Here is a 127,273-nt window from a genome sequence, read left to right as displayed (position 1 = left end):
ACTCAGCCATGAAGCTTGCTGGGTGATCTTGGGCCAGTCACAGTCTCTCAGCCTAACCTACCTCACAAGGTTGTTGTGGGGATAAAATGGAGAGGGAGGAGCATCATATGCGCCACCTTGAGCTCCTTGGAGGAAAGGTGGGGTATAAATAAATTAATTAATTAAAAAAGAAGCGGGGAGGAGAGAGAGATCTCACTCCCTTTGATTATTTAAAGTGCTAACACCAGGAGAAATAAGGAGATGATTTCTAGGGGGTGGTGAAGTTGGAGAGATGAAAGCTCTGCCAATAGGAGCTGGGGTGGGCAGAGGAGAGGGGAAACCGGGCACAGACAGCAGGCAGCTGCAGACACCACCAGGAGCTGCAAAATCCAATCGAAACACTGCCAGACAAAACAGCCTCGCTGCATTTTATGCCTGTAGTGTGCCCCTTCCTTGGGGTCCAAGCCATGTCTCGTAGGGGTGCTCATACAGTTGCCAGCTGGCATCGCCCAGCTCTTGCCAACAGTTTCTCTGCCTAGCCGAGTATTGGAGGAGGACAGAGAGAGGCCTTTTCCACTGCTGCTATTTCATTCCATTCATTTTACAAATTCATAAACTGCTTCACAGCCTGAGGCCATCAAAACAGTGTAAAACAAAACACAATAACATACAAACTCTAATCACAAAACCATAAACTCATTCCTACTCATGTAGAATTACTATTCCATAAAATGACTGGGTCACATTTCAAGGAAAGCCTTCTTAAACAAAAAATGCCTTCAGTAGGTGCCTAAACATCAAGACATAAGTCGCCTGTCTAATTTCAGCTGGTAGCCGGTTCCAGAGGGCTGGAGCTGCAACACTAAAAGACCGGTGCCTAGTACACCCTAAGCAATCTCCTGGGCTCCCTGACCCGTTAACTGTTGAGCTCCCTCTTGCCCTTCCTTTAATTGATAGGAAGCCCATTAAAAAGAGCTCGGCTGTTGCTGGGACAGCCCAAAGGCCCACATAGTTCAGCATCCTGTTGGGCACAGATGCCTCAAAGGGAAGCCCACAAGCAGAGCTCAGCACAACAGCACTCCTTCCACTTGTGATTCCCAGCAACTGGTCTTCAGCAGCACACTGGCTCTCATACTGGAGGTAACTAAATACACAGCCCCCATGGCTAGTAGCCGTTGATAGCCTTATCCTGCATGGATCTAATCCTCTTTTTAAGGCCATCTAAGCTGGTGGCAGTCACCACACTGTAGAATCAGAGATGGAAGGGCCATGCAGAGGTCACCAACCTTTTTAGGTGTGGGCACATTTGGATTTTTGAGTGAGTGCCATGGGTGCATGGGTACATAGATTTTGCTTTTCTACAGGATCTGACCCAAAGTCAGCTCCAGCAGAATTATTCTGCACCTTGAAAGCATGTAGAGCTGGAAGAGGAAGTGGGAAAGAGTGCCACTCTTCCACCTTCCTCCTTCAGCTCTATGCACTTCACCTTTGCAGCAAGGAGGAAGATGGGCAGGCATCTCCCCCGGCCCATTTGTTCCAGATGTGGTGAATGGGGTCCCTCCCACCTTCTGGTGTTTCAGCGAATGAGCAGAAAAGCATTGCGATGATTGGCAAGCAAGGGACTCACGGTCATAGCGGTGGATTTTTATCCCTGGAGCATGCATTCAAACAGCCTTCCCCAACCTGGTGCCCTTCATAAGTTTTGGTCCACAACTCCCATCAACCCCAGCCAGCACTGAGGGCACCAGGCTGGAGAAGTCTGTACTAAAAGGTTTAGTCAGCGTTGAAGTCCCTTTTCCATGCTAGAACCTGGAAGCCTGTGAAGCAGCCATAGGGAGAAGAACCCACCCCTACCCCCACCCCCACCCCCAATCCAGCTCAGCACAGAACCAGTGCAGTTACTAGTTCAAGGTTCTAGTTTTGGTGTACAAAGCCCTAGACAGCTTGGGACCAGGATACCTGAAAGACCGTCTTGTCCCTTATATAGCCAGTCAATCACTGCACTCTGCAGGTGTGGGCCTCCTGCAGATACCTTCTTATCAGGAGGTCCATTCTACACAACATAGAAAATGGACCTTTAGTGTGGCTGCACCTACCCTGTGGAATTCCCTCCCCTTGAATATTAGACAGGCACCATCTCTGTTATATTTTCTGCGCCTATTGAAGACCGTCCTCTTTCAACAAGCCTTTTGAGACCTTATCCCAGTCTGCCTCTGTCCTGGAATTGCTTTTAAATATGTTTTTAAAGCTTTTTATAAAATGTTTGTAAAGATGTTTTGTTTTAATATATTTTAAAGTCTGTTTTTATGATGTTTGAAAGTGTTTTCAATGCTTTTTTTGCCGCCCTGGGCTCCTGCTGGAAGGATGGGATATAAATATAGTAAACAAATAAATAAATATGAGACTAAGACAAGTCCTCACTCCGCCATTAAGTGCTAGGGCCAGTTACAATCTCTTGACCCCACCAACCACACAGGGTTGTTGTTGTTGTGAGGATTAAATGGAGCAGGGGAGAACACGTGTTGGCTCCTTGGAGCTCCTTGGAGGATAAAGATGGGATTCAATGCCAAATAAAGAGAGGTCTGTGCGTGTTTGGAGGAGGAGGAAGGCCCAGATTCGCTTTGATGCCAGTGTGCCCTTTGGAGGTGGCGTCCTTCCTGGGGGGCAGAGCAGGGCCCGGGCTCTGGTTTCTTGCTCCCCTTTTGTTCCAGGCTAATCCCAACTGGACAGACCGGCCCTTCTGCTGCGGCAGCACCTGTGGGTGCCTGGGATCAGCTGCCGGGAGGCGCCACTCACCCTGAGCCCTTCACCCCCACCCCCTCAAGGAAGCCAATCTCCGTGCAGTGAGAAGGATCACGTTTCCCAGCCAAGGGAATAAAAGCCCGGCGCCCATTTATCGTGCACTCTCTGGCATGATGTGGCTTGTGGGGTGCAGAGGGCTGGCAGCCCTAGTGGTGCTTTTACTTGCTGGAGTCATGGCGGAGCCCAAAGGGGTCCTGGAACACGAGGCTGTCATTGGGGTATCCAACGGAGGCACCTGGGGGTCCTGGGGCTGGCAGGAGATGTGCCCAGAAGATACTTATGCCACAGGATTCAGCCTCAAGGTAACACCGCTTCCCCCAAAAAATCTCCCTTGTGCCTGGCCTGCCTCTCCTGAGGCTGGTGACAATTGAGGGGCTCTAAAGGACCATCAGGGGGGCAGAGGGGTCATCTTGAGGCCCTCTGAGTCTCTCTCCTGCCGAATTCAGAATGGGCTAGTCCTGACCCAGACATGCTAAGCTCAGGAACACATGAAGGAATGAAAATAAGGCGGTGCCCCTGAGCCTGTACAGAGTGCCTTTCCTTCCAACCTGCCCTCCACCACGTAACCAGGGCCAGTCCAGCTCCACAGGTGATCAAATGGCCAAAAAGGAATGACTATCCTGATCTCCGATGCTTTAGACTGTGCGATGAAGCCACTTTGGGTGCCTGAGGGCTGCTGTCAGCACAGTAAACCCCACACTCCTGGCATGATGATGATGATGATGAGGGAGGTGGGAGTTCCGGACGTGGCTTTCAGGCAGTCTTGAGGCCTGACTCCTCTCAGACTCTTTTAACAAGAAACTGCCACAGATCTGGAAGGCGGGTGGGTGACCTGGAGGCTTCCTCCCCCCACATGCCGATTACCTGGGGGTGGGGAGAAGGATCCATGCATCATCTGGCCCCCTCCCCACACTCTTCTTTCTCGCTGCCCAAGGTGGAGTCCTATCAGGGGGAAATGAAAGACGACACGGCGCTGAACGGAATCCGGCTGTTTTGCACACGTGGCGGCCACGGTGACAAACGCGAAGCCCACATCGTGGAATCGCAGAGTGGCCCGTGAGTCCTTTGCTTTGCACGGACATTTTATAGAGAATCCAGACAGCATTCATGCTAAGTTGTTACAATCTGGTGTTTTTCTGCAAAGTCTTCCTGTGTTTTTCAAGACCAGATTTGTTTGTGCATTCAACAACATGCAGTTATAACCAGAATGGACAGACAAAGTCCTATAGGAGCTTTATAGGGCTATTTTGCTTTTATTTAAAAGATTCTTGCTTGCAGGAAACAATTCTGAGTGAATAATAAAAATACTTTTTTAAAAGCAGAAAAGTTGTGCCTCAACAACGATAGGTTCCAGGTGCGGATACAACCTGGTAACTAACAGGCTCAGCCTGTAAAGCACCGAGGACAAGGAGCTGTGATCCAGGTTTTTGCCTGCCCCACAAATGATGTTAATAGATGATATTGGGAGGAGGGCAGGTGGGCATTGCTTGACCGAAATAGCCTCACTGGCCAAATGGGGAAGCCTGGAGGGCCTGATAGGCCCCATGGGTCAGAGGCTCCCCCCCACTGGTATAGGGGGAAGACGGTAGGTTTAGGTTCAGGCGGTGGGGCTGGGTATACACACTGCTTAATTGTGGAGCAGTGTCCTGGGCGATGGCCTGCCTCTTACTGCCTCCCTCCTCTGTCTCTCTTCCTCCAGGTGGGGGCACTGGCTACAGCCCATCTGGTGCCCTGAGGGCACGTACCTGGTGAGATTCTCCCTGCGAGTGGAGCAGAACCGGCCTGGCATTCAGGACGTCATGGGTGCCACCAACGTCCGCTTTGCTTGTTCAGGCGGGGCGACTCTGGAGGGAAACGGCTTGAGCTGGGGGGAGTATGGAGGGTGGAGCCCCTCCTGCAAGAGAGTGCTGTGTGGCATCCAGACCAAGCAGGAACCCGTGCGTGGGGCCCTGAGGGACGACACCGCCCTCAATGACGTCCGCTTCTACTGCTGCAACCACTGAGATCCCAAGGAGGGATGGAGACCCCCTTCCCCCTCAGCCCCCCAGCCCCTGGGAAATTCAGTGGGTGAGACCCGCCCCCCTCCTCTCCCTCCTGCCCTGAGTCAGCTGGAGACCTGCCAGCAACACAGCCAGGAGGATCCTTCAAGCAAAGGGCCCCCTCCCCCAGCCACCAGGGGGCTCCGCAGAGACCTCAAGCTCTTCTTCCCACCCCCTCCTCTCTGTTCCACCAGCAGCAACCGACCCCACCTCAAATATGAGACACACTTTTGTCTTCCTACATCACTCTCCTACTGAACCCTGCTCAGTCAGTGCAAAGGGTTTGTCCCAGAATACATTAATGACAAAGATGAGATTACTTCTGAGCACATGCAGAGTGCTTCCATCTCATCACTGCTTACCAGGGTTCACTGGGTTGTATATTAAAAACAGAGTGCCTCTGAGCATCTGCGGAATGCCTTTTTATGCACTGCCCAGCCTTTCACCTAAGCAGCCATTGTCACCTCTACACTCTGCACCCCTCAGGGGTCTCCCCTCCTTACAACTTCAGGATTTGGAAATGCCAAGGACAGGCCTGCAAGTGTCCGTCGGCCCTTGTAGCCAAACGGAACCCCCACATTCTGAGGCAGTCTACCCCCAAATACCTGCTGCTGGGCATCACAAGCAGAGGGGGCTATTGTCTTCATGCCCTGCTTGTGAACTTCCCAGAGGCCGCTGCCTTTGGGGGCAGGATGGGCCTTTGGGCTGACGCCAACAAGGCCCTCCCTTTGGATGTTCCTAAGTACCGCTCTAAGACCCGTGCCCCCCTCCCCCCTGTGCGTGTGTTATCACAGATGCCCCCACCCCACCCCACCCGAGTGTGAGGCTCCTCTCCCCTAGTAGCCCCTCCTCCCTTCCTTCCCTTGGGGGCAGATTCAGATCCCCACCTCCAGGGTGCCCCCCAGCCGCGGCCGCCGCGCCTCTCAAAAGCCCCCCACCTACCCACCCCCGTCCTCTCTGCACACAAACCTTCAGGAGCAGACTCTGCAGTGGAGAGGGATGTTTATTCCTGCATCTTCCAATAAACAATGCACTTTGCAGATTGTAGCCAAGAAAGACAGGAGAGCGTGGCTTGGCTTTTGGGATGGCTCTGGGGGGCTTGGAAGGAGTGTGCACACTGTGGGGAGGTGGTCCGGGGGGGGGGGCCTCACAGGCCTTCGCCCTACCAGGAAAGCAAAGAGGGGGAGAGTAAGCGACCGCCAGCTTGACCCTATATGTAGCCCAGGAGCACAAAGGGCTTCTTCCGAGGTGCCCAGGGGACGCAGGCTGAGCTGCTGTGACGTCACGGAATGGCTGCGGGGGGGGGCGCTCAGCAACAGCCTGCGGACTGGCCCTGCGGGTGCCCTGAGAGAGGAGAGGGAAGGCCCCTCCGTGGCCGGGAGGGCAACCTTCCCCCGGGAGAGAAGGGCAAGAGAGGCAGTGTTGCTCCCCTCGGCGTGCCTCGCCCTCGGCCCCCTTGACTGGCCCGCCAGGTGCAGCCGCCGTGCTCCTCCAGCCCCAGCCTTTCCCCGCCAGCCCCCTTACCGCGCGGTCTTCTGCTCGGCGGCAGTCCCCGCAGACGGTGCCCAGGAGGCCGTTCACCACCTGCACGCTGCACAGCACCAGCTCCAGGAGGCCCAGGCCCAGCTGGATGGAGAAGAGGACGACGTTCCAGAGGACCACGTTGGGGGGCTTCACGCACTCCTCCCACAGGGCCCGGTTGCCCAGGTAGTTCTCGCTGTGGGTGTTGCCAGGGGAGGCAAGAGGCGTGTCAGTGGGGCAGAGACCGGGCGGTGCCCTGAACGCCCCCCCCCAAAAAACCCCAGCCCTGACAGGTTGGGGGTTTATTCAGAGCTTGGAAAAATTACTTTTTTTGAACTACAACTCCCATCAGCCCCAGCTAGCATGACCACTGGATTGGGCTGATGGGAGTTGTAGTTCAAAAAAGTGACTGCCAAGCTCTGGATTTATTCAGCCAACCCCAAGTCTCCTCCCTCCCGATGTTTTGGACTACAACTCCCATCACCTCACCTGGCAGGGCAGTGTGCTGCTGGGGCTGATGGGAAGTGTAGTCGAAAACATCTGGAGGGCAGCGGCTGGCAAAGGCTGAGGGCCGCCCAGCTGAGCGTCTAGGGCAGAGGGAGGGGGAGGGAGTGCCTTGCCTGTTGGGTTAAGCACCAGCACCTCTTACTCTGGGAGCTGAGCCAGCAGGAACAGGTGGGGTGGGGGGGTTGAGGTTGGGGGGGTTGGGCCTGATACTGGGGGGGGGGAAGGCTGTGGCTCAGTGGCAGGTGCAGAAATCCCCCAGGCATTGCCAGCAAAGGCTGAGGCAGAGGCCCCGTCCTGAACCCCTGGGAGCTGCTTCCAGTCCGTGTCAGCAGTACTGAGCTAGATGGTCTGACTTGGTATAGGCTGCCTCCTTTGTCCCTGCGTTGAGGGGGGCTGGGGCAATGGGAATCCAGGCTGAGGCTAGGGGGATTTTGGAGGGGGCTGCGTGTGGGGAAATCGAGGCAGGCTCCGTTTCTTGGAAGGGGCCCTTGTGGGTCGGTTGCCTCCCTGCCCCCTCACCTGAGATTCTTGAAGGGTGACCCCCATGAGCCGTCTTTTGTCTCACACATGGGCCCATTGGCCAGGCCTGTCGACGACACCACCAGGCAGTAGAAACCCCCCAGGCCTCCAAAGACCGAACAGAACACTGAACGGAGCATCTGTGCAGGGCAGAGAGTGGGGGCAGGAGAGGATGAGGTGGGGGGAAGGAGAGCTGGAGGTCCCCAGCACCCCTCCCGCTTGCCCACCCCCTCTTCTGCTTCAACAACTTCATCCCTCTCGTGGTGACTTCTCGAACTCAGAGCCCTCTTGGCAGAGCCACTATTTATTATTATTATTATTATTATTGTTGTTATTATTGGAGAGCACCTCTTATTTCGTCTATTGGGTAAGTGCTGGATCAACCAGGGGTGGAAACACTGGCTCGCCTTCAAACCTAGAACCAGGACTCCCTGCACTTCTGTTGCTGTTTTGGATGGCAGAGCTCAGCCCTGCAACTAGCAGACACATCCTAGAGAAGATGGTGCTCCTAGGCACACACAGAGTGCCTGTGCATTGCCACTTACACCCAGCTGTGTGGGCCATGCCAAGCGGTCATAACAATGTCTGTGCCTCTGTTCCTGTGCAGGCTGCCTTGACCTCACCACTGAGCGGCTGAAAGCAGAGTCAGGAAACCTGAAATGGGAAAGGGAGGGGGAAGGGGGAGGGGCTTCCAGCTGGGCCTGAGTCCCAGAACCTCTCTTTTTAGAAATTCAAGAACAGATTTTTATTATTAGGGCACGCAGAAGGAAAGTCTGTACATCTCTCCACTCAGGTCCCCCCCAACACCACCTTTGTCAGATCTGAAAATCAGGAATGTAGTCTTCTGGGGTCTGGGGGGGGCGGTCTTAGACCCATTACTTTTTTGGGAGCAGGGTCCCAGCAGGGTCCCTCTGTCTCCAGCATCCTACGAGCCAGTTGGCATGAAAGGGGAGTGTGTGAGCCACTGACAAGAAGTCTTCTAATATGGTTCCTTGTCCTTTCCTGCATATTGGATCCAATCAGAGTGAAAGGCAGTAAGTGAGCCACTGAGAGGATTCTTCTCAGTAGCTAACACACTCCTCTTTCATACTGATGGGCTCTTAGGGATGTCTGCTGTTGTGATAGAAGGCACACACAGGAAGGACTGGGGAGTGTGGAGATGACAATGGAGAGCAAGCAAGCAAGTGAGGGGCGTGGCTGTGAGGGGGCATGGCATGATTATAACAAAGGGACCCTCCACTTCTGGATTTGCCACGACACCACTGCTGAAAATATGAATAATAAGGGCCGAAAGCGATATGCCAAGATAAGCAGCAAAGCAACTTGCATATTGTATCCCAACAGCAGAGTTTTGGATGTTTTAAGAAGGGAATGGAATATCTAGGTCCAATGGCCAGGAATTATCCCCCCCAGATCTCTTGTGGTTTTAAAGGGCAGAAAAGCATTGTCCTCTTAGAACATATTACTCTCTCACCCCACCCCACTCCACCCTGCACCTCATATACCTGCACGGCCCTTTTAGCAACACAGCCCCACTGCAGCCTGGGCTGGCTCCACCCAGCACCCTCCAGCTGTTGTGGACTACAATTCCCATCAGCCCCTGCCAGCACAGCTGTAGGATGTGCTCCCTGGGGCTGATGGGAACTGTAGTCCAAAACAGCTGGAGGGCGCCAGGTTGGCGAAGGCTGGGCTGCTCCTGCATCCATACCCGGCATCTGTTCCCACAGCACCCATATCCGCAGCAGCCTTTTCCTCCAGCCCGCACTGCAGAGCACCCGGTGCAGAGGACCTGGTGAGAAGCAGAGACAAGGGAAAGTCAGAGCTGCTTTGTGCCCCGCAAGGTTGCCAGCCGACCCCCAACATGGCGGCAGGCGTGGGGTGTGGGGCAAACAGCGGCCTTTGGGCTGCAGTTGTCAGGAGTCCACAACACACTTGCTGGGACACAAACAACAATCGGGGGGGCAGAAGAGCTTAGAACATAAGAGCCTGCTGGATCAGGCCAGTGGCCCATCTAGTCCAGCATCCTGTTCTCAAAGTGGCCAACCAGGTGCCTGGGGGAAGCCCGCAAGCAGGACCCGAGTGCAAGCTTCCTGCATCGGAGGCTGGGAAGAGGGTTGGGGGACCAGCAACATGGGGGGCCCTGGGCTTGTCAGATCTAGGGCCTGCTGTTCTGGCCTGAGCATCTTTGCCTTCAGTCTTCAGGTTGTCCCAAGCACATCTGATGTATTGCAGGAAAGGAAGGCTGCTCTGAAATCCCCAGGAAAGAGAGATGATGTGACACCCCCCATGTAAGAACCATGCCCCCCCCAAATCAGGCCCATCCGGCAGTCCATTTCTGAGCCTTTGTTGCTCCTGCCCTTCCCCCTCCCTTCCCCTTGATGTGTCTCACTTCCCCCTTCAGGGGGGCAGAGGTCACTTTGTTTTATGGACATCTCACTGCCCCCCCCATAGCACCACCTGTCTCCCATGCAGATAAGGCCTCTGTTATCTTCCACGGGGAGGCAGGAAAGGTTTGCTCAAAGTTCAAAGGGAGAGAAGCTGAGGACTTCACGTGGGGAAGGTGGGGGTGCTGGAAGATGGGGGGGTCTCCTGTGTCTCTGGGTGGAGAGCGGGGTCTTGGAAGGAAGAGATGGCCGGGGAGGGGGCTGAGGAAACAGCCTGCTTTGGGATGGGAGCCTGACGGACGCCTGGGTTCTCTAATGGTACCCCCAACTATTTGGGGACATCCGTCTCACCCTGTGCATGGGAAGATGGCCTCTGAGTCATGGGGCTGTCTGGGATCCTGCTATGGGCCGGTGGCATGATGGTCCGCTTCTCCAGGCTGCATTGTAGAGGATTATGGGTGCACAGCAGGACTGTGCCTGGCCAGGTGACTCAAGGAAGTGAGCCAAGCTACAGGATGCGGGAGACATCAGCGTCCAACCCTCAGAGTCATTAGGACGTCCTAAGAGCCCTGCCGCAGCAGTAGCTGGATCAGGCCAGAGGGGGCCCACCCAGTCCAGCACACCCTGTCCTCTCGGGGACCAGCCAGATGCCCTGGAGAGAAGCCCACTAGCAACAGCTGAGCATAGTGATGGTGGTGCTGACAGTACTAGCACGCTGCCTTCCTGCAACGCCCAGCAAATGGTATTCAGAGGCTACTGCCTCCGACAAGGGAGGCAGAGCGTAATCATAGCAATTGTGGCTAGTGGCCATGGGCAGCCTTGTCCTCCCTCTTTTAAAGGGAGACTCTTCCCAACCCCAACTCAAAGGCCTCTTTGAGGATGGTGAACCCTCTGCTGTCCCCAGCCCCCCCCCACTAGCTGCGGCAAGTCCACAGGGAAGGGGAAGAGGGCCCCTTTGCACCCAGGGCCCCCAAGGGTCCTGCAGGGGGGAAGGGCAACATGTTCCCCTGGGCCCCCCCTCACACTCACCATCAGGCCCCCGCCAATGAGGCCCCCCATCAGCCACACTTGCAAGGTGATTTGGTCAGGCTTCCAGCCCAGCTCGGCATAGGGGAACATCAGAAGGAGGTTGGCCACGATGCAGGCCAGGGACATGGCCACCAAGGAGAGGCCCACCAGCCGGGAGCATTTGCCCGTACACATGGTAGCGGCTGCAAGGCAAACTGCGGTGGGGGGTGGCAGCGGCGACAGCGGCAGCTGATGTGGAGGCCTGAGCAGGAGGCTGTTTGTTCACAGATAAGCCGGGCAAAGGGCTGGCAAGGGATGTGACGCTCCCCTCCCGGCCTGGCATCCCTGCCTCCTCCTCTTCCAAACCAAAGCCCCTGGGGCGGGCAGTGCCTACTCTTCTGTCGGGTGGAGGAAGTGCCGGTTCTTGGGAGCCCCACATCTCCATCCAGGACAGTTTCTGAGGCACCCCCCTCAGCCAACATCCTCTCTGGGCCAAACGTGTCAACCCATCTCTGCAAGGCACTTCTGGGGACGGTGGTGGCTGCCTTGGTCTCAAGGGGGCATAGCTCTGTGGCAAAGCACCTGCACTGGATGCAGAAGGACCCCAGGCGCAATTCCCAACAGCATCTCCAGGTAGGACTGGGCGACCCCCCCTGCTTGGCACCCTGGAGAGCTGCTGCCAGAACTCTGTGCGTGCTCAGGGTTACATGCTCATGTTTTGAATAAAAGGTATAATGACGCCTCTGTTCTTTCCCTCCTTTGTAGTGTGCAACACTTGCATGGAGATGTAGTGGTTGCTGGGCAACAGGAGCTTCATGTCGCTCGTCTCCTGGCCCAAGGACTCGCAACATTAATCAGCCCTCCTCTCCATCGCCATTGTGGTTTGCCAGTGAGAGAGTGACAAGAAGGTGGGCAGACAAGATGTGGAAAGAGATTATGAGAGGTTGCTGGGATGTCCATCTGCCTCCTGGGCCAAGAGGCACTCTGTGCATGAGACTAGTCCTCAACACCCTTGATTGAGTTTGTATACTGCCCAGCTCCTCCCAAATGGACCATTCTACTTGTCAACAGGTGGAATGTGCCAGCATGCAAATACTTCCTAAATGCTTGAGATCATCCCTCAGCAGAAGGCTCTTCTTCCAAGATAGAATTTGACTGTTGAACCAGCTTAGGAGGTGGAGCTCTGTGAGGGGAATAGGGCTTTACTAACAACTCTTAGCACCCTTCAACAAACTACAGTTCCCAGGACTCTTTTGGGGCGGGGGAGGATGATGGCTTTAAGCTGGTATAATACGCATAGTGTGGATGTAACTTGACACTGAGGGAGGGACGGAGGGGGACGCATGAGCGCACACATCCCCGGCCTTCCTTCCCTCTGCCCCTCCTGATTGCCTGTCACTGGCAAAGTGCACAGGAAACAACAAATTTATGTAAGGCCACCCAAGCAATTGGGGGGGGGGAATAGACAGTCAGGGAGCCAATTGTATGATGGGATGGGACAAAATGAGAAAGGACTAGTAGTAGTAGTAAGTCCCACCCCTCCTGAAAGTGGATTGGTTGAGGAGACAACCTTGGAACCAAAGCTCCCTCCCCTCCGTTCTCAGCTTGACAGCCATGGAGGGCCAACCCTGACACAGGGCAAGGGGAGGCTGACCACATAGACCAGGCTTCACCAACCTGGTGCCCTCCACATGTTTTGGACCACAACTCCCATCAGTCCCAGCCAGCAGCCAGTTGCAGTCCAAAGCATCTGCAGGGCATCTGGTTTACATCAGCAACGTTCCTGGCATCTCCAGTTGAAAGCTTTAGGTAGCAAAGTGATGTGAAACATCTTTTCCTGCCCAAGACAAGCTGCTGCCTGCCAGAGTGGACAACACTGGCTTAGGGATACTTCCACACCAGGCATTTAGAGTGCAGTTGCCTCATTCGCTCAGAGCTGGTGAGCTGTCCACACACGCAGCGGCACCACCCATTTGTAATTCTGCTGTGCTGCCGCCTCCTTACTGCTGGAGATGTTAGGCACACGGGAGGCTGCCCTGTACTGAGTCACAGGTCCATCTAGCTCAGTATTCCCTACACTGACTGGCAGCAGCTCTCCGCGGTCTCAAGCAGGGAGTCTTTTCCAGCCCTACCTGGGGATGCCATCTGGGACTGAACCCGGGACTTTTTGGAGGCAAAGCAGGTGCCCTACTGCTGACCTCTGCGCCTTCTCCTAAAGATAAATCATGACTCTAGTCCTCAGGATTTGGAATAAAGGACGGATTTAAACAGGAACAGGAAGCCGCCTTGCACTGAGTCAGACCGTTGGTCCATCTAGCTCTGCATCATCTACACTGACTGGCAGCAGCTTCCCAGGGTCTCAGGCAAGGAGTCTTTTCTATCTCTTCCTGGAGAGGGGGCGGAAACTGAGTTTTTCTTCCTGTTTTTGGAAGGCCAGAAAAGACGCACAGGTGGGCAAATAATAGAGCTCCCGCCACAGAAGGCGCTTCCTAAGTGTCTGAGTTTACCCTTTTTAAAGTGGCATCTGGTGGGATTTGTGCATACCATGGACTGTGAAAAAGACAAATAATTGGGTGTTGGAACAAATTAAAGCAGAACTGTCACTAGAAGCTAAAATGATGAAACTGTTGGAATGTATGAGGTTCAACTCCAACTTGGTGGGTTGAGGCTGCATGGGGTTAATAAGGGTAGCTAGGGAGCTAGACCTCTTGCTGGTTGAGGCTATCCCTATCCCTTTGATCCTGCCTGTCTCTTCCCTTCCTGCTAGACTGATAAGCAACAGGATGTTTGATCCCAGTTCCTTCCCGCCTTCCCAAGTCAGTGTTCTCTTTCTCTCGAGAGGGGAGCAGACATCTTCTCTTTGTCTCTCCTCTCAACCAGGATGAGGGCGAGTACTGGGACCAGTGCTCGCTGCTCCAGCATAGCCAGTTAGCTAGATATAGGACTCTTTCCTATCAAGCATGTACTTCCAGAATAAAGTAGTTGTTTCTTATTTTAAAGCTTAAAGTCTCTGTCTGACTAATTTGCAGGGAAGGTAGAATCTTAGCAAAGATTCATACACACACACTAAGCTCGCTCAATACTCTCCATTCCGCAGCGCTACGCATCTCAATAGAGAAATTCTGACAGAAACTGAGGTTATCCTACTTTGCACATAATGAGAAGACACGATTCACTAGAAAAGACAATAATGCTGGGGAAAACAGAAGTGAGTAGAAAAAGAGGAAGGCCAAATAAGGGATGGATTGATTCCATAAAGGAAGCCACAGACCTGAACTTACAAGGTCTGAACAGGGTGGCTCACGACAGATGCTCTTGGAGGTCACTGATTCAGAGGGTCACCATAAGCCGTAGTCGACTTGAAGGCACGTAACAACAACATCAGCTGAGGTTGGTTCTATCTTCTTCTTTACTTGTTATATTTATGAACCAAAAAATGTTTTTTTTACAAATGTGGAAAACAAGAAGTCCACTCCCGTGTATAGTTGTAATCAACTTGAAGGTACATAACAACAACAACTGGTGGGAAAGGCCAGGAAGCAGACATGTCGCTCTGCAAGGACTTATCACCCTCTCGGATGTTCAGTCAGGGTGGAAGGGGAGTTGGTTTAAAGATGGAATCCAGCGTCCACCCACCCACCCACCGTCCATCCCTGCAAGGCAGGCTGACAGGTTAAGCAGGAGCACCAGCCATCGTGAGCACAGTATGCAAAAGGCTCCGGTGTGTTTGTGGGATTTTAGACAGGCAATCTGGAAAGTTCTGCAGAGGGCTTGTCAGCAAAGGTGGTCTCAAGAAGTGTCACTCCTGAAGGGAGGCACCAGAAGAGCTCAAGCTTCATGTAGTTGCACCAAGCTGAAGGGAAGGCACTTTGCACATGCTCAGTCCCATACTGGAGTGGGGTAGGAAAGTAGAGCCTCTTGTTTAGGGCTGCAACTCACTGCTACCTGAGTGGGATGGTAGAGAGGCAGGGCTCTGTCCCTGGGTATGTGACTCTGAGGATGTGCAAAGTGCCTTTCACTTTTAAGCGAGAGTGTTTGTGTGAGGGAGTGGGGTGGGTCAAACATGCCAGTAGCTCATACCTCTAATCTCAGTTGTGTAGGGTCTCTATATGGCTATGATTGATGAGGGGAAGTGTGCAACTTTGCACATGCTTGGAGGTGTCCTCTGCTTCATGACAACTTCACATTCCATGGCCAAGATATGGCACTGAAACGGCTCCTGGGCTCTGTGGCAGTTCTACCCTCGCCAGGCTCCCAGTCTACCTTAGAATAATAGAGTCAGAATAGTAGAGTTGGAAGGGGCCTACAAGGCCATCAAGTCCAACCCCCTGCTCAATGCTCTGTAAATTGAGGATTCCCATCCAAGAGCTGAGGAAAGGCTGCTGTTCTGCACCCAGATGGCCCATCTCTGACCTTTGCCACCTGGATTGTTCCAGCCCCAAGCCCCTGGGCATCACCCTGGCTGCATGGCTGCCTGCCTTGTGATTGGCTGGGCAATGCCAGCTGTCAGTCCAAAAGTCCCAGCTGGGTCAACACCCTCCATAGTGTGCTGGTGCCTCCTACCCTCCCTTGTCTCCCCCCCCCAACCCTCAGCAGACCAGAAGCCTGTTTGGAAGGACAGACAGACTTGGGCAAAAAGGTCCTTCTTGTCATTCTCTTGAAGCAAGACTCTGCCTCTCCCATTTGCCCTCTTCCTTTCTTTCTTGATCTAAATAAGCCTCATCCAGTGTGGCTGTTTGGGGTCTTGGGTGCCTTTGCGCCAAAACTCTTGTGCACCTCCTTACTTGGTCCATGCCAGGTGCATGTCTGTGAGTGGCGTTTGAGAGAGACAAGCAAGCTACTCCCTCTGCCTCCCCTGCTAAGAATTTGCCTTGGATCCCCAGAAATCTGGACCCCTGGTCTGTCTGGGGCGAGAAGGATCCGGAGAGGAGTGTGATGGCAGCCTACTTGATCGCCTCTGGCACAGCTGGCCTACTCACACTGGCAGTCATGGGAGAAAGGTCCCCCCCACCTCCATTACAGGCACCGGCTAAACTGAACCCCAGTCCTGGAACACAGAATCTGCAGGGACGGCAATGAGAGTTGTGCTGCTTTCAAAGTGGAAAGCGGGTCTTGTCCTCTGGGGAGACCTGAGCTGGTTGGCAGGGGAGTGCGTGCGCGTGCGCTTCAGCTACTTGGAAGCCGAAGGTGCCACCGTTTGTGTGGACTGTTGTGCAGTGCCCAGTTTGGTAAATGAGCACCAACGCATGATTTGCACACCTGCTCTTTATTATTTCCCATGTCTCTCCCCCACCCCCGCCCTGTCCCTGCCCCTTCACTTCCGCCGGCGCCCTGCTGCACGGATCTGCCTCTTCTCCTTGCGCCGGCTCCGGGCCGGCTCCGGTGGGTCCATGTTCCCATTGGCAGGCAGGGGCTGTGGGGGAGGGGCAGGAATCTGCCGATGACTGTTAGCTGAGGATGCTTTGTAGATCAGGTGGAAGATGAAGGCGTTGGAGTACCTGGCAGAAAAGGTGGTGGTGGAGGAGGAGGAGAGGGTGGAAATAATAAGAGGCAGGGCTCTCTCGCCGGTGGCTCCACATTTCTGTAATTCAGTCCCTAGAAATTTGTGTGGCTCCATCAGTCATTTTAAAACAAAATAACAAAACAAAGCAGCTTTAAAGGCTTTCTGATTTCACTTCTCCTTTGGCCTCATCTGCACTGTTCATTCCAAAAGGTGTTTTAGGGCTGAGGATTTTATTGGTGGTTATGTTTTATGGAGAACTGCAATGTGAAGGTAGGTTAGGAATCTTTTGGTGAAGAAGTAAATGAACACAGGCAAAGGGGGGGATTTGTGGGGGGGGCAGGAAGGGCGTTCCTAAAAGGAGGAGGAAGGGGCTGCAGGCGCTCAGGGTGGGGATGGGGGGAAGCCTTTCAGATGAAGGACGAAAGTGAGGAGGTCACCATACCAAGCTGTCCGCCACAGGCAAGCACGGGACACTGGCCAGAGATGGAAGGCTCACCCACATCAGGAGTATCCTGAGAGGCCTCTATAGCCACAGGGCGTGTGTGGCGGGGGGGGGCAGTGGGAGCGTGGCATTCAAAGTTATCTCTTTAGGACAGGCTTGGGAGGGGAGGTGTCAGGGTCAACTTAGCCAGAAACATGCTGCTACCCCCCAGGTACCCACCAAGGCATGGCGTTGTCGATGCCAGCTTGTCGGAAAGGTGAGCGGAAGGGGTTGATCTGGGCAGGGCTGGCGCTGCCCCCCGTTGCCATGGAGACAGCGGCCTCATCCACGGCACAGCTGTATTCGCTGCATTCGGTGAAGTAGGCTGGCACTCGGAGCGACTGTGAGGGGGAGAGAGAGACAGAGAGAGAGAAGAGGGGCAGCCTCTTCTCTCGCCCAGGAGGCAGTGTGGATAGGCTGCATCTCCCATCCATCCCATAACGGCATCTGTGATGGCTTCCTCTGACCTGGAACCATTCTGCATACGGGGGGGGGGGTCCCAGGAATGGTGGATGTGTTGTGATCAGATCTGGTACATTCATCTCACTCACATGCTTCCAACCTGATATTTCTCAGTATTGAAATTTTGCATTTAAAATGCAGGCTTTTTCTTTGTTTACCAAACAACTCTGTAGACTTGCTGATTTTTTTTAATCTTCCCCTTTCTGAATTGTCTGAATTCAACAGTATTTCTGTATTTTGGATGTTGTTTGGTTCTTTATTGTTTGTTTGTTTTGTCTCTTGATTTATTGTATTTATATATTGTGCTTGTTTTTATCTTTTTGTACACAGCCCAGAGAGCCTTCGGGCTTAGGGCGGTATGTAAATTAAACTAAATAATAATAATAACTGCAATCCTAAGTAATTTGGGATACTGTAAGATTTTTTATTCAACTTAGAAGACATTCCTTGACAAGTTCCCTCTCCCCCACACCCCCGGCAATTGTTTCACCTCTAGTCCCTTGCTTGGCACCGATCAGTTCTGACATCATACTGTGAACAGTGACAAAGGTCTGATGACATCACACCTCAAGAGTCAGGCTAGGGAATGAGATGATGTCATTGCTTTGGGGCTGGAGCAAAGGCAGGTTACTTGTGACATCATCATCATCTTCTCAGTGGTGGCCCCCGAATTATGGAATACTCTTCCTGATGAGGTACGCCTGGCGCCAACATTACTATCTTTTCGGCGCCAGGTAAAAACCTTTCTCTTCTCCCAGGCATTTTAGTATTTCAGTATTTTAATATTTTAGTAGTATTTAATTTTAACAGGTATTCCAGTATATGTATAAATATATATATGTTTTAAATTTTTTCAGATTTTAATGTATGTTTAAATTGTTGGATGTGTGGTTTTTAATTGTATATTGGATGTTTTATTTGTTGCGCACCGCCCAGAGAGCTCCGGCTATGGGCGGTATATAAATTTAATTAATAAATAATTAATAATAAATCATCATGGATGCTGAGGGAAACTGCAGTCACCAGCTGTCCTGTTGTCAAGGGGTGATGTCACAGTGATGTCACTGCTTAGAGGAGTTAGCGACACCCTTCTGTTCCGGCCACTTCCAGGGTTTCATGGGATGGAGGGGAAGGGGGGGCTGCTTGGGAGGGTATCGGGGTGACAAACTTTGTAAGTCCTTAGTGATGAGGGTGTGGGGTGCTCTTACCTGAAGTCGGGGTAGAGAACTCAGCCATGTTTCCTTGAGGGCGAACCCAGAGTTGAACCCTAAATGGAAGGAGGGGCATTATGTGGAGGCCTGCATCAGGATATAGACCTACACACCCTGTTGCTGCAATCCAGTCCCATCTGGCCTCTCTCTGGCCAAGGGGCCAAACCTATCGCTGCCCCACAGTGCAGGTGTGCGTGCATGCTGGTCATTTGCCTTCTCCCCTTTACTCTCACCAATGACCAGGTCTGGTTTGGGGGCTTGCAAGAGGTGGTACGGGCGGGCACTGAAGCCCAACTGCAGCTCACGGCGGCCCCCCTTGGATCTGGGGGCCAGCCCAGGCCGGACAGAAACACCTTGCTCCTCCTGCAGTCGGGGTGGGGTAAAAGAAGGGGGGAGGCAACACAAACAAAGGATGTCAGTCACAAAGAAGCCTCAATGCAGAAGTTAATTTATTTTATTTATTTATTATTTATTTTATTACACTTTTAAACCGCCCTATAGCAACATGCTCTCAGGGCGGTGTACAATATGATAAAACCACATTTAGAACCAACGAATGTGGATAAAACATGTAAGTATAAAAACACATTAAAACAGATTAAGACAAAAATAGAACTCACAACTAATTAACAATAACATTAAAATTAAAAAACAAAACTAAAACTAAAATGCCTGGGCAAAGAGGTAGGTCTTGACCTGGCGCCGAAAAGATATCAAAGAAGGCGCCAGGCGTATCTCGTCAGGGAGGGCATTCCATAATTCGGGGGCCACCACCGAGAAGGCCCTAGATCTCCGTTGTTACTCTCCCACTTCCTTCCCTCCCCAAACAAAAAGCTGGAGAGGACCCCCCCAGACGACTGGGGAGGGGGGGACCTTCCTGGGTCCCAGGTGCAAGGAGTGTGCCCCACCAAGGGCCAAAGGGTCTCTCAAGGAACCAAGAAGCAGGGGGGGATTGTGCTGCCTCAGAGCCTACAGGGCCAGATGCAGGCGTCCAACAGGTAGAGTCTGCAACGTGTGCCCTGCAAGCATCTTTCCGCTTCATTACTCCTTTGGGGATGCTTGTGCAGCGGTGGGGGGGCGGGGGGAAAGAGCTGGAGCATTCGCGGTATGAAAAGTTACAAGATTGCAGCTGGGCGTTACAGGGCAAGCACCGATTGGAAATGAAGCTGTATGTCTGTTCCAAAACACTTTGAAAGTGGGATCGTGTATAAGCAGCGCCCCAGAACCGTCATGAGCGCAAACCGTCCTGAATGCCCAACGGAAAGGCGGCGAGGAGGGGCCCAGCACTCCGCCAGGCACGGCTGGGGTTTGTCAAAGGGGGTGGGGGTGAGGGGCACATGAGTGCAATGTAAGAGGACCCCCTCCTCCCCCCCCGGCCCTCCCTCAGGCAGGACTCCTCACATCTCTCTGCAGGAGGAACTGCTGGCCGTCCAGTTCCGGGGGCAGCGTGTCGCCCACAAAGAGCAGCTCCAGCGACACGTGGGGGAGCAGGACAGACAGCTCCTGCAGCGGGGGTGGGGGGTGGAAGAATGAGGGAAGGGAGGAAGGGGATTCACGCAGCCTGAGCAAAAGCAATGGCCTTCCCTGGACCCCCTTCTGCCCATCCGCCAGACCCCCCTTGGGGTCTCCCCAGCGCCGCTCCTCACCCCCACCCACTTCCCACCCCCCACTAACAGCTTCAGGATCTCTCTGCCCCCCCACGCTGAACCATCCCCCCACATTCAGGCCCAATCATTGCAAGTGCTCCGCTTCCTCCCCCCAGCCAGCCAGCCGGCCGGCCGGCCTTACAAGCTTTTTTAAAACACCACCACCGATGCCTTTGACTGCCCAGGAGTCACTCACACTCGAGTCGCCACTCAGCCCTTACTGAGCTCCTGGGAAGAGCAGGACGGCTCAGGCCTCGTATCCCTCCCAGGGTACAAAGGGGAGTTGAAATGCATAGAGAAGGCCCTACATGCGAGCCCCATAAGTATCCACGAGCCCTACAGCACCACCAGCAGCAGCTACATCAGGCCAAGGGGGCCTGTCATCTAGTCCAGAGGCCTCAGTGGGGGAACAGAGCACAAGGGCTCCCCAGCTGAGGGCACCCAGAGGCTCCGGCTGCTGCTGCTGCTGCTGTTGCCACCTCTGACTCTGGAGGGAGCAGGCAGCCCTCATCACGATGTGCACAGCTGGGGTGCCACAAATGTAAACGTGCTTCATCCCGCATGAATGGCTGCCACAGACGTGTGCATGCCGCACTCACAGGGTGCACCGGCAAGGGCTGCACACTTCCCAGCTTCGTCTGGGGAATCCACGCCCAGGGATTCCTTGGCTGCTGAACCAACAGTGCCAGTCTGCAGCCCCCTCGACCATGCCCACCACCACCTCTGCCCTCCCTGGGAGTGCCTTCACCTACCCAGAAGACCATCAGGACCCCAAATTCTTTGCCTGCTTCCACCACGTGGATCTTGAGGGACTGTTTGTTTAAGATGTTCAGCTCGGGAACTGAAGGGAGTAGAAAAGAAGAGGTTGCTGCGAGTCACCAAGAAGATAAAGCATTTAAAAACACGTGCATTATCTATTGGCTTTAAAATGCTTGACATATCCTGCCTCATTCTACACACCCGGAAATTAACATTAAAACCACCCCAACGAGAGGAAGCTGCCTCAGACCAACTCGTCCCTGTTTCTCCATCGAACCCAGGGCTGGGGAACTTCTGCAGCCCTCCTCCAGATGTTGTGGGACTCCAACTCCCATCATCCCCCAGGACTGGCCAGGCTAGGAAGGCCTTCAGCAGGGCTCTCTTGCTTGTCTCATGCGCCCCCGCCCCCGTACAGGGAGATGCCTTGAAATTTGAACCTGAGACCTTCTGCCTCCAAGGCAGACACCCTTCCACAAGGGGGCTGAACTAGCTGACCCCAATTCAAATCTCACAGAGACTCTTCAGAGAGTCCTGCTGCTGCATCACAGAAGGATCTGTTTGTCTGGGGAGGGGGAACCTCCTCCCTTACTTTCCAAGGACAGAATAGCAGGGTCTTGGTGATGGTGAGAGGTGGTCCAGAGAGGCAGAGGGGCATGTGAATTAGGTAGCTGAATGGCAGGGGGAAGAGACAGGAAGCAGGAAGGGATGCAAAATGCCACATATTGGTTCAAAGTAACCCAGCCAATCCTTGGTTGCAATATATCTATATCTGTCTGAAACCCTGGAGAGCAGCTGCCAGTCCGTGTTGACAGTACTGAGCTAGATGGCTCGCCGGTCTGACTTGGTATAGCCAGGGGCTGCCACTGTAATTGCTGAGCTCAGCGTTCTCTTAGAGGAGGGGCACCCCAGTGCTCACCGCCTCCCTTAACTAGTGGGAGTGGGGGCTATGTATGACACCCCACTGCTGCTCTGAAGGCCTTTGGGATCTCTGGTGCCTTTGTAACTGCTAAGGCCACTGGCTATCCATTCCTTCTGTCAGGCAGACGGCGCCTTAGGCCACATTCACACCATACATATATTCCACTATGATTCCACTTTAAACAATCATGGTTTCCCCTAAAGAATCCTGGGAAGTGTAGTTTGTGAAGGGTGCTGAGAGTTATTAGGAGACCCCTATTCCCCTCACACAGCTGTAATTCCCAGAGTTCTCTGGGAAGAGGGGCTGACTGTTAAACCACTCTGCCAATTGTAGCTCTGTGAGAATAGGAGTCTCCTAACAACCCTCAGCAACTACACTTCCCAGGATTCTTTGGGGGAAGCCATGACTGTATGAAGTGCAATAATGGCGGAGTAAACGTGTGAATGCAGCCCTAGCAGCCCTGAGCAGTTGGCTGGTGTGGGCTTCCGCATCGGCAGGAGGCAAATGGCTGGGAGATGGGGAAGAAGAGCTCCCTTGAAGGGGAAGTGGGGAGCTGCAGGAGCGCTGAGCCATGCACACACCGCAGGGGGCCACTGAGCTCCGCTTTCTCTTCCTTGCAGTGGGAAAGAGAGCGTGTGAGTGTCACCACAGCTGCCGCAGCCGCCCTCTCTCCACCCCTTGGGGTTCCCCAGCGACTGGGATTCGGAGCCAGGCCACCTCCGATGCTGCAGGCAGAGCATGGCTGCTGGGGCCTGACACCACTGACAGTCTTATTCTTCTCCATCGATTTGTAGAATCCCCTTTTCAAGCACCACCTGCTGTTGTTGTTTCCTACTACATTTATATCCCACCCTTCCTCCAAAGAGCTGAAGGTGGCTTACCTGGTTCTCCCCCTCTCAATTTTGTCCTCACAACAACCCTGTGAGGTAGGTTAGCTGAGAGGCTGTGCCTGGCCTAAGGTCACCCAGTGCAAGCCTCATGAACCTACACAGGCCCCTCAGAAGAGCCCTGCCTGAAACAGCAGGATCAGGCCACAGGGCCCCCCATCTAGTCTGGCACCCTGTTCCCCCAGTAGCTAACCAGGAGCCCCAATGGGCCGCCCTGAGCGCAAGAGCAGAAGCCCTCTCCTGCCCTCCTCCTCCAGAGGAGGGAGAATACAGCCATAGTGGCTGGTAGGCGGCTGCTGTCGCACCACCTCCGTCCCCCACCCATCCCTGCTGAAGAGGGGATCTGATGTCCGCTCTGTTTGGGAATGTGAATAAACGCTCCCAGGGTGGGTTTGGGCAGAGATAAGGGAGGGGAGGGGGTGCCCCAATACTCACAGTGCTGAGGGGCCAGCTGGGTGATGATGTAGTATGTGGTAAGGGGGTAGCTCAGGATGACAGCCAGGGGGGCTCCGAGGGGCAGCCCCCGCCACTGGTAATATTCTTTCCATGAACCTATGGGGCAAATGACAAAAACTCATTGGGAGTCAGAGGGGGGGACCCGTCACTGTGCAGAAACGAGCACTCACAGGGACATGCAGAATGTGAGATCTCCCTCCCCAATTCCTCATCTCACCAAAGAACATCCGGGGCGTGGGGGGCTCTGGGGGGGCTGGTGGGAGAGCTGTCCCTCCTTCCGGTCGCAGCGCCTCAAAGGGGTTACCTGTGGGATAAGGAAAAAGCTGGTTGGGGGAGACATCAAGACCAGGGACTGGGGGGGTGGAGGCCAGCCCCACCATTGGGCAGAAGGAGGCGATCACCCCAGGTGGCGGATGCTGGTGGCAGCAGCCCCCCTCCCCCACAGCCGTTCCAAGGGAGAGGAGAGCTGTGGGTGCAACACAGCCTGGCATGCGGGTGGGACCCCTCAGCTCCACTCTGGCGAGTCCAAGGACCCTGCCCCATTGCCCCTGTGGAAGTCAAGCAACTGCCACCAGCCCAGGGACTGTCCGTGGAACTGGGGGAAGTGGGTGGGCCAGATTTGGGGGTGGGGGGAGAGCCAAATGTCTTCAACCAGCCAGCTCCCCACTGATTGCCTGAGGGGAGACAAAGAGAAGGCAAGGCTTCTGGGCACCATCACAACCCTACCTGCAGCCAGGGGGGGCAGGGGTTTCTGCGTTGACACCGCCTCCCCCCTCCTGCCCTTCCCCTCTCACCGCTTTGCAGGAAGGCCACCGGCTTCTCGGAGGCCCCCTGCAGTCCCACGCCGTAGTCGGGGGCTCTCACCAGCATACTCTCCCCAGCCCAGTAGCCCCGGGTCAGACCCCTGGCAGAGAGGAACCCCTCCTTGTTGAAGGTCTCGCTGGTCACCTCTGCAAAGGGAACAGGGAAGAAGAGACTCGCCTCGCTCGCTGTCCCCCTGGCATCTGACTCCCCCCATCGTGCTTCTAATGACCCCACCCCAGAACAGCCCCTCACCCCTCTTGCCAGGCTGAGCTGTGCTATGAGGTCCCCCCCCCAGTAGGCTCCCCACCTGCTGCAAAAGTGAAGGGCAAGTTGGCAAGCTCCCGAGTGTGATTCATGTACCCAGCCATGCGCTGGCACCAAAACTGGTGCCCGATGTCCTCGGGGCTGCGATTCCAGTCCATCTTGCGGCAGCGCTCAGAGCAATACAGGACAGCCCGGCAGTGCTGGCTGCAGGAACAGAGAAGAGCCAGTCAGGGTGGGTCGAGGGACGTGAAACAGGCAGCAGGCGAGAGAGTTGGGGGCCATGGGGGAACATGCAGAGTGTACATTTTTCAAAGGAGAATTAACTGTGCAAGAGAAAATTGCTGTAAACTGCCCAGAGAGCTTTGGCTATGGGGCGGTATATAAATGTAATAAATAAATAAATAAATAAATAGAATGGTGCAAGCAACGTTAGGAGAGAAAGCACCAATGTGTATGTGGGAGGGGGGGCTGAACCAGAAAGAGAGCCCCTTGGAAGTGTACAAATTGGGAGTGAAATGAGCAGGGCGGTTGTCACACCTCTGAGTGCACAATGGTGCCTGAAAGAGTGCAAGAGAAGAAGAGCGATAGAAAACACACTCTTGTGTCCCAGGGCGTGCAAGAGAGCCTGGGAAAGCACAAGAAAAATGGCAAGAATATGATTGTATAAAGGGGGAATTCTTAGAGGGCGCCTGGTGTGCTGCTGCCTGCGTCTCTCTGGCAAACAGAGGTGTGGTGCAAGAGTGAACAGCTGAAGAAGGAGACAACACGTGTTTGCACCATACTCCCCCCAGCGGTGTAGTTGTTCGGGGTCCCAGGGGGTGTTACACCCCTCACTGTTTTGGGAGCAAGGTCCCAGCAGGATCCCTGCATCTCCAGCATCATATGAGCCAATCAGCATGAAAGGGGAGTATGTTACCACTGAGAAGAGTCCCAATGAGTGTCAATTGCAAGTAAGCCTTTATTAGTTCCTACATCAAAAAGCCGAGACAAGTTGTGGAGAGTGAGAATTCTGTAACTGCAGAAGAAGAGACAGTGAGTCCTGGGGATAGCATCCCGTCTACATCATTAAGCAGTTTGGTAGCAGCAGGAGATAAATGTGTATACACTGAGTTCAGCCATTCAAGCTATATCTTGTGAGAGTGCAAAAGGACAGTCTGATGGTGACAATGACAGAGAAGCAGAAAGCAGTGTTCAGGCCTGGACAGAGTATTCTATAGTTTTAGAAGGCTGTATAAGCCTACACGGGAGGGTGAGGCCCTGCACTTCTCAATTTGCCACCATGCTACTGCTGACCCCCTCAAGATTTCTGAGTTTGTGTGTGGATGTAAGCACCACCAGGCGAACACCATCTTGCAAATATACACCAGAGCAATGGTTGTGATTTTGCGCATGGGGCTGCGTGTCCTAGGCACAAAGAAACCCATTTTGCGTGTGTGTGTGCTCACCATGCTGCGACTTGCCCCTCAAAGCTGTGCCGCTTGCAGACGTGGCAGGCTCGCACACGCGTGGTCGGGAATGTGAATGCTGGCTTTGGGCCCCAGCCCCTCATTGGCCCCTTGCTCATTTTCACGCCCAGCCTGGAAAGCAGTGACTCAAGGGACCTGCAAGGGGCAGGAACAGAGAAGAGGGAGTAGGAGGAGAGGGGCCGGGGGCCTATCCACAAGGACATCAGAAGAGGCCTCCAGCAGCAGCCGGCCAAGGGGGCCCCCATGGGGTCCAGTATCCTCTTCTCACAGTGGCTAACCAGATGCCTCAATGGGAAGCCCATAAGTAGCACTTGAGTGCAACAGAAACACATGAGGTGGGAGAGAAATTTGATTCAATTTGCATTTAAAGGTGACTCTGCCTAATTCATCCTTTGCAAAGCAATATGGAAGCTGCTACATAGGCACCCCCTCCCAATTCTGAAATATAATTCTCTAGCAAAGTAATGTGTACGAAAATACATGGACAAAGTGAGCATAAAAATGCATATATTAGTGAAAATAAAATACAAAAATGTATTATATTATGGAAAATAGAAATAATAGGGGAAATATGCTTTGCAAAAAGGCAGATATTAGGCAGAGTTGCATATAAAAATGTGCATATTCGGAGAGATTGACACTAAAATGCTGGAAAATTTTCATGAGGACTTTTTTAAAAAAATAGCAACCTGAGGTGGACATGTGGAGCATGGAACTTAGAGAGAAGCTGAACCTGAGACGTTTGCCCATCCGTCAGGAGCGCTCTGCCCACTTGTGAGTGACCCCTCCCAGCACCTGGCATCCAGAGGCCTCCCCCCCCTCTGTAGGCCCCCTTCCTCTCTCACTTGTGCAAGGCAGAGTCTCCCACGACGAGCAGCTTGGGCCGGCGGGGCTCCCCAGCCCCCAGTGGGCAGATCATGCTGTGGCAGAGAAGAGCAAAGGCGTGGGGCTCCAGGGGCACATGCCCCCCCACCGCAGCCCCCAAGGACCCCCCCAGCAAGAAGTCAAAGCCCATGATCGTGCCATGCTCATCCGTCACCAGCAGAAGGTGATCCACACGCCGAAGCAGTTGCCCTGCAAAAAAACAGGAGCGGGGGGAGGGGGAAAGCAAGGATTGGTTTGCTGTGAGGCCCAGATCTGCCCCACTTCCCCACCCAACCAAGGGCATGAGGTAAAAGAAATGGCAGAGAGTGGCCACTGAAATACGTTGGCTCTTTCCCAGTTGCCATGTGAATAATATGCTGCAATCCAAGCTTTAGGATGTCTCCCATTCAAGTGGGGGCACCAAAATGCATCCAGTTTTCTTGAGGAAGATTTGGCTGAAGAGTTGACTCCCTGGCCAGAAGGCAGGAGGGGAAAGGGTTTGGGTCCAGTGACTCTGCAGACAGAATATCCAGCACTGATGTAGCACAGCCTTCAGGGGCCTGATGCCCTGCAGATGTTTTGCACTACCACGGGAGCTGTAGTCCAAAACTTCTGGAGGGCACCAGCTTGAAGGCTCAGATACAGCCCCTCCTCCCTGCCCTAGGCAAACACCAGCCTTTCCTGGTTTACAAGCATTAATGTGTTAAAAAATGCCATGTTTACTTTAGTTTATTACATTTATCATTTCATACAGCCAAAAGGAGTCTTAAAGTGATTTACAAAAATTAGAAAATACAAAGTTACATAATAAAATTTCCATTAAAAACAACATAAATATGGTAAAAGAATTAATCTGAAATAAAAAACAAGAATATCCACCAAACACCAGATATACAGCCACTTAAAGCCATTCCATTTAATATTAATGCCTGTGAAAATAAAAAATTTTGGCTGATACCAAAAAGAGGGCAGATTCAGCGTGATGAGACCTTTCCTAGGCAGAGCATCCTGTAATGGGCATGCTCTACTCCAGAGGTCATAAATCTTTCTGGGAGAGTGGGCACATTGACAAAATGGCTGCCCTGGGATGTGGCATCACACAAAATGGCAGATGTGGGGGCATGCCATAGCACAAAATGGTTGCCACATCAAAAAGAACAGAAAAGGTCCTCAAAATGGTGTGGGTATACCCCCACGCACACATAGCTGCCCCCCATGAATGGGAAAAAGGCTCCTACATCAACCACTGCTGTGGTCAGTCACAGAGGGAAGATCTTTGCATCTCTCCTATGTTCAGAATAGGAGGGAGGCTGGATGTGCCCAATCCTGGCACCCAGGGAAATGTGGACATGTTTAAGGGGGCTTGTTTGATGTAGGAGTGTCTCTGTGATCCCGTGCAAACAGGAACTGAGCAAATGGTCTAAAGTGCATTGTGCATTTTTTAGGGGGTATCTACTGCAACTTTTTGCGGGAACAGTAGGAGGATATGTGGGGGCACGCTTGCGCCTGCTGGCACCACATTGACAGCCCTCACTGTTCTTGATTTGGGTATCTGAACTCTTCTCATAAAATATTCAACCAATGGGCCACCTTAGTTTTTAACAGGCCCATGTGCTGGACACTTTCCCTCCTCCTCAGGGGGAAAAAAGATATGACCCCTCCCAGCCTCTTCCTTGTGGGTCCTCTGCCCCATCCAGTGCCCTGTACCTGTCTCAGGTGTGGCATCCTCTTCCTCCTCGCCTGCGCCCACAAAGGTAATGAAGCGGTCCAGGTCCCGCAGTGCCAGGGCCTCCTCGCTGTAGAGGCGCCCACCCAGCTGCTGTCCTGGGTCAGTGACGGTGAAGGCCAAGGCTCTGTTGGGCAAGACATGCAAGACCCAGAGGGCTGGATCCAGGGGCAGGCGCAGGATGGAGCCTTCCTGCCGCTTGCGTCGCTCACTGCCATGGCGGCATGCCGAGTCCAGGAGGAACCGCCGGTACCAGCCAAAAAGCAGCTCGGCAAAGTCGAGGATCTCTGCCCGGTAGCCAGTGACAAACTCCATGTCTGCGGAGGAAGGAGTGGCAAGGCCAGGCCTTGATAAGCCATGGGAAGCACACACACACACACACTGCAACCCCCCCACCACAAAACCAGCCCTTAGCCCCAGAACCTCTTGGGCCAGTGGCCCCAGTGCCAGGGAAATAAGGGGGACTCTGAGCATACGCCAAGTACATGTCCCTCCATATATACCATTAGGGGTAAAGCCTTCCAGGATGGTAGGTCATTGGTTTCCAAATTCCAGGTTTCAGGCCTGTAAGCAGCCACCATGGCTGCATTATCTACCCCCCCCCCCAAAAAAAACCTCAATAGGGCTCCTGGGTGTGCCTCCCCAGTCAGTATCCCTGATATAAGCCAGTGTGGTGTAGAGCAGTGGTTCCCAACCTGGGGGCTGGGACCCCAGGGGGGCCGTGAAGTAATCCAGAGGGGGCCGTGCACAGTAAAGAAATGAATTATTTATTAATTTTTTTAAAAAGTCTTCACTCCCTCGACACTGTCTGCTTTCCACTGCCGCTGCAGATGACACCTCCCCCTTGCTCCAAACGAGAGGGGAGGCCTTTTGCTGAAGCGCCAGAGCATCTTTCAGGAGCACTAAGGGCATGCATCTGCCTATAAAATACACGGCATATGCCAAAGGAGGCTGAGGGTGGAGCTACCGGGAAGAAGAGGGGATTACTATCACTGATTCCCATCTCCTGAAAGAAGCAAGCCTGCAAAGAAAGGCTGCTTTCCCCCTTCCTTCCTGGCAGCCAGCCTGCCTCCCTGGGGGGAGGGGGTCACAATTTATTTTCAGCTTATAAAAGGGGTCCTGTGCTCATAAAGGTTGGGAACCACTGGTGCAGAGGTTAAGGTGCTGAACTATGACCTGGGAGGCCAGGGTTCGAATCCCCACACAGCCACGAAGCGCACTGGGTGGCCTTGGGCCAGTCACTGCCTCTTAGCCTCAGAGGGAGGCAATGGTAAACCCCCTCTGAATACCGCTTACCATGAAAACCCAATTCTGAGAGTCGCCATAAGTCAGGTCGACTGGAGGGCAGTCTGTTTCCATTTTCAACACTTCCTGCCAAGGAAGGCCTTTCCGGCTCCTGCCTGGACTGCTTTTAAGGGGGTGAGGGCAGTAAAGCTCTTTGTATTTCAGTCCACCTTCAGGTAACATGACGGCTTGTATTGTTAAACTGCCCTCTGTTTTAAATTGTAGTATTTTTTGTTGGTCTGGATTAGGATTTGTTTAAATTTGTAGATGAAAATGTTTTTAGGAAGCTGATTTTAAGCTGCCCTTGAGAAAACTTTTGTTTTGAAAGGCAACATATAAATCCTTATAAAATAGATTGCCCTCTCTTACTCAGGCTGTCTGCTCTGGCCCTTGGTGCCCCTCTTCCTCGCACACAAAGGTGGTTTTGGGGGAGATGCCACCCAGTGAACTCAACCTGCTTTGGGCATCTCAGAAACTGGGTCCAAACTGCCAGCTGGGCGGCCATTGTTTCGCCCACCATGGCAGGGGCTCTTGCTGGGCTGCCCACATGTCCTCGCTGGGCCCAATTTTGTTTCAGAGGGCCTTGCTGATGGCTGGGGGCATTTTTCACCATGTACCTGCCCCTTCTCAATTGTGTCCCCCCCCCCCAAATCTCTGGAGGCTGCCTGACACCTACTTAGATGTCTTTTTGGTGCCACACAAAGACCTTTCTGTTTTCCCCAGGCTTTTAACATGTCCTCTTGGTGGGTTTCATTCTACTGGCTGCCCTTTTTGCTGTATTTCCTGCTGTTTTTTGTTTTAATTGTAATCTCCCCCCCCCATTCACAGTTTTTTTTTACAATTTATTTTTAAAGGTTTTCATTTGGTGGTGAGCTGTCCTGAGAGCTGAACAGGGAATATGTTTTCTTTGTAAACAAACAGGGGGAAATAAACAAATAGTTGCACAGCTGCCCTTCCACAAGTGAGGGCAAGCCTCCCTCCCTTCTCCAACTGGGGGGGGAGGCAGTTTCAGAGGACAGGGACTTTCAGAGCCACGTGTGGATGTCGCTTAAGTCAGCACCAGACGTGGGAAAACGCTCCCACCCAACCCAGCCACTTCTGGGCCGTCAACAACTGACACCTGAAATCAGCTCAGTTCACTTCCCCAAACGCCCAGTGGATTATTGGGAGGGCTTACTGAAGAGCACTGTGCACTCCCAATTCCTGCCCCATAGCATGGAGTCCAGGCCACCCTTGCCCACGCCCCCTCCCCGGCCCAGGCCCACCTTGGCCTCCCCAACTACCTGAAGCGAAGACCGCTTTGAAGGTAAATAGCCAGGGGTTTCCCTGGGTTCCACTGTGACATCAGGAGATTCCGGAACCCTGGGCGGGGCAGTGGGCAGCAGCCTCCTCTTCGGCCCCTTCTGATACTGTACCTCGGACACCTGGGTCCCATTCTCCACAGCTGGACAGGCACCACTCTGCCCAGGCTGGCAGGGAAAGGGAACCCCTCTCTGTTTGCCCTCTGAAAGGCTGTCCCTTGGCCCGCCTGTCCAGGGAGGCTGAGAGGGGCCTCTGCTACTGAAAGTTAAGGGAGGTGGGCTACATTTGTGTGTTGGGGGGGAGAAATCAAGTTGTAAAGCATCCGATGCAAGAGTTCCCAAACAAGCTGAATAACACCTAGGGCTAAACAATCCACTGATGTGCACAGATCAAATCCCGTATGAAAGCTCAGGCCTGGGAGCACCCCCAAATTGATATGTGGGTACACTTTAGTCACAGATCCTCCCCATTTAGCCCAGCCTACATTTCCTCCCATACCCCCCGTCTCCTTTATTTTATTTATTCAATTTTTAAACTGCCTTTCTTTAACAAGAACCCACGGCAGTTGACAGAAATGCAATCCAACAATAAAACTCAATAAAACTTTTTAAAAAAAATCAATTTATAAATCACATCTCATCAATCCATCACTAAAGCACATCTGCAGTTGCATAGGCCTGGAGGGAACGCCTCAGTCTGCCCCACAGGAGGCCTCAAACTGTCACACGATCTCCATGCTGGCCCACCTCGTGTTTAGCCATGCAACAGAAGGCAAAGCCTCCAAAGTGGGCCTGAGGAAAGCCATCTTGCGACTAGTTGTGAAGAATAGAGTCGTATTTACACGGATATGTTCTTCTGAGTGGCTTTTCCTTTAGCGGATATTATTTTGGATCCTGTGTTGGAGAAAACATCTCAACGAATGACCTTGCTTGCAGACTGAGTTCCTGAATGGGAGGAGCCCACAAGGGGGGAGGAATAATAATATAACAACACGTAATATAAAAAAGTTTTTCATTGCGGGTGGTGGTCAGTCAGACGAGGTAAAGGGAAACCAATGAATTAGATTTGTATGGACTCTGTCTCCTTATCCCATCCTTATTTACTCTTGACCTCTCTGATCCATCCTGTTTTACTGATGTTCAAGACAATATATTTTTATAACAGGCTGCAAATAAGGAGATCCGTCTCAGTTCTACTTTGTCTTATATTGTTCTGTTACAGAGCCAGCTCACTTAACCAGCCATCTTGTCTCGAGGCTACTCATGTGAGTTGGCTCTACAACAGGACATAATAGAACGTTACTGAGGCTAATTGCATTGCTAGCCTCCCACATTCTAGGAGGGAAGAAGAGATATCACTTATGTTCGGGTCGGAGATATTGATCTCTTGATGAAATATGCCAAAAACTCCTGAGGACAACAGCCTCACCACCACCAAGAAGGCCCTGCTCCATGATATCACACAGTGGGGGGCTACTAGGCCTATTAGCGGGACCGCATCCAGGGCGTTCCCGAGAAGATCTTAAGGCCAAGGCTGGCTGATATTGAGAGAGGTGGTCCTTTAAGTATTTGGGACCCAACTCATTGGGGTCTAGTAGCAGAGACTGGCAGCCAATGCAATTCACACAGGATCAGTGTTGCATGTTGCCGGTTAGAAGCACCTTCCACCACTCTGGCAGCCACGTTCTGCACTAGCTGTGGCTTCTGGACCATCTTCACAGGTAGACCTCGTGGAGCATATTGCGGTTATCTATATGCAAGGTGACCAGAGCATGGGTTACTGTGGCTAAACTGGCCCAGTCTAGGAACAGCCATAACTGGCGTACCAGCCATAGCTAGAGATAGGCACTCCTTCCACTTATGCCACCTGAGCAAATAAAGGAATTTCCCCAAGCACAGACCTGCTTCTTCAGGGGGGATTGTGACACCCTCCAGAAGAGGCCATATTGCCAGCTCTTGGACAATTAACACTTTTGTCTGGTTTTAGGTTCTAAGCCCCTTGGGACAGGGACCTGCCCTCTTATATTATTTGAAAAGTGCCATAACTACTTTGCAATTACATACCTAGCAGTGGGACATGGGCAGCGGGAGGGGGGAGAATGGGGGGAAGAGTTCCCCCCCCCGAGTCTAAACTGGGAGGCATCTGTTTGCCGGCTCCACTGGCCCCCACAGCCACCCTGAACCTGCCCTGCCTGTGGTTGCACAGCCTGCATACCAACTCCAGATGCTGTCTGGCTGTCAATCTGGCTGGGCCAGGATTGCCTCCTGGGGCCGGCAGTGGCTCTCTGGGGTCTTGAGCAGAGGCCCTAACCCAGCCTGGGTTCCCTGTAGACGTTGGTGGGAACTGAAAGAGGGACTTTTTGCATTCAAAACATACTCTGCTGGCTTGCCCCAAATTCTCTCTGGGGGGAAAGGAGGAGGAAAGCAGAGGCTCAAAGGCTGTCAGGTGGAGAAAGCAGCCGGGCTTGGCCATGTCTGTGGCCAACTGCCACGGGATTCCTTCCCAGATGAGCCTAGCAAAGCCACGGCTGCTTCATGTTTGGGATTTTCACGGGGCTCTGTAGGCAGGAACTGGGGCCCACCAGCACTTGGCTGCTGGGACCTGTTTTGAATGTCAGGGCTCAGGCCCGAGACCCCTGAATAACAAGGCCTCTGAGCACCTGCAGAGTGCTCCCTCTTGCTCCTGAGTAGTCTCTGGAATGGGGAGGGGGCAGAGCTTCCAGGCAGGGGGATGTGCGTTCCAGGTAGCGCCAGCTTCCTTGTTTTGCAAATGAACTACCTGCTAGGGGTTGCAGTCAGCTAAGTCTTACCCAGAGTAGACCTATTAAAAAGAATGGACCTAAGTTTCTTATGTCCATACTCTGAGTAGGACTAGCATGGAATACCACCCTAGGTTAGGGAGCATCATCAACCCAGCAGCATCCCAAGCATGAGTTACGGCAGCCTCTCCACGGCAGCCATTTTGTCCACCCTGCTTTTTCTCCCCCTGCCATTTGGAAGCTGTTTGCCTCCCCACATCACAGCCCTCCTCTGTGATCCTCCCTCCCCACTGCCACCACCTCTCTGCCGCATTACTGAGGGGCATCAAGGGCCAACTCTTCACAGCTTCAGGTGGTCACTGGAGAGGCACCTCTTCTCCTTGGCCTTTGGCAGCTGAACGGTTACTGTTAATATCCTCCTGTAGGCAGCCTGGTTTAGATGATGTGAAAAGTATTAAATTGTGTGGTATTTTGGGGCAGAGTTGTTTCATTTGCTTTATTGTATTGTATTAGCTTTTTTAGATGTGACCTGCCCTGGGACCTTACAGTGAAGAGTGGGTAAATAATGATGATGATGATGATGTTTCTACAGAGTTCCTTCCATGCTGCTTCCTGGAAGATCCTGCTCCTTCTCTCCTCCCAAACAACGAGAGCCAGGCTTATCCAAGAATATTTATTTCATCTCTGAGCCAAACCCCATCAAGTCCACGCTTTCCCAGAGTCCCTTGAGGTGCAGCCATCATGATCATCCCCCCCTCAGAACCACACTGTGGCTGATCCTTCCTGTCATCGCAACAGCCAACCCAGGGTCAAACTGGCACCCGCCAGGGACCAGAACAGGATCCGGAGGGGCTTGCTCTGCCGCCTGCCCCCAGCAGCCGCATCGGCCTCGACGCCGGCCCACATGTCCATCTCCTGCTGTGCCCCATGCATCGGGGAGTGGCTTTCCATAGTCTGAGGCACCCGGAAGGGGTGGTTGTCGTGGGCCGAAGTCTGCTCCAGCCAGGAATGGTAGTTCGAGACCCGTGTGTAGACCCCAGGGCTGTGGCGTGCCGCACAGCTTCGGCCCCAGCTGACTACCCCCACAAGGTACCAGCGTTGGTGGGTGCCACCACTCCCGGGCGGCCGGCACATGAGGGGCCCCCCACTGTCCCCCTGGATCAAGAAGAGAAAAAGAAGAAGGGCGAGTGGGTGACTTAAATCAGCCAAATACATCAAATGAATTAAAAAGCCATTTAGCAAAAGTGTAGATCAGCCTTTGCCAACCCAGTGCCCTCTAGTTGTTTTGGACTGCAGTTCATATCAGCCAGCACATTGGTGTAGTCCAAAATAACTGGAGGGCACAGGGTTGGCAAAGGCTGGCATAGATACTAGTATTACTGGTTTGGGGTTGAGCTGGATGATTTCTATGGGTCCCCTTCCAGCCTTTGATTTGGAACCCTGCAACTGGAGGTGAGAAACCCGCTCTGCTGGTTGGATGAGTCCCCTTTGTAAGTCTAATAGAGTGGCCAGGTGAGTTAAAGGGCCTATCAAGTGCCCATCAAGTGGCAAACCAGCCAGGGAGATCCTATTGTTACTGAAACTCTTCAGGAGAGCCCCCCCTTCCTGAGGCCAAGGAGAGGCTTGTATTTTGAGCAGAGTCTGAGGAAAGGCTGGGAACTGGAGACACGCAGAGGGGCTGGCTCCCTGCTTCAGGGCTTTAGGGTGCCTCCTGTAAGCCAGATGGAAAAGAAAGATCTATTGGACTGCTGATGCTTTGAACCCCTCCATCTTAAGCTCTGGTTGGAATGTGTGTAAATAAACAAACCATATTTCATAAAGACGCCACAGTCTCCACTGACCTTCTTCCCAAGGAAACCAAACCCTGGGCGAGCGCAGGGACCCCTGGAAATCTCTTACCGCTCGGAGACTCAGGTGTTGCGCAAAACTATTATCCTACAGTTTAGTCCAGCCTTTCTAAGCCTGCTGCCATCCAGATGTTATAGACTGCAACTGCCTTCAGCCCCAGTCGGCACATCTGGAAGGCACCAGGCTGGCAAAAGCTGCTTTGGTCACAAGGTGCACTGGATTTTTATTACTGTTGTCACATTTTACACCAAAGCGTCTCAAAGCTACTCAAAGGATAAAAAAAAGAAGTAACATCACAACCAAATATTAGAACGGCAATAAAACAACACCAGAAGTGTTATTCTAAAGATATTATATAAAAGAACAAATCCTATCCACCCCACTTAAAAGGAAGAGCACAAAACGAGGTCACCGACACAAGCTACCCTCCAAATGAATGGCCAAAGGCCTGGGGAAATAACTGTTTATTTGACACAGACAACTGTCAGACATGCTTTCATGATGTGGTGTCAGAAGTCAGGTTTTAAAACCTCAGATATTCCTAAGGAGGCACGGAAATGGACAGTTCCCGGGGGCACCGGAAACCTTCAGCTTCAATCATCCTGCAGCCTGGCCTGAAAAGAGAAAGATTTGCTCTCTTTTGCCCAGACACACAAGGAGGAAGGATCAGGCCAAAGCCCTCCATGCCTTCACGTTATGGCAGCCTTCCCCAGCCTGGTGCTCTCTGGGTGTTTTGGACTTCAGCTCCAATCAGCCCTAGGCAGCATGGTCCCAGTCTATGGTCTCAAGGCACATGAGGCCAGCTAGCAGGGTCAGGTCTGGTCAGTGCCTGGATGGGAGACCGCTGGGAACCACATGTAAGCTGCCTTGGGTTTCATGAAAAAAGAAATGCGGGGTATAAATGGAATAAATATACAATAAAAATATGATGCTGGGGCTGATGGGAGGTGGTTGTCCAAAACATCTGGAGGGCACCAGGTTGGGGAAGGGGAAAGAAGGTGGCAATGTTTACAAAGCCTTTACTTTTGCTTTGTAAAAGACACAAGCACAACCAAGTCCCATGCCACCTAGGGATTAACACATCTTCTCAGAAGTAAGCCCTACTGAATTTAGTGGGGCTTACTTCTAAGTAAGTGAGTTTTGTATTGCAGCCTCAACTACAGTCCTAACCCCAAGGACCCTAAACCCTCCTCATCCTAAGGACACCATACACACAGCAAAACAACTTCCAGAGAGGCAGCAGCTGCGTTAGCTTGTGGCAGCGAAAGCCGGAAGGGTCTTGTGGTGCCAGAAAGGCAAGCAGATTTATCACAGCAAACCCTTTATTTATTTAAAACATTTATGTCCCGCCCTTCTACCCTACAATAGGGCACTCAGGGCGGCTACAATAAAATTGCACACTTGGCAGGTTTATGAATACCTATGCTATACAGGGGCACAAATGCAACCAGCGGGTTCAGCATAGTCCAGACCTGGACAAACGAGTCCCCTGGAGAAGGACCCCCACAACAGATCTCCACACTGCCAGTAACGCTGAGGGGCTCTTGGATCTAGACCTCCCCACCCCAGGACTGGAGGTCTCCACACAAGTTGCCCTGGGGGTCCTGGCTGGCTCTCAAACCCACCCTCATCCCCTCTAGAGCCACAGGGCATAAAAACATGGAACAGTAGAGTTGGAAGGGGCCTATGAGGTCATTGAGTCCAACCCCCTGCTTCATGCAGGAATCCTACTTAAAGCATCCCCAACAGGTGCCTGTCCAGCTGCCTCTTGAAGGCCTCCAGTGTTGGAGAACTCACTGCCTCCCTCAGTCATTGGCTCCATTGTTCTACCACTCTGACAGTTAGGAAGTTTTTCCTGATGTTCAGCCAAAATCTGGCTTCTTGTAACTGAGCCCGTTATTCCATGTCCTGCACTCTGGGAGAATTGAGAGGAGATCCTGGCCCTCTTCAATGTGACAACCTTTCAAGTACTTGAAGAGTGCTATCATCTCTCTTCTCAAGGCTAAACATGCCCAGTTCTTTCAGTCTCTCCTCATAGGGCTTTGTTTCCAGTCCCCTGATCATCCTCGTTGCCCTCCTCTGAACCCATTCATGTTTGTCTGCATCCTTCTTAAAGTGTGGTGTCCAGAACTGGATGCAGTACTCAACATGAGGCCTAACCAGTGCTGAATAAGGGGAACTAGTTCTTTATGTGATTTGGAAATTATACTTCTGTTAATGCAGCTTAAAATAGCATTTGTCTCTTTTGCAGCCATGTCACATTGTTGGCTCATATTCAGTTTGTGATCATCAACAATTTCAAGATCCTTCTCACATTTAGTATTGCTGAGCCAAGTATCCCCCATCTTATAACTCTGCATTTGGTTTCTTTTTCTTAGGTGTAGAACTTTACACTTATCCCTGTTAAGTTTCATTCTGTTGCTTTCAGCTCAATGCTCCAGTTTATCAAGATCACTTTGAATTTTGTTTCTGTCCTCCAGGGAGGTTACCCATCAAAACATGAGATAAGATTAGTCTGGCAGGATTTATTATTGATAAATCCATGTCTGCTTCTAGTAATCACAGCATTGTTTTCAAGGTGCTTACAGACTGACCACTTTATAATCTGCTCCAGAATTTTCCCAGGGATAGATGTCAGGTTGACTGGTCTGTAGTTCCCTGGTTCCTCCTTTTTGCCCTTTTTGAAGATAGGGACAACATTAGCCCTCCTCCAGTCATCCAGCACTTCACTCATCCTCCACAATTTCACAAAGATAATAGAGAGTGGTTCTGAGAGTTCTTCAGCCAGTCCCTTCAATACTCTAGGATGCAGTTCATTGGGCCCTGGAGATATGAACTCATTTATTTATTTAATTTAATTTATATACCGCCCTAAGCCCGAAGGCTCTCTGGGCGGTGTACATAAACTGTATAACTGCCCTGCTGCAGGCCTTCCCTGCTTGCAGATTTAAGAAATTCTGCACTCCCTGTTAATCCACATGTATGACTAAGAAGGATGGCCTAGGATTCACTGAAGTGATTGGGTATTCCTTGACCATGTGTCTATCAATCTCAAGCTGCAATCCTGCCCCTTCAACTTGTTCTTCATGTTTGCCAGGAAGAGAGATTGAGCCAAAGTAGGAATTGAGCACTTCTGCCTTTTCTTTGTCATCTGTTATCATTTTGCCATCCTCACTGAGTAGCTGCACCACCATTTCTTTTCTCTGTCTTTTACTGTGGATGTACCTGAAGAAAGCTTTTTTGTTGCTTTTAGTATCCCTTGCTAACCTTGGCTCTTTCTCAGCAGAGGAGAGGTGAACCAGGCAAGAGCTTCAGCCCGAGTCCATCTAGCTGCACAAGAGGCTACTCTGGAGGAAGGGGAAGCATGTGTAAGTGCCTGTCCAGATCCGGGCCCTGCTGAGAGTCACAAAGGGCTGGAGGCTCCAGCTCCTAGCAAGATCGCCGTTTGAGCAGCTTCACTGCTGAAGTAACACCCCCTTTAGAGCAGGGCGGGGGGTCCGTCTTTGACCCTCCAGATGATGCTGGATCCCAACCCCATCAGCAGCCAGCATGGCTAATGGTTAGGGATGATGACAGGAGTTGTAGCCCAGCAACATCTGGAGGCCTAAAGATGCTCCCCAGGCTGGCCTAAGAGGTCCACGTTCCAGGGCAAAGCCCCCCTTAACTGGTGGAAAAGACACAGGGCCAGATTATGGTGACAACTGGGGATAACACAACTATGACAATTAACAGAGCAACACCAGGATGGGGAAAGTCTGTGGCCCAGTGGGTAGAGCCCCTGATTTGCAGGCCGAAGGTCACGGCATCTCCAGGCAGGGCTGGGAGGGAGCTCCACAGACTTGGGCCCACAACACTGAATGCACGATGGCTGGTCATAGAATCACAGAGTTGGGAGGGGCCTATAAGGCCATCAAGTCCAACCCCCTGCGCAATGCAGGAATCCTACTTACCCCGACAGGTGGCTGTCAGCTGCCTTTTGAATGCCTCCAGCACTGGAGAACCCACCACCTCCCTAGGTCATCGGTTCAACTGTTGCACCACTCTCACAGTTAAGAATTTTTTCCCGATGTTGTTGAAATCTGGCTTCCTGCAACTTGAGCCCATTATTCCATGTCCTGCACTCTGGGACGATCGAGAAGAGATCCCGGCCCTCCTCTATGTGACAACCTTTCATGTGCTTGAAGAGTGCTATCCTATCTCCCCTCAGTCTTCTCCAGGCCAAACATGCCCAGTTCTTTCAGTCTCTCCTCATAGGGCTTTGTTTCCAGTCCCCTGATCATCCTTGTTGCCCTCTTCTGAACCTGTTCATCTGCATTCTTCTTAAAGTGCAGTGTCCAGAACTGGACACAGTACTCTCTCATTATAAGAGCCATGCATCTGAACCATGGGGGCTCACCATCAGAGACTCCCCCCAAGATCTCAGTGATATAAGGGATCAGCGGTCCTTAAGATATCCTGGGCCCCAGTTAAGGGTCCGCCTTGTAAATTAGTACAAGAGCCTTGAGCCTGGCTCAGTAGCATATGGGCAGCCAGAGCAAGTTTCTGAGCACTGGAGTCATGTGCTGGCGGTAGCCTGTCCTCATGAACAGTCTAGCTGCAGCATTTTGCACCAGGCTTCCAGAGCAGGTGCAAGGTAAGTCCCACATAGAGGGTATTGCAGAAGTCCTGGGGTTATCTCAATAACAGTAATAGCTGGGACTGGGACTGCCTTTAATTTCCTCCAGTCCTGAGGAACCCCAGCAGTGTGCATATAGTGCCTTGTAAAATCTAAGAGAACAAGTCTGTACCTCAGGGCGCTGGAAGTCTAAAATCTGACATGGGAGCCACAGAGGAAGGGAGGGAAGCGGAGGCAGCAGGGGGCAAAGGGAGCTTTTGACTTTTGATTATAAGTGCCGTTGAGTTGCAGTGAGGGATTGCGGGGGGGGGGGCTAAGAGGTCATCCCAGTTGCTTCACAGAAAAGGTGGGTTTGAGGAGAGATTTGAAGGACGTAACCGGGAGCAGGGTGGTGGTGTCACGTAGGGAGCGTCAGTTCCAGACCTCGGGGGGGCAGCAAGAGAGAAAGGCCGGAGTCTTTGGAGGAGGAGGAGACCCTCAAAGGGTAGAAGGACTGGCGGGAGGAAGGTGGTGAATAGGGATGTGCTGGATCTCAGAGCAGAGAGAGAGGTGGTGGGGCCACGCCTTGGGGGGCCCTGCAGGGCGAGGAGGCAAGGAGGAGCTTTTGCTGGATCCGGGAGCAGACAGGAAGCGCCAGGGTTGGGAATGAAGGGGGGGCACTGCCTAAGGACAGTGGGTTTGGGAGCAGAGTCTTGGGTAAAGGTAAGGGGACCAAGGTCCAGCAAGCGAAGACCAGAGAGAGAAAGAGAGAGATCTCACAACAACCGTGGTGGCGGTCCACGGACCACAGTTTGGAAACCCCTGGCCTGGCCTGGAGAGAATTCTTGTGACTCTTGAAGGAGGCAGTTCCTGAGTAATGGAGATCTTATTTTTGACAGTATGGGATAGACCAAAGGTTATTATGGGGTGCAGACAGCACATATACACTTCATTTTGTAATTGAGGCTGCTTGTTCAGCTGTTTGGAGCTTTTGTTGGAGTAAGAACTGGGAACCAACTTCAGCCTCAAGCAAAAAAAGGAGAAAGGAGGAGGACTTTTAGAAGTGGCCGTGAAGAGCACTGGTGATTTTGGGAGAGGGCCGATTCAGTGAAGTGCAGGGGATGGAAGCCCAACTGGAGCAGGGGTATAGTTGTCCAGGTACTGAGGGGGGTCTTAGACCCCTTACTTTTTTGGGAGCAGGGTCCCAGCTGGGTCCCTATGTCTCCAGCATCCTTTGAGCCGATCAGCATTAAGATGTTAGCCACTGAGAAGAGTCTTCTAACATGCTTCTTTGTTGTTTCCTGCTGATTGGAGGCAATCGGAGTGAAAGGAGGTGAATGAACCACGGAGAAGACTCTTTTCAGGAGCTAAAACTCTCCCCTTTCATGCTTATTGGCTCCTAGGGACGTTGTGGGAGAAAGCATTAACAAGGATCTCATTTTCAACCCAGCAGGGAAAAAAGGGGGAGGGCTATGACTATCATGAAGGGATCCTGCACTTCTGAATTTCCACTACACTGCTAGGTTGGAGGGGGCCCAGGAACAGAGAGGGGGGAGAGGAAAGCAGTCGAGAGAGTGGGTGGGAGCAAGGAAGCACCCAGGAGTTTGGAGGCGAAGAAGGGAAGGGAGAGTGTGGATAGCCCCATGGTCTATTTTTATTTTTTTTAAATAGGGCAGACAGTGGCACATTGAACAGCAGATGGAAGGCGTTCTCTGGTACTCTAAAGAATGGGTGCAACTTGATTCTCCCGCTGAAGCAAGGAGCCCCTCCCCCCAGCAGATTGGCGTCACGGATGCGGCACGTGGCATGTGTAGCGAGTTAAAATGTGGGAGGGAAAGAGCGGCTTGTGAGGAGAGCCTCTGAGGCTCTTGATCAGGAGCAGGGAGGGGGAGCTGTTCGGATCTGTTTTGGATCCTCTAGCAGTGCCCGGCCTTGCAGCTGCTGTGGGAAAGGAGGCAGATTACGAGAAAGCATCACGCTTCCTTAGCGCAAAAAGCGTCGGCTGGGCTTCCTGCCCTTTCTCTCTTACTCAGCGGGGGGAGGGGAGATTAGATTTACTCCTGGATTTCCCCTTTTGGACACATTCAAATTGCATCCTCCCCTTCTCTCATTTTGAGGGCTACGGCATGCGCTGCGGCACAGATTTTGTCAACTGACTTTAATTTATATAAGCAAAATGCTGAAATTGCAATCAGGACTGGCCCTCGAGGTTGTTACCCCCGTCTCCAGCCAAGGTCAGCCAGCATTCAGTCCCCTGCCCCCCCCTCCCTGATCAAACAGCCCATTCAGTCCTTTCCCTTCAGGGCACCCTTCCCCAACATGGTGCCCTCTATATGTTTTGGACTAGACCTCCTGACTGTGATCTGGCTGAACATTTTTGGAGGGCACAGGTTGGGGAAGGCTGAGCTTAAGGCCTCCACCCACCGTCTCATCCCAAGTGGCACCCTCACCCCTCATTGTGCTTGCCTCCACTGTGCCTCCCCCTCCTTTGCCCATCTCCGCCTGTCCTCCGGTTTGTCCACTCACAGCCTAGGGACGCAGGCGGCGGCCCCATACTGAGCCAGACCTGTACTGCCTGCACTGACTGGCAGCAGCTGTCCAGGACTTCAGACAGGCGTCTCTCCCAGCCCACCCTGGAGGCACCAAAGACTGAACCTAGGACCTTCTGTATGCACTGAGCTGCGGCCCTTTCCCAAACTGGACTCCCTTCACGGCAGAGACTTGAAGCTTCCATTCAGCACCTGGTGCCCGAGGAAGGCCCACAGGAAGGCCGGAGATGAAGCCGGGAGGGGCCAGAGGCGAGCAAGGTCTCCTACCTGGCAGGCGTCCCGGCCACCCTCCTCGTATCCGGCGCACAGCATGTTCTTGGTGAGGGAGTGGAGCCACCTCTTGCAGAGCATCCAGTCCACCATGCCCACCTGCACATCCAGCAAAGCGTAGGAGCCCCGATCAGTCCCTGGCAGAGGGGAGGCGAGAGACAAGGCCAACAGGCAAGCTGGTTTGGGGTCAGAGCTGACAACTGCTCTCTCTCTCTGTGTAAGCCCCAGAAGACCAGCTACAGCTACAGGGGAGCTTACAGCACCCCACGAGCTATGGAAACTGCCCCCCCTCACAACCCTTGGGGCAGGCTTCACTGGGAACATCAGCAGAGCCCAGCTGCTAGATCAGACCGGGGAGGGGGGCTGGTACACTGTTCCCTGCCGTGGACAGCCAGACTCTGCAATGGGAAGCCCACAAGCAGGACATGAGTACAACAGCCCCACAGGCCACGCATGGAGACGGCCCTCCTGCGCCCCAGCAACCAGCAGTTCAGAGTAGCGCTGCCCTGCCAGCCTCCTTGTTCCTGCATTCCTCTCATCCCACCTGAAACCCACCTAGGCCCATGGTCACATCTCGGGGCAATGAAGCCTTCTGGGAGAACACAGCATTCAGGCTGCAGGGTGCAGGCTCTGCATGCGTGACCCCCATCCCACCCCCACCGATGGAGGCAAGATCCGAGTCTGGCATTCAGAACCATGTTCCCATTTCACAGATGAAGAACGGAGGGAGGGACAGCTGTCAGTGGCCCTAACATGGGTCTTTACGGGCCTCTCATATAAAACACTTTTTGCTGGACCTCACAGACCACCCAGGTCACTCTCCCTGCTTGGACACTCTGCAAGGTGGTGGTGGTGGGTGGGATCCCCCCAAGCAAGGATCGACAACCCACACGTCTGGGGATCCAACTCTGCCCCCCAGCCCACAATATGTGGGCCAAAGCAACCCAGCCAGGAACAAGGGGGGGGCAGAGAGGTCCACTGGAAGCAGAGGAGGTCCCAGGCCCCTCTTCTGGGGGTCTTCGTGAACTTCTGCTGGGGCACAGAGAGGCTCCAGAAGCGGTGCCCGCCGGGGCTCACCAGGTTTTGTCAGCCCCCAGCCGGCCACAAAGCAGCCCTCCCACATGTTGTCGTCGGGGACGATGCTGTGGTCGGGCATGCAGAGGGGGCTGTGGTACAGGCTGTAGGGGACGGGCCTCTCCAGGAGCAGGAGGGCAATGTCGTTGTTGTAGGTCCTGGTGTTGTACTCTGGGTGGATGTGGATCTTCCGCACCCAGCGCGTCACGTTGTGCCTCCCAAGGAAGTTGCTCCCGGCTGCCACCTTGATGTTGTCGCTGAGTGAGGAGGGGTGTGTGGGGGGGTCAGAGAGAGAGGGAAAAGGCTCTTTAGAGATTGACTACAATTCCATCCCACTTTCTTTGGGCTGTGAAAGCACATTCTTCCCACCCTCAAAGAATGCTAGGAATGATAGCTTGTCAAGGGTGCTGGGAATTGTAGCTCTGTGAGGGGTGAACTACAATGCCCAGGATCCTTTTGGGGGGGGGATTTGCTTTAGCTGTATGGTGTGGACACAGCCTTGGAACAAGACTTTCCAAGAAGTGCTTCAGCCCAATTAAAGGAATTTGAACTGATTATAGTTGCCTCTGCCTATGTTCCTAGGTGCCCTCCGGCATTTTGGACTACAACTCCCATCAACCCAGCAAAGCTGCACCTCTCAGTCCCAGCATCATAAGACCTTGCCAGCTGGGGCTGATGGGAGTTGTAGTCCCAAGTATCGGGAGGGCACCAGGTTCCAGTGTGTGTGTGTGTTTGTGTGCTGCAAATAAACAATGAACCTCGTTGCAAGAAATGGAGCTGCTCTGTTCAGAGGCAGGAGACAGTGACACCTCCATAGGGCACAGAAAGGGGGCACCTGCCTTCCGTGGGGCTGAGCAAAGTATCTGCATTTAGGGTGGGAAATAAAAAAAAAACTGTGCCAACCTAGCAAGTAACACCAATCCTACTCCTGGAAGTGCTGGATCCTGCAACTGGCACAAGGAAGGGCCCCTCCTGCTCACCTGCGTCACTTGTGCAGCCCCTGACAGCACTGAGGACCAGGAAGGCGCTCTGGGGGGCAGGGAGGACCCTCCCTCAGAAGGTCCTGCTCATCCACTCCACATACGTGTGCACCCCCCCCCAAGGCTGCCCTTAGGGCCAACCAGCCTGCCTCCTTGGCCCCAAGAGGAAGGCCCAGGGAGTGGCTTTGAGGGTGCACAGCCTGCAAGGGGGCCGAGGCTTCACTTAAGAGGGTCCTGCTGGCAGCCAGAGGGTGGGAATGAGCCCCCCCCACCACTACCAGCTGGTCCTTCAACCCTCCTTCATTTGTTACCTTCTCTCAGTGAAGCAGTGGGCCGCCGAGAGGACCCACCAGGGGTGGACAATGGACCCCCCGCAGAAGTGGTAGGTGCTGGTCTGCACGCTGACCACCCACGGCCATTTCCCAGGGATTGCCGCTGAACCCCCCACAATGCGAGAGCCAGCCATGGGGGAGGCGTGGGGACCATCGAACTCTGGCCGGAAGCCGCAGCCTGAAGAGGAGGAGATGGAAGCAGAGTCACCATTATGAAGACACCCCCCAAGAGATGCTTCCATGCAGCAGGCCTCTGCCTGCCACCCCCACCCACTTCCCTCCCTCTGTTCTCCCACCCGCTCCCACTGTTGGTGGTGTCACATTGCAAGGAGGAAGTCCTTGAAGCTCCTCCGTGATGTCACAGGAAACAGAACAGCCAGAGAGGCAGGGCAAGGTGTTCTTGGAAGGTTGACAGTCCGTTGGTGGTGGTGGGGATCTTTGAGTCGGGGTCCGAGGGAGAGAACAAGATTCCCCCAGCTCTGCCTGCACAGGGCCTTGCTCCATGCCAGCGCCCCCAATACCTTGTGCCCAAATGCCCGTTCCCTGCAGCAGCACCAGCAAGGCATGTGCCACCAGAAGATCCATGGGTCAGTCCCAGAGATCACTGGCATCCACTCTTAAGTGTGGGAGGGGCTTCAGGCGGCACCCTGTGATGTCACAGAACTCCAGCTGATGATGTCACAGATGCACAACCATTGCCCCTCCTCCAAGGTGTTAACTCCGCCTCCCCCCTTGATTGGGGCGTGCGTAGCTTCCTTTGAGGTGTTGCCATTCCACGAGGCATCCATTTCTTGAGGTGGGATCATTGGGAGAGAAGGGAGTCCCAAGTTCAAATTTCTGCTCTGCCATTGACTCCCTGGGGTGGGCAAGGGGGCAGGTCATCCTGTCCCAGCCTCAGTTTCCCCATGTGGAAGAGGAGGAGAAGCCTGGTCAGCCCAACCTCTATATGCCACATTTAATTTAACCCCCTCCCTACCAATGCACTGGGGTTTCAAATTGGGTATACTGCATGCCCAATCTGTGTGGCTGTGCCCCAAAGGGTGCTTATTTCCCCCAAAAAGAGAGGTGCTGGGGCTCAAGCAGCACCTGGCCTGGAATGGAAAGCTCACAGAAGTGAGGGAGAGCCATTCTTACAGCCCCTTCCGTACCAGAACATGGAAGGGTTGAGCTGATGGAAGTATTATTGAAGACAGAATGCTCAATCATACAGAAGGAGAAGCCTTGCTGAGGACGACCCAGCATGGCTTCTGCAAAGGGACATCCTTCCTCACCATGTCTTGGAGGTCTTTGATATACAGCCAGATGTCCTGTCCTGATCCTGCCAAGAAGCTCATGAGACAGGAGGCAGCGAGGCTCCAGATAAGGGCCCCTGATCCGGCTGTGCCTTGGGGCGGGTCCTGATGATACTGGGGCCTGGGTTGACCGCTCCTCTGGTGCTGTTAGTCTGTGTTAAGGTGTTAAGGTGTTAGCCACACCTTACGCAAGTTGGAGTCTCACGGTGCTGCTGCTCAGGGTGGGGGTCCGCCCTGGCCTCACAAACATGTGGATAATGGTGATGATCTGGTAGCAGGCTCTGTATGTTTTGGCTTTAGAAAAGCTTTTGACAAACCCTTCATCAAAGACTCCTGAGAAACCCAAGTGGTCATGAGCTAAGAAGGCAAGGTTGGCGGTGGCAACCACTTATAAGGGCTCTGTTCTCCCTCTGCTGTTGTGTGCCGGTCCTGCTTGTGGGTGCTGGACTAGGCGGCCCTTCGGCCGACCCTGCTGCAGCCAGGCCCACCTTCCCTAATTGGGGAAGGCAAAAGGGTCTGAGGCGTGGGAGATGAAGGGGTGGTCCACAACAGGTTTAAGGTGGGCGTGAAGCTCCTAACCTCACTCCATTTTTAGTTTTATTTTTGGGGCATCCGTAAGAGGAATACAAAGGAAGCGGGTGCGGTTGGGGGGAGGACACGGGCTAGATGGAAGTTCTTATCAGGCAGACGTTTATGCCTGGTGTGGAGAAAGTGGACAGAGGGGCCCCTTTCTTCCCCCTTCTGGATGGGGAGTCATCAAAGGAGGGGGCACACAAAGGAACCCTGCTTCGACGGCTTTGGGCGATTAGACACTCCCATGGCGTGGAGGCGGCGAGGTCTCTCGAGGGAGACTAGCCCGGTGGCCAAAGGACCCTCCTCTAGGTCCAGCAGCAGTCTACCGCTGCCTTTCAGGTGGAGGAGAGCTGCAGCGGGGCTGGGTCCTGCCGCTCCCCGGCGGCATCAGTGCTCCGGGCCCGACGGAGGCTGCCCTCCCTCTCCACGTCTCCTGACCTCGGAAAGCCTCACATGGCCGCCCACGCCACCCTCCCTCTGTGCTCCCGCTCCTTCTCCCTCTCCTCTCCTTTCGCTTTCGGCCGCGGAAGCAGCAGGATGGCCCCGCAAGGACTGCGCGCTCCGACGACGTCCGGGCGCTTCTCCACGAAACCGCGACGAATCCCGCTCCTCCTGCCGCCGAGCCTCCTCGTGCTGCTGCTGGCCGGACAAGGTACGGCGCCCGCGGGTCGGGTCGGGTCGGTGGGTGCCGCTCGTTCTTCCGACGGCCGTCCGCGGCTCCCGAGCCCCCTTTGAGACGCAGTTTCTCTCTGGTGCAGGCGCTTCCTGCTACTTCCTTGTCTTTAATGGCAACTAATCGGTGCTCTTTGTTCTCCTGTCTGTAGAAGGGCATCTGGCTTGGCACCTGATGGCAGATCGGGGAGGGGGAGAGGCCCTACCCTCCTCGCCTGGTTTCAGAGCACACTCAGATATGATTGTGTGGCTCCAGACCCAGCGGGACGGGGGAGGGGGTCCCTGAATGGCTCCTGGCTCAGAGTAAATCAGGGCCCAGGAGGGGAGAGGGTGGGCAGCAGCTCATGCGGGCACTTGATGCTGCCACTCTGCCAGGGCTGCGGCATAATATGAGCCAGGGTGAAATTCCAACACTCTCTCCAGTGCCAGGGCTGATGACTCATGGTCAGCAAGCCTCAGAGCATGCTCAGAGTGCCTTAAGAACACAAGAAGAGCCTGCTGGATCAGGCCAGAGGAGGACCATCCTGTTCTCATAGTGGCCTATCAAATGCCCATGAGAAGCCCTTCAGCAGGTCCTGAGTGCAAGGGCACGCTCCCCTCGGTTTCTAGCAAGTGGCATTCAGAAGCCTCCAGCTCTGTCATGGCTGGTAGCCAGCGATACCCTCCATGAATTTGTCTAATCTTCTTTTAAAGCCATCCAAGTTGGTGGCCATCACTGCCTCCTGTGGGAGGGAACTCCACAGTTTAACTATGCGCTGTCTGTGTGAAGAAGGACTTCCTTTTGTCTGTCCTGAATCTTCCAACATTCAGCTACATTGGATGTCCAGGAGTTCTCGTGTTATGAGAGAGGGAGAAAAACTTTTCTCTATCCACTTTCCCAATGCCATGCATCATTTTATACACTTCTATCATGTCACATCGTACTCACCTTTTCGCTTAACTAAATGTAAATGTACTGCCTTCAAGTCGATTCCGACTTATGGCGACCCTATGAACAGGGTTTTCATGAGGCTGAGAGGCAGTGACTGGCCCAAGGTCACCCAGTGCGCTTCATGGCTATGTGTCGTAGTCCAACACCTTAACCACTACGCCACACTGGCTCTCTTTCTCTTAACTAAAAAGCCCCACACGTTTGCAACCGTTCCTCATAGGGGAGTTGCTCCATCTCTTTTATCATTTTGGTTGCCCTTTAATAAACTTTTTCCAGCTCTACATTATCCTTTCTGAGGTGAAGCGACTAGAACTGAAAACCGTATTCCAAGTGCAGCCGCACCATAGATTTGTATAATGCCATGATGATCCTGGCAGTTTTTTGATTTTCATAGCTGTCACACATCCCCTTTGAGCTATCCACTATGACCCCAAGGTCTCATTTCTGGTTGGTCATCACCAGTTCAGACCCCATGTGTGTATGTGAAATTGGGGGCTGGAGGTTGGGTGGCACCAAAGTGCGTCATTTTACACTTGCTTGCATTTAATCACATTTGCCGCTTTGCTGCCCATTTATCCAGTTGGAAGAGATCCTTTGGGAGCCACTTGCAATCTGTTTTTATTTTCACCACCCTGAACAACTTGGTATCATCAGCAAACTTGGCTCCCTCACTGATCCCACCTTCCTCTTGCACTTGAGCATTGCCCTGCTCTCGCTGTCTCACACACATGTGCATGAGATCAGGGGCAGCAGGAGCCAAGTGTGAGTTTAGGCCCAGGACCTCCTGTTTAGAGGTGGAGCGTAGCCACAAGCAGATCAAGCCCCCTTTGTGGAGCCCTTGTCTGTGTGGCAACATGGAAGCAGACTTTTTCACTGATGGCACAGGGTGGGGGAATGCCCTCCCTGCTGAAACCCAAGAGCCCCCCCCATGCCTCCTGAAGACACCCCTGTTTGGGCAAGGGTTTCGCTGATCACCTGCCCTGAACCTCCTGTTTTAATTGCCCTTTTGATTGTTTTAATTGTTGTGCAGTTTTGATGGACTTGTGCTAGTGGACATTTTAATTGTGGATGTTTATTTTCAGGGCCAGTGCCAGGCATGGCAGGGCCCTTGGGTACTAGCCTGACTCGGGCCCGTGGCACCCACCCACATGCACCACCTACTTCTCCTGCTGAGGTGAATACTGTGTCCGCTGCACGCACATGCCTGCCATCAACCAAGATGGCATCAGTGGTATCAGCCCCTTAGGGAAGCCTCGGCTACCATCTTGGTTGATGGCAGGTATGTGCATGCAGCGGACGCAGTATTCACAATGGGAGAAGTAGGTGGGGTGTGCAGGTGGGCATTGCGGGCCTGCACGGTTGTATGGAGTGGTACCTTGGGGCTCTCTCTCTGTTATCCGTGGCAGGGTCAGGAGCTGCTGCTGCTGCAGATCGTGGAATGGGAGCACTACCCTCCCACCATAATGAGAGGCCTTTTGGGGGCCCCTCTGGGCCACAGGAGCCCTCTGCCAGGGCCTGACCTGGCTGCCCTCTGACGCCGGCCTGTTTATTTGAATGTTTTGATGGGATTATTTTATTGTGCATTTTGTATTTTTTTATAATCGGTTTTATACCTGTAAACTGCTTAGAAGGCATTTGGACAAGGAAGCGGCATATAAACTAGTAAATAAGAGTAACAGTAAACACTAACAGACCAGGGTAAAGGGAACGCAGCCCTCCCTCCCCTCCTCCTCCTCTGTGTCTGCTGGGCATTCACCAAAGGCAGTAATGGACCCAAAGGGGGCTGCCCAGAGGGCCGCATCTGCCCCACAGGCACCCTCGTGTGAGCTCCTTCCTAGCCCCTGCCCTCCTCTTTCTGCAGCTCTTGGGAATGAAGGCGGAGCTGCTGGGGCCTGCAAGTGCACTAGGTACATTGAACAACCCTGGGTGTTAAAAGAGCACCCCCAGAGGATCCAGACCTGGGAGCCCTGCATGAGTTTGATCAAGTAAGTGCCACCTCCCAGAATCATGCCCCCCCACCTCTGCCAGCCCATAATAAGGACTTCTCTGCCTGCCGTCCTGCTCTTCCCGCTGTCAGCCACCTCTCCCTCTCTCCACCTCCATCTCCTCCATGCTGTCTTCCTCTTATCCAGGTTCACACTTCGCCATCAAAATATTTGTTCCTTGCAAGATGTTGACTGGGTTACTGCATTGATGAAGAAATACCCTGGGAAAAGTGAGTCTTCCCCCCTCCCACCCCATGCAAAAGAGAAAAAGGGGTTGGGGTGCCTGAGGCCCACCTTCCATCCTGCATGCCATGAGCAGCCGGGGGGGGGGAGGCAAGAGAAGCTCATTGCTAGCTCCGTCGCACAAAGGCCACTGTGCCCACTCAGGGGAGCCCCACGTGAGTCGGGGAACTACCCCTTGCCACCGGGAGGAGGAAGGGCCACAGCCCAGTGGCAGAGCACCTGGCTTGCATGCAGAAGGTCCCAGGTCCAGTTCCCCAACAGCATCTCCAGGCAGGGCTGGGAGAGACTCCCTGCCTTAAAGCCTGGAGAGCCAGTGCTGCCAGTCAGAGTAGACAATATGGAGCTAGATGGACCCACACAGCCTGACTCAGTAAAAGGCAGGTTCCTCTGCCTCTCCGGCCCTCCACTGCGCTCTGGGGCTGCAGAACAGTTGGGGGCTGCCCCTCGCCTTCTCTCTACACATTTTCTGGGTTCTCTGCAGCCCAGGCGGCTCAAGGCACAAGGGGGGGGGGAGCTGGGGCTGGCAACCCAGATAATGGAGGTTTCCGTCCCTAATGTGTCTTTGGGCAGAAGGGGAACCAGGCTGGGAGGGCCTCTGTCCTGTCCCCCACCCCACCCTGCACCTCCTTGGTGTCTCATTGTGCATTTCCCTCTCCCAAAGGGAAGGGTGCCGGGAGGCCAGATGCTGGCATGGGGCGTCCCACCTCCACCTCCCGAGCCTCGCTATTAGCTCAGACCCCCACGGCTCCACCGAGGGACACCCCAGACGAGACCACACGTGGAGGGCAGCTGGCTCCAGAGTCAACCACGGGTGCTGCTTGGATGAGTGGCTCAACTAGGAGCCCCCCGCAGCCTGGCGATGGTGAGTGGGTGTGGAAGAGGGCTGCTAACCCTGGAAAGGGGGCTACCACCTGCCATCTTTGGGGGGCCCTGACTGTGCTTACTCTTTGACTTGGCTCTCCTGCAGGACCAGGCAAGGCCAGCCAGTCCCCACAGCAGGCGGAAAGGGGGTCCCCCAAAGCGGCTGTGGTGTCCCTGCTTGCTGTTGCACTCGCCTCGGTGGTGCTTGCCATTGGTGTGGTGTGCCGGAGGAGGCGCCGGGGCCGGGGAGGAGTGCTGGCAGCCGGCAGGCCTCTTGAAGACCCAGGTGAGCAGGGAGTGGTTGTGGCATCCTGCGTCTTCTCTCGTCCATGGCCCATACACCAACAGAACAGCCTTTGCCAAGCTGGCGCCCCCCAGCTGTTTCGGGATACAGCTCCCTACAGCCCCAGGCGACACATGTGGCCCCCACCAAGAGAGCCCAGAGCTAGTTTTGAAAGCCTTCTCTGAACTCTGGTGCTTTCATCCTTTCTGCTGGTTGTTTAAATTCTTGTTTTAGTTGTTTTGTTAAAGTTACAAATTTTTATATTTTTGTTAGACGTTTTGAATGCTTTTTCAGCAGAAAAGCTGGCCATAATTTTTTTTTTTAAAAAAAGCATTGTTAAAGCAAAGGAGGGTTTGGCCTGAAAGCCTTTCCTTTTCAAACCACTCTGAGCTCCTCAGAAGAGGAAAAGGGCGGAAGAAGTCCACATCGAGGGTGCCTGGCAGTCTGTAGGGTCATGGGTCAGGCCATATCTCAGCACTGGTGGCAGCAGTGGCTCTTCAGGGTCACTACTTCTTATAGACAAATTCATGGAGGACAGGGCTATCAATGGCTACTAGCCATGATGGCTGTGCTCTGCCACCCTAGTCAGAGGCAGCATGCTTCTGAAAACCAGTTGCCGGAAGCCTCAGGAGGGGAGAGTGTTCTTGCACTCGGGTCCTGCTTGCGGGCTTCCCCCAGGCACCTGGTAGGCCACTGTGAGAACAGGATGCTGGACTAGATGGGCCACTGGCCTGATCCAGAAGGCTGTTCTTAAGTTCTTACCTGGACGTGCCATTTGGGACGGAACGTGGGACCTTCTGCACACACGGCAGATGCTCTGGCCCACAGACGTTCCTCCCTCAGGAAGCCCCGGAGTCCTGCTCTCAGCATCCCCTGTGCTCACCCATTGCATTCCCCCCTGCCCTCCCCACAGCTGCCCCACGGCTAAAATGCAATCCCACTTTTTTCCCTTTCAGCTGAGGAGAATTTCTGCCAGCCTTATCGTGAGGAGACCTGAAGGTGGCATGCTGTTCCCTGGAATGACTCCGCCAGAGGATCCGGCAAGTCTGCCGCATCACTTCATTGTGGGAGGGGGCTTGGAAGGACTCTGAGCAGGAGGTCAGATGTGAAAAATCTGAATCTTGTGCTACATGTGTATGAAAACATTTGGGGCTCTGGAAAGGGGGTGCCTGCCCCCCTCCCAACCAAGCCTCCAGAGCTTTGTTGTTTGCCCTTCACCCCCATGTTCCTCCTTCGAGCCTTATTTTTGGTACAGCAGAGTAAATAATAAGAATATTTTTTGTAAAAAAAAAAAAGAAACTGCCGCTGTGAGCCTTATTTGGCGGGTGCCTCTCCCTGCGCGTGTTCACTTGGAAGCCCAGCGTCTGCTTTCACTTCCCAAAAGGTGAAGTTTGCTTGATGATTCATGTCTGAAAATGCCAGCCCAGCCCTTGCACCTCCCCGGTGCACATTCAAGCTCTCACTTCCTGCTATGAGGTCACGGGGCTTTCCACCCGTTTCCAACAAAGCCTCAAGAGGAAAACGCGAGCAGTTGGTTAGTGTGAATGGATGACGGCACCTCACAGCCACAGGGTGGGCCAGCTGCTGTGGCACAGGGTATCGGGGGCCACCAGGGCAGAATGATGTAGCCCCAGCTGTGCACCCCCGCCATTTCCCACAACCTGTTTCCATCAAGGGGGAAAGCCAGACTTAAGAAGGCATTTAAGAGCTGGTCAGATCTTTGTTGTTAAATTAGATTTCTCCCCAGGTGAAAGGGCAGATGGATGGCCAGAGGAGAAACTCAGTACACAGGCAGGCGGAAAAAGAATAAAAACCTGGTTTGAAATCCCAGGTAACTAGCCAGTACAATTTGGGTTGGGCTTGCACGTGTGTGCGTGTGTGTCACTTCTGGTTGTTTGGAGAGATGAGCAGGCTGAACTTTGCCTTCAACCTGCAATACTACTCAGATCCCCACAGCGGACTGACCTTTAGCAAATTGCTATTTATAATTGGGAGTTGCTTTTTTTTACACCATTAAGAAACTTTGCAACATGAAAGGGAGAAGCAACTTTTTACTGCAGCTTTTCCACATTTTCATTGCCCCCCCGATTCTCCTCTGGCATTTTCCTGTGGGTGGGCGTGCATCGCTGTGGTTGCCAGAATCCTCAGCAGCAGCAGAAGAACCGGGCGTCGTTGAGAGCGGTGTCATCCTTGATGCCCACGGGGGGCTGCACTCGAGTCTGGAGCCCGCAGATGTAGCCCCTGGGGCAGGGGGCGCTCCACAAGCCCCACTCCCCCCAGCCGTCCTGGTGGACCTGCAGGTCTTCCTTGTCTCTGCACCTCATCCGGAGGCCGTTGGCTGCCGTGGCGTCGAGACCCCTTCGCCGGAACTCCACCTGCAGCTGGAAGGAGACGAGCGGCCCCTTGGAACACCATTGGCTCGTGGTCCATTTGCCCCAGCTTGGGTTGGGAGAAGCAAAGAGAGGATGAGGTTCAGAGGAGGGCAACGAGGATGATGAGGGGACTGGAAACAAAGCCCTGTGAGGAGAGACTGAAAGAACTGGGCATGTTTGGCCTGGAGAAGAGAAGACTGAGGAGAGATATGATAGCACTCTTCAAGCACATGAAAGGTTGCCACACAGAGGAGGGCCTGGATCTCTTCTCGATCATCCCAAAGTGCAGGACACGGAATAATGGGCTCCAGCTGCAGGAAGCCAGTTTTCGGCTGAACATCAGGAAAAACCTCCTAACTGTTAGAGTGGTACGACAATGGACTCAATTACCTAGGGAGGTGGTGGGCTCTCCAATGCTGGAGGGCTTCAAGAGGCAGCTGGACAGCCACCTGTAGGATATGCTTTGATTTGGATTCCTGCATTGAGCAGGGGGTTGGACTTGATGGCCTTATAGACCCCTTCCAACTCTACTATTCTATGAACATCTGCAGGGGCACAAGTTCCTCATTGCTAAGTTAGGGGGTGCCTGTGATGTTCCTGTATTAATGTATATATGGTAAGTGCTGTTTGTATAGAAGATACATGGTAAGTGGAATGAAAGAGGAGGGGGGAGTAAATGAGCAGTAGAATGCTGGATGATTGGCTGAGTGTTTGGATGGCTGAGAGTATAAAGGGAAGGAGGACAGTTGAATCTGGGTGGACGTTGGTGGGTTGTTTGAGAGGTGTTTGGTGGGGTTTTTGAGAGGAGATTGTGTGGAGAGTTGGTGGATGTGGGGAGAGTGTGGAGTTCGGATTAATACTAAGACAAGTATCACAGGAATAGATGAAACCATATGCTTATGTGCCTTTATAAAGTAATCTTGTTATTTCTAATATTTAATAAACACTATTTTGGTTTACCGGAGGCCTGATCCTTGGCTGGGGAATATACAGACCAGAGGGGAGGGCAAGGTACTTACCAAGGCTGAAGGGAAACTGTAACAATTGGTGGCAGCGGTGAAGGGAAGAATATAACACCACAAGTATCCAGAGCAAACCAGAATTATATGCATTCTATATAGATCAAAGGGATTGGGACAGCTTAAGCACGCAGTCACAGAGGTAACCTGATTCAGAGAGACTCAGGCAGAATCTCTGGGAATACTGGTTATAGGACGTGACTGGTGGTGCTGCCTAGCAGGGGGATCTGGTGAGGTCTGTGCTAGAGCGGAGAGAGAAACCATAAAAAAGAACAGTCCGGACTGGTGGAGTCCCTGGTGGTGCCTAGTGACAGGCAGTAGCCACAAGCAGGTAGGAACCTGACAGGGAGAGCCAGGGAAGGGCGTCACAGTGCCATTTTCTAATCCCCCCCTCCATTCTCCCTGCAACTAGAAAACCAGCATAATCTACTGGGGTGGGGGCAGAAAATCTAGCTGAACCCACCCCCCATTGTACTTAGTTTCTACTTGGGGAGATTTTTTTTTTTAGGTAAAAACAGTCCAAGGTACTCTATCATCTCATTCTGCTGCCTGTGTAGACCACCAGTCCTAACAACCCCCAGCCCACCCTCGAGACCCCGGCAGGAACCTTCATTCCCAATTCCTTACCCCTGCCTGCATCCCTGTGGCCCCTTTTCCCTGAGAGGGGGACCCAGGAGTCCTGGCCCTTCCATTCCCACCCTCATGCACTCCTCCCTGCCCCTGGGTTGACTGGTACCTCTTGGGCATGCCCTGGAATGCACTCACTTGCCCACAGATGAAGTGATGTTGCCCCCTGGGCACAAAGCAGAAGGATCCTGTTCAGCGCTGTGTTGTCTTGCCCGGGGAGGAAGCCCTGGGGTGACTCCAGCTGGGGGGAGGAATGGGGGCAGAGGAGAACAGGCAAACGAAGGCCTTGGTGGCTGGAAGGAGGTCGGGTGGTAGCATGTCTCTGTGAAGCGGCAGTGTGCCTCTGTAGTGGCAGTAGTGATAATAATAAGGCAGTATGCCTCTTGAGCCACAAACGGGGAGTGTTGCTGTTGAACTCAGGTCCGCTGTCCCCCATTGGGGCACCTGGTTGGCCACTCAGAGAAGAGCAGGAGCTGAACTCGAAATGCCCCCCTTGGGGCTGACCCAGCGGTGGCAGCGGCTGCTTCAGGGCACTTCTGATGTTCTAATGATGGGGCATGGGTGGGATTGCAGCTCTCTTTGGTTTTTGCTCTGCTCTTCCCTATAAAATTGCTGACCTGGGCGCCTGCTGGGAGGAAGGGTGGGATATAAATGAAATAATAAGTAATTTAAAAAACCTGTGTGACGGTTTAGGTTTTAGAAAATGTCTGCCTGAGGGCTGAGATGTTTAGGGTCCGCGTTTAAGCTGTTTCCTCCCTGTTACTGTAAAAAATGGACCTTGTAAGCTATTTAGGGCAAAAGCCTTCCAGTTTTGCTGACGTTTATTGGTACAGGATGGGGATGGTGCTAGAGAAAAACAGGAAAGGTGACTGTGTCTTAGAAAAGTGAGTGGCCCCCTAACCTTGAGGGTGCAAAGGCCATCCCCTGTCTGGTGCCCTCTGGATGTTCTGGGCTACCACCCCCACCAGCTCCACACTCAGCGCGGGCCCTGGTGGGGTCCCCCTCCCCTGCCGTCGGCCATTGAACAGCCCAGGAGAGAAGGGGGTGGATGTGCCATCCCAGCAGGGCAAGGCCGCATCTGTCGGAGGGGGGAGAAGCAGCCCCAGCGCCAGCGAGTTTCTTTGCTGCCTGAGTGCTTCCAAGCTGCTTTGGGGACCTTCCTGGCTTGGAAGGCAGAACGGACGACAATCAGGTGCTGACTTTCGAAAAGGAGGCGGGAAGATCATGGCTCCTCTTGCAGAAGGTCCCAGGGTCTGTCCCCTTGGAGAGACCCCTGCCTGGAACCCTGGGAGCCGCTGCCAGCCAGTGTAGACAATATTGAGCTAGATGGATCCCAATGTCCCTAGGGGTTCTTCTGCCTGTTTGGTCACGCAGCCTCCCCCCTGCACCCCAAAAAGCTCTGCTGAGGCAGACCAAGGCAGTCCCGTTTACACCAGCAGCTGCGTCTGGAATTCCAAAAAGAGACCTTGAAGGAGAATAGCCTCCTCCCTCTGCCTTCTTGGCCACTGGCATTCAGTAAACAAGAAGCAATGACAAGGCAGCCCACAGAAATACACACAAAAACCCAGAAAAAGAGGCCGGCGCTTCTTCTAAACCAGCCTTTGCCAACCTGTTGCCCTTCAGACAGCTTGGACTTCAATTCCCATCAGCCTCAGCATGGCTATATGAGGCTGGGGCCAATGGGAGTTGTAGTGCAAAACATCTGGGGGCACCAGCTTGGGGAACAGCTGATCCACACAATCACTGCTGTTGTACTGAAATTCTACACTCTGACCTCCTGCACCTGAACTCGGACGTTGTGTCTAAGCCCTTGTGGAGGCAAGTCCCTGGGGGCCCCCTCTGCCCCTCCTCCTCCTCACTGCATTTGACTAAGCCCCTTTTAAAGTCATTTACTTGGCCAGCAGCGACCCCCATTTCTTGTGCAGCAGCGATTTCCACGAGCTACCTCTGCACTGCAGAAGAGGGACGCCTATTTTGCCCAGCCTGAGTTTGCTGAAACATCAACTTAATTGCATGACTGAATGCTGCTAACTGGAAGTTTCCAGTCGGTCACCTTTTCAAAAATTACAAAGCCCCCAAGTGTTGCAAGTTTTTCTCACACGGTAGTTGCATCATTTTAGGTTGCCCCTTTCCAGCTTATCCTTCCGATGGGTTGCCCAGTCCTCTGCCCTCCACACCTGGCACCTGTGGGGCAGAAGAGGTTGCTCTGGTGGCCGCTCACCTTGACTGCAAAGCCATCTGCATAGCCTGACTTGCAGAACTCTGGTTGCCCCCAGACCCCCTCAGCGCCCCCGTTGGACACATTGAGCATGGCGCAGTAGAAATGCCCCACAGCACTGGGGGTCAGGCAACCCAGCAGGACTAGCAGGCGTGCAACCATACCCAGGGCAGTGGCCATGCTTGGAGGGCGAATGGCTCATATCCCTTGGGAGTCAGGCTGTGTTTTATACCCTGGCAAGGAAGGGGAGGGAGACTAGCCTGGCCTGCTGCCTGTCTCCACTGGCCCAGAACGACCTCGAAAGCCAGAGCCCATGGAAAGGAGCCCTGCTGTGAAAAGGCAGAGGGGAGGGACGGAGGGAGGTTGCCAGGGGTGGGGGTGGGGTGGGAACATGCGGGGGCCTTATAATTGCTAAGGAACTATTCACCTTCCCTTCCGCACACACACTTTTGTTTTCAAAATACTTGAGAACTCACACACACACCAACATACACACCAAAGTTTGCTATAAAGCTGTTGTAAAAACACCTCCAAATTTGGGGTGGTGTACATCCAATTTTGGGCAAATTTTGAATAGTCTTCTAAATATTTATCTCGCATCTTCTTCCCTCCAGTCTGAATTGTGGCAGGTGGTCTCTAAGTCATCCGCAGAGTACACCCATAAATCAATGTGCTCAAGTTAGTCATGACCAATGGTAACTCTTCATTGACTTCAGTGGCTCAACTCTCAGTGTAGCTTCCTGCCCGATATCACTCAGGGACAATATTGTGAAAGAACTATTCAAAATCCGTGTACATTTTAGTGCATGTTTGCAACCCTAAACATTACAAATTGGGGTGGGCAGGTAGGTCCTTCCCCTCCTCCTTACTACCTGTAGGTGACCATGTCTAGTTTGCCTGGGAGCTTGGGAAAGTTTAGGTAGGAGGTCTCTATAAAGTCCATCCAGCCGGCCTCTTTGGAGTGTCCTGGATCAGAACAGCCTCTGCAAAACTCCCTCCATTGTCCTCACTAGGAGAGATCACTGAACCTTAAAGCATCATTAATTGGAATAAACAGATTTTGGCCTCCAACTGACTCATAAACACAATTGGAAGTGTGTATCTGTTACAGGACAGTAAATGCTCCCCACCCACCCTGGCAGTGGTTCTAGAGAGTTCAGGCCCCTGCCGCAATATTTAACTAGGAATGGGCATGTAGGGGATCTCTCAGCCTTCCCTTTACAATCCTGGTCTGCAGGTGTATTCAAATTTCTTTTCAGCAATGAGGGCAAAACACACCTCTTGGGACTCACCTCCTTTCAGTTCCCCCATTGTTAAATTCAGAACAATAGCCACGGCTTTGATGGGGCAAAGACAAAACAGTGAAGCACAGAATTAATGTTTCTTAAGAGAACAAACACCAGAATGAATGGATGGCATGCAATACTTACAAGTCCCTCCTTTCAGAAATGGCAGGTTAATTTTGCTTCGATAGTGATAAGGCAAGCCTCTGCTTGCGTTTCAGAGGAGCCCCTGTGATTCGGAGAGAGCAAGCCCTGATTCCCAGCACCCTGCTGAGATTTTGGATCTTTCTGTCCCTGCAACTCTCTTTGGGCTCACTTATTCCAGCTTGGCAGAGCGGACGGTCTCCCTTTCCCCCCTCCCACTGTTACACCTCGATGAACGCCCTTGCCCTCACGTATTCCCTTCCCTGCATCCTCACCCTGAAGCCCTGCCTTGGAAGCCAATTCTCCTGCACATCATTCCTGACAGACGGGAGCTGAATCCTTGGCAAGGGACCCCCCCCCCCGGGGATGCATCTTATCTATGCTATTAGCATGCCAGATTAGGGCACAGGCAACTGTGGGTTCTGCATGATGCCAAGCATGGCAACCTCCAGCCTGCAGGCCAAATGGCGTTGGACACAGGTCTCAATTTGGCCTGCGAGGCCACTTCCCCATAACCCCCCCCCCGAGGACATACGTGACCGACAGAGACAGGAGATTCTTCCTTGGCAGGGTTGGCTTGCTCTTACTGCCCATCAGCTGATCAGTGGCGACTTCAAGCCCGCTGAGATCAGCTGCATTAGAGTTTCTCACGGGAGTTCTGCAGTGTTGCCGGCCAGGGCTTGAACTCAGTTCTGATCAGCTGACAGGCGCTGACTTCAAGCCCTCTGGGATCCTCCTTTGCACCATGGCTTGAACTCAGACTGGGTCACCTGTTGCCATCGTGATGTTAGTTAGGCAGCCCTGCCCACCTGTCAATGTGTCTCGTTGGGGGAACCAAGCATCTGGCCTGTTGGCTAGAAAAATTCCCCACCTCTGTCAGAGGCAGTCAGTCAACATGCATGTATGAGGACACACAAAGTCAGACTGCATGTGGATGCCAGTGGTATGTCTTGTCAAACATAAAACCAAGGCCACACTGAATGTAGTAATGGCATCTCCTAAATGAGGTGCCCTGGGCCACATCTGGGAGCATCTGGGGAGCCATGTGTTCTGTACTGCGAGCCCAATTTTATGGAACTCGTTTGTAGCTGAGGTCAAACAAGCCCTCTTCCGGTTGAACTTCCAGCACCTATTGAAGACTTTTTTTTATTCCAGAAGGCATTTTTCTCAAATTCTGATTTTATAGCTTTAACTCGTTTTTAGTTTCATTGAGCTTCATGTACATTGCTTAGAGGTGATTGTAATTAAGTGGTAAATTGCCAAAATAAATAAATAAACGTTGTGAGTTCCTTTGAGGACAGACGTTGAAGAAATGGAAGCAAAACAACTAAGTATAGAAAGGACCCAAAGGTGTTACTAGGACACTTGTGTACACAAAATACATGTTTATGGCATATCGTTTCTGGTATACAGCAATGCTCCAAGCACGTTGCAGAGGTGACCCAGCTAAGGCCCACAGAGATTTTTTAAAGAAGTAATGTCAAGTCATGTTGTCACATGTCAGAGCTGGCTCAGGGTAATACGAAATCTGTGCACACAAGGTTGCTAAGGTTTGCAGTCTTGATCAGCCTTCTCCAACCTGGTGCCCTCCAGATGTTTTGGGCTCCAACTCCCATCAGCCTCATGCAGCAATACATCTGGATGACACCAGGTGGGATGAAGGCTGTCTTGGCTAGTCCCAAGGGAGGCTCAGGGCCAGCAGGCAGTTTCAGGCAAGCACAAGCCACGATTCTTATCTTGTGGCGCCTCCTGCTGTGCGCTGGGTGCCCTTTCCAAGCCCAGGGCATTCCAGTGGACCCAAGGGAAGCTCCCGTGATCGCCCTTGCCACAGAGGTCTCTTCACTGCACACACAGGCCCTTTGTCCACGAATAATACACCCTCTGTTGATGTCCAGGAGGGTCCAACCCGGGGCCCAGTTTCTCAGCCTACTGCTCCAGCATTTGCTCGCACGTCCGAGAGACTTCTCCCAGCTTGACGCGGGCGTAATCGATACGCTTCAGCGCCATCTGGCAGTCCTTGCGGGCAGAGTAGCTGGACCCTTCGTGCGGCTGCCCGGTGGCCACCTGCAAGAAGACATTGTCGGGCGCTTTGGTGAATGGCCCTGTGGAGGCGACAGGGGGACACAAAGAGGGAGCACCCGCAGCCTTGATACTCAGCTTGCCTCCCTCCCTAGCCTGGCCCCGTGCGCTATGCACGATGCCTCCCCTTTTGAATATCAGAAGGGCCCTGCAGCAGCAGCAGCTGGATCAGGCCCAAGGGGGCTCATCTAGGCCAGCATCGTGTTCTCACAGTGGCCAACCAGATGCCCCAAAGGGAAGCCCACAAGCAGGGCCCGAGTGTAAACGTGGCTCTCCCTTGAGGGATGCTCCGCCTGAGGAAGGGCGGGTGAGCGGGTGGTCTGACTGGGGACTGCACTTCCCATTGGGGAGTTATTGGGGTGACTCAGATCACCCACTGACAACTGTGGTGCAACTTCTGCCTGCACAGTCAGGATAAGAAGGACTGAAGAGCCCTTCAGCTGGATCGGCTCAAAAGGCCTACCTCAGTCCGCATCCTGGTCCCAAAGTGGCTTGTTATGTGCCTTCAAGTCGATTACGACTTATGGTGACCCTATGAATCAGCGACCTCCAAGAGCATCTGCCGTGAACCACCCTGTTCAGATCTTGTAAGTTCAGGTCTGTGGCTTCCTTTATGGAATCAACCCATCTCTTGTTTGGTCTTCCTCTTTTTCTACTCCCTTCTGTTTTTCCCAGCATTATTGTCTTTTCTAGTGAATCAGGTCTTCTCATGATGTGTCCAAAGTAGGATAACCTCCATTTCATTCTTTAATGTTAGTTCTGGTTTAGTTTGTTCTGACACCCAATTATTTGCCTTTTTGCAGTTGCTAGTAGGGTATATAAAGCCATTGTGACTAGTGGCCACTGATGACAGCCCTCCAGATGTTGCCAGACTACAACTCCTATCATCCCAGAGCACTGGCCAGGCTTGCTGGGGCTGCTGGGAGTCCAGCACCATCTGGGGGGGGCTGGCCTAGGTCCCTTTTAAAGTCACACCTGGGTGCAAAGAAGATGCGCAGGGCTGGTTCTAAAGGGCGGCCAGGTTGGGCACTGGCCCGAGGGCCCCGGAGCTACAGGAGCCCCTGAGGGGCCCTCCGCTCCCCTTCTGCAATCCACGCCCCCCACTTACCTGTCAGCCGGCTTCTTAGCATTGCCCTTAATGAAGATGGTGGCCGCAGTTTTCCTAAGGTACAGAAGCCGCTGCCGCCATCTTAATTGATGGCAGAGTGTGCACGTGTACCACGCACGCGTGCCATCAACAAAGATGACGGTGGAGGCTTCATTTCCCCTTAGGGAAACCGCGGCCACCATCTTCATTAAGGGCAATGGTAAAGTCTAGACAGGTAGGGGGCAGGTGGGGGAGCTGCGAGCGCACATCCATCCACCCACCGGGAACCAGGGCAAGCTGATGCCCAAGGGGCCCCGCATGCCTGGAGCCGGCCCTGAAGATGCGGCTTGGCTCGCTCACAGGAGTCGTCCACGAGCGCTTCCTCCGCCACCCTCTGCCCTCGCATGCTCCCCAGACTAGGGAGGGGAGGGGCCTGTGGTAGCCACGCCCACCACCGGCCACGCACCTGCGTGAGGTAGCGGATCTGGGCGGAGAGCTCCGACTCCACCTTCTGGACGGAGGCGACGAACTGCGACGCCTGTCGCTCCAAGAGGCGCTCGTTGGGCTTCTCCTTGGACAGCTCCAGGATCACCGTGCCTGCGGGGGCGGGAGGGAGAAGAGGCGGTGACGTCGGCTGCGGGCGCTGCAAAGAGACCACGCCCCCAAGGCAGGATCCCGAACCCCCGCCCACGGGACTGCAATGACTCCGCCCACTTCCCCAGACCCCGCCCATTCGCCCACCCGCGCTCTGCAGCGCCGTCCCGATCTCGCGCTCCAGCTCCTCCAGCAACCGCAGGCGCTCGTTGGCTAAGCCCAGGCTGTAGGCGTTCCCACCCGCCGTTCCTGCGGCCGCTCCTGCGCCCGACCCCGCAGCTGCGGCCACCGCCGCCATGTTCGGCCCTTGCCGGCACCCGTAAGCGCTCTTCCAGTCTCCGGGGTCGCATGCGCATGCGTCAATGCTGAGGGCGGGCCTTTTTGCGCATAATATTTCCAGCTCCCAGGAGCCCCTGCGGTTGCCGGGAGGCACGTGATCCGAAAGGGGGTGGAATGCTGCGCGGGGGGTGGAGGCAGCACGTGCAGGCTGAGCTGCGGACGCGGGAGCGGCGCGTGCGCGGCCTGCGTGGGCTGCTGGAGCGACGTGAGCCTCTGAACGTGTGCAGAGTGCCCGGAGGGACGAGTTAGGCGCGGTCGTGGGGGGCTCAGGGGAGGAGAGCCCACGGAACTCGCTGCCACTAGAAGTGCCTTCGGGAGGGGATTAGTGAAGCTCACAGTCTGGTTTTCGGAGGGCGGCTAGCGCGTCGGCCTCCTCTTATGCCCCTCCGAAGTGGCGGACGAGGCCTTTCGCCAGCCGTTGCCAATAATGGAGCCTCTGGGCTTGTCGCCTTTGAGGCACCGGGACGGCCCCCGCGTGAAGCGGGTGCTGGCGGCTGGATGGGCCCCGCTCGCCCCACAGGCACCTGGCGGGGCTCCATTCAGCCTGCGCCTCCACCTCCCCTGCCCTGAGCTCGCCTGGAGGGAGCCGGCGCCACCCGGAGCAGAGAACAGGGATGGGGGCCCTGAGGGCCGCTTTCTATTCTGGGAAGCCATCCGGGGGCCACCTCCCAGTGGGATGCAGGACAAGGGACGAAAATGTTGCCTTTGTTCACTAGGACTGTTTCTAGCACACGGCCGTGCACCCACGCTCTTGTCCTCCCTCAGGCCAGAGGCGTTTTCGGAGTTCAAGGGCACTTTTCCGGCCAGCAAAAGCACCCAAGGAGGCTGTGACGCAGGGCCGGTGAGGGGTGTGGCCTGCGGAGAGCCCCGCGGGCCAGACAGAGGCCTGGAAGGGTGCATTCCCTGCATAGAGTTAGAAGGGACCTCAGAGGTCATGTGCCCAACCCTCAGCCTGGTGCAGAATCTTGGGGCTACAACAGCAGCCTTTGCCAACCTGGTGCTCCTCCAGATGATGTTGCAGCCCCAGCCACCACAGATGTAGTCCTACAGCACCAGGGTGGTAGTGACTGCTGCAGCAGCTGTTTGCTTGTACATTAATTGGGCTTCCCAATGATTAAGAGAAAAGTGGAGGGGGGGTCACCTTTTCTGCCCCCTTTTCCCCACAACAGCTCTTGCTGACCTCCCTTTTCCCTCCCCAGAGATCTATTTTCTTTCCAGCCCCTCCTGAGCCGGTCTGCCTTGCCTTCTTCCTTTTCCAGATGAAAAGCTCCAGGACCGACTTGATGCTCTGGTGGTGCAAGGGAAGGTGCTGCCTGCAGGGGAGGCCTCCCGGTGAGGAGGGAGTTGGCTGGCCGGGGCTGGTGGGGCGAGTGGGAGTGGGAGGATGGACATTTGCTGAACCAGGGTCCTCTTCTGGCGTTTCCAGGGGCCCCCTGGAACTGGCCTCCTTCCAGATTCAACAGGAGCTGGAGATAACCGAACTCCGGCAAGAGAGAGTGGAGGTGAGGTTTGTCCTGGTGGGTGGGCTGGAGGCTGGGTGTTTACCAGGGCGAGGGCCTAGCCCTGTAATGCGGCGCTGTGGGAGCTATGAAGGTCGATCCTGTTTAGAGGGCCTTTCCTGCACCCCGGAATAGCAACAGGCAAGCCTCTTGCAGGACCAGTTGACTTTGTCTGAGAAATTGGGGTGGCAGTTGAAGGATAGAGGGGGAGAGCTTGAGGGACCACAACTCATCAGCAGAGCGCCTGCTTTGTATTGGCTTTTCCAAACCAGATGCTCTGGACTCTGACTCCCAACAGCCCCGGCCAGCACAGCTGTGGTCCTATCAGGCCTGTCATCGTAGTAAGGCTGTGCTGGCCGGGGCTGACGGGAGCTGTAGTTTTGAAGAGGCTTTCTTTTTAAGATGGTTCTTTCTGTTTCATCACTCTTCGTTTGCTGCTCTGGGCTCCTTTTATTTAAATAATCCAAAAACATCTGGAGGGCACCAGGTTGGGGAAGGCAGCTTTGTATGAAGAAGGTCCCAGCAACTCCAGCCTTCTTCCCCTTTTTAAAAAAGGGTCAGATAATGGGTGAGTGGAAACACCTTTCTGTGCTGGAGAGCTGCTGCTGCCAGTCAGAGCTGGTGATGTGGGGCTAGCTAGAAGAACAGACTGGTCTGGTACAGGTTGGTGTGAAAATAAAATACCGGGAAAGGCCTGAGCTCAGGGGCAGAGCACCTGTTTTGCATGCAGCAGGCCCCAGGTTCAGTCCCAAGGGCATCTCCAGGTAGAGACTCCTGGCCGGATACCCAGTGCAGACAAGCTAGATGGACCAATGGTTTCTCCTGGCATAAGGCAGCTTCCTGTGGCTGTGGGGTGGGGGATGAAATCTTTGCACCTTCTGAGTTCTGCCTCCGGTGCCTTTCTCCCACCCCCGCCCATCCTTTTTCGCCCTTAGAGATGTTCATCCCTTCTCCTTGCATCTAATGCTGCTCCCCTTTGCAGTTGCGCCAACAGGTCGACCTCCTTACGGATGTCCTGAGGGAGACAGAGGCTGAGAACAAGGATCAACGGGCAAGGTAGTGCCACCCCCCTTGTCTGGCCACTGAGGCTGTGGGAGAGGAAGGTGGGTTTTAGCTCTGAGGGAGACGTCTTTAAAAAAACTGGGGGCAGTCCTCCATTTTCTAGAAAGGAACTGGAATCAGGGTGGGGGTGAGGGTTGCTCACTGAGTCAGAATACGTTTGTAAGAAGAGCCCTGTGGCTGGATCAGGCCCCTCTAGTCCAGCCTCCAGTTTTCACCGTGGGCAGCCAAATAGATGCCCCAGTGGAAAGCCCACAACAGCAGCACCCTCCCCACTTGTGATTCAGAGGCATTTACTGCCTCTGACACTGGTGTGAGAACAGAGGCATCTTCCTGTGAGGCCGAGGTATAGGGATGCAAAGACCAACTCCTTAGCTGCTGCTGCTGCCAGCAACTGGCCCCCTGTCCCGCCTTTGCCACAGTGAAATCTTGGGGTCCTGCACAAGTTCCTCGTGGAATCTGCAGCCACTGTTAGGCAGAGGTGACAGCTTTGCTCTTGTCTTGGGAGGGGAGGGAAAAGGGGCTGCTTGATGGCATTTTCTTGGGCTGAGCCAGACGCTGAGATTGGTTGGCTGTGTTTTGTCCTTGCTACTTTTCTTCCTTAAATCTTGCTTCTCTGGCTGTTCCTTCTCTATCTGCCGGCTGCTCCCTTCCTCCCTCACCGTGCCTCTGGACCTCCTGCCCCCACCATGCACGCATCACCTTTGTGGCAAGCATTTGAAGGGCAGGAGTGAAAAACAGCCCTCTTCTTTTTACGAGACCATAAGCCTGTGGGCAGCATTTGTTCTGTTATTTTAATTCAGTCAGTGTACCACACCTACTTCTTAAGGCACTTTACATGTAATGATCATTAATCAACTTACTGACCTGAATATTTGAGGTTGGGGATCTCAAGTAAATATTGCGTGAACAGGCCCAGAAGTTGAACGGAGAATTTTCTCCCCCCCCCCCACTTCCTCCTCTTTCCTTTTCATTTAGCCCCCTTGGTGGGATCTGGGGAAGGGGCCGTAGCACATGGTAGACCATCTGCTTCCATGCACAAGGCCACAGGTTCAACCCCCAATGGCAGTTCCAAGTTGTTGTTTTAATTTGGGCAATTTATATACCACTTGTGTTGTAAACCACTTGGAGATTAGTTAAGACATCTTAAATACAAAAATAACAACAAAATTCTGCATTCTATAAAATGATCATATCGCAAACATATGTTGGATAATGGAACGGACCAAGGAATTTCAGAAGAAAATCACTCTGTGCTTTATGGATTACAGCAAAGCCTTTGACTGTGTAGATCATGAAAAACTATGGAATGCTATAAAAGAAATGGGGGTGCCACAGCATCTGATTGTGCGCAGCCTATACTCTGGACAAGAGGCTACAGTGAGGACAGAATATGGAGAAACCGATTGGTTCCCCACCAGAAAGGGTCTGAGACAGGGGTGTATTTTATCACCCTATTTAATCTATATGCAGATCATATCGTACAGAAAGCAGGATTGGACCGAGATGAAGGAGGTGTGAAAATTGGAGGGAGAAATATCAATAATTTAAGATATGCAGATACCATACTAGCAGAAACCAGTAATGATTTGAAACGAATGCTGATGAAAGTTCAAGAGGAAAGCACAAAAGCAGGACTACAACTGAACATTGAGAAGACTAAAGTAATGACAACAGAAGATTTATGTAACTTTATAGTTGACAATGAGGACATTGAACTTGTCAAGTATCAATACCTCAGCACAGTCATTAACCAAAATGGAGACAATAGTCAAGAAATCAGAAGAAGGCTAGGACTGGGTAGGGCAGCTGTGAGAGAACTAGAAAAGGTCCTCAAATGCAAAGATGTATCACTGAACACCAAAGTCAGGTTTATTCAGACCATGGTATTCCCGATCTCTGTGTATGGATGTGAAAGTTGGACAGTGAAAAAAGCAGATTAGAGAAAAATAAAAATAGAAAGGAAGGCAAGTTGGTTGGAAGACATTGTGGACTTCTTTGGGGGGGAACCCCTGCCCCCCTGCCTTTATGCTATCCTTCCTCAATTCCTTAAATTTCATTTTTTTAAAAATTTGGCCTAAGTCCCCAGATTTTATTTTACTTGCATTAGCAAGTGAAGGAGATATTCATTCATTGGGCAATTTGAATAGGTGCAGGCTTTTGAGATAAACAGGGTTCCTCATCAGAGAGACTGGTTAATTCTTGGTGAGAGAGCCAGCAAAGTGGGTTGTTAATGCAGATTTTTTTTTTTCATTAGTCTAGATCAGCTTTTGGCCTGATCCTGCTGTGCTGGCTGGGGCTGATGGCAGTTGGAGTCCAAAACAGCTGGAGGGCACTAGGTTGGCAAAAGGCTGGTCTATGCAAAATCAACTTATTTGAAATGTGGTGTTGGAGGAGAGCTTTGTGCATACCACGAGCCACAAAAAAGACAAATAATTGGGTGTTAGAACAAATTAAACCAGAACTATCACTAGAAGCTAAAATGATGAAACTGAGGTTCTCATACTTTGGACACATGAGAAGACACGATTCATTAGAAAAGATAATAATGCTGGGGAAAAAAGAAAGGAGTAGAAAAAGAGGAAGGCCAAACAAGAGATGGATTGATTCCATAAAGGAAGCCACAGCCCTGAACTTACAAGATCTGAACAGGGTGGTTCATGACAAATGCTCTTGGAGGTCACTGACCTATAGGGTTGCCATAAGTCGTAGTCGACTTGGAGGCACATAACAGCCACAAACTGCTAAATAAAGCATCCCACTTTAGCATCAAAATAAACATTCCACATAAAAATCAGCTATAAAAATACAAGAATTCTACATTGTAAACAGCTAGATACAATATTCTCTAAACATCAGAAAGTGAAACATTACAAATGAAAATCAACTAAAAAGTATATTTAAATAACAGAATTGACGAGTAGGCAAAAGAAAAATCCCCTACTTGTTCTCAACCACAATATGCCCCACTGAGAAATTAATTGGGTGCTATGTTGCATCTCGTGCCCTTCCCAGGATGAGGCACCTTGCCCAGGACTTGGCTGCTGTTAACCGTCAGTACGAGGAGGTGAAGTGCCAGGCCTGGACCCTTTCCCAGGAGGCTGAGGGGCTGCGCAAGGACCTGGAGTGGGTTCAGGGGCTCTTGCAGGAGTCCCAGCAAGAACGTCTGGACCTGGAGGCCCGCTGGGTGAAGGAGAAGGCGATGGAGGCCAAGCGAGTGAACTGGGCCAATGAACAGGAAGAAAAGTGAGGAGAGGGAAGGGAGGGGTGTGGGCTTTTCCACCGCTTTCTACTTCATCTAGGACATTGGGGTGCTGGTTGAGGGAAAGGGGGACAATTTGAGTTTGGATTTTGGAGACCTGGCGTTCCAAATCTTCTCACCTTGATTGCATAGCAAAGTGTTTATGGCAAGTCTTGCTGGTTGATAATGGAGACAAGAATGCTAGCGTTCCAAATTCAGTATTTGCCTAGACTACTATAATGCGCTCTACGTGGGGCTACCCTTGAAAACAGTCCGGAAGTTGCAACTGGTACAGAATGCGGTGGCGCGCCTGATTAAAGGTAGCTGACAACGAGATCATATCACTCCAGTGCTAAAAGAGTTGCACTGGTTACCAGTTGCTTACCGGGCCCAATTCAAGGTGTTGGTTTTAACCTTTAAAACCCTACACAGTTTCGGCCCAGTCTAACTGAAGGAGCGCCTCCAGCATCATCAGTGGTGCCGCCCAACAAGATCAGCCTCAAAAGGCCTTCTCTCTATCCCACCAGTTAAAACAGCCAGACTGGTGAGGACTAGGGAGAGGGCTTTTTCAATTGTGGCCCCCACCCTGTGGAACTCCCTCCCAAATGATCTCCGCCATGCCCCCTCTATGATGAGCTTCCGCCGGGTGTTGAAAACCTGGCTCTTCAGGCAGGCTTTTGGGGTGGGCTAGGTTTTACTACTATTTCAGATTTTTAATGTTTAATGTATTTGTACGCTTTATTTTGTACGTCGCCCAGAGTGGCTGGACAACCAGCCAGATGGGTGACTAATAAATTTAATAATAAATAAATAAATTTTGCATGCTTTCTGGACCCTTTAAACCCAGCAGCCTCCCCGCCTTGGGCATGCTGGACGCTTTTTGCACTAAGACTTTTTGTTCTGTGAAATACATTCCAGCCTTGAATCCCCAGTTGCCTTCTCCCCACCTGCCACAGGTCCCGTCGGAGGGTGAGGCGCCTCCAGGAGAAGCTGGCGAGCGCAAGAGAGGCAGCTGCCCTGTGAGGACTTGTTTCTTCTGGTGGTTGAGGGGTAAAAGGGGAGGGAAGGAGTCACTGAGGAGAGATGAGCCTTGAAGTGCACCAGGTGACCCTGGGTCACTCAGGTGCGTACACGTCCTGTGCACATGACAGTCAAGGTTGGGCTGTCAGTCCTGGCACCAGGGTTGAGGGGCAGGTAGGCGGGCAAAGCACAACCTGGCTGCCTTGCTTTGTGAGCGGGGGGTGGGCAGGCGAGGGGAAGCTCCTGCTGTAATCACCTGATGCACCTGCTGCTTTTGGGGCCAGGCCCTTAAAAAAAAAAATCTGTGCTGGGCATAGAAGCCAGTCCCTGTTAAGCCGGGGGGGGGCAGTATGAGGGTGATGCTTTGAGATGGGAGGCAAGCACTGACACACGGTGTGCCCTTTGATGTTTTAGGGGCCTGGCACTGATCAGGGAACTCCTGGGCTGGGCAGCTTCTGCCACCCTCTGTACCAGGCCCTTAACAGAAGTTGCTTTTGTTGTTTAAATGCCAGCATCAATCGCAGTGAGCCCTGCCTCTTGCGCGGCCATGTAGCATGCTGATGCTAGGCCCGGTCATTATGACAGTAAAAGAAATTGGGAGAAAAGCAGCAGGATGAAAATGTAATTAATAAATGGACTGGAATGTTTTTAGGTTTTGTAAGCTGCGTTGAGACCCAATAAACTGGAAAGGGGAGTTGTTTTTTTTTAAGTAGCTAAGTTCACAGAGGCAGAGGCCAGTCCTGGCTTTGAGCAATAGGTGCTGTTGCCTCCAGGAAGCCCTTCGCTTAGGAAAGGACGGTATCCCCCTGGCTTGTCCTACCCAAATCATGCGTGTCTCTTGTGGCAGGATTCTGGGGCCGGCTACAGAAACTTCCTCGAGAGACAGCAGCTTCAGCACATCTTGTGACAAGGCAGACAGCAAGGTAGGTGCCTGGGTGTCTGGGAGATCGTGAGAGGACATTATTAAAATAATTTGCGCCCCGCTTCTCTACACATCCTTCTGAGGGGGCTTGTAAGGAAGCATTAAAGTACAGGCTTTTCTGTATGGATGTTTATTGTGGTCCCTAAAATGTCATCAGGATCTTTCCAGTAAGGCAACTGGAGACGGGATAGCCCAGACAGACCTCTCAGGCTCCTCTCGCTTCCTTTCCCCTTCCAATACAACACACAGAGTATTGATGGTTGTGACAGTATAGTCAGAGCTTCACTGCCACAACTGCAAACGGCACCCAAGGAGGCCAGCTCACTCCTTGTGTGTGGGAGTCCCAGAGTTTAGAAAGGTTGTCTCTTTGCAAAAGTAGACGGTCTGGCTGAAGTGTGGGTTACTCGAGGGGCAGAGGGAAGTGGGTTGCTATGCTGTTAAATCTCAGCGGGACAGAGAAGGCCTGTAGCTGTGTGGCAGAGCATCTGTCTTGCACGCAGAAGGTCCCAGGTTCAATCCCAAACAGCTTCTTCAGGGAGGGCTGGGAGAGACTCCCTGCCTGAAACCTGGAGAGCCTCTGCCCGTCAGTGTAGACAGTATGGAGCTAGATGGGCCAATGGTCTGCCTCTGTATAAGGAACTTACTATGTTCCTCTGGGTGTCTGCAGGAACAGGCACAGAACTGGGGGCTGCAGGCTTCTTGCAGGTCAGCAGAATGGGGGAGAACAGGGAAACCATGCATGGGGGTGGCGGATAAGAGCTATCCACGGGGCAGGCAGCATGCATTGGAACTGACTAGCCAGAGCACTTCCCTACCTGGTTTACCAGTTGCTGGAAACTGCACCTCTCGTGCTCAGGACCTGCTTGTGGGCTTCCCTCTGGGGTGTCTGGTTGGCCACTGGGAGAAGAGGAACTTGGACCACATGGACCCCCTTTGGCTCGATCCAGCAGCCAGGCTCTTCTGAATGTTGGTGCCCTGCAGGTGGTTTGGACTACAGCTCCCATCATCCCTCAACCGTTGGCCGTTGCTGGGTGGGGCTGATGGGAGTTCAAAAAGGTGCTGGGGCTGAGCTCAGACTGTGTCTTGTGCCACCAAATGCCAAGCTGGGTCCTCACGACAAGTAGATGGAAGTCAGTTGCCATAGCGCTCTCTTCCCCCCCCTCCCCGCCTTCTAGGCTGCAGCAGTAGAGCAAACGGAGTCTAGCCCTACAGGCGCCTCATCTCCTCTGAGGAGTGCAGGGTGCGGTTTAACCCCAGACCGCAGGTAACAGTATACTCGTTCCTTAGGATGTGGGTGGGTGGGTCAGCATAACTGCTTCCCAGCGTGGTAACTCGCTCCTCTCTTGCTGCAGGGGCAGATCTCCTGAGGCGGCTGAACTGTGAATGGAGCAGCTCTTCCAAAGCCAGCTGAGGGAGGCGGCCATTGTAGTGGCCAGAGCAACTTTGCACCGGGGTGGGATGGAGTGGAGTCCAATGATGAATAAGGCCCAGCTACTGCTTGGCTTCCTGACTTGGGCAGGGGAATCAGGTTGGTGTTGGGCATTGTGCAGAAGGAGGGGCCACCACCAAGGAGGCTGCTCTCCATACAAGCTGTGGGGTCAGGAGTAGTGCTGCCTAGTGGCAGATATCTTAAGCTCTGTGAATTCAAAGCACATCTGTGGGTGCATTTACACCTTCCCCCCCCTGTTGCTGCATAGAGGTCTTCCTGCTTTGGGGGGGGGGAGCCTGTGGCCCTCCAGGTTTTGTGGGTCTACAGCTGTCATCATCCCTGGAGTTGGGAGTCTAGCAAGGGGAGGGCCACAGGTTTCCTCAGCCAGCTGCAGAGGTGAGGGGGCGTAGCCGCTGAGAGGGTGGTCTCCCCCATGGTTCACCTGCAACCTTTCCCCATCAACCAAGACAGTGCAGGAGCCCCTACCCCTTAACCTGTGCACCCCCAGCCCTTGATACCCTCAAAAATAGTTCACCTCTTCCAAGGACCAACTTCCCCCCAAAGCAAGGGAAGGGATGACTCTTTCAGCTACCCCTGCCTCTTAACAGGGTGTATGTGTATATATATATTATATATATATCTCCAGTCACTCAATAAAACCACCAGGCATCTGTTAACCATTTTTTTTTAATTCAGTTGTTCCTCTCTGCTCAGACAATGTAGGAAATAATGGCCTTTGCACCCTCTTCCCTGCACCTGTTTACAGACAAATGCAGTACTGGGGGGGGGGGAGACATTTGCAAACATGGGGGGGCACAAAGGAGAGAGAGACAGACGTTCTGGCATAGGCTGTGCCCTTCCCCCAGTTGGCTCAAGAAGCCCCAATCCCAGCGGGGGGGGGGGGAAGTGTGTGTGCTTTTGGCTCTCTTCCCACTGCCTTCTGGGGTTTGACGGGTCGGGGGGGTAGACAAAGGTGCTTCATCTCCCCCCCCCAATTGATTTTAAGGAGAGAGGTGGGAATTGTGTTACCAACATTACCCTAACCAGTTAAAATAGCATTTAAAAGTAAGACAAGGGGGAATTCTTGACAGTGGGGGTGGGGTGGGCAGAGACAGAGACACACATTGTGGTGCTTGGAAATACAACCATCAGACGATAATGCCCAAGAAATGATTCCAGTGCGTTAAACAAGTGGGGGGTCCTTAAAAGTTAAAACCCCACCTGGAAAATGATGCAGGAGCAGCAAAGCAAAGGGGGAGGAGAGAAGAAAAGCTGGGGCAACCCACTCCCCAATTTTAGTCACATTAAAAGCCCCCCCCAGGTAACCTCCCCCCCATACAGCACTAAAGAGACAAGGCAGAGGGGCAACGGCTCCTATGACAAAGGATAGGAGGACAAGGCGACATTCGTACAAGGGGGGGGTGTCTCTTTCCTCTCTGTCTTCCACCCCCCAGCTATTCCTGGATGGACCTGCTGGGCTTGTGTGGGGCTGGGGGGGGCAGCCCCCTCCCTAGCAGAACTGTTCATCGTCCTCTTTGTCATCCTTCACCCCTTTCAGCCGCAGGCGGGCAAAGTCTTCAAAGACAATGTCGTCATCCTGACCGTAGCTTGGGGGGTGGGGGAGAAAAAGAAAGGGGCACAGTCAGACTGCTGCAGGGGCACAAAAGCATGGCTTGCTGGGCTCAAAGCCTCGGCCCCTTTCACATGGTTGATAAAGGGCTGGCCTGATCACCGGGGGGGGGGGGGGAGAACAACCCTTCAAAAAGATGGGTACTTTTACATCCCCTTCACCTGCCCCAACTCAACACACTTCCACCAGGACAAGGGCACCCAGGAAATATTTTGTGGCTCCCCCTCTTTCCACAGACAGGCTTCTTCCCCCCCCCCGACTATGGGCTGTGCCAGACTTCCTCTGCCCTGACTGTGGGGCCTGAAGGGTGCTGGGCTCTCTACTTGCATCCTCGCCCTGCTACCAACCCCCCCCCCTCCCCGAAGCCTTCCCAAAGATGCATCTTACTTGGTTTCAAACTCAATGAGGTTTGTGTCGACTGGCGTGTCTGTCTCTGGAGCGGCTAGGAGGGAGCAGGAGGAAGAGAAGTGAACAGCCTCGTTCCCCTGAGGCGGCTGTCCCTCCCCAGCCCTGGAACAAATGCATCTGCCTTGGGTTGGGTGGGGTCTGGAGAGGGAGAGACCGCCCCTTCTAAACCTTACCTAATGGAGGCTGGGGCGGCAAGGGCTGGTCCGGTGGTTTGGGGTGCATGAGGACAAAAGGCAGTTCCACAGAGACATCCCTGGGGGGCAGGAAAGGAGAAGGGTGCTCCGTCAAGCTCAGGGAGGAATGGGTCCAGGGGTGGGGGTGGGGGCAGAGCAACCCATCTCCCCTCTCCCTTACATACCCTCCTCTGGCCACCACGAGTTTGACTTTGACGCGGTAGGAGACGAGGATGCCCAGGACCTCCTTGTTGGCACCTTCCTTCACTCTGCAATGCAAAAGAAGGTTGGGGTTTTTTTCGGTGTGTGGGGGGGTGAGCATTGTCAGATGGCAGGTGTCTGTGAAGCCTCCACTGCATGAAAATGAACCCACCTGCAGGGCTGTCATTTTCACCCTCATTGCCAGATACAGATACCTGCTTATTTGGAGTCATGCTGGAGACGGTCCCCATGGCAGCCTCTGTCCCCTGGGGAAGGGGCTCTTCATCCTCCCACTCCACTGCCACCACCCCCACCCAGGAAAAGGAGGCTTTCAGCAGAATTCTGTGCACGTTTAGCCCAGAGGTCAGTCATGCCCACTGTGCCCATCACACTTGCACAGGATCGCAGCCTTTGGCACTCCTCTGCGCCTGTGGGGAATGGAAGGGGGCAACCACCAGGGAGTGGCCTTTCTAGTGGTGGCACCCGAGGGAGGCTTGCCTGGCACCTTTGTAATCTCCCTGGCATCGCAGGAAGACCTTTCTGGGCACCCAGGCACTTTTAAATAAAATTTATATAATCTGGCTATCTGTTTGTAATCTTGGTGCAGCAAGGTGTTTTTTTTTTTGTAGCTGTGGGTGTGGAAGAGTGGCAGCCCATTTGCTTGGCTCCATCCCTGTTATCTCCTGGGAGAGACCCTCATCTAAAGCCCTGCAGAGCTGCTGCTGCCAGTCAGTACAGACAATACTAAGCTAGATGGACCAGTGGTCTGACTCTATGTGTTCCTATGTTTCTAAGTGGGTTTTTTAAAAAAACGATAAGCTAGTCAGTGAGTTCAGGAGCAGCCTACCAATGCCCTGTATTAATAAAACCCAGGGTGCCCCCGCAGCCGTGGGGAGGGGGCTGCCGTCTCACTCACATGGTGGAAGAGGCGAGGTTGGTGTCTTCGTGCTTGAGCTTTCCGTCGAGAGCCAAGCCGCGCTTCTCCCGGTTACTGCTGAGCAGTGGCGTGAGCGTGTAGACCTTGCAGAAGGTGGAGCTGGGGGCCACCTGGTCGCTGGCGGGATCGAGACGGCAGAATGAAAGGCAAATCCGCCCCCCACTGCCCCACAACCCTAAATAATCAGTGCAGTTGGTGGAGGGACAGCCAGTCAGACCAGGTTTCAGCGGAATGTATAACACACAAATCCCAAACCAGGAAGGTTCTTTTTTATTATTTTGATTTTAACAACAAAGAACAAAGTTCAGATCTGAACTTCCCAAGTGCCATTTTACAGATTTTATAATCCCAACAGAGCAGTCCCCACCTCACCTAAAAACATGGTGCCCTCCAGAGGTTTCAAACTATAACTCCCATCAGCCCTACGGAGCTGTGCTGACTGGGGCTGATGGGAGTCATAGTCCAAAACAGCCAGAGCAGCACCAGGTTGGGGAAGGCTGTCCAAAGGCACCTCTGTTTTGGGGGGAGAAATGAAGATTGCAATTTTTTTTAAAAGCAAATCAAACACTTGTAGCCCCCCCTTGCTCCAAGCCAAGTTCCAGTTTGAGGTTAGGGCCAGAGGGTGGAGAGGACCACAGCAGCTGGGAGGGAAGGCAGCGCGGTACATACTTACTCCTGTTCAATTTGGGCCACGGGGCACTTGTACTGGGCTGTGCTGAAAAGGCAGATGTCTGCATACTGCCGCACTGCAGGGCAGGGAGGGAAGGAAGGAAAAAAGTCAGCTGTAGGAAAAGGGAGTGTCAGCTACCCCACCCCCCAGAGTTCTGCTTAGCAGCACCCGGAATCCTTACAAAGGACAGTTCTCTGATACCATTATACCCTCTCCCCCAAGCACTCTGCAGATGCTCAATGGAGCCCTTAAGTACTTTGCCTTCCCTGGGAGAGCGGTTTGTTCTGCTTGCGCCTTTCCAGGCTGGGGTTCTGGAACCGCTAGGTGGTCTTGGCTCTTGGGGGCAGCAGTGTGTGGGGGCTAGACATGGTCTTTAATTCTCACCAGTCCTAGGATTCTGCAGTCCTTGCTCCTGAGCCAGTATTCATTTTATATCCATGCAGCAGAAAGGGGGGGGGGAACAGACAGTCTCCCAGCCCGGCTGGGTTAGGTTATCTTCTGCAAGGTGGCTCAGCCCACGCCCGGGTCTTGCTCCTCGCCCCACCCGCCCCAAGACACATGGCTCCAAGTTGGCCCAGCACCCCCCCAGCCAGGCTCTACAGGGTCCCTCTCCGTACCGGACACCTTCACTTTCTTGACGCTTTTGTTGGAATTGTTTGTAACGTGCACGTTGACGCTGATTGGCTCACCGTGATAATAAAGCTGGGGGGAGAAAAGGGAGGGGGGTCAGAAATGTAGCTGAGCCGGGAGGCCCATTTCCAAAAACATAATCCACAGCCAGCCCTTGCCTCCTTCTCCCAAGACCACCCTCAGCCCCTGAGTGATGACCTCCTGCTCTTGCACGCTCTGCTGGCCAGCCAGACCTTCAGACCGGCTTCTCCTGACTATGGCGACCTCATTGTCAGGAACTCGGAATTAAAGATTTGCATCACGCAGACTTTCTAAAGCAGGCATGGGGAACCTTTGGCCCTCTGGATGTTGCTAACTACAGCTCTCATCGTTCCTGGCTGTTGGCCACGCTTGCTGCAGAGGCTGATGGGAGTTGTAGTTCATCAGTAGCAGGAGGGCCAAAGGTTCTGCACTGCTGTTCCCCCCCCCAATAAACAAATGTTCCCCCACCTCCTTGTCAAGAGAAGCTTCAAGGTGCAAAGAGCGGTCGGACATCAGGAAATGGCGGGTGGTCTCAGCCATGGGCTGTGGGCCGGGCTTCTCTGGGGCATACTGGACCTTCCGGATGACAAGACGGACGGAATTCCTGAGCAAGTCATGGGGGGAGGAGGGAGGCAAGCAGGGAGAGCAGTTAAAAGAGGAGGGGACTGAGACAGGACTCCTGGGTTCTCTGGGCGGAGAGTGAGGAGGGAGTGCCTCTTCAGTGGTGGCCCCCTGATAATGGGAAGCTCACCTGGCATTTACTTTTATGTTTGGGCACCAGGTGAAGGAGCCCTTATGACCCGCCCCCTGGCCTTTCAACTTCTGGTGAGCAGGTGTTTTAAGCGCTGCTTTTTTAATGGATTCTTAGGCATTTGTATGGGTTTCACCCAGGACAACTTTCTGAAGGGCAGCATCCCCATGTTTGTGGGAAAGCCGGCAGAGGTCCTCGTGCCTGTTAGGCAGAGAGGGTGGGCAGCCAGGGAAGGGGCGGGGTGGGCTGAACTTAGGAAGCTGCATGTCTGCACTGACTGGCAGCACCGGCTTTCCAGGGTTCAGGCAGGGAGTCTGACCTAGCCTCACCTGGAGATGTTGCCGGGGGTTGAACAAAGCAGATGGAAAGGGGTGGATCTCGCAGACACTGATTTGTACTCACGTGCCCGGCTGTTCTGGAGGTACACCATACTGCCCTAACCTAGCACCCTCCAGATGCCCTGGACTGCAGAGCACAGCTTTGCTGTCTGGGGCTGATGGGAGTTGCAGTTCAAAACAGCTGGAGGCTGGGGAGGCTGTTTTACGTAAAACTTTAATAAAATAAATGCAATGCTCTGTGCAATCCCTCTTTGCGACAGGCCACGTTGGTTCTCCATTGTAGCCCTATATCTCAATTCCAAGGGGCCTCTCCCCTGGCCCACATGACGTCACCTTCACTTACTGCCCCCACCCCAACTTCACATCCCTAAAACAAGAAACCTGCAAGTCTTGTTACCTTTTGTGAATCTTCTCATCTTGATTTTTGGCACAAAAAGCCCGGATCTCAAAATCTACTCCACAAGCCTGAAGAGGGAAGAGACAGGCTGCAGGGTCAGTCCCTGCTAACGCTGACAGTCCTTGCTCCAGGTCGCTGTCTGACCATCCCGCCCCATGACTAGCACTGCTAGGGCCCCTCCATTCCGCCCCATACGTGTTTCAGTATAGTATGCACAAGAGAAACCCAAGGCAGCTTACATATGGTTCCCAGGCAGTCTCCCATCCAGGCACTGACCAGACCTGACCCTGCTTAGCTTCAGGAGGGTGCTGGCCTCATGTGCCTTCAGACCATAGCCTGGGACCACATCCCTTATTCCAGTCCTTTCCTCCCCATTCCCAAAATGGGCCCTTAACCCCTTTTGAACCCCCCCCCAGTACCTTTCCTGTGTCTTCAGGACCTGGCTGCAGGGTAACTGAACATGGCAGGTTCTGTGGGATCTGTGGGGTATGCAGAAGCATTGAGAGTGAACTACAGGAAAGGGCCTTCAAATGGAGACAGCTGTTTAGTGCCCTACCCTCACGGACCTCTAACTCTGGCGTGGCCACAGTGGTGTCCTCAAGAAATTATCCTGCTGCACCTGAAGTGTCTATGCCCCCACCCCACCCACCCACCCCTGCAACCACCGCTCACTGCTGCCTCCGTCTTGAGGTGGGCAAGGCTGTTTGCATCGTGTTCCCCCCCCCCCCCAAAAAGTACATAGAGCTGAAGAAGGAACTTGGAAGAGTGACGGCTTTCCCCACTTCCTCTTTCACCGGCCTTTCAAGGCTCAGACTGGCAAGTAGACAGCTGAACAAGCAGCAGGATGACTGAGGGGGGAGCCACCTTGGAGGGGGGTGGAGAATGGGGTGAACAGGAGGGAGGGAAAAGAAAGTGGGATGCCAGAGAGAGAGCAAGAAAGCAAGCATGCGCACGCACACAGATCCAGGAAAATGGACTCTTATCGAAACGGCAAGGGTTTTCGTCAAGCCCCCACCATTACCATCAAATCTCAGGTCACTTCGGTCTCTACTGACTGAATTTTAAAAAGCACAGATCCCTGCCGTGCCGTGATGGAAACGTCATGGAAATGAAGTACAGATCCTTATGGATACATCATTTTTGCAAGGGATCCCCCAAAACCACCATCGAATCCTAGGTCACCTCTGTGCCCACAGACGTGTTCTGTGATTTGTTGGTGATTTTATTGTCATCCTATATAAAATTCACAATGATCTCATGAGGATCCGTGCTTTGAATCAATGGGAAGCACAAGGTCTGTGGTGTTTTTCTTAAAACCATGCTGCCTACCACTGTAAGCTTTTACTTTCATAATGGTTTTTTTGAGATCCCATCTAAAATTCAAGAGGATCAGTTTTAATTCTTTTGGATCAGACTTTCATGCAGACCCCATAGAAAAGCACAAGATGTGTGTGTGTCCGTCTTGGGGGGAGCAGGCAACGATCACGTTGCCCTATCGGGCTCTTCTCCGTGCCTGTTGGTCAAATTCCAGGCATGCTCACCAGACCAAAAAGGTTGGCGACTCCTGCTGTAACTTAAGAGCATGGGTGGGGGGTGAGGTGTGGAGGGAGAAGGGGAAATGGACAGGTCTGGGTGGGAAGAGTCCATCCCAAACACTTTGCACCACTTTTTTTTGGGGGGGGGGGCAAAGTAGCTTTAGGGAGGGGTAACTAAGGAAGTCTAGCACACAGTTGGCAGGGGCAATGAAAAGGGTTCTTTTGTTGGCATAGTGTAGCAGGGGAGGATACTTTGGGGTGAAAACCTCAGGCTTCCTCTACCCCCCACCCCCTGGCCATCTTACTATGAAACTGAAGGGGTAGGCGTTGGCACCCAGTTTCCGCAGCAGCCGTTCCTGCAGGCGGGTGAGAGGTTCAGATGCGTCCTCAGCAGGTGGGAAGGCTTGCCATGAGGCCAAGAAGAGGTCCTTGCGGAAAGAGAGCCCCAACACGTCCAGGTCCTCGCGGCCGTATCGGAAGGCGCAGGTCAGCGTCACATACACTGGAAGGAAGGGGGTCAGGGTCTGTCTCTATTGCTATGCAGCTTCACTCCCCAGCCTCTCCCTTTGCTAAAAAAAATCCTGGAGCCCCACACACTAAGGGGGGGGGGAAATAAGAGTCTGGAGGCAAGAAAGGGAAGGGAAAGCTGAAAAGGGAACATAACACACAATTCAATTCCCCCATGACACAATTTTGGGCATTTAGATTTCCTGCTTCTGCTCTGCAATAGAATTCTGAAGATACTTTAACATTCCATATAAATTCTCCCTGCTCCTCTTCTGTGGCCCCCTCCCCATTATCAGCCACTGTGCAGCAATCTCAAGCATTTTAAGGTTTGGTGCAGGAGAGGGGGAGAGAGAGACTTCTTTTCTGGCTTTAAGATCTCAGATTAGCCGGGCTGTCTTCCACTTCTATCAGAGTGCTAAACAGCTGCCAATTTTATTAGGGTCAGCGGCAAACAAAATCTCTTTTCTGCATAGAGGACAACAATACTTCTATTCTCTCAGCTGAATGTTTAATGTTTTAACTTTTGTCTTTTAAAAATGCTCCCCATCTTCCCTGAGCTTAAGGAAGAGAACAAAAATTAGCTGGAATAAATTTGCATCTATTGGCATACTGTATGTTGAATGCACAGCTTCAATTCCAGGAATCCTTCCTCTGTGGTAATGTGAGTGAAAATCACACCAGAAGCGCAAAGAAATTGCCTTCAAATTGTCTCCTTTACCCTGCTCCCCCCATACCGCAAGGGTCTACTGTAGCCATTTCACCATAAAAAATAGGACACACACCCCAGGATCAGGAACAAACTGCTCTTCCCTCCTGCACCCCTCCCCCAGTGCCTGGCCACCAGCTACCTTTCCGGTCCTTGAGATATTCAGGGTCCACCAGCACTACGCCATCTGATGGGCAAGAAAAGAGACAGCATGTGGGCGGGTGGGTAAGGGGAAACATAGACCACCATTCCCACCCCCCTTGCCCTGGATAGGTAGAGCCACAGTGCAAAAAGCTCCTGCCCCTCCGCTCTTCCCCAGGGAGGGCCAGTTCCTTCTATACCATCCTGTGTCCTTTCCTGGAACAGAACCTTTGCCTTGCGCCCAACTTTCCCATGGTCAAATCTGCCCAGTTCCCGTTCTCGGGAAGGTTTTTTATGTGAATAACAAACCTTTTTATCCCCAGGCCACAGAATCATAGAGTTGGAAGGGGCCTATAAGGCCATCCAGTGCAACCCCCTGCTCTATGCAAATTAAAGCATCCCTGATAGATGGCTTTCCAGCTGCCTCTTGAAGACCTCCAGTGCTGGAGAGCCCACCAACTCCCTGGGTCATTGCTTCCATTGTCACACTGCTCTAACAGGAAGTTTTTCTTGATGTTCAGTCAGAATCTGGCTCCCTGCACCTTGAGCCCATTATTCTGTGTCCTGCACTCTGGGACGATCGAGAAGAGATCCCGGCCCTCCTTTGTGTGACAACCTTTCATGTACTTGAAGAGTGCTATCGTATCTCCCCTCAGTCTTCTCTTCTCCAGGCTAAACATGCCCAGTTCTTTCAGTCTCTCCTCATAGGGCTTTGTTTCCAGTCCCCTGATCATCCTTGTTGCCCTCTTCTGAACCTGTTCCAGTTTGTCTGCATCTTTCTTAAAGTGTGGTGGCCAGAATTGGATGCAGTACTCAAGATGAGGCCTAACCAGTGCCAAATAGAGGGGAACTAGTGCTTCACACGATTTGAAAATCATACTTCTGTTAATGCAGCTTATAATAGCATTTGCCTTTTTTTGTTGGCCAATAAAGGCATAAATTACAAGGCACTGCTGGGAGTTGTAGTCCAAAACCTCTGGAGGGCGCCAGATTGCCCTAAGATTTCATGGACTAGAGGCCTCTTCACCAAAGGGATGAAGTGTTATCCTGAGTTGAACCATGTCTCTTAAGTACCTGCAACTCAGGATAACAACTCACAGCCTCTAGTCCATGACAGCACACGCCATAACAAATTTGCTAGCCTTTAAGGTGCCACAGGTCTCTTTGTTATTGAAAATATTAGGGTCAACAACATGCAAGTTACGTTGCAAGAGCCCTAACTGATCTCCTGCCCTGCGTGTATGTCTGAGTCTGTGCTGGAATGACTTAAGATGTTTTTAAAGCTTTCTTTTTTAAAGATGTTTTGTTTTAATATATTTTAAAGTCTGTTTTTAAGATGTCTTTTCAGTGTCTTTGCTTGCTGCCCTGGGCTCCTTCTGGGAAGCAGGGTGGGATATAAATTAAATAAATTTTTAAAATGTATTTTTTGTACATGGGACAAGACAGCAGGTTGGGGGAGGGGCTGGGGGAAAGAATTTAGACTTAAGACAAGAGCTTCCTAGCTTCACCTCAAACAAATTGGCAGCCCCCCCCAGCTGCACTTCAGCAAACAGCACTGGGGAGGTCAGGTGTGCCTCTTTTGAGCGCATCATGCTGTTTGGCTTCTTGCGCAGTTCTTTGATGGGGAGAGAGATTCTCTCCTGGGGACTATTCCCTGCCTCTGTGGGGGGAGCGCCTGGCCTCTTTTGTCTTCTAAGTGCCGAAAGGAGAGTATCCATGGAGGCAGAGGGGAATGTTTCTCTAGGGTAAGAGGGGGGGCTGCCATCAATCTGCACCTGCTGCCCCAGCTACTCTTCGTGCACCCCCCCATCACTACTCACCTACGGGGTCGACTCTGTCCAAGTGGTCCACAAAGTCTCTCTTTCCCAAGTAGACGGTGAGCTGGAGGGGGGGGGGAGAGCCAAGACGCCCCCGTTAGATGGAAGCAAAATGGAATCTCTGCCTGGGGGTGGGGGTGAATTCTGGGCCAACGCCTCCCCTTCTTGTTGTTCAAAACTCAATGCAATTAAATCAGCTGCGTAAACAACCGCTACGCGGTGGGTTGCCGTTACTCGGCAAGATCAAGAGTTGCAGCCAAGTCAGTTCGACTCAGAGTAGGCCCACTGAAGTTGACGGACGCGGCTGTCTGAGGTGTCTTAATTTCAGAGAGTCTACTCCGAGTAGAGCTGACGTGGATACAATCCCAGTTCCACGTAGCAGCCCCGCAACCCTGGCACAACATCCTCCACCTCTCTGCTGTCCCCCGTCTCCAGACCTGAGCCCCCCAGCCAGAATCTGCACGTGGGGGGTTGCCCCCCCGCCGAGCCCACCTGGGTGCCCAGCTGCTTCCGATAAACCCGCAGTCCGCGAGGCACCTCGCACCGGATCCGATCCAGCTCCAGGGGCTCCATCCTGCGCCCCTCCCTCCACTGCTTTCCGTCAGGCCCCCCCGCACCAGCTCACCTCCCCCAACCCGCCCTGTTTGCCCGGGCCTTCTCTATGGCACCCCTGCCCGCCCGCCCGCAAGGAGCCTCTGCCAGGCGCCCCCCGGGAGGGAAGCAGCCAACTCAGCCGAGGCACCATCACCACGGAGACGAGAAAGCACCGGCAGCACCCCCCCCCCCGGGTTAACTCAGGCCTGGCCAGGAGAGGCCTCCAGGCCTTCGGGCAGGCGCCTACGGGCAGCCCCAGAGAGGCAGTTCCCGGCGTCCACCGTCGCTTTGCAGCTGCCGCCGTTTCGAAAGCAGAGCGGGTACCTGCATTCAACACCCCCCCCAACCCCAGCGCACACCGGAGGAAGCGGCCCCTCCTTGCGCTAAGTGACCCAAGGCCCCACGTGGGGAAAGGCCCAAACTTTAGCCTGCCGCGAGTTGCCTCCAGCTGTGCCCAGCTTGCACCCCGCAAAGTCCGATGCGCACCTCCTTGCATCTCCACACCCTCTCCTCCCAGATCCCAAACGAAGCAACTTCCCGCACTCCAGCAGGAACGTATCGCTTTTGCGGGCCGGGAGGAGGGGGTCACCTCTCCCTGCTCGCATTTCTGGATCAGAGAGGGCCGGGGTGTCTCGTGCAACTGACAGGCCCAGGCGGGGGGGGGGGAGTCGCTTTGAGAGAGGAGCGAGAGAAACGCGCCCTGCTCGACGCCACAGCCAGTTCCTGGTTTTCACAGGCGCTGCTGGGGCGGAAGGAAACGGGGGGGGTAGGCAAGGGACAGGAAACCCACAGCTAGAGATGGGGAAGGTGACCCCCCCACACCGTCATGCCCTCCTTGCACAGGCGCCAAGCTCAGAGAGAAGCAGGCGGGGTGGATTTTGTGGGGAAAGGGGATAACGGGGGTGTTGGGGGGAGAAGAGGGGGAGGGCACTTACTTTGCAGTTGGGGCTCGACTTCTTGAAAACTCTGTTGGGGGAGACCAGAGAAATGAGAGAAAAGGGATGTTCCTGGTTAGGCACGAGGGACCCCCACCCCTTCCCCAGCCCCCCCACCACGTGGGGCACCCACTCCTGAACCTCCCTTTCTTCCAACATAAGGGTTTCCCCTCATTCCCCCCCTGGAAACATCACACACCTGGGGCAGCTCTCCCCCCCCCATCCTCCCAGCAGGGATCAGTGCAAAGTGTTGCTATGGGAACAGCATCAGGACAGGTTCCTGGGCGTCACCGCAGCAACGGGAGCAGCTGTCCTCTTGCTGTCAAGGGCTGGTGGGGAGCAGCTCCCCGGGAGTAATAGCCCCTCTCCCTAATCTGTGTACTGGAAGGGGGGAAAGAGGAGGGGGTGCGGCGCAACAGAACATGGGGATCTGCCTTAGATCAGTGGCCCATCTCGCTCAGTATTGGCTACACTGACTGGCAGCGGCTCTCTGTGGGTTAAGGCGAGGACCCTTTCGTAGCCTTACCGGGAGTCTGCACCTGGTGCCCTTCTGCAGGCCAGGCACCTGCTCTGCCCCTGCCCTATGGCCTTTCCCCCGAAACCCAAATGCAAGAAGGTCTTCCAGCCCCTCCACAAATCCCACCTGAAAAATTAGTCCCTCCCCTCTCACCAGCACTCCCCCCTCCCAGTCCTCTACACGCCAACAGGACTTGATCGATGGGATGGCGGATGGGGACCCCAAAAGTTTGAAAACATGCTGCACTGGTCCTAAAATTAGGTTGGCTTATTTATTTATGTATTATTTTATTTATTGCACTTATATACCGCCTCATAGCCAAAGCTCTCTGGGCAGTTTACAACAATTCATTACACTTGGGAGGGGCTCTTTCTCCAAGGTGACAGAGAGGGAGAAGGACACGCTCTGAATACCCCTCTCCAGAACTGGCTCCATTGTAGCTGTGGGGCAGCCCTGAAGGCCCTCAGTGGACAGAAGGCCAACTTCTCTCTCTCACACGCAGACAAATGCACACACCATGACCTGCACTTTAGGAGAAAGACGGAGGATTCCCTTTACCCCAGCTGGAGTTTCATCGGGGCACAGAACTTTGGTGCACAACAGAGGGGCAAAGGAAGGTGGGGAGTTTTGCTGTCCCCTTTCAAGGACAACACGAGGGCACCAGGAGTGTTGCATGTGGGGGGACATTTTTATTGGTAAGCCCCAAAGGGGTGCAGGTGGAAGCACCTCAGGCGTGTGCCAAAATGGATAAAGAGCAGCAAAGGGACCTTGGCACTGCCCTCCCGACCCCCACGGAAATTTAATTTAATTAATTTAATTTAATTTAATTTAATTTATTGGATTTCTTAGTCGCCCATCTGGCTGGCCATCCAGCTGCTCCGGGCGACGTAGAAAATGAACAAAATGACACAAAATGACACACCAATACAATAACATTAAAATCTAAAAGCGATAATGATAAAATCTAACCCACCCCAAAGGCAGAGAGAGCAAAGAAAGTTGTTTACTCCCTTCAAAATGTCACGGTGCAGATGTGGGGAGACTTCCTGTTTTCCTGCCCCAGGCAAGTTGTGCGATGATCAGCAGGTTCCTTATAAAAGCCCAGGCGAGCCCCTCCTTCTGTACCCCGCCCCCCGTCCTACTTGGTGGCGCAGTGCAATTCAGGCTCCTTAGCAAGTTTAAGGGGGCTGGGATAAGGGGGGGCTGAGAAGTGGGGTTTGCCTCTGGAAGGAAGCATCATGCTTCTGCCTGCGTCAGGCCTCCTCTCACCTCCAAGTCAATAAAGCAGGTGGGGGGGTGTACATACATACACGTGGCCACCTGCCTGCAAGTGGCAAATCCCTCCCCCCCACACACATATGGGGCTTTGGTGCCAAGTCCTGCCTGGCTCCAAGGGCTAGGTTAATCGGCGACTAATAAAGTAAATAAAGAAGAGAGAGAGAGAGAGAGAAAGAGAAACTTCTGCTTTCTCTCCACCCGAGCAAAAACGGATGCACTCCCCGCCCAGCATTAGTTCACAGGATGTTCAGAAACCCCCTACCAAGAGTCTATGCATGACGGGGCCCCCTGTCCTCCAGGACAGATTGCAGAAAAGCCGCTGGGGCTGGGGCAGCTGCAGTTCCTCTTTCACCGCCAGACCCAGGATGACCCTCCCCCCTCCCCACATGTCAGCCCCCTGCCTGGCACCCTAATGCCCGGATTAGGCACCTCAGCCTCAGAAAGCAAAGGACTCACCCCCGCCCCAGACCTTGGGCCAGTCCTTTGGGAACATGACCCCCCCTCCCTGCCCTACGACCTGGACGCCGGGGTTCCACGGAAGGGCAGAGGCTCCAGCCAGCGGCCAGGACGCCTGGGTCCTCTGGAGGCGGGAGAGCGACTACCTCCCTTAAAGAGAAGAGAGGAGCCCGGACTCCTGGGTCCTCTAGAGTGGGAGACTTTCTTTGACAGATGAGGAGAGGGCCCCGGGGGTGGTGGAAAGGAAGCGGCCAGGAGGACTGGGGGATGGTGGATCTCGGGGTTCGTTGGGGAGGAGGGGGCAGGACACCTGGGTTCTTTGGGAGCAGCGGGCGTGCGCTTGCAGGGGAATGGTTGGCAGGACTCCTGGGTTCCCAACAGGACCCCCAGTGGCGGACGGGGGGCGGAGAAGAACCAGGACCCCTGGGTCCCTTCCTACCTGGTTCCCGCCTTCTCCCCCATGCCGCCCGTTTCTGCCGCCTTCCTCTTCTTCTTCCTCCTCCTCCTCACTGCCGGGGCTGCTCCAGACCCGAGTCCGGGCTGCAGGGCGGAGCGGACCACAGTGAAGCCATGGCTGGCCTCCGGGCCGCGGTCACGTGGGCACCTCCGCAGCCAATGGCAGGGCGCGCACGGGAGCTGGTTGAGGGAGGGGGGAGGCGAAGACGTCACCGGGAGAGCGGGACGCTGCAACAGGCAGATAAGCCCCCCCCGCGAGACGGCACCGGTTTGCAAAAAGAGAAAGTGTGGGCGCGCAGCCTCCCTCGAGCATATACAGAGTGCCACCCTCCCCTCGCTTGTCGCAAGAGGTTCCGACGGGGCTGCATCCCCTACTCTTCCTCAGGCGGGTTTGAGTCCCGGCACTTTTCGCTGTAGAGGCGAGGCTCCGGGGCTCAACCCTGCCTGTTCAGCTCCGGCCACATGCGCACGTCCCTCTCTGTACATGCTCAGGGCCCCCCGCGTGTCCTGGCTGGGGTGCCGGGCAAAGAGCGGGCTCTCCGGGGAGCAGGAGCGAATAGCAGCAATTCACCATCGCGCGCGGGGGGGTTGGGGGTCTTTTTCACCCCCTCCCCTCTTGTGAATTCAGCTGCCGGGGGGAGGCGCTCCGCTTGGAGAGCAAATGGCAGCTTCAAGGCGCCATTCTCCCCCGGAGCCATTCCTCCCCCCCCACCGGGGTCTCTTTCCGCCGCCGCCCCCCCTCCAGTTTCCCGGCATGCCTTGCTGGCAGACAGGGGGTGGGCCGGGGGTGTCTCCAGCCTTGCCTGTCTGTGTGCGCAGGCGCCGTAGCCACCTCCGAGGGGGCGGGCGAAGCAGCGTTGCTCGCGATGGCGGCGGCGCTGGGGGCTGCCGCGGGGGCGACGCCGTCCTCGGGGCGGCTGGTGCTGGAGACCTTGGCCGGGCTAGTGCGGGAGGGCAGCGGCGGGGGCCATGGAGGCCCCCCCCTAGCGCCCTCCCGCGGCTTGGCCGGGCTGGTCCGCTGCGCCAGGGAGAGCGGCGGGGGCAGCGCGCAGGTGAGTCCCGAGGGCGCGCAGACGCCCCGCTCATTTCTATCTCCCCCTCCCCCATCTTGCTTCCTGGGGAAAGCTCGACGCGCCCCACCCCCCTTACCGGGCTTAGGGCGCTGAAGGACCTCGTGGAAACACACATACAAAACCCCCAGAACTGGGAGGGGGAGACCACAGACGGCCGGATAGCGCCGGCGCCGCATCTTCGCCCCATTTGAGGGGTCTCCTGTGCGCCCTTTTCAAGGAGAGCGGCGCGTGGCCCGCACGTTTTTGTTGGAGCAAAGGAGGCGTGGAGTAGTATCCGCAGAGTTCCAGAGAACAATTTAATATTGTTTTAATATTGGAAATAGTTTAATCTTATTTTAATGTAGACTTTGTATGTTTTTAATTATATGTATTTTTTATCTGGAAGCGGCCATGAGTTCCAGTTTTGGAAAAATGGCGGGGGATAAATAAAGATGATAATAATTATGATGATGATGATTGTATGTAGAGGTGGGACCTTGCAGGTGACTCCTAGGCGGGGTTAGACGGGGATCCCCCACCAGAAGTGAAGCGGGATCTGGGGCTGCCAGTCCTAGGCGTGTGAAGGTGGCAGACCTTTCCCCCTGAAATGCGCCTTCCTTTCCCCCGTCCAGGCATCGCCCACCCTCGGTGGGCTGGTGAGCGTCAGCAGCATCCGGCTGGGCTCCATCAAAACCCGGTGAGTGTTTCCCACTCCTCCCCCCCATTATATCCCTGCAGTTAAAGCCGCCTTTGGGTGCTCCAACAGGTGTGTTGGTCTACAGTCCCCAGCAAGCAGGGTTGAGTTAAAGGTTGCCCGCCCCCTTAACTGGCCCTTTGCTTGCTGGCCTGGTCAGGTTCCTCACAAGGGCTCCAAACTGCTTATTGCCCGCACCCCCAGATTAAGGTGCAAGAACTGAGCTGCAAGACCCAATGCCAACTGAGCCCTTTGCAAGAGCTCATCCGCCACTTTTCTACTTCTGCCACCCCACCCATAGTTAGTGGAAAACTGGGTGTTTAGTGGTGACCAAAGCCCACCCGATCCTTGGGTCCCTTAGCTTGTACCACCCTGGAACCGGTGCAGCAACCCCCTCCCATAATCCCCACACACACGCACCTTCTGCAGTCCCTGGTTAAGATTGCTTTGCTGCAGTGTCCTCTCCTAAGGCCTCTTTAGGCCACCACCAAGAAGTCCCTGTTTCTTGTCCTCTACCAGTTGAGCTTATTTTTTGGGTGAGCTCTCAAGATGGACCCTGGAGCAGGCCTTGGTGTGTGGGAAGGGTCATATGGGCTCCTCACCTTTTTCCAAGCTAAAAAAAACCCTTAAATTTTGTAGCCTCGTTTTAGTTTCCTCCTTCAGGTTCCAGGCACAGAGGTGGCTGAGAACTTTAGATCAAGGCAGGGGAAACATTGGTGTTGCTGGACTCCCAACTCCCCTCTTCATCCCTGAGGACCGTGGGCCAGGCTGGCTGCTGGGAGTTGGGGGTCCAGTGACATCTGTGGGGCCACAGACGCTTCCTCATCCTTACTTAGTCCTCTTTGGATTGGGTTGTGGGGAGGAGAAACGATCTCATCTGCATTCACCAAATACTGGCCTGTAGTAAGTTTGGGGAGCAGACAGGGTTTGCCCACCCGTGTGCAACAGGTAGATGTTGGGTGGAGGGTTGGCATGTATTGCATCACCCTCCTCAACCTTTCCTCCCCCTTCCCCTGAAGGTTTGAGGGACTCTGTCTGCTCTCTCTGCTGGTGACGGAGAGTTCTACCGAAGTGTTCAGCCAAAACTGCTTGAGCTGGTTGCGGAGCCTGCAGCACCTCATCCAGGTGAGGCGGAGGGAGGATTGCAGCACCCTCTCTGGGCATCCTGGCCCAAGGGTGGTGGGTGGTGGTTCCATTTGGTGACGGGGGGAGGCCGAGGATATTTTGGATCCCTGAGGCGGCTTAATGACTCATTGTGGGGATGATTGAGGAGGGCCCCCCATTTGTTTCCTCTTCCTTAAAGTCTCAGGATCCGCCCCCCACGATGGAGCTGGCTGTGGTGGTCCTCCGGGACCTGCTGGAGTTTTCCTGCCAGATCCCTGAACTGGCGCGAGACATCGGCATCAACCACATTCCTGGACTGCTCACTTCTTTGCTGGCCCTCAAACCTGAGGTGAGCCTGCCCCATCCCCAATTAGGAAACCTTCATTTGTGGTGCTCCTGAAAGCCAGCCAAGCCCATGTCAAGGCTGCCTCCCACAGAAAGTGTTCACTCTCACCTTTCTCCCCCCCCCTTTTCTGCTCAGTGCCAGATTTCCACCCTGGAGGGAAGCAAAGCATGCATGACCTTTTATCCCCGGGCGTGTGGCTCCTTGCGAGTAAGTGTTCTGTGCCTGGGGTGAGGGTGGAGGAGCTCTTGACTCCTGAATCCCCACTGATTTCTCTCCCCCCCACTGCCTTTCTGCCCCTGTAGGGTAAATTGGCAGCCTACATCCTGGCCCACGTTGATGCAGAAACGCCCCACCTGCAGCAGGTAACAGCCTCTCTTGCACTCTCTCTTCCTCTTCCCACCTATGCCTGCCCCCCCGTCTTCTGGCTTAAACTGGGAAAAGCTCACTTTCATTGGGGTGGGAATGGAAAAGTAACAAGAGCCCAGCTGCTGGATCAGGCCGCAGGGGGCACCTTGTTCCCACGCAGGTTGTGCGAGTGCCACAGCAGTGCTCTCCCCCCTCCCCATGCACTTCCCAGCAGCTGACATTTCCTGCCTCCAACAGTGAAGGGGGAACAAAGCCATCGTGGCTAGTAGCCACTGGTAGCCATATCCTCTATTAAATTTGTCTGAGGAAGGGAGAGGATATGTCGGAACTGTTTTCTCTTCTGCATGTGTTTTTTGAAACATTAAAACTAGTGTATTAATTTTATTAACTGTTTCCTCAGGTGTTAACATCCCTTTGTCCTGCTTAATTACATAAATGGCTTCCAGACTAATTGCCCCTGTGGGTGTTTACATCCTGGGGCTGAATACAAGAAGCCAGACAACAACCTCCCCACCCCCCTAGATGGTTGATTGTTGCACATGGGAGATCCCAAGGTAGTTTGCTCCCTCAGTCACCCACGTGCTGCTGGTAGAAATTGGGGAGCACAGCGTGGTTCTACTCCCCCCCCCCGGGCGGAATGGCGCTGTCTTGGTGCCTGTGCTTGCAGTTGCATCATCTGTCTGTCTTCCTCCCCCTCAGCTGGCCTGCGAATGCTACGCACTCTTGCCCTCTCTGGGCGCCGGTTTCACTCAGGGGCTCAAGTACACAGAATGCTGGGAGCAACAAGCCCACTGCCTTCTGGCCACGCTCCACAGCATGCTGGGGACACTCTATGAGGGTGCAGAGACAGGTGCGTACTGTTGGAGGGATGAGCCAAGCCCCAGGCAGGAGGTGCATTGGGGGGGGCAGGGCTCTTAGCAGGACGAGTGTTTATTACAGGAAGCAAACGTACATGTTGGGCCAGAATCTCTCCAGTGTTGAACTACAACTCTTGGCTCAATGTTGAAAAGATTTGCCTGCAGTTGTGTTCCTGCGCACATTGACCATTGGGTGGGGGAGGATTTTGGCTGGTGGTGAGTCTGGGGACAGAACCAGTTTGATCCTCACCTGGGAGCCAATTTGGTCAAGGTACGGGGACAAACCTGGCACCCAGGACCAGCCAGCTAGCTATCACTTTGTAATCAGCATTCCTAGCTAATCAGTATTGGATCATAAGCATATAACACACGCACATTAATTTTTCAGGAGCCGTTTTGACTTTGCACTGTCATGCCTGACAGATGGTGCTTGAATGTCCCCTGCAACATTTACACTTGAGGGAGCAATTAATTTAAATGCTTTGTTTATGAGCTGGAGCCTTTTGGTTGTGGTGTTGTGTTGAATCCGCTTGAGATGAACAGGATCAGTGCTGAAAGTTGATTAAAGAGAAGAGCGAAATCAAACTGTTGTCCATTGGTCTGATCAAATCTGATCAAAATGCATTTTCATTTTATGTGCTTAACGCCCATTCAGTCTGAATATCTTCCAAAAATACGGGTTATTTACTTGTGATTCAGTATTTTAAAATGGTTGTTTGGCCATCCTCCGCCTTTTGAGGGTGGGCATTTTTTAACCACAAGGGACTCCTTTTTTCACCCTTTTCCTGCTCATTGTCAGATTTTAGTCTTTCTGGGCCCACAACATGATGCTGCCCGTGTACAATGCCAGACCTTTGGGCCATCTTCCTCTAGTGCAGTCTTGTCAGCAGGCATTTCTGGTCAGTCCTAGATGTCAAGAAGCACCTTCCTGTTCAGATGGGAGAGGGGGCAGGCTGTTGGGGAGGCACAGGGGTGCCGGGGATCCAACAAGGAGAAGGGCCATTTCCCAGCCATGCACATGTTTAACAGGAGGTGCCTGGGACCTTCTTCCTCAAAGTAGGTACTGTAGGCCCTTAGTCTGGCTGATCATAGAATAGTAGAATTGGAAGGGGCCTGTAAGGCCATCAAGTCGAACCCCCTGCTCATTGCAGGAATCCATATCAAAGCATTCCCGACAGATGGCTGTCCAGCTGCTGGGCCCTGTTAAAAGCAGGATTCCCCACTGTGTCAGTGCCGAAAGGGGTTGCCTCCCCTCCAGGTGACTGCAGTGTGGTCCCCTTCTGAGTTTGCCTCTGCACCTGGAACAGGTTTATTTATTTTAGTGAATTTATGTCCTGCCTTTCCATTCAGGGGGTGCCTGACGTAGCTAAATATAAGTAAAATACACAAAAAGATTTACTCAAACAAGACGAAGAACAAGCAGAGGTTTATTTATTTTAACAAAATTTACATACTGCCTGATTGTAATAAAACCTCTAAGCCGTTTACAATTTTTCTTTTAAATGATGAGTTAAAAAACAGTTAGAAACAAGTAATAAAAAACAAGCTGACCAAGGTATGTTTTAGTAGGTGTGTTACATTTTAAAAAAAATTAAGGATAAAATAAAATCTGTAATTTGTTTTCAATGTTTGTATTTTATTGGTATTTTAAATGAATATTTTAGATTGTTTTATTAACCACTTAGAGGTCTCTTGTTCTAGTAAGCGGTATAAAGTACACCTTGTTAAAGTAAAAGGCAGGCCTGATGGGTCCCCTGCTGCACCTTTCCTCCAGATCCCCTCCCTTACGACGGGCCTGGTGTGGAGATCCCGCTGTCAGCGCCAGAGGATGGAGAGGTGAACTTCATCCTTCATCTGAAGCACCGATTCTCAGGACTGGCAAAATGCCTCTGCAAGATGCTAAGGTTGTGACCCTCCCTCCTCTGCCCCCACCTGCTGTGCCGCTTCACAGCTTTGTAGTATGTGGGACTCACGACCCCCAAATCTGCCTTGCTTCCCATTTCAGTAACGAGTTTGTGGCTCCCGTGACTGTCCCTGTTCAAGACATCCTGGACCTCATTTGCCGAGCTCTCAATATCTCCACGAAAAACATAGTGAGTATGGAGAGGTGGTGACTCCGGGACCTCTCCGCATAGCTCCAAGCCACAGATGGCTTGACAATAACCCCTCCCTCCTCCCAGGGAACTCTGGGAACTGGAGCGCTGTGAGGGGAATGGGGGGGTGTCTCCTAACAGCTCTGAGCACCCTTCGCAAGCTGCACATCCCAGGATACTTTGGGGGAAGGCCATGATTGGTTAAGGTGGTATCAGGTTCACATGTGACTTTTGTTGATCGAGTGTAAAATTCCAAGACAGCGTTCAGTCTTTTATTTTCACTTGCGTAACTTGACATTCACCTTAAAACATAATAGCAGGTAAAAAAGGTAAAGGGGTCCCCGCACTTGTAGTGCGAGTCGTTTCCAACTGTTAGGGTGACGTCTTGCGACGTTTACTAGGCAGACCATATATATGGGGTGGGTAAGGGTTGCTAATAACTTCATAACACTCCTTAAATCAGAATTGGCTTTTTGTACAGTATATGGATGCAGGGTATTATATAGAGATGAAATATTTTATTTCTTTTGTAATGATTTTTTGGTAATGGTTTAAACCTTGCAAATGTATGTTAAACTTATTAGAACTGATGACAATTGATGATGCAGTTTGTGACTATATGATGAGACAGCAAGGTGAGCAGAAGCCCCAGTTAAGGGTGGGTTGGGGTGCTCTCCTCCTCCTGATCTCCCTCCCCTTCCTCCCTTCCAGAGCTGGTTCGGGGATGGGCCTCTCCGGATGCTGCTCCTGCCCTCCATCCACCTGGAGGCCTTAGACCTCCTCTCTGCTCTCATCTTGGCGTGAGTCCGAGGGAGGGAGGGGGCACGGGGTCCCCTGCTGGGGTTGCCCTCGAGGGTCTTCCCCAGGGCTGGATGTTTCTTTCTGACACCTGCCCCCTTCTGCAGGTGTGGTCCCCGCCTGGTCCGGTTTGGGGGCACCCTCTGCCGCTTGTTCCCGCAAGTCCTGAGCATGTGGAGCAGTGGCCGAGAGCTCTTCCCCCATGGACAGGAGCGGCCTTACAGGTTTGTGGGGGGCCTGCAAGGCTGGCTGAGTGGCGCGGGGAGGCCCTTGTTTGGGGTAGTGAACCATCTGCAGTGGTAGGCTGTGCAGTGATCCTGGTACGTAGTGTGAGGCACCACCTCGTCGTCTGCTGCAGGCGCTCCGTAGGAAAGAGTCTGGGAAGCTGCCATAACCCCAGCGCCACATCTGCACCCTGCATTTGAAGCATTCTTACATCATGGAGCTGTAGTTTCTTAAGGAGGGTGCTGACTTCACAGGGTTCCCAGCACCCATCGCCGTTCCCAGGATCCTCCAGAACTGTTAAAGTGGTAGAACTGTGCTTTCAGTGTTCAATGTACCGTGTGGGTGTGATGAGCTGGTTCAGACCATTCTGGCCATTTAGCCCACGGTGGTTTACTGTTGAGGGGCAGCCGCTGTCCTCCAGGATTGTCTCCGATGGTGAAGAGCCCTTTGCAGGGCAAATGTTGGTTGGCTGTTAAACAAATGCCCCAAATTAGCAAAGAAACGGGGGGGGGGCAGCCTGTTGACAAAGCAGGGCCCTCTCTGTCCCTGGGTTGGGCTCCCCTCATTGATATGAGAATGTTGCAAACCAGCCCTGGGCAAAGAATCGGCCCCAAATGCTCTCCTCTTCTTCCTCAGTGCGGTTCGGACTCGGCTTTATGAAGTCCTGGATCTCTGGATAAAGATGGCTGGGGTGGCCTCTGGCATCCTGCTGGGGCCCAGGACCCAAACTGAGGCTCTGCTGGGTCACCTGATCAGCGACATCAGCCCCCCAGCTGACACGCTCAAGGTGAGGCTTCCTTCTCCCCTCTCTTCCTCCATGCTCCCCAGGCTGTTTTGGTGAGCCTCCCGTCCCCTCCCCAGCTGCCTTCTCATGGCTCCTCCCCTTTCTTCCTCCTCCCCCTCCAGTTGCGGGAGGCCCGGTCTGGCTCTGACGGGAAGCCCAGCGCCCCAAAGAAGGCCAAGTTGTCTGATGTGGGGAGTTTGGGGGCTCTGCACCACAAGCACGACCCCTGGGCCAACAGCAACGTCTGTCTGGCGGCCTTGCAAGGTAACGGCTGGGACCCGCTTCCAGTCCCTTGCATCCAGCCCAGCTGACGGGTGGGGGGCGCTGGTGCCTCTGGTGTGCGGGTGTTCCATGCCTGAAGCCATCTTCTGCTGAGGGAGTGCAGGATAGTGGGTGGTGGGTGGACCTGAGGTTGCTTTGGTTGGAAAATAGGATCGGAGTTCGTAGAGTCGTCTGGTGAGCCTTCTGCCCCCTCCCTTTGTGGGTTATGGGTGACACCTCTGGGGGAGGAGAATTGTGGGTGACACTATCTGGGGGGGAGGCTAGTAGGCTGAGAGCCAGTTCAGTGTCAAAGTGAAGAGTGCTGTAGAAGACTTGAGGGGGCACCGCTTCAGAGCCCCACTAAGCCCCGAAGGGCACTGGAACACTGGCTGGGCAGAGGGCACTCTCAGTATGCCTAGCCTACCACATATGAACCACATATATCACCTTGAGTGTCTTTGGAGAGGGTAAATGTAAATGCACTGCCTTCAAGTCGATTCCGACTTATGGCAACCCTACGAATAGGGTTTTCATGGTCAGTTGTATTCAGAGGGGGTTTCCCATTGCCTTCCTCTGAGGCTGAGGGGCAGTGACTGGCCCAAGGCCACCCAGTGAGCTTCATGGCTGCGTGGGGATTTGAACCCTGCTCTCCCAGGTCGTAGTCCAGCACCTTAACCACTAGGCCACACTGGCTCTCTTGGAGAAGGTAGAAGTGTAACAAATAGGTGTGTCTGCCCCCCCCCCAACCACCTCCTCTGCCAAAATGTGGCTTGATAAGGAGCATTTTGTGCAGCTCAGTAGAGACGGAAGGACAAGGTGGGATGTTCCCCTCCAGCCCCCTGATGCTCTCTCCCCCCCCCCCCAGGTCTGAGCCGTGCCGTCCTCCTCACCGGTAGCCTCATGAAAGAGCAACTCCACAAGGTGAGGCAGTGGCGTCCGTCTCTGTCTGCGTCTTTCTCCTTGTGGTTGGGCAGTGAAGTTAGGGGGCTCAGGGCAGCCTTGAAGGGGTTTGGTGCCTGGGCATCCAAGCAGGCAGAGGGTGCACTGGAGAGGCTTCAGTTCTGAATCGCAAGGCGGCCTCCTACGACTGGCTGTGCATGCTTGCACATGTGCTAATGTGGTAGCTCCTCTTAGTCTGGGAACATGACCCAAAGGAGCCAGCAGAGGAATTGCGGGGGCAGGAATGGAGGCCTGGCAGGGGTGGGCACACAGGGAAGAACGCTAATTTCAACTGAGATTTGATTACAGGAGGGTGGGGGTGGGGAGACGGGGCTGGGGGTTCCCCCAAAGGCTTAATGAGTCTGAGTCTGACTTTCTCCAAATGTGTGAGGCCCGGCTGCATTCGCAAAGAGTTGAGTGGAAGGCACTCTGCGCATGCTCATAGTCATTGACTGCCTCGTGTGACTCCTACCCTTTTGAGAGGCCGTTGTTTGGCTTTCTGCATCAGTTTCCACTGACTTCAGGCCAGCCTTTTCAGGCAGTTTCTGGATGGGTGCTGACCCACTTGACTGGGGGAGGGAGGAAGCTTGACTGAGGAAAGCCTTCATAGGGGGCCTCCCTCAGTGCCGGTGTTGTTCTCTAGTGCAGGGAGGACCCTTCCCCAGGACCGTCTCGCACCTTCTCCTAACATTCTCCTTTCTGCCCCCTGCCCAGAGGCTGCATGAGCTGGTGGTCCCGCTGCTGATCCGGCTGGGCCAGGCCGAGCCCCTGCCCGGCTCTCCATATGCCAGTGCTGGCTGCCGCCGGGAGCTCTACCACCTCCTCCTCTCCCTGGTCTTGGCTCCAGCCCCCTCCTGGCCCCCTCCTCTCCATTGCGCCCTGCGCCTCCTCAGCCAGGGCCGTGCGGACCCCAACCTTCAGGTGAGGCTTCCTCTCTCGTTTTTCTCTCTGCCCCCCCCCCGGTGCTACAACCCCACACAGCCTGTTGAAGGCTTCCCAGCGTCACTTCCATGCCCTCAATGCAGTTCTGTCTCTTGTAGGTTTCTTCCTTCTGTGCGGAGGCCTTGGTGATCTGCAATGCCCTCCTGCACCCCCGGGTGCCATCCTTGCAGCTCCCTCTGGCTGGGCCCTCTGCCCCCCCGCCAGGCTCCTCCGAGATCTCCCCTGCCCTCGCCTCGCCCTTCCGCCCAGCCCCCCCTCTGCCCTTCCCAGCCCACCTGCTCCTCCTTCCGCCAGCGTCTCCTTCTTCAGCTCCTCCCTCTGTGGCCAACTCACTGGGGCTGCCTCTGCCCGGCTCGGCCTTGGCCCAGCTCCCTCCTCGCCTGACCCCCGAGGACCCCGCCTTGCCCCCGTCCCCCAGCACAGCAGAAGCAGCAGCGCTGGCAGCGGGAGCCAAGATGCGGCGCTCGGTCTTCATCCACTACGATAAGGAGGAAGAGGAGGATGTGGAGATCTCCCTGGAGAGTGACTCCGATGACAGCGTTGTCATTGTGCCCAAGGGCCACCTGGGGAAGATCTCAAACAGCACCAGCACTGTGACGGTGGCAGCAGCGGTGGTGGCGGCGGTGGCCCCAGTGGCCCCTCCTCCTCCAGTCCCCCTGCCGCCCCCAGCACCACTGGCCATCCCTGCCTCCCCTCCCCCAGCCCCTGAGGAGGCCCCCTTGGAACCAGCCGCGTTGCCTCTTTCCCTGGTGGCCCCTCCGCCCCCTCCCTCCGCAGTGCTGGCGCTCCCAGGTTCCCCAGCCCCTGCGGCCAGCGACCCCCCGTTCCCTGCCTTGGTGGAGGAGGACCCCACAGTCATCAACATCAACAGCAGCGAAGAAGAGGACGAGGAGGACGAGGAGGAGGAAGACTTCCCTGAGGATGAGGAGTACTTTGATGAAGAGGAGGAAGAGGACGAGGAGGTGAGGCCCTGGGTGGGGGCGATGGTGGCACCTGGGGAGGGGGTGGGGACGGGCTGGCCCCCATTGCAGTCCAGCTGAATGGATCCAACTATGCCAGGACTCCTGAGGGAAGGTAAAGGGGGGCCATCTGGGAGTTTCTTTCCTCTTGTGGGGCGGTGAGTTCTTACTTTAAACCATCAATGGGTCATTCAGCCCTTTCAGGGGGCCCCTTTTGGCTGGGGAGGCAGCTTTCCTCAAACCACCCCCACTTGCCCCCCACCCAACCTCACGTGTGGCTTGCCAGGTGTGGGGCAGGGGAAGCATCCGGAACGTCAGTCTTGCTCCTTGTCGGGCGGGGCTTGTTGATGGGCGCTGACAGGGAGCCTTCAAAGGGGCTCATTGTTGCTGCCAGTCATCATGACATCAGGTGATTGGCAGGTGGGTGGCCCTACCCATTGGTCAGAGTTGGCCTGCGGGGATGTGGGAGTCACAGGTTGGGCCTTCCATCCAGACCCAGATCCCCACCCCTGCTTCAGACCCTCCTCAGGCGTTTGCGTGGGAGGAGGACTGGCGACTGAGGTGGAGGGGGGCTTGTGGAGGGCTCCCCACTTCAGAAGCTACTTGATGTCATTAAACCTATTCACTGCTCCCACAACCAAAGGAAATCCCAAAGCCATCAAATGCAAAATACAATTTCTGAGAAAATATGCACTACATTAAAATGGGGTATGTTCTATGGAGAGCAATGAGGGGTGGGAAGGCCTAGTGAACTTGGCCTGGTGCTCTCTGCTCCCCCCCACAAGTAGAACAGCCATGGGGAGGAGGGAGCTGCTTGGAGGTCCCGAGGCCAAGACTTGTGTGAAAGAGCTGCCCCCTCAGTGGAGAGGCTGCAGGGGGCAGCCATGAGGGGCCCAGGGTGACTGCAGTGTTGTCGGTGGGAGACTGGATAATGCTCCCTCTCCCCTTTGTTGAGCAGGAGGAAGAATTTGATGATGAGGAGGAAGAGTTTGAAGAGGAGGAGCTGGACGAGGAAGATGACGAGTTTGATGAAGGCCTGACGGAGGAGGAGGAGGAAGAGGAAGGCCTGACGGAGGAGGAGGAGGAGGAGGGGCTGCCCCCCACGTTGCCCCACAGGAGCGCCGAAGAGCCCCCAGAGCTGTTGCCGGTGAAAGATGAGCCCCCCAAACTGGAGGGGGAGGAGGAGGGGGCTGGGCTCATCATGGAGGTGGAGGAGGAAGTCTTCCACCCACTTGAGGAAGAGGAGGAGGAGGAGGAGGAAGAGGGAGGCAGGACTGAGGTGGGCGTGCTGATGATGAAGACAGAAGAACAAGCCTTGCCTCCACTGGAAGAGCTGCCACCAGCACAGCCACCCCCCCCGGGCACCGAATCCGCCCCCCCGTTGCCCCCACAGGAGGCGCCGCCGCCACCAGCCGCCGTGAAGCAGGAGGAGGAGGGGGAGGGCTCTGTGGAACGGGTAGCCGCAGCTGCCGCCGCTGATGGGCCCTCGTCCACTTCTACTCCGAGAGAGGAGGAGGAGGAGGTGGTGGTACACGAAGGGGGCCGTGGAGACCCAGGGGAGTTGGACCCAGAGGCTGGGAGCGTGCAAGACGAGTTGGAGGAGCAGTCACTGCCACAAGGCGAGGAGGTGCGTGGGGGGGGGAGCCGGGAGGGGCATGGTGGCCCCTGGGGGGTGTCCTGGGCAGCGATGTGAGGGGTGTGGTTCTCTCCTGGATGGAAGAAATGTCCATCAGCTGGCGTGGGGGAGAGAAGAGGGGCTTTAGGATGCACATGAAATTTTATTTGACTTATTGCAGGCATGGGATCCTTTGGCCCTCCTGATGATGCTGTTGGCCCTGCTGGGAGTTGTGATTCAACAACATCAGGAGGGCCAAAGCTCCCCCACACTTGACTTTACAGGTTGCATTACAGTAAAACTCAGAGTGAGAAGTTATTACCATGCTCTGGATAATCTAATCCAGATCTAGACCAGATTCAAAGTCCACATGTGTGTAGCGAATGAATGTGGGAGTCCCACATGTCTGCCATGTCATGACCAACATTGGCAGCATCAGATTCCAGCTGTTCCAGGGGAGGGGAGTGCCATAACCACTCAAGGGGGGCATTTTTGTGAAAGAGCAGTAGAAATGTCCCCAGTTCCAGATGAATCCAGTTACCAGAATCTTAATCTGGTAATGGTTCTTGAAAAAGTCCAGGCAGCCATCTGCACTGTAACTAGGAAGCTGAAGCTTGATGTGTAGGAAGGAGTTTGGAGAGGTTTATTGAACATCTGAATCTTTTCCCACAACAAAAAGAGATTTTCAGCAAGAATAAATAAATTTATTTATTAAAAGTATTTATATTATTATTATTTATTACATTTGTATACCGTCCCATAGCCAAAGCTCTCTGGGCGGTTTATAACAATTAAAACATTAAAAACAAATATACAAATTTAAAAACACATTTAAAAAAAAAAACAATTTAAAAACATGCTAAAATGCCTGAGAGAAGAGGAAAGTCTTGACCTGGCACCGAAAAGATAACAGTGTTATTTTAGGATTAGATAGCACTCTAATATTTGATAAAACTGCATGATTATAAAGTGAAAATATGTTCATTAATTTCTTTTTCATCTTAATATATCATATAATGTGTAGTTAAACATTGTGTAGTATTTCATTTAAAAAAAAATCAAATCAGATTTAAATTGTAAAGAACTCATTTGCAGACATCCAGAACATTACTGTACGATCCACTTACATACAAGTTTTATGTTCCTCGCTACGCCACCATATAATAACACAGGGCCATTAAAAATACTACATATAATCATTAAAGTTACTGCCTAATCAGTTTAAGCCCCTGCAAATGCCTATTGGCATAAAAAGGGCTTCAAGAGATGCCTGAAAGTCAAAAGCTAGGATGACTCTGCCCTGTCTCTGGCGGAAGAGTGAGCCGCAGTGTGGGACCGGCAATGCTAAATGCCTGACTTACCGTTGAGGCCTGCTGGGCCTCTGTAACTAGCAGTGCTGCTTCTGTGGATGATGTTTGTGATCGAGCTGGGCTGTAAGGGCTCAGACAGCGTTTAAAGTGTTCTTGGCCCAAGCTGTTCAGGGCTTTGTGTGTTGTTGTTGTTAATAATAATTTTTTGTTACCAAAAAGTCTCCCAGGTGATTTACATTTAAAAATATAAATATGCTATTAAAAATTAATGCAGGACTTTGACATTCTCATTTAAACTCCTATAATTCATATACACACAAAGATATACTTCAACCCATAACAGCCACAGGAACCTTTGGCAGCACACGAACAGCAGAACCCAATATGGTAGTAAAAATACGTAAAGCATATTAAAAAAAAAAAGAGTAACAGCATCCAGTTATTGGTAGTGCCTGAATGTTTTTGAAAAAAAGCCCCTTTCCCCTGCCGCGACTATGCATTTCATAGGTGGGGAGCTCCTGCAGGAAAAGCCTGTTCTCTCGTTGCCCCGAGATCTCCCTGGGTGGCAGCACCCAGGCAGGGCCTCAGGTGATACTCTCAGAGCCCAGGCAGAGGAAGGAAGGCCATGAAAGGGCCTTGTCTGCAGTTCCAGCACAGAGGAAGCCAAATGGGCTGGAATGTTTTTGGAGAGGGGGCGTCTGCTGTTTCTTCACATTTGAGGAGTGGGCTCTTCCAGTAGCAGCCAGGAACAATACTCCTTGCTTGCATTCTGTGTTTGCTAAAGTCTGGCTGTCTCTATCATATCTATTGACAGAGTGTGCAGCTGCTGTAAGTTTTTAAAGTAAGGTGTTCAGAGTTTTCTTCAGCTAAGCCCCTGTTACGACATGAGCTCTTGGGAACCTGAGTATGTGAAATTGCCACCCCCATGTCCCATGAAACACACCTCCTTGAGAGGAGGGGGATCTTTGGCTAGGGATAAAACAAGCGCTTTGCCCTGAAATGTGGCTAAATGGTGTGTGTATAACCCAAGAAATGCAGGTCCAAACCAGACTAAAGCAAAGCTTGCTTTTATTGAGAGAAAGAGAAGAATAGCATTACAAAACTACTGGGATCATGGCAGCATTAATCATTAATATCCTAACCCATTCATAACTTTAAACTAAAGAGATCAAAGGACCCTATTACTATAAAGAGTGACAGGAGACATTACCTATCCTGTGTTGAGGAAAGTGCAATGCAGCTGGGGGTGGCCACTCGATAGGGAATTGGGGGAAGAGTCCCACAAGCTGCAGGTAATGCCAGTTAATTCCCTTCCCAGCAGGCCCCAGAAGTAGACGAGACGGAAGCCATGTTGGCTGACTTTGTGGACTGCCCACCGGATGAGGAGAAGGCACCATCTGAACCCAGTTCCTGATGGTTCTGCACCTTCGTGATCAAAGGGAGAGGCAGTGTGGGGCTGGGCAGGGCAGAGCTGGGGTTCCCCCCTTTCCCCATCACTGCCCTCTGGACTGAACAGCCTGTTCTTCTCTTTCATTTTTTGTATGTGTATTTTGCTGGGGAGCGACTTTTTTTTTGCACACATTAAAAGGTTCAATAAAGTTTCTTGCTTTTAACATTGAGTTTGGGTTGGAGGGTTTTGGGGTTGAAGGGAGCAAATGTGGGTGGATCACAGTGACAAAAGAAGGGGGGCAATTTCAGCCCTCATCAGCTCATCCACGTTCCTTTACTCTGCTTGGTGGGTTGAACGGCTGCCCAGGAGGGTGCGGGGTGGAAGCCGTGGGCTCAGCTACAAGTGACGGCAGCAGCAAGAGTCCCTGTGTGCATCCCTTGTCCACATGCGTGCATAGAAGAGGCTGCTCCATTTGGGGTACGCATCCTGTGCCAAGCAGGCTCTTAAATCTGCTCAGCTTTTGAGGGTTGTCTCCCTGAGGTGGGGTTTGGGTTTGCCTGAGCAGAACATAAATATTTATATATAACATTTGTACATCTCAAATCCTGAGGGAGAAGTCCTATAACTAAGAGGTGTGTTTGGAATCTGGTGGGAGTTGTAGTCCAAACCATCTGGAGGGTGCAAGGTTGGCGAAGGCTGTAGTAAGGGGATGACTAGAATGGGCTTTTCAGGATCTGGTGGGTTCAATCCTACAGCTATGCAAAATTTGCCCTGGGGGTTCATTTCATTCATTCTTTGGCGATCACTCGTGGCTGAGTATGCATAGTTATAAGATGGGGGATACTTGCCTCAGCAATACGACAAGTGAGAAGGATCTTGGAATTGTCTTTGATCACAAGCTGAATATGAGCCAACAGTACGATGTGGCTGCAAAAAAGCCAAATGCTATATTAGGCTTCGTTAACAGAAATATAGTTTCCAAATCGTGTGAAGTATTAGTTCCCCTCTATTCAGCACTGGTTAGGCCTCATCTTGAATACTGTGTCCAGTTCTGGTCTCCACACTTCAAGAAGGATGCAGACAAACGAACGGGTTCAGAGGAGGGCAACAAGGATGATCAGGGGACTGGAAACAGCCCTATGAGGAGAGATTGAAAGAACTGGGCATTTTTAGCCTGGAGAAGAGAAGACTGAGGGGTGATATGATAGCACTCTTCAAGTACAGGAATACCCGGCTATACAGACCTTCACTTTATGGACACTCTCGAGTACGGACATATAGTAGCACCATTCCCCTGTTTACGTACTTCGCTTCACAAGAACAGACACTTAACCTTTGGTTGTGGCCTGTTCTTTCAGTGAGGGGTGGAAAGAGACACGACCGCAAATCAGCTGGGAGGTGCGGCAGCGCAGCAGCAGAGGCTTTAGCGTGGGGCTTTGAGGCTCCGCGTGAAGGAGAGAGGTGGCACAGTGGTGGCACAAGTGAAAAAAGGTAGTGCTTCACTTTAAGTACATTTTCGGTTTACGTACTTGCTTGGGACCCATTGTGTACATTAATGTGGAGTATTCCTGTACTTGAAAGGTTGCCACACAGAGGAGGGTCGGGCTCTCGATCGTCCCAGAGTGCAGGACACGGAATAATGGGCTCAAGTTGCAGAAAGCCAGATTTCAACTGAACATCAGGAAAAACTTCCTAACTGTTAGAGCCATACGACAATGGAACCAGTGACCTAGAGAGGTAGTGGGCTCTCCGACACTGGAGGCCTTCAAGAGGCAGCTGGACAGCCATGTGTCAGGAATGCTTTGATTTGGATTCCTGCATTGAGCAGGGGGTTGGACTTGATGGCCTTATAGGCCCCTTCCAACTCTACTATTATATGATTCTATGAGTAAGATTGTCTTCCAAGATAAGGTCTTTAAAGGTGGGTCAGTAAGTGATTGTGGAGGCCAATTCTGCATCCACACAGCCTCCCACAGATGGAAGATGGTTGCCATGAGGATTTGTTTGACGTGCCTTCCGCTCAGCTCGCCTATTCCGTTCGCTCTGTATTCGTGCTTCTTCGAAGTCCATAGCACCTTTGATAATAGCTGACCTCTATATCTGGGACGACTTGCTTCCCCCATCTTTTGCAATGGGACGCTCCCAGCCGAGTCTCGCCCAATGAGCGCCAGTGCCGGCGTTCGGGCGTGCCTCCCGGCCTCTTCCATTGCTCCCCTGAGCGGGGGGAGTCATATCCCCTGCTGTGGCTCACGCGATTGGTCGCGCCCAGCGCCTGACCTGCCAAGGGCGTCGGGAGGTGGGGTCATTTGCTGCGTCGGCTCTGCAAGCAGCAGCTCGGAGAGGGGGTTTCTGTGATAGCTTGCTGTCGGGGTTTCTCCAGCACCGGCCATGGTTTCCCTTTTGTGCTGTGGGCCAAAGATGGCCGCTTGCGGGATTGTGATCAGCGCTTGGGGGGTCATTATGCTGGTAAGCAGGAGGGGACGAGGGGCGCGCGTGTGAACTCCCTGATGCGTGTACGAGGAAGTGATTGTGCTTACAGGGAGGAATCGGGGGTGACGGAGGTCGGCCGGGTGGCTGCCGGTCAGTTTGTGCCGCTTTTCTCTCACTCCACCCAACCCCCTATTTAACCCAGTTTTCAGCTCCGGATTCCTTAATCTGGAGTAACCGCCACCCGGACTGTTGTACCGATAGTGGGTAATTCGGAGCGAAGAGCGGGGCCGAGCCCAGGGCGACAGCCAACCTTAGCGAAGCGCCTTTTGGGTTAGGGTTGGGTTAGACAACGCCCCCGCCTGTAAAGAGACACGGGGGGCGGGAGAGCCCCTTCGCCCCCGTTGTGGGGTGGTAGTGGTGCCCCATCCCATTTATGAATGAAACCCCTCCCTGGTGCTTTTTAGTGGGGGGAGGGGGCACCGCTCTCTCTTTCCCTCCCCCCACTTCCTCCTTCAGGACTAGCTTCCCCAATAGCAGCTGGAAAGGGTGACATCGGCGGCTCAGGCGGGCATCACTCACCGGGAGAGCCTCTCCTGGCCTCCCTCTCCTCTCCTCAGCCAGACTGCCTAAACTGGGACTGGAAGTTATGGCTTGCTTTTGAACCGGGGGATTCTGCCGCTCCAATATACCCTCGTTATCCTGGCTCCGCTGGCCTGTGGGTGCCCCTTGGATGGGCTTTGCCCGATCCTCTTCCTTGTAGCCAGCCGGGGCAGGTAATGGGAGCTGCCAGGTCTGCCTTCAGCAAGAAGTTCTTGTGTAAACAGTAGAGGATGCGGAAGCATGTGCACAGAGCGGCAGCTTGTCTCTATCGGGGGAAGGCAGGCTACCTCCAGGATGCAAACGTGCCTTTTTTCAAGGCTGTGTGTGTGTCTCACCAGACAGCATTCTGGGGAGCTCAGGGTTTGCCAAACGCTGAGAGACCGGGGAGGTTTTTTTTAAGAACGCGTAAGAGAATGTTCACCAGCAGCCCATGCCACCATTTGAGAGCTGGATTGCAGCTGAGGGTGCCTGGACCGAAGGGGGTCCCAGGAGCATCCTCTGGGGTCACTCTGCCTTTCTCTCTCTCTCTCTGTGGAGACTGCAGTTGGCTCTTTGTTATGGGGGGGCCTGGAGGAGCCCTTGCTTCCTCCCCAAAGACTCCCGAACTCTTCCAACTTTTCTCTGCTCAGGTTCTGCTGGGGATCTTCTTCAACGTCCACTCGGCTGTTCTGATTGAAGATGTTCCCGCCACTGAGGAGGACTTCAAGTGAGTTAAGGGAGGTGGGGGGAGCCTTGCAGGGGGGGAATTGGAGCCACTCCTCCCCCCTTTTTTATTTCTAGGGCAGCTCAGCTCAAGGGCTCAGGGGGGCTTGTCCTTCCCTTGCTGCTGCTTCTGCCAGGTGCCCAGCACCACCTGCTGTTTCCAGAGCCCCTGCCGCCACCACCCCGGTCCTTATGAGATTGTGTGTGCGGACGTGGTCCATGGCCACAAGGCAGCCAGAGGAAGCGTGGCTATAGATGCTGGAGGAATTGAGACGGGGGGAGTCATCGAGAGGAGGCAGCAGAGGCCTTGTAGGGTTTACGCAGCCCCTGGGGTCCAGACCTGCGGGGGTGCTGGCTTGGATAAGAGGATCCTGTTGGGAACCGGGGCCTGACCTCTCTCTCTCTCTCTCTCTCTCTCCCCCCTCCCCGGTGCATTTGGTGACAGAGGTGGGCCGGGCAAGATCTATGGCCTCTACGAGCAAGTGAGCTACAACTGCTTCATCGCAGCCGGCCTCTACGTCCTCCTGGGGGGGTTCTCATTCTGCCAAGTGCGTCTCAACAAGCGCAAGGAGTATATGGTCCGCTAATGACACTCCCCGGGCCCTCCTTCCTCTGCCGGAGGGGCCCATGGCTTTTACCTCCCGCTGTTGGGGATGGCGAACCCCCGTCTGTCTCATATTTATTCCCTCTCTGGGCACTGGGGGTCCATTTTGGGGATATTCAGAAGTGCTGATTCCCAAGGGCATCTTCAGATCCCAAGTTAGGATTTTGGCTCTGCAGGTGGGGAAGGAGGGTGGGTGGGGGAGGGATATTTCTCCCCCCTATCTTTTGTGTGGGGGGGTAGTTTCCCAGCTTCTGCAACTTGAACCCCTGTTTTCTGACATAGTTTACCAGGGTCCTGCAATTTGGGGGAGGAAAATATCAAGGCTTCAGCTGTGCCTTAGTTGTCCTCTCCCCTGCCCATCATCTGACCCAGTTCTGCCCATTAATGCCTTCTCTCTGTCCTGTCCTTTCTTCCCCTTTAAAAGGCCAGGAAGTTTCCTGCTTTGTCCTGCTGGTTTTGGCTGAACAAACAGGGATGCCAGTATTGTGTAAATGGCACAGACGCTCTTTCCTGCCCCCCCCCCAGTGGTATGTGGACAGTGAAAACACACACACACACACAGCCTCTCCCTATTTTATGTTTGTGGGATCTTCTGGGAGTTATTGCAGGGCCGTTTGTCCACACAGCAATCAAATAGCCAGTCCATTCCAGTTACAGTCTTGTGTGTCTCTCCTGATTCTGTTTTTGATGTTTATCTTCAGTGTTTCTTGTGCAAACTTTGGTTCTTGATGGCTGGGAAGAATTGGGTGCATGTGTGAGCTACGTTGTTTGGCCCAAGGCATGACTTGTGAACTCATTCTGCTCTCTGATTTGGTCAGGTCCCCCGCCCCTTGCTAGCCCATGGAGTTCTGGAATCAGTTGCTCATACCAGTGTGCAGAGCGACCTTAACACTGACTTATTTGGGTCCTGCCATGTGAAGGCTGGCCTGAATGCTGCTGCTCAGAGTAATGGATTTAAGAGCTGGCCAGTTTTATAACATGGTCCTGTCCCTGGAGTGCCCTTTTTGCTGGGTTCTTGCCCTTTAATCAGGAGGCGGGGTAAGAAAAGGAAGAGGAAGCGGCCCCTTGACTCTGTGGGGCGGTTGGAGGCTGTAGAGGTGGCAGCTGCTTGTCTGCACATAGGGACTCACATGTTGAAAGTTGTTCTGTCTCTGTTTGATCACCTGTGCAATAAACAGCATTTGATCCGTGTGGGCTGATTTCTATTTCTCTTCCTGGGTTCCTCCTCTTTTGGGCAGGGTGGGGTGGCAGTGGCTGATGAGGCTGTTAGTCCTGCACTTCTCTGCACTTGGCTTCCAGGAAGAGAGGAGAGTGTGTGACAACAGAAGAACTTCATAGAAACAGACATGTAGAGTTGGAAGGGGCTTATAAGGTCATCGTCCAACCCTCTGCTCATTGCAAGAGTCCAGCTTAAATCATCCTCAACAGATGGCTCTGCAGCTGCCTCTTGAAGGCCTCTACGTTGGAGAGCTCACCACCTCCCTAGGTCATTGGACCCATTGTCATATCGCTCTAACAGTTAGGAAGTTTTTCCTGATGTTCAGTTGACATCTGGCTTCCTGCAGCTTGAGCCTGTTATTCCGTGTCCTACACTCTGGGACGATCAAGAAGAGATCCCGGCCCTCCTCTGTGTGACAACTTTTCATGTACTTGAAGAGTGCTATCATCTCTCCCCTCAGTCTTCTCAAGGTGAAACACCCAGTTCTTTCAGTCTCCTCACAGGGCTTTGTTTCCAGTCTCCTGGTCATCGTGTGAACCTGTTCCAGTGTATCTGCATCTTTCTTAAAGTGTGGTGTCCATCACTGGACGCAGTACTCAAGATGAGGCCTAACCAGTGCCCAATAGAGGGGAACCAATACTTCATGTGCTTTGGAAACTATACTTCTGTTAATGCAGCCTAAAATAGCATTTGCCTTTTTTGCAGCCACATCACGCTGTTTGCTCATATTCAGCTTGTGATCAATTTCAAGATCCATCTCACATGTAGAATTGCTGAGCCAAGTATCCCCCATCTTATAACTGTACACTTGGTTTCTTTTACTGAAGTATAGAACTTTGCGCCTATCTCTTAAATTTCATTATGTTGTTTTCAGCCCAATGCTCCAGCCTATAAAGGTCCCTTTGAATTTTGTTTCTTTCTTCCGGGGTATTAGCTCTCCCTCCCAACTTTGTATAATCTGCAAATTTGATAAGCATTCCTTGCACCTCCTCCAGGCTGACTGGTCTGCAGTTCCCAGGTTCCTCCTTTTTGAATATAAAGACAACATTAGCCCTCCTCCAGTCATCTGGCACTTCACCCATCCTCATGATTTCGCAAAGATAGTAAGACAGTGGTTCCAAGAGTTCTTCAGCCAGTTCCTTCAATACTCTAGGATGCAGTTCATTGGGCCCTGGAGATTTGAACTCATTCAAAGAGAGTAGGTATCATTTGACCATTTGCCTGTCAGTCTCAAGCTGCAATCCTGTCCCTTCAACTTCACATTTACCAGGAGGATCATAGATCATCTTTTGGGCGAAGTCTGATCCACAGTAGGAATTGAGCACTTTTTCTTTATCATCTGTTATCATTTTACCACCCTCATTGAGTAGCTGTACCACCATTCCTTTTCTCTCTTTTATCATGCATACCTAAGAAAGCTTTTTTGTTGCTTTTGGCATTTCTCGGTAGCCTCAGCTTGTTCTCAGCTTTATCCTTCCTAATGCCATCCCTGCAATTCTGTGCTGCCTGACTGTACTCTTCCTTTGTGGCCTGGCCTTCCTTCCATTTCCTGTATGTCTTTGTTTTCAGGCCATCTCTAAGCTTTGTGTGAAGCCAAATTGGCTTCTTTTGCTGTCTTCCGTCAAGGAAAACAGGTGGAATTGTTGGCTATTGTGTCTTTAGAATTTTATTTTTTTAGAAACCACCCATCTTGGACTCCTTTTCTGATTAGGGGTGCTTGCCATGGAATCTTACTTATCGTTGTTCTGAGTTTATTAAAATCAGCTTTCCTGAAGTCCAGGGTATGCTTATAGCTACCTTCAGCCTTTGCTTCCATTTAAATCAAGAACTCGAAGTATAACATGGTCTCTTTTCCCCAGAGTTCCCATAATTGCCACTTCACTAAGTCATCTTTATTGGTTAGAATTAAGTCCAGGATGGCTGGTCCTTTAGTTGCTTCCTTCACTTTCTGTAGGAGAAAGTTATCTCTAACACAAGTCCTAATTGTATGATGTACTGTATTTTATTGTATATTGTTTTGTGAGTTATTTTTTTGAGTTTTGCTTGGTATATTTTGATTTTTCTTTTTGTACTGTGATCTTTATTCTGTATGTTTTTGAGATTTTTTTCTTGTAAGTTGCTTTGAGTTTCATTCTGAAAAAAGAAGTAACTAATATAAATAAATAAATAAGCCAGGAATTTCTTGGAGGGACTGCGTTCGGCAGAATTTAACACATATCGGGGTTACTGAAGTCCCCTATTACTACTACATAATGCCTCCTTGAAAAATTAGCAGTTCGCTTTTCAACAGTTTCATCCTTCTCTTCTCCTTGATTGGGTGGTCGGTAATAGATCCAACATGTTCCTTTTATTCCTTGCCCCATTTTTGTTAATCCAGATGCTGTTGGTGCTCCTACCAAGCTTATCCTCCTCTGTTTCTGTGTAGAGATATATTTTTTAAACATAGTGTGATTCCGCCTCCCTATCCTGTTCTCTGGGAGCAAGTTATATTCTTCAATCGCTGTATTCCAGTCATGGGAGTACAAATTTAAACATATACATTAATGTAAGTTGTCCAAATAAGATATTCAATTGAGAATGACAATAATAAGATATATATTCAAATGTAGAAAGGACAGTAAGATCTGCAGACCACCGAGTCGTGGATGGTGGGCTGTGCGTTTGTCCTTCTGACCTTGAAGTATGCCTGTCTACAACCAGAAGGGCCTGCAGGATCCACTTTTCTTACCCTTCTGTTAGTCCCCACATTACAGGAATATAGAAGTGTGTGAACGTCTGCTAATATAAAGGATTATTCCAAAACAAATTTAATACGGATGATGTTTTCTGTTAATTCCATAGTCTTGGAACAATGCACTATAATCTTAAGTAATGGGACTTAGAAGCTTGTAGTCTTCATGGGGTGGTGAAAGGGCTGTGGCTCAATGGCGGAGTGTCTGCTCTACTTGCAGACCTTTCCCAGGTTCAGTCCCGGACAGCATCTCGGTAGGGTTGGGAGAGACTCCCTGCCTGAATCCTGGAGAGCTGTTGCTGCCAGTCAGTGTAGAGGAGCATAAGGCAGCTGCCCGTGTCCCTGTCATTATAATGGGGGTGTCTAGTGCTGACAGCACAGGAGATGCAGCTGTCTAAAAAGCCCAGCGGGGGACTGCCTTCCCTTTTGACACGATGGGCATTTTCTGGAGATGTTATTGGGCGCCGCTTAGGAACGCGAGAGGAGGCCTGTTGGGTCGGATTAACGGACTTCCGTGGTGACTGACGGCCCTGGCAGCAGCCTCAGGGCCATCCGTCCTCCCCTTCCAAAGCCCTGCGCCATGTCTTGTGGTGGGGGGTTCCGTACGCTTCCCTGAGAGACAGAGCGAGGTTCGGTTTGGTTTCTATTTTATGCTTAACTGAATTCTGTCTCCTTTTGGGAAGTGGGGTGGGCGTCTCATGTCTAAATCGAGGGAGGGGGTCTTGCTGTGGAGGGTGGTAGTCACAGCAACTCCCACCGAGTCTTGAGTCCTCCACTGCCTAGACGGATCAAAAGGTGGCCTGAGAGGCTGGGGGGAAGGCTCCGCCCCCTTGGCCAGGGAGGAGGGGAAGGGCCGAACGACGCTTCTCTGTCGACCCCGCTTCCGATTGGGCAGGAGGGTTCCCACGTTCCGCCGCCAGACCATCCGGGCGGGAGGGCTTCTACCATAGAGCGCTGAGGAAGGAGTTCCAGCCCCTGTTGCTGCCCATAGAGCAGAGCTTGGAAAAGTTACTTTTTTGAACTACAACTCCCATCAGCCCCAGCCAGCATGGCCACTGGATTGGGCTGATGGGCGTTGTAGTTCAAAAAAGTAACTTTTCCAAGCTCTGCCATAGAGTATGAGCGACGGCGGGAAGGCTAGAAGGAGGCCTCTGTAGGCGGACCATAGAGAGAGGAAGCGCGCGAAGGAGAGCCTGCGAGTCCCCATGGAGACCAGGGGGCGGGCGGGCGCGGGACCATAGAGGGCCCGGGAAGCGCGGCGGCGGAGCAGCCCGGTCTTCTCGCCTGCCCCGGCTCGGCGGCAGCGGGGACCGCGATGACCTCGGCCTCCACCAAGGTACCGGCGGGGAATTGAGGGGGGAGGCACCGCGAGCGCACAGGATTATGGGAGGGGGCGGCTCTGTAACTCCCGAACCTCTTGGAGGAGGAGAGTGTTCCTGAGGATGGACAGAGTGCGGCGGCCTGATCGTCCCCCGTGTCGGCGGTGATGATGTAGCGCCGCCAAAATCAGGTGGCAGCAAGTGGGGGAGGGGAGTTCGCGGCCATTCCTGTGGCCCCTCCCCCCGTTTCCTGCCCCTTTTCCTTCCAGTGGATCGAAGTTCTCAGTCTTATGGGGTGGGGAGTCGGTTTCTTCCTTTCTTTTCTTAAAACGCGGAGTTTTCAAGGGCCCCCGCCCCGGAAGGCCCCGCCCCTCTGCCCCTGCTTGCGGGCTGGGGAGGGGAGAAGCCCTCTGCACAGGCTCAGAGGCACTTTGGCATGGCTTCATCCTGCTTGGCTCCCACGGAGTTCGGGTGAGGGGTGATTCCTACGTGCGCCCCCTCCCCGTTTCCACAGTGACTTTCGGGGAGGGGCTGCTTCCCTCCCGCTCCTCCGCACCCCCTTCGCTGCCCGTCCACCCTCGTAGGGGGTGACGGGACTTGCAGGTGCCTGCCGCTTCTCCCCAGCGCCCCTAACCCGTTTCTTGGCGCGCCTTCCCAGGTGGGGGAGATCTTCTCTGCCGCTGGCGCTGCCTTCACCAAGCTAGGCGAACTGACGATGCAGCTGCACCCCGTGGCCGACTCCTCGCCAGCCGGGTGAGCCCCCCCCCAGGAGGGAGGGAGGGACGGCGGGGGGGAGACGCGCCTTTTTTCTGTAAGGGGATGCATGTGTTTTTGTGGGGGGAGAGGGAACCCACCTCGGGGACTCTAGTGCGCCCTCCCCCCCCCGTTTTAGTCCACCTGCATGCTCCGGCTCCAGTCCTGAGTGTAGCGCCTTGTGCGCGAGCTCCCTCGGCCCAGGGCAGACGCTGCTAAGCCAAACGGGCCTAGCAGGCGTCTCACTCTGAACTCCCCAAAGCAGCCCCAGCCTCGGCTCCAGGCTCTCATCCCCAAGCAATGCAGAGCTCTCTCTGTGCGGGGGGGGGAAGAGTGTCTTAGAGGAGTGGACCAGGGAGGGTGGGTTGTATGCATTTGGGGGTGGGTCTTCGCTGGGTGTCCCAGGCAGCAGTAGGGATGGGAGGAACACTTCTGCGCGGGGGGGGGGGTTTAGCAGTGGAAGAGGCTTCCCTCGGAGCATCCTGACCCCCGTCCCTCCCCAGGGCCAAATGGACCGATGCGGAGATCTCCTTGTTACGGGCAGCCGTCCAGCGTTTTGGAGATGACCTAAACCGCATCAGCGCGCTCATCAAAGACCGGACTGTGTAAGGGGTGGGGCCTGCGGGCGGGGCGGGGTCTTTGCTGTACCGCCCAGAGAGGCTGTTCTGTAGGGCAGCTAGAGAAGGACCCCTAGGGCTGGGGCTTTGGGGGCCAAGGGGGAGAGGGTCAGCTGGGGGTTATATTTCCTTTTTGCCTCGCTGCCCTCTGAAGGAGCCCCTCCCCAACCCCCTCCTGCCACAGCCCTGCATGGTAGGTCAGGCTAACAGCAGGGGACTGGCCCAAGGTCAGCCAGCAGGGGCCTGAAGAGGCATCCTGAGGCGGGTTCCCTAATCGCTACCCCACCCATCGCCCTTGTCTAGGGAAGCCCTGTGTGTGCGCATGCGTGTAAGAGTGCATGTGGAAACTCCCCACACCTCTGACCTCTTTCTCCCCCCCATCTCCCCCAGTGCCCAGCTGAAAGGAGCAGCCAAGCGGAAGGCCTATGAGGACAGTGGGCTGCCCCTCCCCACCGAGTCCCCCAAGAAAGGGGCCCGCAAGGGGCAGCAGCCGCCGCTGCCGCAGCAGGGTGCCCCCTCTGCCCAGGGGTTGGGGGGCCTTCCTGACCCCTCGACTCCAACTGTGAAGAAACAGAAAGCCTCTGGTGAGTGCAGAGGAGCAGGAGGCAGAAGGGCTATGCAGGCCTCTCGTGTCTGTCTCTCTCGGGTGGGGTGGGGTCCCCTGTGTCCCCCAGCACAGCTGCCTGGGTGGGCACCCCGTCTGAGCTTGATGGGGCTCTCTTGTGCCACCAGATGTGACCCTCAGCGCACTGAATGATGCAGATGCCCACAATGACTTGGTGGATATTGAAGGCTTGGGAGATGCCCCCCCTGCCAAGAAGCTCAATTTCGACCAGGGTAAAGACTGGCCCAGGTGGGGTGGTTCAGGTGGGGGGCTGTTGTCTCTTCCTTCCTCCGTTGGGAATTGGGCCCCACTCTCCTGTCTTGGGCTAGAGAGGAGTGGGGTGGGGTGGGGAGGATGCTGGTTGCAGGGCTGTGCTTCAGGCGTGGGGAGGGGCACATTCGCAGAGGTGCTGGGTGCCTGGGGGGCATGTCTGCAGAAATCAATTGATTGGTTGGGCCGGGCTTTCTCTGTTTCCTTCTCCCAGCGGAATGGGGCTGTGGGGGGCAGCTGTGGCCTTTCAGTGCCTCCCTCCAGCTCCCTGGTCCTTTCTCTCTCTTTTCCAGACAGCCTGAATTTGGACTCTGGATTCCTCATGGCCCCTGGCACGGAGTTGCCCCTCCTCTCCCGCTGATGGACGGCTTCTCCTGCACCCCCTGGGCTGCCATCTTCCACCTTGGGACCCCTGGAACCACTACTGGCTGTGGCTGCCCCCTCTGGTCACCCCCCTTCCCCTAATCACCCGGCATGTGTGCACTCGCTCTCTGGAATTGCCACCACTCCATCCCATGGACAGTCAACTCTCTCCTCCTCCGCCTTTTATTCCCCCCCCCCGGTATAATGGTCCCTTAAGAGTGTTATTTTATTGTCCTTTTGTGTGGTGGTTGCAATAAACATTGCCTGTCTCTGAGCTCATCTGTGTTGTGTTTTAAGGGTTGGACACAGCTGTGTAATGGGGGGTGAGGAAGCCCCCCCCCCGGCAGTTCTGGGCCCAGACTGCAACATGTACGTAAAACAGAGGTGACCTGCCGCCACCCAAGGGCATGTTGTGTGAGATGGAGAGGTGTTGCGTTCTCTGCCTCAGTTTCCTCCTCCTCCTCTGCCTTGGCTGTCAGGCCCTCTTCTTTTGCTTCCCAGCCCAGGTAAAGGCCGCTTAATACCCCAGCCCAATTTCTTGGCTCCTGCTGTTTGTGCCCACCCCATTGGAGCAGCACAAGCAATACTGGCAGCCAGTTGGGCAGGGCAGTGCCAATATTTATGTGCTGCTACAGCAGGACTGGCGCTGCTTGCTTTGTGTAATGGGGGGCGGTGTTTCCACGGTGTGGGTGTCTGTGGGGCGTCTGGTTTCCATCTTGGGCGAGGGGGCAGGCCCGCTTTCCTCCCTCTGCTCCCCGTCGATGTCCCGGGCACTCGCGTTAACACCACAAAATGGTTTGTGGATTCCTGATTGCCTAACAAACCATGTTGTGCTGCTGGTGCGGGCGCCGGCCTCAGCTCCTTCTGTCCAAGGGGTTGTTGTTGTTGGGGGGGGGAATAGCAGCAGCAGAAAAGGCTCCTGAAGCTCTGGAGCTTTGCTTGCACCCAGAGTGGTCCCAGTCAAGTCACCGGTTCGGCTTTGGATTCTCCTGCACCGTCCCCACGTGCCGACGTTTCAAAATGGAGATAATTCCCAGCAGCCTGTGTGGCACGTGCCAATTTCCACTGGGTGTGTGTATGAAGGGGCAGGGGTGCAGAGGTGGCGGGCTGCTGGGGTGCAGAGGGAGGGAGGAGTGTGGGCAAAGAGCCTGGATTTATGAAACGGAGAAATGGGGGGGGGCTGGGAGAAGCAGCTTAGGGGGGAGGGGGCAGGTTTGGGATGTGTGTGTGAGTGGGGGGCACACAGCCCTAAGGCTAAGGGCAGGAGCAGCTACCAGCACACCGCAGAGGTCGGGAGAGAATGTGCCAAGGAGGCTTTGAGGCACCCAAGGACTGTGACGCAACTCTGGGCACGGAGGAGAAAATGGCCGGGTGGGGTGAGGGGACCGTGGCCAGCTCTGCACCGCAGGCCCTGACAGCACATGGCGCAAGGTGCATCCCCCACCCTCTGGAGCCAACCATTTGCAAACACCCAGTTTCACAACGCAGTTCACATCACGGGGCAGGGAATATATGGGGAGCAGAGCCCTGTACAATTGCGTGCATTCATACGCTCCCAAGCAGCCCCCCCCCTCCAAATGCAGTGGGGGGATTAGGAGAAGAGGCCTGGTCCCTCTCTGGGCAGATTCGATAGGCCGGCTGGCCTGGGGCACCTCGGTGGAAGTGCATCTGGGGGTGGGTCGGAGCCCCCTCTCTCCTGGGGTGCCGATGGCTCTGTAGATATTTGTGCTCAAATCATGCATTTGTCTGCTTGCAGCAGAGATCCCTTTTGTCACTTTGATGTCAGTAGACACTCCTCAATCGTATCTCAGGTACAAAGAAATTAACTCCCCCCCGCCCCCAAAAAAACCATCCTCCAACATTGCTCTGCTAGCTGATGGGTGTGTGTGACAGGGAACGGTCATGAAAGCAGCATTCCTGCTCTTGGAGCACTGTTAAGAGAAGCCCACTCACAGAAAGGCCATGTTCTGCAATGTGCTGGAGCACAAGATTTTTAAGAGGTCTCACACCGTGCCTGCAGTCTGTAGCTGAGCACCCTCTGCATGTGTGTGTGTGTGTGTACAGTTTAAAAAAGGGGTGGGGGCCAAAATGCAAATCTCCTTTGTCATGTTTGTCATTACGCGAAAGTGATCCCTTTGACTCCAATATTGCAGGAATATATAATTTCCCCCTGTGACCCCTACTTCTCTAGCCGGGAGGATAGGGGAAGTGAACTTGCCCCCCCTTTTTTTAGTGGGGCTGAGAGTGTATCAAATGTTGCAAATGGCTGATTAAAAATCTAGAAGTGCCTGGTGGCTTTTATGGGGCAAGCCCTTATGTTCTAAGGTAGGAAGTATACGGTTTGTTTTTTTAAATCTGGAAAATGGAGAAATTGAGGAGGGGGTGTTTGGAAGGCTTGGTTGGGGGGGTGTTGTTTTGTTAAATTCCTGGGTGCAGAACTGAGTTGAAAGGACACCCATAAAATGCAATTCTTGGGGCTTCGGGGACTGGTGGGGCGGGAATTGTATTGGGGCCCAATCATTTTTAATATTTTTTGTTTTGGGGGGTGGATGCTCTGGAGGAATATTTTTCTGGGGATGGGAGCCAAAATTCCACTTCGTTTTTGTGGCTGATTTTTTTTGAGGTGTGGGGGGAAGAATCAAAAGTGGTCCTGCCTGAAAACCTCTCTGGTTCCTTTTGGGGTGTCTGACTTCCCTTTCAGTTGGGCTGCTTCTTCTGATTTTGAGGGCAGGGGACCCTTAAATCTCAGGATTCTCAGTGTGGGCGTCTGTTTTCCACACACACCCTCCAGCTCAATCCCTTTATTTTTCAATGAAACATTTGGAGGTTTCCTGAGCCCAATTCCCACCCCCCCATTCCAGGAGGAAAGGTTCGAAGGCTTTGAGGGGAGGATGTGGTGTATTCTGAAAATGACGCATTTCTTTTTAAAGGAGGGGTTCCTTGTTGGGGGCGAGGGGAATGCCTGCTGGGGCTGATATTAATTAATCATGGGGTTGCTTGTGGGCTCTTTGGGGGTCTCCAAGTTATTTCCCTCCGTTGGAAGTGACCCTTGCTTGCTTTCGGGGCTGTTTTTCCCCTCACAGGGTGTGAATTAGGCTATTTTGGTGAGGTCCGATTCCACCCCCTCCTTTGGCACCAGAACTGGACCCTTTTGGTCTGCAAGGCCTTAACAACACAGGGGCCTCCTCTTGGTCTCAGGCTGCTGCCCCCCCACCCCCCATTTTCTGACTCTTGGCAGTCTGGCTCTGGCCTCAGCGGCCTTTTGATGCCTTCCCATTCCTGCACCACAGTGCCACACTGCTAGCCACGGAGGAAACAAACACACCCGGCTCTCCCGGTGATGGTGGTGGTGGTGGAACACTCCTGAGCCCGCCCTGGCCCCCACCCACATCCCTGTGCATCTCCAACTTACCTCCGCTGCTGCCCCATTGCCCCCATCCAGACGCTGGGGGGGTGAGTTTTCCAGAAGCCTTATTTTAGCCCTTAAAAATATTTTACACCACAGAGAGAGCAGGGGGCCCTTGTTGCCACCTAATCCTGGCACACAGCCCTCTCTGGATCCATGCCGCATTTGTCCCCCATCCCCGAAAAAAGAAGAAAAAAATTGTCCCCCCTCTCTGTTCAAACCACAGAAATTGGGGACCCCCTTCCATCTTGCCCCAAATACTTCTCTAAATTTTCCAGGGAATCCAGATATGGAAAAAAATGAAAAAAATAAGAGGGTCCCCCCCACCCCCCCCAAGAGCTGCCAGCCCTTTCCGTGCGATTGTGGAAGGCAACGAGGGAGGGAGAGGGAAAAAAACAGGGTGAACCGAGAAAAGCCTGGCCCCTTTTCCCCCTGCACAACTTTCTACACTTGAATAAACCCCTTTGGGGGGGTTGAAAAAATCTGCAAAAAAATCAGGGGGAAGCCCCAGCACCCCCCTGGAGGTGTGTGAAGTTTGGAGCGGATCTGGGCGACCACTCCCAAGGAAAAAAATAGCTTTTGCACGGCTCTGTCTCCCGCCAGCTTTAACGTCCCCAGCTGACTTTGTCGCGGTGCCAACTTGCAAGGCTGGCTTGGCAGCTGATCAGCTTTTCAAACGGCCACTTTGTCTCTGTACGCAGCACTCATAACTCCACGCCTGGTGCAATCTTCACCTCCCTCAGTCTTGCATCCCCCCCATATCCCGACCCCCCTCTAGACCCTGAGTTCCTGTGCGTGAAGGGCTCTGTATGTGCTTTTTTTAACAGACAAGGCCACAGCATGCAGGCGTGTGTGTTTTGCAAGCTGCCACTGAAGCGCCCGTCTCGAATCTGTTGATGCTAAAGTGCAGACAGGTTTGTAAGGCCGCTCTTTCTTTCTCCTCCCCCACCCCTCTCAAAATGGGTTGAACGGGCACTGCCAAGAACCCTCCCTTCCCTGCGACAGGGTATTGACAGGGCTGTCAGGGCCTGCCCCCACATTGCTAAGGCAGGGTCTGTGGGTGCCTCCACCAATCACATCTGTGTGCCCTCAGCACGTGGAATTCATCCCCCCTCCTCTTAGTGCATCCTGCAAAGGGCTTGCCTGTCTCCAGCAGCAAAGGTCAAAGGGCAGTGACCTCAGCTTGACCTCAGCAGCAGCCAGGCCATAAGGGAAGATGCAGGCTGGCCCTGTGGGGGAGTCCATGGGCACAGCGTTGCTCAACCTGCAGCAGCAGAGGTCCAGGAGCAGAGGCTTTGCAAGGCTGATGGGTCATGCAAGAGTACCTCTGTGCACATGCAGAGTCCCCTCCTGCACCTCAGCTCTGAAGGTATAGGGAGGTGGGGGAGTGCTTGAGCCCCTCTCTGAGATTCCTCTTTCTATTTTGTGTTGCAGGTCCATGGTTCCAGTGCGTACATTTGCCTGGGGAGGGACAAATTTAAAAAGAGAGCGATAGCTCTTGGCTGGTTGCTGCAGCAGCAAATGTTTTAGGGGTTGGGGTTTTTTTTGTGGTGGGCAATACAGCCCTAGTGCACAGGTCATTTTCAGGCATCCTTCCTATTGCATGGTGATTCCCCTCCCCCTAATGCTCTTTAGCTGCCTCAGAAAAAGCTGAACAGAGCTGGGTGGGGGTAACACACCCTTCCACCCAACCCCCAGCACCCTCCAGCTGGTTTGGGCTATCCTCCCAAAGGGGCGTGTGCCAGGCTGGTGCCAAACGCGACACAGGCTGTGTGGCCTCTCTCCTTGGAGCCCTTCCCCCACCGCTGGAAGATGCCGGCCGTGGGACAGACGGCAGGGCCTCTTCTGTGGGTGCATCATATTCTGTGGCCACCCCTCGGTCTCCGGCCTTGTGGGGCATGTGCTTGTCTGCAGGCATGTGTTGCGTCTCCCCCAGCCCAGACACAGGGAAAGCAGGGAAGAAAATAGGGAGAGGGGTTGCTTCAAAATAATTTTATTGAAGAAGTGCAAAATGTCCAGTGGAGCCACAGGGGGCGCGGGAGTGCACTGCTTAAGCAATGCCATTCAATGCCCCGCAACCCCCTCCCCTCTTTCTTAACAGAAAAAAATATATATTTACAGATATGTACAAATTATATAGCATACAAAAATAATCCTGCAACCTCCTCCTCATCAGCAAAATATGGTTTATACAGTATGTGATTATGTTGCGGGAGGATGGGATTCAGGGCCCCCCACCAGTCCATCTTGATGCACAGTTCTTGCCTGGGGTGGGGAGACTGTTGGAGAAGGGGAAAGAACCTCAAAACGATGGTCCTTGGAAACACCCCACTCTTGCTCGCTGCTGGCCTTCCACACCTGTTGAGCTTTGCATGGTCAGCAGACGTTTGTGAGGTGATTTCAGAGAGAGCACTCTGGAAGTGCAACCATTTGCTTATGCTTGGAAGAGGGGACAGGCACACCGCCCCTCCAAAACCCCACATCCATACCCTTGTGTGCGCACATGCAGGGACTAGGGACTGCTTTGTTTTTCAGCTCCACGTTTCAAGAGGAGGACAAGTGAGCCTGGGCCCAGCTGAGGCCCAGAGCGGGTGGGAGAAAGGCCTGCATCCTTGACCTTGTGGGGTGATTTGGGGGACGACACTGCAAACATCTAAGGGCGACTCTCTCCCCCTTTAGGGATGGGGAAGGGCTAGCAAGGAAAGGGGGCTAGTTTTGGAGGAGGGGGCTCCATTTAGGGAACCTCCCCCCAACATTGTACCATCTTTCCCCTTGTTCTGCAAAAGCCTCACAGAACAGAACCCCCCTCCAGCAAAAAACAAAACCTCCTGCTGTATTTTCTAAAGAGGATCCCCTGAACCTCTGAACTTCCCCTCCCCCACAAGCCCCAGCCTTCACTGGCCTCTGGAGGGCCTTCTCCCCATGAACAAACGCCAGTTCCGAGCATAACCAAGCCCCACATCTCTAGGGTGAGGGGTGTGTGTGTGTGTGCACGTGCGGGGGGGGGGGGTCCAACGTCCAAGGCAACTCGAGCCCTCGCAGCAGAAGAGGTGCCCTTTACTGTTACCTGCAGGGCCAGAGGGGGTGGCTATGGGGCTGGGGGGGGGGTGCCGGGGACCCCAGCCACAAACAACTTCTTTGGGGGAGAGTCAACGTCCAGTCCTCCTGTGGAAAGAGCAGACATGTGGATGAAAGGGCGAATCAACGTCACCCCCCCCGGTTACACCTACACCTCCAAAATGCCCCCGCCCCACCCCCACGAATGAGATGGGCTCTTCCCCCCATCTTGCCCTTGCCACCCTTCCCCCATAGACTCCCTTCACCTTTCCTCTTAAGGGTTTCCAGGATGGAGGGGTCCTTGTGCTTGGGGGAGCCTGGAGGGGGGGAGCGGATGGGGTCAAAGGTCGTGCTAGGTCAGGGACAGAGAGCAAGGCCCTCTCCCACCTCCACAGCCTCCCCAAATAGATGCTGCTCCTCCCCATCCTACCTCTGCCCCCAACTCACCTCTGGAGATGCCAAGAGTTGGGGGTCACAGCACTGGGGGAACTTGAGAACTGGGGGAGGGAGAGAAAGTTAGCGGGGCTTGCCCCTCTCCCTTCCACCGGCCCCAAGTTGTCCCCCCAAGTACTAGGGAGGCGGCGGGCTCTGCAACACTGGAGGCAGCTGGCGGCCCCCTGCCGGGGATGTTTTGAGTTGGATTCATGCACTGAGCAGGGGATCGGACTCGATGGCCTCAGAGGCCCCTTCCGACTCTACGAGGCCATGATTCTAAGAGCCAGCCCCCCCGTGTAGCCTCCGCCCCTGGCCCCGAACCCCACACTCCGCACTCACCCCGTCGATGGCCCCCGGGCCGGGGCTGCTACCGTCGAGGCGCGCCCTACAAAGGCAGGAGAAGCTGATGCGGCAGCCTCGGGCTGGGTCCCGTCTCGCCCCGCCCCCCTGCAAACCCCGTTCACAGCCGGGGGTAGGGAAGCCCGGGGGGGGGAGGCACCCCTGCTCACCCCCAGCCCACTCTCCAGGCAGACGTGCCGGCGGCAGCTCCTCGCGGGCCCTGTCGCCTCCTCCAAGGGCAGGGGCTGCAAGGAGGCGGGAAAATGGGGAGGGGGCGCTCAGCTGCCTGGCGGGCTCGGGGCGCCGCTCCCTCGGCCGGCTCCTCCGTCTCTCCCTCCCTCCTCTCCTCTCTTCCTGGAGGGCCCCGGCAGAAGCGGGGCGTCGTTGGCTCTGCGCAGGGCTCCCCCGCCGGGCTCCACCTCCATGCGCTCTATGGAGCCGCGGGCCGTCTCTCGCATCCCAGCCGCCCCTCGCGGGGGTCCCCTCCCCACCTGCTCTCCCGTGCAGCAAATACTAGTTCCCAGCAAGGGGGGGGGCGGGCGAGGGGGAGGAGAGCCTTCCACGGATACTTGCAGCCCCTGCAGCAGCGCCCCCAGTGGTCGCGGGGAGGAAGTGCACGTGGAGGAGGATGCGTGGATTCCCCGCTGGTGCGTGCTCTTGCGCCTCTTGGCTGCCGCGTTCGGAAACTGCCGTTTTGCAAAGCAAGCCTCGCCGGACCGAGAAGGGGCCACGCCACGCGTGACCGGCGGGTGGGGGGGAGCCATCCAAAGCGGCAGAGAGAGGTGGCGAAGGCAGCTCCCACCCCAACCGGAAGGATTTTGCTCCAACGCGGAGGCGAGCGAGGGGACCGCAGGAGAACACGGGGCTTCTCCCCTAACCCGCGAAAGTTGGGGTGCGTCCCCGCCTTTGACTGGAGCCCCGTTCAGCCATTAGCTTCCTGGAGTGGGGGGGGGAAGCAACGGGGCGGGGCAGCTGGAGGGTCTCCCATCCCCAGTCGGGTTGCCAGGTTCATGGCCTGAGACTGATTCTGTATCTTTAGGAGAAGAGAAAGTCAGTCAAGTGCAGGTGTTCTGGCAACACTGTAACGGGAAAAACCACAAGGTGGAATTCTCCCTCCGAAAAGCAAAAACCGCTGAAAAGCAGATCAGCTGTAGGAGGTCTGGAACCTAACCCGCTGATGGCGAAGCAGAAGATCGGCTGTAGCGAGCTACAGCAAGTGGTGTCACTAGCGGGAGTGCGGGGGGGGGGGGGGTGCGGACCTCCGGCGTGCGGACCTCCGGCGTGCGCCCACTCAGACGCATGGATGGGGGTGGCTGGTGTCGCGCGTGCGCACGCGCGCACTCCAGGCTGACGGTGGAAGGCCCGTCCCAGCTTCACCGCCAGTGAGCGGGCGCCTACTTTCGGTGCACACCGGACCGGGTGCTGGGGTGCCCTTGGCGAGCCCCCAAATCTTGTGCTGAGCACACGCGTGCGTGCAAGGCCAGCCACCCCCATCCATGCCCCTGGGAGCGTGCGCCGGAGGGGCACCCAGCCGGAGAAGCAGGCCTGGGAATAACGGCGCCTCCCTCGCCCCGCTGATGCTGCTCCTGGTCTCGCCCGCCCGCGTGCCTGCCTCCAAGGAGGAGTTGGCTGCTCTGACGCCAACCTGGAGCGCTTCTCGGCTCCTTTGCCGGGCAACTGTGCAGGCACCCTGCCCCGCGATGAGGCAGCTCTGGGTGTCACCCCCCTCATGGTGTCACCCAGGTGGGGTCCGCACCCCCCCCCGCACCCAGCTAGTGACGCCCCTGGCTACAGCTGATCTTCCCCTCCTCTTGCACGATCAGCTGATGCGCCAGAAGAGATCAGCTGAAGTGCACCCCCCTCCAGCTGATCGCCCCACTGGCGCCATATTAGCGGAATGCCAAAAAGCAAGGCACCGAGAAGCAGGGCCCCACTATACAGAAGACCTCTTGGAGGCCGGGCCTGGCAATCAAGAGGTCTGTATCTTTAAAAGTTGTGCAGGGGGAAGGGAGAATTCCACCTTGTGGTTTTTCCCATTACAGTGTTGCAAGAACACCTGCACTTGGCTGACTTTCTCTTCTCCTAAAGATACAGGATCAGTCTCAGGCCCTGAGCCTGGCAACCCTATCCCTGGGCCTCCCCAAGTGAGCAGCGCTGAGCTGCAGGGCTCTGCCGGGTAGACAGACCCACACGGAGTGCCCTTTAAGCCATGCTTGGGCAGGGGCCAGTGAAGAGCCTTGGAAGCGCCCCCTCCCCACCTCCCCACCCATTGAAGCCAGCGTCCTCCTCTCACAGGGGCTGTCCAGAGGCCCCAGCAGGGGAACCCCCCCACAAGACCTGAGCGCAACAGCAGCGGCACTTTCCCCACTCGTGATTCCCTGCAAAGGACGCCCGGAGGCAGCAACAGTGGAGGAGCAGCACAGCCAGCCTGGCTAGTAGCCACTGGCAGCCTTAGCCTGCTTCACGAAATTGTCGAAACCTCTTTTGGATAGGAAAAAAATGGACTGCCTTCAAGTCGCTCCCAGCTTATGGCGACCCTATGAATAGGGTTTTCCTGGTAAGCGGTATTCTGAGGGGGTTTCCCATTGCCTCCCTCTGAGGCTGAGAGGCAGTGACTGGCCCAAGGCCACCCAGTGAGCTTCATGGCTGTGTGGGGATTCGAACCCTAGTCTCCCAGGTCGTAGTCCAGCACTAACCACTATGCCACACTGGCTCTCAAAACCTGTTTTAAAGGCATCCAAGTTGGTGACAGTCTTGTTGGAGCTGTGCCGGGGGGGATGTGGTCTGCCTTCCTCCCACAAGGTTTGGCCACTCGAAGTGGTGAACAGTAGCCCCCTCCCACATCTATTAACCGGCTCAGCACCTTCAACAATCCCTGGATCAGTTACCCACTTTTGCCCCGGCCCACCCACCCTGGACAAAGGCCTCCCATGAAGGCAGGCAGCCCCTTGGCTTTAGACGGCGCCTCACCCTGGCCAGCACTGACTGGCAGCAATGGCTGTCCGGGATTTCACGCTCAGGAGTCTCTCCCAGCCTGCCTGGAGATGCCTTGGGCCACACCCAGCAGGGGTTTTTCTCCTTTTGCCATGTTAAATTGCCATGCCGTTCTGATACTTCCCATTGGCTCATTTCAAAACAAAACCTTACAGTCCTGAACTCAGAAATGCTTGCTTAACAGCCGTCCTGGCAATGCTCGAAACACTCAAGAGAATCCAGGCTTTAAAGTCTGGAACACCTTAAAGTCTGTGACCCTGCTAGTTATGATGGCTCTGCCAGCCTTCGCTACCTCCCATCAGCCCCAGCACCAAACAGTTGTAGTGCAAAACATCTGGAGGGCACCAGGTTGGCGAGGGCTGCTCTGTGGAGGTTCCCAGTGTGGAGGGGGTGTCTGCACCAGAGTCGTCAGGAGAGCTGCAGCCCTCCTGTTCAGCTTGGGACCTTCCCAGAGGCAAAAGGGCCGTAGTGTAGAAGGTGCCAGGTTCAGTCCCCGACTGCCTCTCAAGGTAGGACAGCCTGAAATCCTGGAAAGCTGCTGCCAGTCAGTGTAGACAATATTGAGCTAGATGGACCAACACTCTGACTTGGTATAAGGCAACTTCCTATGTTACTTTTAAAAAATGTTTTCACTATTTTAAATTGAACAGAATACAAAACAAATATAACTTACGCAACAGTGAGAGAAAATAATATAGTTATCAATGAGCTTTGATATGCATGTAATGTTCTAGGGAGGTAAGTATGAATTATACTAATTATTCTCATGTTTTATTTTACAGAGATTATCCTAATGTGGACCGTCAGATCTGACCACGCGAGGCTGGCGGCTTGCAAGCCCCATCACTTTGACAAAGATGCCCCGTTGTTCGTAGTTTTGTCTTGCTTCCGTGCCTTCTCTCATTGCTTTTAATCTGTGTTAGTTTTTCCACAAGTGCTAACTTCCATATTCCCTGACACCATTTATGAATCATACGTGGTTGAGGGTTTGCCAGGTAGCAGCTATCCCCAGCCGTGCTGCTGTAAG

General features: G+C 53.7%; 12 protein-coding genes across 23 annotated transcripts; 6 read left to right on the top strand and 6 right to left on the bottom strand.

Moving 5' to 3' along the window:
- Positions 1-2,894: 2,894 nt before the first annotated feature.
- VMO1 (vitelline membrane outer layer 1 homolog) lies at positions 2,895-5,977 on the top strand. The gene is made up of 3 exons (XM_061590248.1): positions 2,895-3,083; positions 3,716-3,837; positions 4,481-5,977. Exons 1-3 carry the CDS (start codon positions 2,895-2,897, stop codon positions 4,782-4,784), a joined length of 615 nt encoding a protein of 204 aa, XP_061446232.1. The 3' UTR covers positions 4,785-5,977.
- TM4SF5 (transmembrane 4 L six family member 5) lies at positions 5,806-11,063 on the bottom strand. Of its 2 annotated transcripts, XM_061591076.1 has the most exons (5): positions 10,781-11,059; positions 9,076-9,156; positions 7,368-7,507; positions 6,345-6,537; positions 5,806-5,982 (listed from the first exon to the last, which is right to left on the bottom strand). In XM_061591076.1, exons 1-5 carry the CDS (start codon positions 10,952-10,954, stop codon positions 5,968-5,970), a joined length of 603 nt encoding a protein of 200 aa, XP_061447060.1. In that variant the 5' UTR covers positions 10,955-11,059; the 3' UTR covers positions 5,806-5,967. The 2 variants fall into 2 exon arrangements, with proteins under 2 accessions (XP_061447060.1, XP_061447061.1); XM_061591077.1 differs by lacking the exon at positions 9,076-9,156 and having other exon boundaries at positions 10,781-11,063.
- Positions 11,064-16,042: 4,979 nt separating this feature from the next.
- Positions 16,043-28,522, bottom strand: ZMYND15 (zinc finger MYND-type containing 15). The gene is made up of 13 exons (XM_061590247.1): positions 28,189-28,522; positions 26,463-26,691; positions 25,597-25,752; positions 24,195-24,355; positions 23,878-24,033; positions 23,301-23,387; positions 23,063-23,179; positions 20,815-20,903; positions 19,818-19,919; positions 18,650-18,779; positions 18,414-18,472; positions 16,924-17,084; positions 16,043-16,257 (listed from the first exon to the last, which is right to left on the bottom strand). Exons 1-13 carry the CDS (start codon positions 28,520-28,522, stop codon positions 16,074-16,076), a joined length of 1,965 nt encoding a protein of 654 aa, XP_061446231.1. The 3' UTR covers positions 16,043-16,073.
- A 5,654-nt stretch (positions 28,523-34,176) lies between these two features.
- On the bottom strand, positions 34,177-48,223 carry LOC133367174 (serine protease 55-like). 3 transcript variants are annotated; one of them, XM_061591071.1, is made up of 5 exons: positions 46,470-48,222; positions 45,178-45,376; positions 43,890-44,143; positions 42,810-42,911; positions 34,177-34,706 (listed from the first exon to the last, which is right to left on the bottom strand). In XM_061591071.1, exons 2-5 carry the CDS (start codon positions 45,330-45,332, stop codon positions 34,297-34,299), a joined length of 921 nt encoding a protein of 306 aa, XP_061447055.1. In that variant the 5' UTR covers positions 45,333-45,376; positions 46,470-48,222; the 3' UTR covers positions 34,177-34,296. The 3 variants fall into 3 exon arrangements, with proteins under 3 accessions (XP_061447055.1, XP_061447057.1, XP_061447056.1); XM_061591073.1 differs by lacking the exon at positions 42,810-42,911 and adding an exon at positions 42,912-42,949 and having other exon boundaries at positions 34,264-34,706; positions 46,470-48,223; XM_061591072.1 differs by having other exon boundaries at positions 34,264-34,706; positions 42,810-42,949; positions 46,470-48,220.
- Positions 47,407-55,369, top strand: LOC133367179 (C-X-C motif chemokine 16-like). Its single transcript, XM_061591081.1, has 6 exons — positions 47,407-47,715; positions 50,528-50,651; positions 50,799-50,881; positions 51,556-51,756; positions 51,862-52,041; positions 52,995-55,369. Exons 1-6 carry the CDS (start codon positions 47,517-47,519, stop codon positions 53,033-53,035), a joined length of 828 nt encoding a protein of 275 aa, XP_061447065.1. The 5' UTR covers positions 47,407-47,516; the 3' UTR covers positions 53,036-55,369.
- LOC133366768 (vitelline membrane outer layer protein 1 homolog) lies at positions 54,006-58,367 on the bottom strand. The gene is made up of 4 exons (XM_061590245.1): positions 58,234-58,367; positions 57,022-57,134; positions 56,195-56,297; positions 54,006-54,621 (listed from the first exon to the last, which is right to left on the bottom strand). The coding sequence occupies exons 1-4, from the start codon at positions 58,365-58,367 to the stop codon at positions 54,183-54,185; spliced, it is 789 nt and encodes a 262-aa protein (XP_061446229.1). The 3' UTR covers positions 54,006-54,182.
- Positions 58,368-61,066: 2,699 nt separating this feature from the next.
- On the bottom strand, positions 61,067-63,818 carry MED11 (mediator complex subunit 11). Its single transcript, XM_061591080.1, has 3 exons — positions 63,609-63,818; positions 63,334-63,464; positions 61,067-61,765 (listed from the first exon to the last, which is right to left on the bottom strand). Exons 1-3 carry the CDS (start codon positions 63,757-63,759, stop codon positions 61,628-61,630), a joined length of 420 nt encoding a protein of 139 aa, XP_061447064.1. The 5' UTR covers positions 63,760-63,818; the 3' UTR covers positions 61,067-61,627.
- Positions 63,819-63,844: 26 nt separating this feature from the next.
- On the top strand, positions 63,845-73,647 carry LOC133367176 (leucine zipper putative tumor suppressor 1-like). Of its 2 annotated transcripts, XM_061591074.1 has the most exons (9): positions 63,845-64,005; positions 65,060-65,132; positions 65,227-65,302; positions 66,282-66,355; positions 69,374-69,604; positions 70,556-70,618; positions 71,467-71,542; positions 72,717-72,805; positions 72,894-73,647. In XM_061591074.1, the coding sequence occupies exons 1-9, from the start codon at positions 63,915-63,917 to the stop codon at positions 72,922-72,924; spliced, it is 804 nt and encodes a 267-aa protein (XP_061447058.1). In that variant the 5' UTR covers positions 63,845-63,914; the 3' UTR covers positions 72,925-73,647. The 2 variants fall into 2 exon arrangements, with proteins under 2 accessions (XP_061447058.1, XP_061447059.1); XM_061591075.1 differs by lacking the exon at positions 72,717-72,805 and having other exon boundaries at positions 63,846-64,005.
- ARRB2 (arrestin beta 2) lies at positions 73,640-88,741 on the bottom strand. Of its 2 annotated transcripts, XM_061591065.1 has the most exons (15): positions 88,052-88,741; positions 85,362-85,392; positions 83,836-83,896; positions 82,017-82,061; positions 80,967-81,163; positions 79,546-79,605; positions 79,127-79,194; positions 78,109-78,244; positions 77,607-77,691; positions 76,993-77,065; positions 76,299-76,436; positions 75,367-75,450; positions 75,182-75,261; positions 74,988-75,042; positions 73,640-74,577 (listed from the first exon to the last, which is right to left on the bottom strand). In XM_061591065.1, the coding sequence occupies exons 1-15, from the start codon at positions 88,072-88,074 to the stop codon at positions 74,481-74,483; spliced, it is 1,233 nt and encodes a 410-aa protein (XP_061447049.1). In that variant the 5' UTR covers positions 88,075-88,741; the 3' UTR covers positions 73,640-74,480. The 2 variants fall into 2 exon arrangements, with proteins under 2 accessions (XP_061447049.1, XP_061447047.1); XM_061591063.1 differs by lacking the exons at positions 85,362-85,392; positions 88,052-88,741 and adding an exon at positions 84,325-84,429.
- PELP1 (proline, glutamate and leucine rich protein 1) lies at positions 88,007-104,026 on the top strand. 2 transcript variants are annotated; one of them, XM_061591062.1, is made up of 18 exons: positions 88,007-89,120; positions 89,753-89,817; positions 90,834-90,939; positions 91,118-91,267; positions 91,400-91,471; positions 91,567-91,626; positions 92,330-92,480; positions 94,262-94,391; positions 94,493-94,580; positions 95,292-95,380; positions 95,486-95,602; positions 96,240-96,390; positions 96,510-96,651; positions 97,514-97,569; positions 98,302-98,508; positions 98,628-99,491; positions 100,447-101,115; positions 103,735-104,026. In XM_061591062.1, the coding sequence occupies exons 1-18, from the start codon at positions 88,935-88,937 to the stop codon at positions 103,825-103,827; spliced, it is 3,396 nt and encodes a 1,131-aa protein (XP_061447046.1). In that variant the 5' UTR covers positions 88,007-88,934; the 3' UTR covers positions 103,828-104,026. The 2 variants fall into 2 exon arrangements, with proteins under 2 accessions (XP_061447046.1, XP_061447045.1); XM_061591061.1 differs by having other exon boundaries at positions 88,008-89,120; positions 103,732-104,026.
- A 1,983-nt stretch (positions 104,027-106,009) lies between these two features.
- On the top strand, positions 106,010-108,215 carry RNASEK (ribonuclease K). The gene is made up of 3 exons (XM_061590009.1): positions 106,010-106,269; positions 107,463-107,539; positions 107,981-108,215. Exons 1-3 carry the CDS (start codon positions 106,192-106,194, stop codon positions 108,120-108,122), a joined length of 297 nt encoding a protein of 98 aa, XP_061445993.1. The 5' UTR covers positions 106,010-106,191; the 3' UTR covers positions 108,123-108,215.
- Positions 108,216-113,179: 4,964 nt separating this feature from the next.
- Positions 113,180-116,289, top strand: C11H17orf49 (chromosome 11 C17orf49 homolog). 6 transcript variants are annotated; one of them, XM_061590329.1, is made up of 6 exons: positions 113,183-113,425; positions 114,067-114,161; positions 114,665-114,766; positions 115,169-115,362; positions 115,511-115,645; positions 115,946-116,289. In XM_061590329.1, exons 1-6 carry the CDS (start codon positions 113,405-113,407, stop codon positions 116,011-116,013), a joined length of 615 nt encoding a protein of 204 aa, XP_061446313.1. In that variant the 5' UTR covers positions 113,183-113,404; the 3' UTR covers positions 116,014-116,289. The 6 variants fall into 6 exon arrangements, with proteins under 6 accessions (XP_061446317.1, XP_061446318.1, XP_061446313.1 ...); XM_061590332.1 differs by having other exon boundaries at positions 113,186-113,425; positions 115,511-115,615; positions 115,950-116,040; XM_061590330.1 differs by having other exon boundaries at positions 113,192-113,425; positions 115,511-115,615.
- The last annotated feature ends 10,984 nt before the right edge of the window (positions 116,290-127,273 follow it).

This window comes from Rhineura floridana, chromosome 11 (genome assembly GCF_030035675.1).
Source record: "Rhineura floridana isolate rRhiFlo1 chromosome 11, rRhiFlo1.hap2, whole genome shotgun sequence".
NCBI lineage: Eukaryota > Metazoa > Chordata > Lepidosauria > Squamata > Rhineuridae > Rhineura > Rhineura floridana.
This window is presented reverse-complemented; position numbering and strand designations above follow the sequence as displayed.

Bases quoted from the DNA above. Each gene is read 5' to 3' on its own strand.
- LOC133367176 (XM_061591074.1), top strand. From the start codon at position 63,915: ATGCTGCGCGGGGGGTGGAGGCAGCACGTGCAGGCTGAGCTGCGGACG. The intron at 65,303-66,281 runs GTGAGGTTTGTC...TCCCCTTTGCAG, and splicing joins TCCGGCAAGAGAGAGTGGAG to TTGCGCCAACAGGTCGACCT. The intron at 70,619-71,466 runs GTGAGGACTTGT...CTCTTGTGGCAG, and splicing joins GCAAGAGAGGCAGCTGCCCT to GATTCTGGGGCCGGCTACAG.
- LOC133366768 (XM_061590245.1), bottom strand. From the start codon at position 58,367: ATGCTCAATGTGTCCAACGGGGGCGCTGAGGGGGTCTGGGGGCAACCA. The intron at 57,135-58,233 runs GTGTGGAGGGCA...CCCCTCCGACAG, and splicing joins TTCTGCCCCACAGGTGCCAG to ATGCGGCCTTGCCCTGCTGG. The intron at 56,298-57,021 runs GTGGGGGTGGTA...TCCTCCCCCCAG, and splicing joins CCGCGCTGAGTGTGGAGCTG to CTGGAGTCACCCCAGGGCTT.
- LOC133367174 (XM_061591071.1), bottom strand. From the start codon at position 45,332: ATGGCTGGCTCTCGCATTGTGGGGGGTTCAGCGGCAATCCCTGGGAAA. The intron at 44,144-45,177 runs GTAACAAATGAA...CTCCTCACTCAG, and splicing joins CACTGCTTCACTGAGAGAAG to CGACAACATCAAGGTGGCAG. The intron at 34,707-42,809 runs GTAGGAGACCTT...TTCTTGATCCAG, and splicing joins GTGGCCGGGACGCCTGCCAG to GGGGACAGTGGGGGGCCCCT.
- ARRB2 (XM_061591063.1), bottom strand. From the start codon at position 84,405: ATGGAGCCCCTGGAGCTGGATCGGATCCGGTGCGAGGTGCCTCGCGGA. The intron at 77,066-77,606 runs GTACGGAGAGGG...CCTGCCCTGCAG, and splicing joins CAAGAAAGTGAAGGTGTCCG to TGCGGCAGTATGCAGACATC. The intron at 74,578-74,987 runs GTAAGATGCATC...CCACCCCCCAAG, and splicing joins CTCATTGAGTTTGAAACCAA to CTACGGTCAGGATGACGACA.
- LOC133367179 (XM_061591081.1), top strand. From the start codon at position 47,517: ATGGCCGCCCACGCCACCCTCCCTCTGTGCTCCCGCTCCTTCTCCCTC. The intron at 50,882-51,555 runs GTGAGTCTTCCC...CCTCTCCCAAAG, and splicing joins GAAGAAATACCCTGGGAAAA to GGAAGGGTGCCGGGAGGCCA. The intron at 52,042-52,994 runs GTGAGCAGGGAG...TTTCCCTTTCAG, and splicing joins CAGGCCTCTTGAAGACCCAG to CTGAGGAGAATTTCTGCCAG.
- MED11 (XM_061591080.1), bottom strand. From the start codon at position 63,759: ATGGCGGCGGTGGCCGCAGCTGCGGGGTCGGGCGCAGGAGCGGCCGCA. The intron at 63,465-63,608 runs GTGGGCGAATGG...CCGCCCCCGCAG, and splicing joins GACGGCGCTGCAGAGCGCGG to GCACGGTGATCCTGGAGCTG. The intron at 61,766-63,333 runs GTGCGTGGCCGG...GTCTTCTTGCAG, and splicing joins AGATCCGCTACCTCACGCAG to GTGGCCACCGGGCAGCCGCA.
- VMO1 (XM_061590248.1), top strand. From the start codon at position 2,895: ATGTGGCTTGTGGGGTGCAGAGGGCTGGCAGCCCTAGTGGTGCTTTTA. The intron at 3,084-3,715 runs GTAACACCGCTT...TCGCTGCCCAAG, and splicing joins CCACAGGATTCAGCCTCAAG to GTGGAGTCCTATCAGGGGGA. The intron at 3,838-4,480 runs GTGAGTCCTTTG...CTCTTCCTCCAG, and splicing joins GTGGAATCGCAGAGTGGCCC to GTGGGGGCACTGGCTACAGC.
- PELP1 (XM_061591061.1), top strand. From the start codon at position 88,935: ATGGCGGCGGCGCTGGGGGCTGCCGCGGGGGCGACGCCGTCCTCGGGG. The intron at 91,472-91,566 runs GTAAGTGTTCTG...CTGCCCCTGTAG, and splicing joins GGGCGTGTGGCTCCTTGCGA to GGTAAATTGGCAGCCTACAT. The intron at 95,381-95,485 runs GTGAGTCCGAGG...CCCCTTCTGCAG, and splicing joins CTCTCTGCTCTCATCTTGGC to GTGTGGTCCCCGCCTGGTCC.
- ZMYND15 (XM_061590247.1), bottom strand. From the start codon at position 28,522: ATGGAGTTTGTCACTGGCTACCGGGCAGAGATCCTCGACTTTGCCGAG. The intron at 26,692-28,188 runs GTACAGGGCACT...GTTTTTTTGCAG, and splicing joins GGATGCCACACCTGAGACAG to GGCAACTGCTTCGGCGTGTG. The intron at 18,780-19,817 runs GTGAGGAGTCCT...CCCCGACTGCAG, and splicing joins AGTTCCTCCTGCAGAGAGAT to GAGGAGCAAGGTGTTTCTGT.
- TM4SF5 (XM_061591076.1), bottom strand. From the start codon at position 10,954: ATGTGTACGGGCAAATGCTCCCGGCTGGTGGGCCTCTCCTTGGTGGCC. The intron at 7,508-9,075 runs GTATGGATGCAG...TGCCCTGCACAG, and splicing joins GCTGTGGGAACAGATGCCGG to ATGCTCCGTTCAGTGTTCTG. The intron at 6,538-7,367 runs GTGAGGGGGCAG...CAACACCCACAG, and splicing joins TCACCCTTCAAGAATCTCAG to CGAGAACTACCTGGGCAACC.
- C11H17orf49 (XM_061590329.1), top strand. From the start codon at position 113,405: ATGACCTCGGCCTCCACCAAG. The intron at 113,426-114,066 runs GTACCGGCGGGG...GCGCCTTCCCAG, and splicing joins TGACCTCGGCCTCCACCAAG to GTGGGGGAGATCTTCTCTGC. The intron at 115,646-115,945 runs GTGGGGGGCTGT...TCTCTTTTCCAG, and splicing joins GCCCAGGTGGGGTGGTTCAG to ACAGCCTGAATTTGGACTCT.
- RNASEK (XM_061590009.1), top strand. From the start codon at position 106,192: ATGGTTTCCCTTTTGTGCTGTGGGCCAAAGATGGCCGCTTGCGGGATT. The intron at 106,270-107,462 runs GTAAGCAGGAGG...TTCTCTGCTCAG, and splicing joins CTTGGGGGGTCATTATGCTG to GTTCTGCTGGGGATCTTCTT. The intron at 107,540-107,980 runs GTGAGTTAAGGG...ATTTGGTGACAG, and splicing joins GCCACTGAGGAGGACTTCAA to AGGTGGGCCGGGCAAGATCT.